General features: G+C 45.0%; 6 protein-coding genes, 1 long non-coding RNA gene and 1 pseudogene across 8 annotated transcripts in view; 5 read left to right on the top strand and 3 right to left on the bottom strand.

Moving 5' to 3' along the window:
* Positions 1–6117, top strand: part of LOC143385228 (archaemetzincin-1-like) — a 7526-nt gene extending 1409 nt beyond the window's left edge. The window contains exons 2-6 of one of the 2 annotated variants that reach the window (XM_076840595.1): positions 403–570; positions 2720–2848; positions 3163–3332; positions 3728–3904; positions 5572–6117. In XM_076840595.1, coding sequence (XP_076696710.1) covers positions 403–570; positions 2720–2848; positions 3163–3332; positions 3728–3904; positions 5572–6117 — 1190 coding nt within the window. Of the gene's footprint in view, positions 1–402; positions 571–2719; positions 2849–3162; positions 3333–3727; positions 3905–5571 lie in introns of those variants that run through there. The other variant, XM_076840596.1, reaches the window with a different exon arrangement.
* Positions 6118–10236: 4119 nt separating this feature from the next.
* Positions 10237–18087, bottom strand: LOC143384917 (guanine nucleotide-binding protein subunit alpha-12-like; annotated as a pseudogene).
* Positions 18088–24965: 6878 nt separating this feature from the next.
* On the top strand, positions 24966–28964 carry LOC143384916 (speedy protein E4A-like). Its single transcript, XM_077106000.1, has 6 exons — positions 24966–25004; positions 25528–25696; positions 26310–26368; positions 27175–27260; positions 28004–28172; positions 28905–28964. Exons 1-6 carry the CDS (start codon positions 24966–24968, stop codon positions 28962–28964), a joined length of 582 nt encoding a protein of 193 aa, XP_076962115.1.
* A 13192-nt stretch (positions 28965–42156) lies between these two features.
* LOC143385154 (uncharacterized) lies at positions 42157–109626 on the bottom strand. The gene is made up of 5 exons (XR_013089445.2): positions 109363–109626; positions 106443–106593; positions 82643–82766; positions 57915–58038; positions 42157–42490 (listed from the first exon to the last, which is right to left on the bottom strand). It is a non-coding gene; the product is annotated as an uncharacterized LOC143385154 (long non-coding RNA).
* Positions 49549–53688, top strand: LOC143638337 (speedy protein E4-like). Its single transcript, XM_077106117.1, has 6 exons — positions 49549–49654; positions 50204–50419; positions 51034–51092; positions 51899–51984; positions 52728–52896; positions 53629–53688. The coding sequence occupies exons 1-6, from the start codon at positions 49549–49551 to the stop codon at positions 53686–53688; spliced, it is 696 nt and encodes a 231-aa protein (XP_076962232.1).
* LOC143385379 (speedy protein E4-like) lies at positions 74273–78411 on the top strand. The gene is made up of 6 exons (XM_076840852.1): positions 74273–74378; positions 74927–75142; positions 75757–75815; positions 76622–76707; positions 77451–77619; positions 78352–78411. Exons 1-6 carry the CDS (start codon positions 74273–74275, stop codon positions 78409–78411), a joined length of 696 nt encoding a protein of 231 aa, XP_076696967.1.
* Positions 98985–103144, top strand: LOC143385378 (speedy protein E4-like). The gene is made up of 6 exons (XM_076840851.1): positions 98985–99090; positions 99640–99855; positions 100470–100528; positions 101335–101420; positions 102164–102332; positions 103085–103144. Exons 1-6 carry the CDS (start codon positions 98985–98987, stop codon positions 103142–103144), a joined length of 696 nt encoding a protein of 231 aa, XP_076696966.1.
* A 10845-nt stretch (positions 109627–120471) lies between the features above and the next one.
* Positions 120472–125032, bottom strand: LOC143384915 (speedy protein E4-like). The gene is made up of 6 exons (XM_076840076.1): positions 124927–125032; positions 124151–124366; positions 123474–123532; positions 122803–122888; positions 121890–122058; positions 120472–120531 (listed from the first exon to the last, which is right to left on the bottom strand). The coding sequence occupies exons 1-6, from the start codon at positions 125030–125032 to the stop codon at positions 120472–120474; spliced, it is 696 nt and encodes a 231-aa protein (XP_076696191.1).
* Positions 125033–142670: the final 17638 nt, after the last annotated feature.

Here is a 142670-nt window from a genome sequence, read left to right as displayed (position 1 = left end):
TTTTATTTTTTAGTTGTAGTTGGATACAATTCCTTTATTTAATTTATTTATTTTTATGTGGTGCTGAGGATCGAACCCAGAGCCTCGCACGTGAGGCGAGCGCTCTACCCCTGAGCCACAGCCCCAGCCTTGTTTTCTTTTTTGATAGTGGGGATTGAATCCAGGGATGATTTACCACTGAGCTACATCCCCAGCCCTTTTTATTCTTTATTTTGACACAGTCTGGCCTTGAGCTTGGAATCCTCCTGTCTCAGTCTTTGCGCCACAATGCCAGGGTTCCTGCCCTCTTGTCTGGGCACTGGCCTTGTTTGCCTGGATGGCCAGTGTTGGTGGCAGCTCCCTGATGCGGAGGTCACAGACCTTTGGGGGCACAGTGGGGCTGACCAGCTGCTCTGCCCCCAGATCTGAGCGAGGAGCTGGCAGGATGCCCCCTGCTGGACCACCTGCGGAGCTGCGTGGAGGCCTTCTTCCTAGGCTTGCGGGTCAAGTGCCTGCCCTCTGTGGCGGCTGCGTCCATCCGTTGCTCCTCGCGCCCCAGTCAGGACTCTGGTGAGCGGCAGCTCCACACAGGTGAGCCAGGCTGGGGGTGGAGCCCAGACCAGGGCCAGTGAGGCCCCATCCCACTGTGTAGCAAAAGGCCGATTCTGGAAAGAAAAGGGGAGGAAGGAGCTCCAGAGACAGAAGGAACTTGTTTGCTCTTCTGTGGGGCATCAGTTTTCCCCACCTTTTGGACAGAATGGGAATAAGGAGTTCCTCTTCCTCCCCAGCAGTCTATGGAGTTGGCCCCACAGCTCAGGGCCCACTCCCAGAGTGTTCCCTGGGATGCAGAGCAGGTGAAGGCACCCTTTGAAAGCTGCTCAGCTTTGCTCCAGACATTCCCTTTGCAAGGGCCTTCCTGTGGCCAGATGACCCAGTCCTTGAGGCCCCATCTGTTATTTTGATTGTTGGACATTTTGTTTGAAAAATTAGTTTACTCTTCTTTTTATTTATTTTGTTGTGGTAAAGGAGATTGAACCCAGGCGCACTTAACCACTGATTTACATCCCCAGTCCTTTAATTTCTTTTTTTTTTTTTGAAACAGGGTCTCATTAATTTTACCAGGCTGGATTTGCACTTGTGATCCTCCTGCCTCAGCCTCTGGAGTAGCTGGGATTACAGGCTGAAGCATTCAGGCACTGGAGCTGGATGGGAAGTTCAAGGCCAGAGTCAGCAACTTAGTGAGGCCCTAAGCAATTTAGCAAGACTTTGTCTCTATATAAAAAATAAAAATGGCTGGGGATATGGCTCAGTGGTAAAGATCCCCTGGGTTCAATCCTCAGTTGCACCAAAACAAACAAAAGCATAATTAAAATTTTTTGAGTATGTGTGTAGCTGGGTGCAGTGTAGATTACAGGTGCTTACCTGTAATCCCAATGGCTCTGAAGGCTGAGGCAGGAGGATGGCAGGTTCAAAGCCAGTCCCAGCAAGTTAGTGAGGCCCTAAGCAACTTAACAATATCCTGTCTCTAAATAAAAAATAAGAAGGCTGGGAATGTGTCTTGGTGGTTGAGTGTCCTAGGTTCAATCCTAAATTATATAAAAAAATTGAGTATGTATTAAGAAAATATTTTTGATATGGTAAGTTAAATCAAACATATTGTTAAAATCAATTTGTTCTCTTTTCTTTTTTACCTTGGGGAAATTTAAAGTTATATGTGTAGCTCAGGCTGTATTTCCACTGACAATGATGTGCTGTATCATCTCCATAAGCCAGAGCGTGTCCCCCATGGCCTCCTCTAGCATCTTCTGCCTGTCTCTCTAGTTCCTTCCTCACCCCCTGATCGGCCTCTTGTTTCTTGAGTCCCTTCCTAGGCGTAGAATTCCTGGTTCCCATTTCCTCTCCCGCATCTCCTTCCTCTCCCTGCATGGTCCACCCCTGCTTGAACCTCCACCCATGATGGGATGTGCTGGGTGGGCTTCCTGAGATACAGGGCCAGGACCCTCAGTGGTGCCCCAGCAGTGCTCACTGCTCTTCCCCCTCCTTCTTGACTCTTTCCACTGAGGAGACATAATCAGAGGCGACTCTGCCCCTCCTTCCATACGGCTCCTCACCTGCAGCATTGCTCCCACCTGGCTTCCCCTGCCTGGCACCTGGTCAAGGTCACACTCAGCCTCTGTGGAGATGCCCCTCCCACCACCACCTTGCCTCCTTGCTCCTCGGAAAGCACTTCCTCTGTGGTGGCCTTCCCCCTCCCTTTCCCTGCCCTTTCTTCCCTCTTCAGTCACAAGAGACTCTCTCCTGGTTTCCTGGGACCTGACTGGGCCCTCCCTCTCCCTCTCTTGGGCCCCTCATTGACTGTGCCCTGGCTTCCGCAGCCTTGTCCATGCCCACACTCCTGGGGAGTGTTGGTCCCTATCACTGCTGTAACTGATGACCACACAACTGGTCTTACAGTTTTGTGGGTTAGGAGTCTCCCTGTGTGGAGGTCAAGGTGTGGGTGGGCTGCGTTCCTCCTCAGGCTCTGGGGAGAATCTATCCACCTTTTCCAGTTTCCGGGGGATGTCTGCATTCATTGGCTTGTGGCCTCTTCCTCCATCCTCCATTCTGGTCTCTCATTCTGACCTTGTCCTTCTAGTTAATACAGAATAATGTCTCCATTTCCATATCTATTAGCCTGTCCTGAGCAGGGGCTGGAGATGGGTCCCTAGCCACCTCCTGACACCCAGCAATCTCCTCCTAGATGGTATCCTGTCCTTTTTGAAGAACAACAAGCCAGATGACGCACTGTGTGTGCTGGGCCTCACGCTGTCTGACCTGTACCCCCACGAGACCTGGAGCTTCACCTTCAGCAAGTCCCTCCCAGGGCATGGTGAGCTGGGGCCCTGCAGTTTCCACCTAGAGGGAGCCTGGCATGTGCTCTTGCTCCAGGGGAGGGTGATGCACACCTGTGGAAACAGCTGCATGATCTTGATCCCCCACATTTTTGCTATTCCTGGGCAAGAGGCTGGCTTGGCTGCTGCCTCAGGGCCGGCCTTCTTGTGGGCATGCTGGCAGGGCAGGGTCTGCTTGGACTGCTCATCCTCAGGTCATGCCTGGGTTGCAAGAGAGGATGGGCTGCTTTCACTCCGGGCTCCCTGCATCCGAGGCTGCTCACTGAGTCCCCTTGTCCTTCCCTCTCCCCAGATGTGGGAGTCTGCAGCTTCGCCCGGTTCTCAGGGAAATTCTCTCAGGTGGGGCCCAGTGACCTTGATCCAGGTCTGCTTGAGGTGGCAGCAAATGGCCCTGAGACCCCGCTGCAGGACACAGGCAGGAGCCATTGCTTCAGTGCCCTGGGGGTGGTACAGTGCTGCAAGGTAGGCATGGGGGACAGGAAGAGGGTGGGTGGCTGGGCAGCTGTGGATGTGTCCTCAGAGGAAGGTCATAGTGGGCTCTGGCTGAGCCTTCTGCCTGGCCAGTTATATTGTCCAGTTCTCTCCAGGAAGAGGTCAGTCCCTCACTTTACGGAGTGAGGAAATCGAGGCTCAGAGATGCCAAGTGTTTTGCCAAAGGCCACATAGCTCTGGGGGACGGCTGGGATCTGACCTACGATCTACCTGGCTCCCAAGCCCCCATGCTGTGTGGCTTCCCCTGAGCCCCCAGAGGGGAAGTGTGCTTGGAGCATTTGCTAGCAGTCTGTCCTCACCAGGGGTTGGGGGTCTGTGGGTAGAGGGCAGGGTTGTGAGACAAGGCTGGTGGCCTTCCCCCTCAGGTCACATGCCACGAACTCTGCCACCTCCTGGGCCTGGGGAGCTGCCGCTGGCTCCGCTGCCTCATGCAAGGGGCGCTCAGCCTGGATGAAGCCCTGCGGCGGCCCCCAGACCTCTGCCCCATCTGCCTGAGGAAGCTGCAGCATGTCCTGGGTTTCCGGCTCGCTGAGAGGTACAAGGTGAGCGCTGCCCCAGCTCCCTACTTGGCCCAGGGGAAGCCACACACAGACAAAGGGCCTGTGCTGTGTCCTGCTCCTCTGGGACTCACAGATCTCCTTGGTGGCAGATTGAGTCTTTGGCTGGTACCTGACAAGTGGGAGCACCCTGCACTTTGGCTGGAGGGCAAGTCACCAACCCTGAAAGGAGGAGGGAACCAGGCCAACCCAGTCCAGGACAGGTGCTCCTGCCTCTGGCAGTGCTGGGAAGAGGATGCTGCCCTCTGCTGGCAGCACATGGCATTGCCATGAAGCAGGGTCCCCTTTCTTATTCCCATAGGGAGATTTGTTTGCAAACTCAGAAACTTTGCTCTATTTCTCTTTAAATCCACTTCTGGCTGAAAACAAATTCATGATGGAGGCACAGGACCTATCAACTTGAAAACAAAAACTTGTCAGAACTTCACTGGGTTTAAGGCCGGACTCTTGTGGTTCTGGGGAGCCCCTTCCTCATGCAGGTTTCTGGCAGGGTAGTGGCTCTCAGCCTGCCCTGGTGTCACAATTCCCTGGTGGGATGGGGTTCTCACCTGGACGCGTTAGAACAGGTCCCTGTGATGCTGGAGGCCTGAAGTAGAGGCCAGGCATTTTCAGATTATAGCACTGACTCCCCTGGGAGCAGAGGGCCAGACCTCTGGGTGTGGCCCTTCCCTAGTGGGGAGCCAGGAGCCTGTGTCGATGCAGAACAGGGCAGTTGGTGTGGTTGTCACTTGTGGAGACACCCTGCATGGGCCAGCTGCCCAGTCACGGGGGCACAGGCAAAGGGCTTGGTTGGCGGCAGCTCTTATTATCCTGGTGAGGCTGAGAAATGGGAATTGAAGACAGCTCTGGCTGTGAAAGAGTTTGATTTCTCACTTGTGTCCTTCATCTGGGGCTCATTCAACCATCTGATGGGAACTTCTGGAACTTTACCCAGTTGAGGGCGGGGATGTGGTGTTCAATAGACTTTGGGTGAGCCCTGAGGGCTGAGGCAGTGGGTGCAGCCTCTCCTCCCATGGTGCTCCCTGAAGTGGCTGGGCCCTTGGGGGCAGCCAGTCCCCTCTTAGTACAGGGCTCAGGGACCTGGTGGGCCAATGACTGTAATAGGAGGGGAGCTATGCAGGAGATTAGCCACATGTCCTGGGATGACCCAAGGACTCTAAGAGCCATGGAGCCACCCAGGGCCAGTGTCTCTGCTCAAAGAAAAAGCCCAGCTTTGTGGTGCCGGCCAGTGTCCACTGATTGAGCAGAGCTGGAAAGTGCTGCTGATTGTGATGCCCATCCTGCAGACATGGCACACACAGGGGACCTCAGGAACACAGGTAATGGGAGGCCATGGTGAAACATTTAGGGGGTGATGTGTTTTGAGTATTTCTTTTGCCTTAACATTTTCTGACTTTAATCATCAGCTTTGAGGAAGGGCTGGGTTAGCAAGAGGTGTCCAGTTCCTGAAAAGTGAACAGCAGGCTCCTGGGACCTGGAAGTCTGGCTGTGGCACAGCCTGGACTCCAGTCCCTAGCAGTGCTGGAAGCAGGGCCCTGGTGGCACCAACTTGCCATGGGCCTTAAGGTGACTGAATGTAGCTGGGTCCTCGGGCTGCTTGCTGGCCAGACAAGTGCCCACCAGAGAGAACTCAGCCCATTTCTCCCTCGCAGAGGCTCCACGCCTGGACCCAGGCAGCAGCAGGTTCGTGGCCCTGCCAGGAGGCAGGAGAGCCATCTGTGTCGGAGGACACCCCACCCTTCAGCGCAGACTCTGGCATGTGCTGTGAGAGCGACTCAGAGCCTGTCACCAGCCTATCAGAGCCCCTCACCCCTGACGCATGGAGTCATGCCTTCCCTGAGGGACCCGAGGATGGGCAGAGCTCCCTGGTGGCCTCAGAGGCTCTGCCGAAGCTTGAGGGTCCTGTGGAGGCCATCGAGGAGCACGGACAGTGGCTGGCCACATGTATCCAGGCCCTGGAACGGGAAGTGGCCGAGGAGGAGCTCGCGCAGGTGGACAGGGCCGTGGATGCCCTGGACCGGTGGGAGATGTTCACAGGGCAACTCCCAGCTACCAGGCAAGACCTGCCCTGTGTCGGGGACAGTGCGGGGCTGCGCAAGGCCCTGGGGGACAAGCTTTCCTCCCTGAGGCGGCGGCTGAGCACACGCAGACTCCCCAAGGCTGAGTCCTCCCCCTGCCGCTGGGAGGGGGGGAGTTAGTGCAGCAAGATGGCCTGTCCCCTGCAGAAAAGTCAGCGCCTGGCGTCTCTCCCCAGGACACCAACTGACCACTGCTGTCCAGCCACCAAGGGCATGGTGAGCCCAGCAGCACTAACAGAAGCCCTCAGAAGTTGAGGAGGCTGCTTCTAGCTGGCTCCTTGGGTCCCTGTGCCCACTGCTCACCCCAAAGCACAGCCTGGTCCCAGGACCCCCATGGCGGAGTAGCCTTCAGCCTGGGGAGCACCCCGCCCCTCTCCTGGGTGCCACTGTGGTCTGAGGGCCAGGGGGGAGCTGTGCGCTTGCCTTCTCCCTGCAGGCTGGGCTTTGGGCCTGCTGCTCCCCTGGTTACTTCTGGTTGGAGCTTGAAAAGTTATCCAGGCCAGTGGTGACCCTGGGACATGGGCTATGCTGCTGCTAACTGGGCTCCAGGGTCCCCTCAAAGTGGAAGCCGTGGGGTTTTGTTTTGTTTTGTCTCTGAGCTTGAGACTCACAGGGGTCTGTCCTTTTGGACCCACACTGCGGGAAGGCAGGTGTCTAACCTGCAGGTTTAAGGGGCAGGAGGGTGGAGCCTCCTTATTCCCTGAGGTCGCCTGCTGTCACTCAGTGGTGAAAACACACTGCAGCCCCATTCTCGGGACTGTTTTCTGACCAAGGCGGCTGTGCTGACAGTGGGCACTAGGCCGCGGTGGTGCCATGGTGGGGTCAGTTTGTACTAGGCCACCAGGTGCCTGTGCTGGTGCCAGCCGGGTGCAGCTCATGTCTTCAGTGACATCTTTTTGGCTGGGTCCTATCCATTCCTGAGAGCAGTTAGGACACCGTCCACACGTGGCATTGTCTGTGTCCCTTTCATTTTTTGGTTCCAGGGATTGAACCCAAGGGTGCTTAACCACTGAGCCACATCCCAAGCCCTATTTTATTTGAGATGGGGCCTCACTAAATTGCTTAAGGTCTTTGTAAGTTGCTAAGGCTGGCCTTGCCTTGAATCTGTCCTCCTGCCTCATTTGATTCCCACCCCCTCAAAGTGACCTTTTTATCACTATCAAATGTCCCAGCCTGAGATAGTAGGATCCTGCAGAGTGAAGCAGGTGGGGTCCCGGCTTTTCCCTCGCTGGAAAGAGGCAAGAACAGGAAGCTTAGACAGTTTCGAATTGGTTCTGAGAAAAAACTACAAATATAGACCTAGAGGGAGTCTGAAGCTGCCTTGTGACTGTGACACTACTGCGGGGCAAAGGGCAGGTCCTAGGCCCAGAAAAATGCAAAGGGTTAAGATCATCTAAGCTTGGAAGCAAAGTCATACCTCTGACGCAGTATCGGCACCCTCCCCAGGCCCCCAGGCCCCCAGGCCATTCTTGCCATCTCATACAGGTGTCCCATGGTCCAGGTTGTCCTTGCAATGAGATGAAGGGACTCACACTAAGGCTCATGCAGCTGCCCATGTCTTCGAGCAGGGAGCACAGCTGGGCCTCGACGCCCAGGCCCTGGGAGCCCTCCATCAGGCCCAGGCTCCCTGGGTAGCTGTGGCCTTCCTAAGGCAGGTGGGGCTCTACCTAAGCCTCATGTCAGAGCCTCACCCTGCTGGGCAGTCACTGAGGCCCCTGCAGGCCCCTGGGAGGGACACAGACGCCACCTCTGAATGGAGGTGTGGCAAGTTTCTGGAAGGACGTACCACCTGGGGAAATAATATTGTGGCCATTCGTGAGAAGCTGGCCCTGGTCAGTGTTGGTGGCCTGGGTTTCACTATCATGACGGCCACACGGTCTTACCTGTTTCCACTCTTCTTTCCTCTTCAAGAGGCGAGTTACTGGAGTGGCGGAAGATTCAATGGGGTGACAAATAGCCAGGTGTGGACGGAGGGCAGGAGGCCATCAGGGTCATCCACCCCTGGCCTTTGGCTCCCAACTGTCATGAGTCCCAAGAGGGCACGTGGAGGTGGGAGGCAGCAAACCACTAAAGCCAGAAGCTTCACCCAGAGGCTTTTGAAGACTGGTGTCGGGAGGACGTTTTGAAAAGGCAGCTTTCTCTGCCATGTTTCCCTCCTCACACGCTGGCCCAGGTTCTGTCCTTGACAGGAGAAGGGTAATGGACAGTCACCATGGGAGGAGGGTAAGGAGAGGAGGAGCCAAGTGGGGCTCATGGACCTTCCAAAACTCGAGCTGGAGATGTCGCAGCTGTGGTGTTGACAGGTGTGGTCTGCAGGGTCCCAGGGCCATGGAGTGTAAAAAGAAACGCACACAGCTGACTCAGCTGCTCCTCACCTGCTCTGTCAGGGTCCCTGGGATGCGTGAGGACAGGTTGACAGATCCTCCAAGAGCCTGGCACATCTTGGTCAAGCTGGAGGCGCTTGAGAGGAACTAAGTAGTTAGGGGTCATGACACGTCACCTGTGTCACTAGGACATCGAGCCCTGGGTCCACATGTTCCTTTCCAGGCTCAGGGTAAAGACATGTCACTTCCATAGAACATCTAGCCCCTGGCTCCACACGCACTTCCCCAGGCTTTGACCAGGGACCAAGTTGGAGGGGCCCTAGACAGAGGGAGCAGATTCCTCTTTCTATCCAAAGCCCAGACTCACCATCCAAGGAGGGGAGAAGCATTTCACTCCTGCCCATGGTGGGAACCCTCATAGAGCAGGAGAGCTGGTGTAGCTCTGCACCCCATTTCCAGGGCTGAGTCTGAAAAGGGATGCTGTCCTGTGAGCCAGCCCATGGGACATCTGATACAGACCCCTCTGTGATGAAAGAACTCTCCAGAGGGCTTAAAGCACAGACAAGCACTGGCTGAGTCAAGAAACTAATGGTGGGGCTGTGTTCAAATTTAGATCCCTCCAAGGTCAAATGGGATGCTAGAACATTCCAAGGATGCACCCATGTTCAGAAGGTTCACACACAATGCTAAGACTAGCCACTCTCCAGACCCAAGGGGCAGGGACAGCCAGGCCTCAGAAGGATCAGCTGCTGATCCTCCACCTCTTAGCGATCCCGCTGAGGACCAGGGGATGTTGCACGCCCATCACCCTCAATTCTCAAAACAGCAGTGGCAGATGTCATTGTTGACATCTGCTCTGTGGCTGTGGAGGCTGAGATGCAGCTTGGTGACCTGCCCAAGCCTCAGTGGTGGCGGAACCAAATTCAGGCTCCTTTGCCCCAGGGGGAACCTCTTCGCTTCCCCACCATGTTCTACAGGCTCCTTAGGGAAGGAAGCAAACTGGATGTGTCTGAGCAGGAAGCAGAGTGGGGGTGGCACAGGCATCTGGGGGTTGCACTCCAGCACTGAGCCAGTTCCTGAGGTCACCAGGAAGCTCCCCAAGGAACATGGGGTGGGTGGCAGTGCTCTTAGGTGAAGATGCCAACCACAACAGAGCCCGGGGTGCTGTGGCTCTGTGGACTTGCTTCTAGAAAGAGGGTGAATCCCCAGGAAGTTTTCTGCCACCCAGTGGATGGAGCAGCAGGGTTTCCTGAGGACGTGCTCAGATCTGCAGGATGGAGGTCGCTTTCTCTGCGGCTCCCCTGGAGCAGCTCCAGCCAGGCTGGAAGGACACAGGTGAGGCCTGCATAGAGTGGCTCCCAGAACTGGGGTCTTCTGTGAGCACATGAGCCTGATCCTGCAGGTGGAGGAGGGAGGAACTGCACACAGAGGGACCTGGTTTCAGTGAAACCCAAGGAAAGAGCACATGACAGCCCTTAGACCAACAGGCTGCCAAAGAGTATTTCCAAGTAATCAAGGAAATTCCCGCCTTACTCTAGAGGAGCTCGGCTTTTGAAAGCTGGTAGAATAAATGCAAATAACCAGTGGGGATGGCCAACTGTCTTTTTGAAACTGGTTTGAGATGAAAGGGATTCTATGCTTTTGCTGGTCAGTGGGGTCTGCCTAAGTCACAGGCCTCTGCAGCTGAGAAAGCCATGTTAGTGTTAGCTGCTAAACACTCCTGGGGATGCCTGCTGGAGTCAGCAGCCAGCTAAGCCCAATTCTTTTCCACCACTTGAGTTGCATGTTGTAGCTCTTACTGGGGGGGGTTCCCTCCAGTGTCACAGCAGACCCCAGAAGCTCACTGCTAACTTCTTTCCAGGGTCTTGTCTTGCAAATCAGAAGAATGAAATTCACAGACAATGGAAGACAAGAGTGAAAGGAGCAGGATTTATTCTAGTGGGAAGACAAGACACAGAACTCTTGCAGGGAAACAGGGGACCAGATAGCAGGTTGACATTTGAACTTGGGGTTTATATAGCCCTTGGGTGAACACTATTAGTCCAAATTCATGCTAATCAGAGTTCTTTTTTTTTTTTTTTTTTTGGTACTGGGGATTGAACTCAGGAACATTCAACCACTGAGCCACATCCCCATCTCTAATTTTATTTAAAGACAGGGTCTCACTGAGGTCCTTAGCATCTTGCTGTTGCTGAGGCTGGCTTTGAATTCGCAATCCTCCTGTCTCAGCCTCCCAAGCCACTGGGATTAAAGGCAAGTGCCACTGCTCCTGGCTTAATCAGGTGTTAGAAAATACCAATGCTACTGGTTAGCCCTGGTCTGAACTTTCAGGTCTGCCCCTACTTCTAGTTTTCCTGATGCTCATGGGGGAAGTGGGAGGTTGAGGTCAGAGGATCATGGATGCTCCAGGGTTCAGGTGGATGGTGCTATGTGGACTAGGTGTCCCTACCAGCCCAGGATCAGCTATTGAGATGTGACAGGTCCACTCACTGTGGGGTGCCTCGGCCCTGGCTTGCCATGCCTCAGGCCCACACTGGCATGGTGGGCTCTGTGGGCCACAACCTGTGCTCACTGTCCACACTCCAACCCACCTGGGGCTGTTTCTGGGACTTGGCTTAGATTCACTTTCCCTTCCCAGCACCACATCACATCATCTCAAAACAGGACAAGCTGAAAATAACTGAGGCTTATTTTTTAGCTCAGCTTCTTGGGGAAGAGTCAACAAAATCAAACTTCCATCAGGAGTTTGTTTTAAAAAGCAAATTACCAGAAATACTTAGATGTTAGTTTTCAGTTAACCCCCACCCCAGGCACTCCCACTGACAGTTGGAGGCAAGCAGAATACTCACCAAAAAGCTGGCAGGCTTCAGAGACCCTGCTTCTCACAAGTAATCACTGCACAAGGGTCTGCAAGGGCAAGCCCATCCACCCTCAGACCCTCTCCCACATCACTCCAGCTCTCCACATTAACCAGAAATGAGCAGCCAGGGCCCACAAGCAAGGCCACCCCAGATGCCACAATCTGGGCCTGTGAGTGACATTGCACTCATTCTGACATGGGCCAGGCCATTGCACCTGGGCTCTGCTCTCCTCCTCTGGCCCCAGCCACCCCTCAGAGCATGCGCTGCCTTGAACTGTCCCTCCCAGACCTCTTCCTGGCATAGGGTGCCTGTCTTCCACGGGTGCCTGGTTTTCTGGTTGAAGCACAAATGCTACATCTTGGCAAAGGTGACGTGTCTGCCCGCTTTGCCCCCCTGCTCTACATGCACCTTCTGTTTCTTTATGAACTTTACCACCATCTGTGAGTTTGTTTCTGGGGCTGTTACGGGTCTGTGGTCAGCGGGGGCTCACAAGGACCACGATTCTTGGGTACACACACCCACCTGCCATGCAAAGCAGCTTGGATCAATTGGAAGCCACTCCTCCTCAGGTGGCCTTTGGGGAGCAGGAACATGACTTCTTGTTTCTTCCAACAACCACCTACATGAAGGCCATGTTGCTGACCACTCTCGACTGCTGGCCGTTTTCACCTGAGAAACTGCTTTCACTGGGCTTGCTCTGTGGTCAGCACCCAGCTGGGCCCACAGTGCAGAGCCCAATCAGGCCCAGCGGTGGAGGTCCCTGTGGTCAGCCCATCAGTGCTGATGCCCTGGAGGAGCGTGGCCTCATGGGTCAGGCCTGTTGCCCTGGTTTTGTTAAACAGGGAGTCCCAGAGACCAGGAAACAGAGGTTGTCAAAGGGGCCCCTGGGAAGAGGGGACAGCACATGAGGGGCCCAGTGTAGAGAAAGCACACTTTCCTTGGGGGTCACTGGAATGACTGGCAGGGGTGTGGAGGGTGCCAGTCACAGTCCAAGTGGGCAGTAGGAGAGGAGTAGGGCGGGAGCAAACATGAAAAGATTTTGTTTTTCTGAATGAGATCAGGCCTGGGAGTGACCTACGGCATTTCCCTTCATGTCCCACCAGGGGTTCCACAGGTCTAGTGGATGGGCAGGGCAGGGCAGGGCTGGTGTCAGCATGGCACCATCCAGCTCTGAAGGGACAGAATGGAAGCTGCTGGGGCTGTGTGGGCAGCGGTCTAAATGTCAAGGGTTCCCTCTCATTTCTGCTGCTGCTGCCTTCCCGTCACATCTCCCTGAAGCAGTCACTTTACATGGGGCTCTTGAGAGAGCAGGAGAGGTGCTCATAAAAGGCGGTGGGGGGGGGTGTCCCAGGAGGAGTCCCCTGCCCTGGTTGCAGCACCTGCCTGTGACAGGCCTCCCAGGGCACTGTTCTTAAGTCCACCTAAATTCAGGAATCAGTACTGAGACCACAGGTGACCGACACACAGCATGTTCTGTGTTATCCAGATTTTCTAGAGTGCTTCCCTGTTACATCTCAATACTGCTGTAAGCCCAAATCAGAAGTGTAAGTGACATGGGAGAAGTCCTCATTTCAGCTCAGTCAGTGCTTCCTGTTTGGAATGCAAGGCTCCCACGGGAGTCCCTCTACAAGGTGCCATTCCTCCTGCTTGTGGCAATGGATAGATGATCCACTCGTCCCTGTGCAAGGCCTCCTCTGAGTCGCTCTTGCTGTACTGCTGAGGATGGGCTGGGAGCCCTGGCCACGTGTCCCCATGGACATCCATACATTGAGTGACCAGCAGGCGCCTCCCATCTTCAGTCATTTGCTGGAGATCTTAGAAAGACCTATTAAACTGTCACTTCATCACTGCTCGCGTTTCCATATTTTTGAGCCAGGGTTGAGGCTTTTGATGTGATTTAACAAAAAGGGGCATGTTTGGTGGGGGACCTCATATGCTTGCGCTCTCATCACCGGTAGCATTTTCCCCTCGGCCCTGCTGGCCCAACCGTCCTGCTGACTTCTCATACTTCGCCCACCCCTACAGGCCTGTGCTTCTGAGGGCTATTAAGTTGAAAAATGGCTGACTCTTGCTGAATAAACACCGGGTAGGATGTGAGACTGCTCCAGGGCTTGAGGAAGAGCCAGTGTTCAGCACCTGGGGGGGAAGGCGGCAGAGCGAAGGAAACACAGGAGAGGGGCTGGGTCAGAGCCGGGCACGGGGCACCCACTTACCTCACTTGCCCACGTGTGCACCTGACACATGCACTCTGTCCACAGTGAGGCCCACGGACACCTCTGCTTCAGGAGCGGTGTCAGACCGAAGGTGGAGATTTACCCCAAAGCCTGTGAACCCAGCTACACCTGCACTCAAGATCCACCCCAGGTCACTGTTCTGCTCTAATACAGTTAGTGGATGGTCACATTCAGGGGCATACTGTATGGTAGTAGCCTATGGGGTGGCAACTGGCTGTTTGATGGGAGGTGACACATGTCGTTTAAGGAAACATATATTAATAAGATTTATCAAAATGACATCTACAGAACCTGCTAACTACCTACGAAGGTAGGAAATACACTTTTTACCTGCTGCAGCGCAGTGGCCCCGTCTGGGCAGTTCTGGTGCACATCGGTGCTTCCCAGGGAGGAGCCCAAGGCAGAGCATCAGGCTCTCAGCACTTAAGACTCCTGACAGCTCCCTGCTGTTTTGTCATGAATGCTTAGGTGCCCAAGCTACATGCCACCCCCACCTCATCCCACACCTGGGGCCTCAAGCTTCCAGCATGCACAGCTGCTCTCCATGGGTGACTAGCCGAGCACTGAGAAAGTGGACTCAGGCCTAAGTGGTTCTGAAGGGGTCTGGGCATATCAACACTGAACTTCCTGATCACCTGGGGCCACAGCCAGTAACAGGCCAACTGGTTTCACTTAGTTCTAATGGAGTTAAGAAGGATGTTTAGAAAGCTTTAAATCAATTTGCATAAGGTCCAAAGGTAATTCTCCAAGGTTCTAGAGATTCAAGACTCCATTAAAATCTATCTTTAAGTTTCTCCTAACTAGGCTTGTTGAACCCTGCAGGTGAACTCCTCAGGTGAACAGGCCTTCCCCCGCCCACCCAAGTTCAGCACCCTTCACCCACCCTCAGGGGTTGATAAGTTTCTGGCTGCCAACGTGCAGGTGAACCTGGAAAAACTTTTATCAGCCCGACAGCTGGAGTGAGCAGCACAGACAATGTACTAGTCTGACATTGAGGTGCAGGTCACTTCAATTTTTGACATCCGAGTTGCTAACCACACCTGAGGTTCCTTAGAGAGAATGGCACCAAAAATCTGCAGGGCTGTGACACACAGAGAACTGCTCATTTGCAAAGGTTTCCTATGGTCACACCCAGTGAAAGAAAACCCACCTTCCTCCTGAGGCAGGCTGCTGGCCACAGCCGGGGAAGGCTGGGTAGGTAGCAGTTCTCACTGTGCTAATCACAGTTCCACAAGCCTGGAAGGAACCTCAAGTCTGTGTACTTTTATGGCCCACCACCCTGGCTTTGCATCTGAATCTCCCAGGACAGTAGGAATCCATATATATGATGTTTGAATCTGGGCAGCCTTGGCTTTTTCAGCTGAGCCAAGTACATCCCACAGCCACCTGCACCAACCAGGAACACAATCTGAGAGTACTCATGGCTCTGTACAGCAACGGAAGCACGTTGTCTGGCAAGAATGAGGCAGAAAGGAGCACCGAGAACAAGGGCCATTGCCCAAAGGTGCTGGTGGGCAGGCCATCTGTAGAAGCCTGGATTTCTCCAGGGAAGGCAGGCTTCAAGAAGGCTCATTGACAGAACTCTGTAGCACCTGTGGCAGGATCTAAGGCTGCACTAGCACCCTTGCTAGCTTCCAGAAGCCCAGAAGAGGGAGACGAAGATCCCCACTATTTTCTAAAGGAGGAAACTCCACATGCTGGCAACTGTTGTGTCAGAAGACGCCTTGTAAGTAAGATGTGGTTTATGTCCTTGCCATTAGGTGGGGAGGGAAGGGTAAGGAGTACAAAGCACCACTGTGTGCATGTGGACAGGGCACCACGGGGGCCCAGGGCTGCCCCGAATCCACACTGCTGCTGGGGCATTAAGGCAGGTCCATGGCTCTCATCCTCTTCCTCCATGGAGGGGGGTGGGAACCCTGACACAGATCCTTGGCTCAACCTGGGGGCTCTTAGGACATTGGCACAAGTTTTAAAGGCAGTGTTTTCACTTGGGAGGTGGCACTAAGACCCTGCACCAGAGCTACAGGGATGGCTCAAGCATTGTGCCCAGCAGCACTGGCATGCATCTCTATAAGCTACCACGAGGCGAAGCTTTTGGGTTAGTCTCAGTGAAGACTCAGAGGTTAGAGAGAAAAGCCATGTGCAAGGCCAGCTGTTTTTTGTGTTTTAGTCATTAAAGAGAGAATGTGTGCGCACACACCATCCTCAATTAAATTGTGTCAGGAAAGGAATGCAGTTCCTGTAAAAAGAAGGCTGTGTTATTAGGTATTGCAGATTAACACCAAAGTGAGCACTGGGATTTTTCAGTAGTTTCACTAGTCCCCAAATCAGTAGCTAACATGGAGTTCCCACGTCCTCTTGCCTAGAGCTCGTGGCTGGAGCCCAGCGTTCTTGAGCCAGATATTTGACGGTGTGGATCTGAGAAGCCCTGCAGGACCACACAGGCCACAAGTGTCAACAGCCACACAGGCTGCCTCAGAAAGGCACGAGGGGGCTTCCTCTCACTACAGCATGACATCCTCTAGGTTCTCCTGCAGGATCGTGTCTTTCACAGCATGGGACACGAAGCGGATGTTCTCAGTGTCTATGGCAGAAGTGAAGTGATGGATCCAGCAGCTTGCTGTGGTCTTGTCTCTTTCTGACAAAACACTGGACCAAGTGCTGCTGGACGTCCTCAGTTGGTAAAGGTTGCCCTTGAAATCCAGGAAGTGCTTCCTGATGCTGACCATCTTCACACTCTCCACCAGAAAGTCCCCCTTCTTGAGGAAAAAAAATTATGGAGATGTTGAAGAAGAGCTGTTGATGATAGTCTCAAAGATGTTCATCGACTCCATCAGCCAGTTGATGTGCCTGTCCTCTGTGAGAACCTTCTTGTATTAGCTAGAGGACACCATGAACAGGATTGACATGTTCTCATTAAACACTGGAATCACTTTGGTGTTGAGACCTCTGGCCACCCACATCCAGCATCTTAAGAAGGTTTTTTAGAACAATGAAGTCATGTTCCACAATCTCCTTGGTGGCCTTCCTGGTGTCCTGCTTACTAAGGAAGTAGTTCTGTAAAATACAAGACAAGGAGACATTCAGGAGAAAATAAGAACCAAAATATGGCAAAAGGAAAGGGTGCAGGCAAAAGTTACCCTAACTTTTCAAGAAGTTTAACCAAAAACTAGAAATTTGCAGAGTTATTCATTCACTATGAAACAAAATTAAAAAGAACTGAATGCCTCATTTCAAAATGAATGGAGGCTCAATCAATCTGAGGAGGAATGATCAGAAGCTCTATTGCCAAGTCCCATGGGAAGATCTCATCTAGTTTCTTCTCCAAAAGTCACTGTACTCCAAAGAGTATGGTGACTGAGACTGGATCCCTGGTTGCTTCATGGCTGTGGTGCACCTGCTGCCTAGGAATGTTTCTGTGCAAGGTACAGGATGCTCCATTGCTATGGTGACGCCCTTCCCAAAGAGGCTCTGTGCAAGAGTCTTATCAATCTCAACCTTGGTATCAGGCACAGAGCTTCTGAGGCTAGAAGAATTCTAAGCCTGACAAGACAACCACAATGTTTCACTAGCGCTGCTACTTCTGAGCTGGTGGGTTAACTCGGACAATGGGCCACCTGAAGTGCTGCAGGAAGCTCCAAGCATTGCAAAGTGGAACACCTACAAGAATGTTTCTAGCCCTATAATCTTCTAGTGCACAAAGAATACAATGCCTCCATAGTCCTTAACTTCCTATGAGACCCTATGTAAATAAACTTGCTGGGCCAGCTCTTCAGTTGCATTTCTCCATCACAGTGCAACAGATCCCAGCTTTAGCTCAACACCTGTGTGTGTTTTTTTCTTAATCCACTTCCCCTCACAGGTTTCTTGGGTTCAGCTGTGCAGGGTGAGGCAGACTATCTTTTTCTTTTTGTTTCTATACAATAGATATCTTCTGTTTCTCACTTTTAGAACATAACATTCCAAAACCTTACTATGGCTTCATTTAGGTTTTGCAATGCTATTTAAATTTAGTCTGCAGTACATTTAATTTTCTTGTCTTAGAAAACTTTGTTTTTGCCTTTGGTTTGGTTGTCTGTATTCTTCCTTTTTTTTTCTTCTCACAACAGGGATTGACCCCAGGGATGTTTGTCCACTCAGCACATCCTTCGCCCTTTTATTATTATTATTATTATTTTATATTTTGAGACAGGGTCTTGCTAAGTTGCTGAGAGCCTTGATAGTTGCTGAGGCTTGCTTTGAACTTGTGATCCTCCTGACTCACTGTTTTGAGCTGCTGGCAGTGTAGGCCTGTGCTCAGCTGTATTCTTCCTTCTTAGAAGAGAGAGAATGCAGAAAAATGAGAACCAGTAAGAAATAAAACATCAACAAATGAATAGGTGAATACAATTATTTATTTTTTATTTTTATTTTTTTATTGGTTGTTCAAAACATTACAAAGCTCTTGACATATCATCTTTTACAATTATTTCTAATGTACAAACCAGTGTCTCTAAGTTTTCATGCATGAGTCTCTCAGTCTAATTCTAACACTGTGAGGAAGCTGACGGACACTGGGCTACCTGTCGTGTTCTTCAGAAAGGCTTGTTAAACTGCCTCTCAAATGTATTGTGATAAGAAGAAACTAAAATAGAAGATGGAAAGATCTCACCTGACAATGATGGCTGCCATTATGCCATTTAAAACTGTCTTTCCACACTGTATACCATCCGCTACACAGGTGGCTGGGAGAGAAGCCCAGACCATTTCTGGTACAAAGAGCACTGGGTGGATGTACAGCAGCTGAGACATCAATTTCTGTGGTTCAGGGTTACAAGTGGTCCCAGAAATACAGAAAATAACTAATGGCTCACTTTCCTCTTCAGAGAAGAGCTTCACTTCCACACAAATACAGCTATGGTGACACACATCTGTGCACACCCACACCCATTTTGGGTTTCTCCCACTTGTGCTTGGTAACCAATACCCACAGTGGAGAGCAGCTGACAAGGTGAAGCCTGACTCACAACAAAAAGCCTGATTTGTTTCTCAGCTTCAATAGGGGTTAAAGCTACTCTGGGCTCTAACTGAGGAGAACACACAATCACTGCCCAAATGGAGAGACTTTGAGAGCAAAAGGGGGCACTGTTAATAATCAGGCTAGGGTAACAGGCACACCACAGGACTGTCCCAGGCAAACAGGATGCAGTCCCCTAGGTTCTAGCATCCAAGAAAACAAGCTCCACACTTACAGGAGACTGTTTTGTTCTAAACACCATCCTAAACCCTGTATGTCTGTTATTCTTTAAGCCTCACAAACTGTGGGTTAATCATTACTCATTGTACAATGAGGAAACTGAGGCTCAGACAGCAAAAGAGGTACTTTCTAAAACAAAAACTGGGTCTGCATGACCCGGGCTCTTTGACTCTTAGTCCTCACTCTGGGGAAATGAACTAATCTTTTTCATTTGGTGCTAAGGATAGAAGCCAAGGCCTTGCTCATGTTAAGCATGGGCTCTACCACTCAGCTATACCCCTCAGTCCCAGAAGCAAAAAATTCTGATATGTGAGACCCTTTGAAAAAGCCAACATTGAGACATGACAATTTTACTGTATTTGTAAAATAAATCCAAGTATTAGTAGAGGCCTGTGAGCTCAAATATGATGTAAAATATCAACTTTCTCCTTTTGGGAAAATTCAAGGATAAACACTAATCCAAGTAAAATAAAAATGCCATAGGATTAAAGCAAAAACAACCTTGGAAAAAAAAAATCTAAAATCTAAAGAATGACACGGTAAAGAGCAAGCTTTTAAATTCCAAGAATTATCCTCTGTTAGAATCAAACAAGTTCTCTGAGATACCAAATCAATTCATGATTGTTTTTACTTTAACTTTTATTAACTTTTCATTTTTCTAACATATAATTCCTTTTCCAAACAAGTATATTACAAGATAGAGTTCACAGGCTTGAACTCTATCTTGTAGTATACTGTACACCTGCACATTCTGTTGTTAAGATATGAATGGACTGGCACTTACTTTTTTTTTTTGGTATTTCATAGCACTTAGTTTCTCTTACCTATAATTGTCAGATTGTTTCCATTCTTGCCTCTACATTTTGCTGTTAGTATTTATATTTCAGACAACTTTTCATACATTTTGCCAAATTTGCTCCAAAAGAACCCACTGAGAAGATCATAATGCTATAATTTGTATCTCTTGAACAGAACTAATATTTATTCTACTTAATTCACATAGATTTGTGAAATAGATCCAAGTTTCTGCACTTCTGTTATACAGTCTCCTAAGCCTGGATTCTAAATTTGATTGTACTTGCCTCATGAGAAAAAGGACAAATTTTCCTTAGGTTTAAGTAAAAATCAAATGATGGGGAATTAGATTGGTTAGAATTTATTATCTCTGCAGAATGTTCTTATTGCCATGTAGTCACCTACTTTTCCTAGCTATAGCACCCTTTCCACTTTCCAAAGAGCAGTAGCAGATGTAAGACCACCACTCCATTTATATGCTTTGTAAAGAAGAAATCAAGAAAAATGACATGTCACTGAGTAGACTTAAAAGTATTTCCACACCTGGGAAATAGCCTGAACAAGAGAGACAGCACACATGCAGTTACAAACATGATGTCGCAGCAGCTCACCCCACTAAGAACACAAGGTGAAAACAGAACCATCTCTAACATAACTATTTTTTTCCACTAGCATCATAAAATACTGCTTTGCATGTATTTGCACATAAAACAGATGTCGTCTACTCAATCTTGTAAGATAGTTTGGGCTGATTGGCAGGTAACACTTGAAAAATATAGCAATTCTAAACCCCAAAATCTTTCATTGAGTTTCATTAATGATTTTAAATCAGGATGCACTAGGGACAGTGGTTTGGATCTGCAGTGTCCCCTAAGGCCCATGCACTGGAGGCTTTGTCTTGCTATTGGGAGGTAGTGGAATTTTTAGAAGGGGGGGTAAATTAAGAGGTAGTCAAGTCAATGAAGATGCTCTTGAGGAGGTATTGGAACACGGGCCCCTTCCTGTTTCTCTCTTTCCTTCTTGACTGCCATGAGGTCAATAGACCTGCTATGCTTCATGCTCCAACCATGAGATTCTGGGCACCCACAGACCCTAAGCAACAGGATAAGCAACCATGGACTGAACCATGACTGTTTCACTCATGGCTTTGGCTCTGAGATCAAGAGCCAAAGTGAACCTTTCCTCCTTTTAAGAGGGTTATCCAGGTTTTTTTTTTTTTTTTTTTTTTTTTTTTTGTCATGGAAAACTGACCAAAACCATGGAAACATCTCAGACGTCTCAGGAGTTCAAACGAGAAAGGTGTTGTCCTTGGGCACATGGCATGTCCTCAGTGGATGTTCAGGCAGCTTGTCATTGGGTCCCTGAGGAACACAGGCTGATGGTGGCTGCACCAGAGGCAGAAGAGGGCTCTCTGCACATCTTATATTAGAAATACATAGCACTAAAAAGTTAATAAAGGTGATGTTGACTCTACAGCTCAGTGAGTGGCTGCACCAAGCAGGACAGCAGGGTGTTTCAGAGTGTTCCCACAAATGAAGAACTTGAGGCCCAGCACAGTCCTGCCCTGTCAGGCCATCATCATACTTCACCTTCCCACAAAAATCTTCCTCTTTATTTCCTTCTATAGTGATTTCAATTTCTTTTCTCTCTTGGTACCAGGGACTGAACCTAGGGGTGCTCAACCACTAGCCATATCCTCACTCTTTTATTATATTTTATTTGGAGACAGGGTCTTGCTGAGTTGCTTAAGGCCTCCTTAATTTGCTGAGGCTGACTCTGAAATCATGATGCTCTTACCTCAGCTTCCTGAGCTGCTGAGATTATAGGCATGTGCCACAGCACCCTGCCCGATTTCTATTTCTATAGGATCCCTACTACATTCTCCAAACAGAGATTTTGAAGTTTTAAAGTACTATAGTAAAATACTGTCATTCCCATTTAATTAGAATCTGTGAGGAACGGGTCGACAAACTATACTGTAGTGATCCTCTATGTCACCTTATGCTACAAGTAGTTAAATGCAAAGCACAATGATTCACTCTATTATCTCCCCAGTATAACTATCATTATTGCTGCATCAGACTGTATCCATAGAAGGAAAAAAGCTGCAGAGGTGAAGGTACATATCAAACAGAATCTGCACATGTTACTCCATTTTAAAACAAGGTAATCAAATATATTAAGATGGACTGTGCCTGCTATCAAGAACACAAGCAACAATAAAGGTTGGCAAGGATATGGAGAAACTCATACATTGCTGGTGGGACTGCAAATTGATGGAACCACTCTGGAAAGCAGTAAGGAGATACCTCCGAAAACTTGGAATGGAACCACCATTTGACCTAGTCATCCCACTACTAGGTTTATAGCCAAAGGATTTAAAATCAGCATACTACAGTGACGCAGACACAACAATGTATATAGCAGCTCAATTCACAATAGCTAAACTATGGAACCAACCTAGGTGCTCTTCAACAGATAAATGGATATATATACATGGAATATTACTCAGACTTGAAAAGAATGAAATTATGGCATTTGCTGGTAAATGGATGGAGCTGAAAAATATTATGCTAAGTGAAATAAGCCAATCCCAAAGAACAAATGTGCAGATTCTAATTCCAAATAATGTGGGTGTGGAGAATAGAGGTATTTTAGATTAGACAGAGAGGAGTGAAGGAAGAGGAAGGGTCATGAGGGTAGGATTGACAGTAGAATGAATGGGACATTATTACCCTATATGCAGATATGATTATATGACCAGTGTAACTCTACCTCATGTACAACCAAAAGAATGAGAACGTATACTCCATTTATGTAAAATGTGCCAAAATGTATTCTACTGTCACGTGTAACTAATTAGAATAAAAAATGTAAAAAAAAAAAAAAAAAGAAAGAGGATGAAATCTGCCTAACTGCATGCAGCATGTCTACACCAGGTGGCCAGCAGAAATAGGAAATGCAAACTATGAATTGAATTTGGGCCAAAATTATTGGGACTTTTAATTTAAACAGAATCTTCTCACACAGTCATGCATCATTTAATGCTCAGGATAAGGACTGAAAAATGTGCCCATAGGAAATCTGTCTTTGGGGGAAGTCACAGAGTATACTTACAGAGGCTAAGTTGGCTCCTACATCAACAGGCGATACTATTGTATGAGATCAACATCATATATGTGGACCATCACTGACCAAAACATTATCATGTGGCATGTGGGTGTACTTGAAGGCTGTCCACTACAAGGGAGAGTGTGAACTTCTGGTTTGCTATGAGAGAACCCAAGCAGCTCTGATGCTTAAAGACATAATGAATAGAAATCGAATAAGCGGAGCATCTATGCAATTGGTTTTCCACAGCAACATGACCTGCTTCCTGACAGCCAGAACCTGAGAGAGAGCTGCCAAGGAACTCATGGTCACTTGGAAGGCTGCTGGGTCTTCATTCAACTCTGAACATCCAGGGCTGCAAAACCAGGTGGACACTCACTCTCAACTGATAACACAAATCAACCTGCATTTACTCCTGCTTGGAATGGGGTCATCAGAATCATGTAAGACATTAAAATGCAAAATAAAACTTCAAGCACAGCATGAATAATAAACACGTTCTTATTGATAGGGTCCAACAGTGGCAAAAGAAAGTCTTGCAGCTTAAATGTGTAATCAACCCAATGCCCACTGAGGGATAAACAGATGGACAAAAGATGTTATCTTCTCTTCTGCTATTCAGCCTTAAGAAAGAGGGAAATTCTGACCCTTTCTCCAGCAATGTAGGATCTTGAGGACAGTACACAAAGTGAAATGACCCAGACACAGTGGGACACATACTGTATGAGTTCACAGTCTTCAACACAGATGAGGTACCGAGGGCTCTCAATTTCATAGAGACAGAAAGTAGAATGGTGGTCAGTAGGAGCTGTAGAAGTAGGAATTAATGCTTCATTGGTAAAGAGTGTCTGTTTATGGCGATGGAAAAGCTCTCCAGATGAGTGATGAACGTGGTTGCACAACAGAAATTTAAACTCATGCCCTACATGATGACATTATGGCCAACGATGGAACCACATACATGAATTTGTCCCACAGTATGACAGCACAGTGAGATTGTAGCCATCTCAGTTGGTGTAAGAGCACTCTAGGATGTTTGCACAATGATGAATCACCCTATAACACATTTTTAGGAATATATCTCCATTATTAAGTGAGACGTGCATGTAAATGACACCACTCACCCTCTATACAGCACAATGGTTAACATGGCAAGTTTTCTACACATTTTGTGGACAGAAAGATAAAACATAGATTGAATGCCCAGCTGAAAAGTAAAAGGCTGAGTTAGGACGTTTGGAAGCAGCTCCCCAGTTCCACTGGGTGCTAGGTCACATCCCATGCACTTCCCATCTTTTCAGCAAATATTATTCTCTGTCTTCAATGGGAAAATCTCCCCTTTTTTCTTTTTTCTATATGTGAGACTTTCCATAGGGTGCATGGGTGGCAATGAAATATGCGGGTCAAGAGCAATGTCTGTGCTCCCAAATATGCTATGTAACTGGAGAGAGATTGATTGGAACTGAGAGGCTAACCTGAGGTGATCCATAGACTCCCAGAAAGTGTAGACACTCTGGGAAAACCATGAGCATGTGTACAATTTCCTATGATTTTATGACCTCAAAAGGAATCCTTGTGTCAAACATGCCTAAGTGCAGAGTGTGTGTCCCCTTAACAGAGTTCTGAAAACAGTGAAGGCCAGTGACACTTAGCAGATTAGATTTGCTAAGCTGAGTGTTTCCTTTTAGGGTTTTCAAGTGATAATTCAGTGTACGTGGGTTCTTTTGTACACACTGAGCTCCTTCTTGGGAGGTCATGTCATTTCTGCCCTCCCCTTTCTTCCTTGCCATACTCCGTAATCTCCCACTGCACAGAGGTCTGAAATGGAAATGCCCAGAGGTTGGGTATCTAACATGTGTTGTGTTGAGAATGGAGAGAAGAACCCGTGTCTAGACAGAAGTGAAAAAGGCAGTCAGAGACAAAGTACACAGAGTTTGGATCAGTCACAGCAGAGACCATCTCCTCTAGAACTCTAGGACAGGTGCACATACCAGTCTGACAGTTATAGGTGTTTTCCTTCAAACTGGTTGCCAGGTTGGAATGAGTGACGACATCAGAGGCTTCCAACCTTCCTGATTGGAAGGGACAGACTCTGTGGACCACTGGCAGTGCAGTGGGCAACCGTTTGTCCTCAGCACTGTTCTTTACCTGGTTTCTCCTGTTTGGAGAAGAGCAAACAGACTCCTATTCAACCAAATTCTGGAAGAAAGATTTACCTTAATAAGAACCTAGGTTTTGTAGGAGGAAGACAGAGTATTGGAGAACTTATGGAAGATCAACAAATCTCCCAGTCTGGGCAATCGCCTTCCCAGCCAAGCACCTCAGAATCCCACCTGGAGGTGGTGGTAGATGATGAGGTGGCAGGTCCATCAGGTGAGGGAACTAGAGTGAGAACTGATTTGACATGATGACTGGTAAGAAGGAAGGGGTAGAGCTGTCAGGAAAGGTGGGAAGCCCACTTTTGAAGTTCAGAATAGGCCACGGGACAAGGAAGTCCACATGGATGGAAAATCTGCAGAGAAAGGAATTGAGCTAGAAGATGAGATCTAGTGCAGGAAGCGGGTAGAGGGGATGTAAAAAGGGTCTCTCCCCCCATGAGAGAAAGTGTCCATAATGAGGAAGAGTTTTGAGGAACAGGGAGATGGGACAATGATATGGAGAATCAGGGGAAGACGGCTACCAGCCAAGGGGAGAGATGGAACAATAGCTCAGAAGGCTATTGTTGAAGGTCTGGGGTGTGGGAGGTGAACTGGGATCAGAGGATGAGAGGATGAGTTCCAAATTCAGGAGCCTCACTCTGCTTCCTTTACTCAGGTCTGTGGGTAAAACCCTGCCTCCCATGTCGGTCCTCGAGGAAGAGAGAATGGACCTCAGAATCTGAGGGAGACTCGGAGGATGATCCCCCGGGGATTTTTGATTCAGCACCCTGGGTAGAATCTGGCCTCCTGACTGAGACCACTGGCCTAAAGAGAAAGAGAGAGTCCTCCACTGAATCTGAGGATGAGCTGGAGGATCTGGAAAGTGGGCTAAATCACCCCTGGGATGTGGAGTCACTGTGTGGCCTCAAAATGAAACTCAAAAAACGGCGCATGAACTTGGTGCAACCAGAACACCATGAGGTTTTCAACAGGCTTCTAGGTAGGGAGACACCCAGGTATCGCCCTCCAATCCTGCTCTTTACACAAAGAGGGAACTAATAGCCACTTGACTTTTCCAAAGAGCCCTGCTATCCCTGAGATCCCCATTCCTGGAGGACTCAGGACCCATGTACCCTGTGAAACTCTTAGATGATGGATGATTACATCACACCTGAAAAATGACCCTGCTTGGGATCAAAAAGCTTGATTCCAATTATCCTCACCGACTGCAGACACTGTGGCTCTAGTATATTTCATCCTCCCTGAGGGGTGACTATCAAATGAGAAAATAACCTAGCAACTCTTAATTCTAAGGTGGTGCATTCTTGGGGGATGATGGGCCCTGCGGTTTACTCCAAGTTCTTAGTCATACAGACATCTATCTCTTACCCCAACCCTCACTCAGTTGTTTCCCCTGAGGGGTTTCAGGGCAAATCAGCTTTCCCAGGAATGTTCCTGTCCTTTTCCTATCCAACTGGGATACTGGGCTCTTTTGGGCTCTATTGCACTCCAATCCCACATCTTCTCCAATGGAGGTCCTATTCTTCTCTCTGTTGTCTATCACCCATGAAGCCCCTTCTGGTTCCCAACTAACACCAGTGTTCTGTTCACAGAGGATCCTGTTGTCCAAAGATTCCTGGCCTGGGACAAGAATCTGAGAGTGTCTGACAAGGTGAGGTTGTTCTCCACTGGGCAGTGTTCCTGCTCCAGCACAGCCTGGAGAGGGGAGGGCTTTCTAGCCCATGGTCCTTCTGTCTCCATGTAGAACCAACAAGATGTGCCAAGTCCTGACACTTTGTGACTTGTCAACATCTCCCTTCAGGGCCTAGCAGTTCCATGCAGTGAGGACAGGTGGACCTTGCTTCTGATTGGGGTGTTGCATTCCTATCCTCCCCTCTCTGATATTGTTACCTGAGATTCTGGGTACCTCTCCTCTTTTATTTTTTAAAATATGTTTTTTTTTTAGTTGTAGATGGACAGAATACCTTTATTTTTTATCTTTGTGTGGTGCTGAGGATCGAATCCAATGCCTCACAGGTGCTAGCAAGCTCCCTACCACTGAGCCACAACCCTAGTGCTCAACAGCCTTTTTTCTGTGATGCCAGGGATTGAACTCAGGGCCTTGTGCATGTGAGGCTAGCAAGCACTCTACAGAGTGAGCTATATCCCTATCGCTGGGGCTCCTCTCCTCTTTACACTTCTTGGGACCCCCCATTCTCCAGCTTACCCAAGACCCTCCTCACCCAGCTGACCTACATGCCTTTCCTCCCCTCAGAGCTGATCCTACAGAACACACTAAGCCTCCTCTTCCCCAGACTGCTCCGACTGTCACAGGTCCTTTCCCAAACCAGCAGGTCTCCTTACTTGGTGAACTTCTCTTAGGGGCACTCTTCACTCCAGACTCCCATTCCTCTGTCCCCTCTTTCCTCCTCTTCCAGGATGTGACCTCTCTGTGTGTTTTTCTTCTCTCTCCATCAGTACCTCCTGGCTATGGTCATAGCTTATTTTAGCCGGGCTGGCCTCTTCTCCTGGCAGTACCAACGAATCCACTTCTTTCTGGCCCTGTGAGTATTTGGTCTCCTTCATCAATCAGGACTCACTACCTGGGAGGGGAGGAGGGGAACAGAGGGGCACTAACCTTTCTTTTACTTTTAGCCTCTTTGTCCTGTTTGCTCCGTGTACACGAGATCACAGCACTGTAGTATAGTTTGTTTTCTTTTCCACACTTCCCTAGTCAAAACAAACACACAAGCTCCCTAAAGGCCAGCTGTTAAAGATTCAAGGAAACATAAAGCCCACCTGAGAGAGGTGTGGAGGAAAACATGGGCACATCCTGTCCCTGGCAGAGAGACTGGAGGTGCCGCCACATCTGACTGCTCTTCCTTCCTCTATCTATACCAACATTGTTCTGTTTTCTGCCTCTGGATTTCCAAGACAGATGCCCCTTCCCAGCCTGACAAAGGTCCAGTGTAGGGTGGTCCCTCTGGTTCTTCATACAGGAGTCTTCTCACATTTGTGGTTCTTTCTACACACTCCCTGAAAATCCTTCTTAGATGGGTCCAACCACCCCTTAGGCTTCTCCCACAATTGTGTTGCTCAATGCTTTCTAGAAAAAGGCTGGAGTCCTTCAGAAGGTGTGTGTCTGGCATCGACCTCTGGACCAAGGCATGGTCCTCTGTAACACTTAATAGGGCTGGTGCAGTCCTGTCTGAAGATGGTCCTCTGGGAGTCCGTTTTGGGAAGCTGACTCCAAGGGGAGGTCCTTCTTGGTTGTGCCTCTAAAGAGCAACCTGGTTTCTTTCCCCAGCTACCTGGCCAATGACATGGAGGAGGACAACCAGGCTCCTAAACAAGAGATCTTTCGTTTCCTCTATGGGAAGAGCTATGCCCAGCGTCCCCTGTTCCACAAACTGCGCTTTCAGTTCATCTGCTCCATGGGCTGGAACACTCGGGTTTCCAAGGAGGAGTGTGAGGAGGTGGGTGGTGCTGTGTGTGCTTGTGGGGGGCTGACTGGAGAGACATAGGAAGGTGGTGTGTCTGCAGGTGGGCTCTGGGGAGGAGAAAGCTCAGGAGGGAGGGAAGGACTTCCTGGGCAGTCCTCAGTTTTGCATTTAACCATGTTACTAAGTATTCTTGATGGATCCAAGCAGAAATATTACTAATGTTCAACCATTATTCTACTCAAATCAGGGACAATGATAAAGCTTGTCTCTTGATAAAAATCAACTTTTCAAATTTGATGGGAAGGGACACCAAAAGGATTCTATCTGTCAAAGCAGCTTTACAAATGCTTAATTTAGTTATCTAATTTAGGAAAATACATTCAGTTTTTATTGAAAAGAAATCTGAAAAAATGTGTCCCACATTTTATATAATATGATCCTGATAAGTGTCGTCCATCTGAGTAATAGCTGAAATAATGTTGTGATATCCGTATATAGCTACTTCATTTGTCACCAGGCTAAATAAATCTAATAATTACACCTTGCTATGTGACCTCCTTTGTAGCTGACAGAACTTAGTTAATAGAATCAAGCCTCTCAACACTGTAGTTTTAGATATTTGTACACTGTTGAATCACAGTGACTAGAAAGTCCAAATCAAGGTGAAGTAATTTTAAGGAATGGGAAAATAAATTAACCATAACTTCAAAACCCTCAATATCCTGTAAAGTCATCAGCTTTGTTGGGGGCTCTTTTCCTTTCCAGATTCAAGCTTATAATCCGGAGCTCTGGGTGTGGGGCCGAGATCGCACCCTCATTGCCTAGAAGTCCTGGAACTATGGAGGCCTGAGGGGAGGGACAAAACTCTGTATCCCTGGCTTGATGACAGACAGAGTCAGTGATTGTCTATTCAGGATGCTCGAGGACCTAACTTCTTGATCCAGTCCTGTCCACCTCCACCCACAGCCACCCTCTGCAGATGGTGAAACAGCCTGAATCTCCAAGTCAGCTTCATGGTCTCAAACCCCAACCAACAGATGACCTCCTAGAGGTGTGCTGGGTGCTCTGACCTGAGAGAGAACAGTTTATCACTCAGAATGTGCTAGAAATCCTTAACCCACAGCAATTGGGCCCACATGTCAGCTTTGATGAATGGTTGATCTTGGTCTAAAGGGAATATCCTTTAGCCATGAATATCTCTCTCCTCCTGTAAATTCTCTTTTTACCTCTCCTTTTAAATCATCTTGGGTCACTTATCCTTTAAGGATACCAAGCATGGAGAATATTTATTTACAAGATTGTCACAGTTTTAGTACATATGATAAATGTTGTTTATTTTGAACTATGTTTATTTAAAATAGTTTTGAGATAGATGTTGTTCAGAAAATTGTTGTTTTTTTATTGGTTTTGTGATTAGTGTTATAACATGTTTGTATACATAAATATTTCTCTCAAGATTTTAATCTTTTTATCTATTACTTTTATACCTCAGTAGTATTACCCCATAATCTTATAAATATAGTTTTTATTTGATGTTCAATCATCTTGTGACTATTGAACTGCTAGTATTTAACTTGCCTTGTTTTCTGTCATTTTAAAATATGTATCATTCGAGAGCACATGTGTTATGTGCTTGTGAAGAGCACAGCACAGTGCATTTGTGAAAAACTGAATAAAGTTGAAAATCTCCTTACCTTAATGATACATATGATCATGTCATTCCAGATTGGTTATTTGCTGTCAAATGATACTGCTGTTTAACAGTGTTGTTTTTAATTGACCAAATTTGCAACCTTTGGTGGAGAAAACCACCTCAATTATTTTTCATGTAGCAGAACAACAGAGAAGGTTGTAGAACTTAAACTAGAGACTGGAATCAGGAAACACAGGGAGGATGTTGCGAGAGAGAACACAGGAAGAATAAAAGAAAATTCTGGAGGAATTTCAAAGCCAAGGTAAAAGTAAAACTTCCTGGTAAAAGTCCAAAGACAGGGACACCCAGGGAATGGAAGACTTTGCTACTTGAGTCACAATGGGAGTCTTTCCCACAACCTATGTATGTTTCTAGTTTTACATAAGTGAAGGAAATCCAAAGGGTCTTGTTGAAATAGAAACTCATGAAGGAAAATGAAGGTACTAGAGCAGGTTGTGAGAAGAATGAGATGATAGGAAGTGCTAAGGTTGCTAAATAGATAGGCACAGAGAGGAAAGAACTAAGAATGTGGGCACTGAATGACTGCAGACAAGCATCTTGGGAGAAGGGAGAGAATATGGAAGCAGCTGTGGAAAGAAGCAGGTGAAGAAAAATATCAGCAAGAAGTTAAAACAAAGTTAAAGAGAGGTGGCAACAGAGCCAGTGATGAGATGTGATATAGGGTTAAAGAGGCAAGTGGAGATGATGTGAAGAGGTTAGAAAGGACCAACATGGAACAAGCTTAAGGTTGGTTGAATGTGTTAAAAGAGGGATGGTGGTTGGGTGAGTTGAGCAAGTGAAGAGGTATAAGTTCCTTGAAGGAAGAAGTCACTAAAGACTGGCACTGTGTAATGCAATTCTGATGCTGATCAATTGCATGGAGGTCACATGCTACAGATTGAGGCTGCAAGCCCCCTCTACACTGCCCTGTCTTCAGAAACCAGCTGTAAGCTCCAGGTTTCCCAGGCCATTCGCACTTCTCATCACTGGTATATATTTGGGGATTCCCATGATCCTACTGTATAATTCTCTATAATATCTCACTGAGGTTAGAAGAGCACAATCGTATAATTACTGATTTGTCATGTAAAAAAGGACAAAAATTGGGACCAGCTAACATAAGAGGCACATGGCTGGAGGTCTAGGAGGGTCTGAATGAAGGCTGTCATGTCCTCTGGATGCAACATCTTCAGAAGACATGGATGTATATGACCTACCAGGGAAGCTGACCTTGGTTTCAGCTGAGTTTTTACAGGAATTTAACTAAGCATTTGGCATGAGTTGGATGAGCAGAGCAATAAACTAGGCTCAAGTGCTGCTCTCTGGGTACTTACCATAGAGTGTGGGAGACAGGTTAGTGTCCAGGAAGTAAGACAAGGGCAGGTGGTATGGATAGAGATGGGGGAATCACGATGTAAACTATGTAGCGGGAGGGTGGCATCAGGCAGCATCAGGGTCTCCAGACTGTTTTTTTTTTTTTTTTTTCCCTGATCCCCATGTGCGAGGTACCCTTCAGAAAACCCTGACCAGCAAAGCCTTCTTGAGGAAAGGCCTGTCGTAGGTAATGCTGGGAAGGCAAGCACTAAACTCTGACTTTGGGGCCCACCGGAAGGCTTCCTTTCTGACCCCACCTAAGTTGGTCTTCCTATTCCCACTCCAAGACTTGAGTTCCTGGCCACACCAGAAGTCCACTTGCACAGCTCACCGGAAATCCATGTTCCTGGGCTCACAGCAGGTCTGAAGGCAAGTACTTGATTTTACTTCCCAAGAGGCTATGCACCCGGTCACTCCTACTTAGGGACTATCTGAAACATGCCTGCTTCGTCTAACAGTTCAGAAGAGATACGCTGTGAGCACTGGCTCCCTACAGGCCTCCTGCATTTCTTCCCTGGTTTCTTCTTAGATCAAAGGAATGTCTAGAATGCATTTTCTTGGTGTGGTGTTTTTCCTGATTGCATCTTGATTCAGTTTAGGTTACACACATCTATACATGTGGTAAAATGGTAAAATACCTACAGGCTTCTTGCACAGATGACAATTTCCTAATGTACAGTCTTGTCATGCACATGCATTGGGGGATATTGCATGAACGGTACACTGAACTGTGTGTTCTATCATTACAAGTTTCCTTGAAACTGTATTTTGATATAAAAAAGCAAAAAATTCTAAACAAGCATTTATCTTGACTAAAAATTAACAGAGCTTGGAGAGCACTGTTTAACTCTCATTTTATGGATCTTTGGGAAAGACTGCTCTTATCTATAGCAGCCTGGCAGATTCCTAGAGGCAAAGGCTGGGCTGGTCCTTCTGGAAAAAGTCACAGAAACATCTCTATCATTATTTTGGTGATAATTAAATGGGCATGAGGCTTGATATCTTATTTAGAATAGCCATTTATTTACTTATTTTTTAACTACCAGGGATGGAATCCAGGGCTACATGCATGCTAGCAATTCATGTACTACTGAGTTATACCCCTAGTCTCCATGAAGAAAATTGAGCTCACAGTTCTGTAAGTCCAAGAGCATGGTGCTGGAATACTAGCAATTCCTCCAGCTCCCCAGACATCACAATGTGGTGCAGAAGTAGAAAGGGAGCAGGCCAAGTGCAAAAGGAGTCATATGCATGGTGTAGACTCCCTAAATAACAACCTGTTCTCATACCTCAGTATGTGAGACCTGCATTAATGCCTTCTGAGGTGAGTGTCCCCATGATCTAATTACCTTCCATTTGGCACCACATATAAAAGGTTCCACCACCTCAATACTGCCACACTGGGGAACAAGCTTCAGGCACTTGAACCACTGGGAGGCACATATCTAGTTTCAGTAAGCTTTCTTCCTCTGACTGTTCCATTTCCTGTGACTCCTTGGCTTGGATGGATTTGCTATCTGCATTACCCAGTATTTGACGTTTTATGGGTAACAGGGAGAGGCTGTAATTTAGAGTGGGGCACTGGGACCAACACTGAATTTATGATAACAAGCCAATTCCAATTGGGGAGAGCCAGCCACACTAGAAATGTCACCACATGATGAGGGGAGGGTGTGAAACTTTGTGCTACATATAAGCCAGTGCTCCAGGAAGCAGAGGAAGGCTAGAGATTGGGTTCTACTGCAAGACAACTGAAACTATCATGCCTCCCTAATGAATTCCAGTAAAAACTCAGGCCACTGAAACCAAGGTGAGCTTCCCTGGTTGGTGAGGCACTGAGCACATCAATGTCCTGGGAAGATGATGCATCCTGAGGGTACCTCCCACACCTCATGCCATGTGTTTCTTTTGGGGCTGGTCCCAAATAGTGTCCTAACCTTGGGGGTCCCCGTGAATAGGAAGCTTCTAACCAAACTCCACTCACCTCCTCCCCAGCAGGTTCTCCACACCTTGTCCTCTCTCCTCAACATCCTCCGTCCTCTGGTGAGTCAAGGTCTCTGCACCTCAAAAGAGTGTTTCCCCTCTGTGACCCCAGATCCAGTGACATCCTTGGGAAAAACAGAATGAGCGTCAATGGTGAACTTTGGTTGCTTCTGCCCAACATGGATTCAAGGGTCCAGTTTGCTGTCCCAGCTGAAATAAATTTAAAAGGCAGGAAATATATATGGAAAGTCCATGTTTAGGAATTTAGATTCCTGAGAGGCCAGCCCAGAAACAGCCCAGCTCTCTGGCCAGATAGGGAGTGTTCAATCCACAGAGAAGGAGGGGACATGGGGTCAGCAGTGTCCCTGAGCAGAAAGGACAGAATATCTAAGGCAACTAGAGGTCACAGTGCAGAGAACTAGAGAGAACTAGAGAGAGGCGAGTTTCAGAAGGGAAGGGGCACAGCAGAACTCCCGAGCACAGTGTCTTAGGCTGGGGCGACTGTGTGCTGTTGACTTCCAACCAGGGCATACAGGCAGTGGGAGAGTCTAGGGCAGGGGACCAGTGAAAGGTGTTTCCTGGCAGTGATGAGTCAGTGGGTGAGATGTTCCCTGCAGGCCAGCAGAGACTCTCTTGTGTTCAGCATTGGGTACCCCAATCCCCTACCAGGCTCTGTGTCACAAAGGGAACTTCAGGGACTCCAGGTAGTTGATGGAGAAATGATTAGATGTTACACACCAGGGAAGGGAAGGCAGCTTCTCAAAGAGAAAATCAGGGTGGGGGAGCAGCCTAGAAATGCCAAACTTTACCAACATTCAGCATCTGAAGCCCAGCCACGTGGACTCTTCTCTAATGGAGATGGAAACCGTCAGAGCAGAACTGGGGGCTCACAGGTGAGGGGAGATTCAAAGCAAGTGGAGGTTCACACAGAGGCCTTTGCTCCTGTGGTCCAAGGGTTAGGTTTCCCTTCCAACATGTGGAAACCAGAGCAGTGCAAAGCCCAGCCCCATTCATCTCAATCTGCGTGGGGCTGCACAAAGTGTCCTAAAAGTTTTGGCTGATGAATAACATGATGTATTCTGCAAAGTGTATGCATGTATGTATTTATTTATTGTAGTTGTAGATGGACAGAATGCCTTTATTTTACTTGTTTATTTTTATGTGATGCTGAGGATCAAACCCAGTGCCTCATGCATGCTAGGCAAGTGCTCTGCCACTGAGCTAGAGCCCCAGACCCTGCAAAGTGTATTTAGAATAACAAGAATTTGACTGTGATTCTTGCCTAAACGCTGGGCATCTGTCTAGTCAGATGTGGGAGAACAAGTGCCCAAGGATACATAGTTCGAGCCACCTGACCTTGTTAACTGGCTGATTAGGCTACCCTGGCTCAGAGTGGCAGGTCCTCCCTGGGGAGGAAAAGCTTAGAAAAGCACACGCCCTTCCCCAGTCATCATCAATATCAGCAGGGCAGAAAAATCTTTGCTTTGCAGAAGGACACAGAGGGGACACATCCCATGCTCTATTTGCCTCTAGAGGATTTGTGTAGAACTCCACAAATATGCTAGGATTTGGGGTTCCATTATGGGGTATGAAGTTTGAATCAGGCCCTTTGGCCTGCCACCTGGGCCATGGTAGCTAAGTTACTTCATGTCTCTGGGCCTCAGTTTCCCTGTCTGAAACATAGTGATGAAGCGAGAGTTTCTCTGCTTCTACTGGAAGGTGGGACTTTTGTCAGTTACAGGCCTCTGAAGCCAAAAAATCCCATTTCTTCTCAACTCCCACGAAGTGATGTTAAGAGTGGCAGCTCTCAGTGGTGGGCTATGTGCCTAGTATTGCAGCAGACCCCACAGCTCACTGAAAATTTCTTCTTTCTGGACTCTTTGTCATGAATTTGAAGAATGAAAATCACAGATGAGGATAAGTGAGTGCAAGAGCAGAATATATTCAAGTGTGACCAGAAGCAGAACTCCCACAGGGCAAGAGGAGATCCAACAGGGTTGCTGTTTGGGAGTGTGCTAGTCTAAGGATTTACACAGCACTTGGGTGAATACACTGGATGAAATTTATGCAAATCAGCTTTGGAAAAATACCAACGCTATTGGTTAACTCTTGAGACTGAATTTCCATTCAGGTCTGCCTTACTTCTGTTTTCTCACTGCTGGCCTGCAATCCCAGCTTCCCAGGAGGTTCAAGTTAGTGGACCCTGGATGCCCAGGTGTTCCGAACTGCAGCCCTGTGTGGAGAGGGTACCTGTACTGGTCCAGGGCCAAGCTGCAGTGGGGTGACAGGTTGGCATCCTCTGGCTTGCCTCAGTATTGCCTCACTGTGCCTCAAGCCAATTTTGTCATAGCAGGCTCTGGAGAGCTATGGTCTGTGGATACACATTCCCTGGGATATCTTCTTGCACTTAGCTAGGGGTAGCAGTAGGTGGTTGACATTGGGACAAGTACATGGATTCAGTGGCATCTGCAGCTCTAAGTCATAAGGCCTAACTGACTGACAGTGGTACAGCAACAGGTAGTGATAGACTTTGGTACACAGCAGCTGCTGTTTTTAAGACAATTAACAAGGGAGAGATTGCAGATCACAGCTAGGACCTTCTTTTGAAGGTTTTTCTTTCAGAGCTATCACCATGGCCAAGATGTTGGGTTGCATGTGGCAGAGAGAACTGGGCAGGTCCCTCCTCCAGGGCACCCTTGGCTGCTAGGAATACATCTTCACCTTCAGTTTTGGGCTCCATATAAGTGGGTCTTGTGCAGAAATGACCTGGCAGGCAGAAGGATTTAGGTGGAGGCTGACGGTGGGTAAGAGACGTCCCCTACTGATGCAGGAGGAAGACTATGGCCACACAGGCTTCTCAAGAGGAGTTGTTGTCTGGTCAGACATCTACGAATAGATCCTAGAAAGGAACACTATAGAGTGACGCCCCTGGGCAGTGAGCTTTACAAAGATCACTTCCTGTGTGGGGTGCTGAGTTTAGGATCAGCCCACTTCAGAGATAAGGAAATTAAGGCTGGGAGAAGTCTCTTGACCTGCGCATGTATCAGAGCTGGACACTGGTAGAAGCAGAAATTGAATTCAGGGTTACCTGGCCTGATACTGTATTGAAAGAGACTGGATTGGATGTGGGGAGCAGGACTTGGGAACCCGCAGCATGGCTGCTGTCCTGTAGGGCTCTTCATTTGTCAGAGATTAGATGACACAAGAATGACCCAGCTGGGGAATGAGGAGGATCAGCGGTGGGCTGGCCAGTGTGTTTCCAGCATTCTAAGGGCAGGTGGTCTAGCTGGGCATAAATGTGCTGGGCTTTGGAGAAGAATGACAAGCTTCTATCTGAGACACTAGTGTGCCATGCCCTTCCCCTGAGGCTGGCATCCTGGCAGTGACTAGAGGAAGTTGGGCTTAGACTGGCTTTGCCCCAAGCAGGCTAGTTGGCATGTCTGGGGTCCATGACAGCTCCTTCCTAGCTGCTCAGAATCAGTACTGCTGGCATCATGGTCATGCTCTACATCAGCCCATACATGAGGATCTGCTACTAATCCTGTGGAGTCAGCCTCTCTTCATTTGTCCTGCTTATAGCTTTAGGAGTACTCCTCCCTAACATGTGGACACACAGCATCTTGCTGAGATGAGTCTGGGGTGGTCCTGGGACCTGCATTTCTAACAACTGCAGGGTAAGGCCAAGGCTGTTGGTCTGGGGAACTTGCAAACACTCCCACAGCCTCCATGCTTGGTCTGTGTCCATCTGTCCTCCTAGTATGCCATCTGGTTATCTCCCATCCTTCAAGACCCTTCCCTGCCTTGTCAAACCCTTCTCCACAGCATAAGCCTACACTCCTGTTTCAGCCATCCTGACTTTTTGTAGTGGAGATACATGCTTACTCCTACCACCCATGACAGTGGGCCTCGCCTGGTCAATTTACAGGGTTCTGGTGTTCCTGCAGAAGTCCATGCCTCCCTGAGTTTCATGTTACAGCAATTCCCATCCTTTGTTTTTGTTTCTTTTTCATTTTGTACTGGGGACTGAACCCAGATGTGCTCTACCACTGAGCTACATGCTCAGCCTTTTTATTTTAAATTTTGGGCTCAAACTTGTGATCCTCCTTTCTCAACTTCCCAAGCGGGTAGGATTATAGGAGTGTGTCACCCAGCTTAGATTAATCTTTACAAGTATCTATGCCCTGGGATGATAGTATTCTTGAGGGGATTTTCTTTTTCCTCTGCAAGGCCCCACTGGGACAAAGATGTGACCCTTCTCTGGGCAGCTCTAGGACCCTCAGGGATGCAGTCTTCATCAGAATATGGCACCTCAAGACTGGCAGCCAGGATCATACCGGCTCCTCATCTCAGGAGCAGCGCAGCTCTGTTGCACTGAGCTCCAATCCTCCTCGAGTCCTGGTTCCTCAGAGGTTTCTGATGGATCTGAAGTTTACTGGGATATAGTTCAGACAGGAGGTTCTTCCTCATTAGTGTATCGTCTGAGTCTGGGGGAGTGTGTCTGACACAGCCATCCCTGGTCACAGAAAAGGAGCAGCCCTGCCCCTGAATTTCTCAGTGGCCCTGCAGCCAATGCTCCCCTCTGGAGGTCTTGGATAGTGTCTGTGATCTCACTGTTATCTGCTGAGGGGAGGGGTGGCTTACCTCCCTAGATCAGGGAGCAGGGTCCAATCCTCTGGTGGTATGCTCCTTCCTGTTTTCATCAGTCACAGTGAGACCCTTCCGGGCTTTCCTGGCCACTCTCCCTCCCTTGGGCTCTGCATTGGTGGTGTCCTGGCTTCCTCAGTTCTGTCCATGCCCACACTCCTGGGGAGTGAGTCTTTATCGTGGCTGTAATGGGTGATTATACACCTGGTCCTACAGTTCTCGGGGTCAGGATTCTCCCTGGGCTGAGGCTGAGGTGTGGGTAGGCTGCATTCCTTCTACAGGCTCTGTGAAGAATTTCCCTCCTGCCGTCTAAAGCTTCTGGGGGAACCTGCATTCACTGGCTTCCTCTATTCTCCAAGACAGCAATCAGCTCATGTCTTTCACTCTGACCTCTGGATAATGCAGAATAATCTCCCCATCTCAACATCTGCAATTGCACATGCAGAATCTCTTTTGCCATATGAGGTGCTATGTTCACAGGACCCTGGAACACTGTGGGGCCGTTTCAGCTGCCTATCCCTTCCTGAGGCTATTGTGGCATATCCTGAAACCCATTTTATTAGCCCAACAGCCTTGTCAGTGTCCCTGCTTGGCTTTTGACAGATCTCAGTTCTGCCAACGAGATCAGCTCCCATGACTCTAGAAGAAACAGCAACCTGAGAAGTTACTAGCCCAGAGGTGCATACTACCTGAGTCACAGGCTCAGCCACAGCCCTCAGACCATAGCATGTGGCTGCTTTGAGCTTTCATCTTCACAGCAGATGTTGCTAGCTCACATATGGATTGGGAAGGGCTGGTCACAGACAGAAGAGGACAGCTGGAGCGGGGGGTAGGTCCCAGCTACCTCCTGACTTGCAACCCTATCTCCCCCGATGGCATCCTGTACTTCTTGAAGAAAAAGCTGGGTGGCACAATGTATGTGTGGGTCTCATGCTGTCCTACCTGTACCCCCATGAGACCTGGAGATTGACCTTCCCAGTTCTTCCCAGGGCAAGTGAGACAGTAGAAGACTGGGTACTTATATATGATGGATAATATCAACTCTCTCCTTTTGGAAAACTTTTTTTTTTTTTTTACTTACTAGTATAAGTAAAATAAAAATGGCATATAATTAATACAAAATTTAAAAAAATAGAGAAAAATATCTAAGATCTAAAGAATGAGATAGTAAAAAAAAAATAGCCTTTAAATTCCAAGAATTATCCTGTTAAGAGTCTCATTTTAAAATAGTAGGCAATCTATGTCCTCATTTTTGGCTCAAAGGCAGGTTTTATAAAGTAATTAATTGTAATAGTTCTCTTTTGCAGATAAATGGCGCAGATCTGTAAAAACAGCCCCACATAGCTGGCCCTCCAAGCAAAACAGAAAACAATACCCCCACATTGCCTCCTGGAGAGCTGGGACCCTCAATAAGAATATGTCCTAACACTGTCCATCCTAACACTATCCAAAGTCCCTGGGCTTGAAACACCTAGTGACAATACCTACAAATGCTGCATTAATGTAGTACGCACACAGACAAAAAGTAAAAGTGGAGTGCTTCAGATCAAGGTTCCAGGAAGACATGAGGCACTGAAGAAGACACAAAGCTATGCAAGCCTTGGAAGGCATCTGCATTTACACATTCACTTTCCACTTGAGATAAAGAAGCAGAAATGGACCTGGGCCCTGTAGTAGGTGCCAGGTGATGACCCCCTACCAAGGAGCACAGCTGTGTTGCAATGTCCTCACCAGTCTTCCTTGAGTGACCCATAGTCCTACATCAGGTACAGCCACTGACAGCAGAGCAACAAAGATCACAAAATTGTGGATGTTTCTGGTTCCTGCAGCCATTTTCTATGGCTAGAAATAAGCAAGAGCTCCTGAGGCTCAAAGGCAGAGGAGAAGAAAGAGGCGTCTCCTCATTAAGCCAAACATGGTAAATAGCAGCCTTCAGCTGTCAAGAGCCTTCTCTATGAACACATGATAGCAATGAGAATGAACTGTTTCTAGTCAAACCTCTCACACAGGGCCAACTACAGCACTTCATCTCAAATAAAAAAAGATCCAGGCAGAATGGCACATGCCTATAAACCCAGCGACTTGTGAGGCTGAGGCAGGAGGATTCCAGGTTCAAGGTCAGCCTCAGCATCTTAGACCCTATCTCAAAATAAAAATAAAAAGGCTTGGGGATATGACTCCATGGTAGAGCGTCTCTGAGTTCAATCCTGAGAGCCCAGAGCCACGCACACATGCACACACAGAAGCACACAAAATAATAGAAAAATAAATGACTACGATAATATCAAGAATATTCCCAACAAATACTTGCTCATATATATTTATAGAAAAAGAGGATCAACCTTTTGAACACAGATGATAGAATTATATTTGTTCCAAATGCTCCCTCTACAACTTGTGATATTTCTTTTGTAGAGAAATATCAACCCAAAGCTAAATACATTGTCTTTATGCTCAAATGATGAATTAATTATTGAGAGGTGACTAATAAAACAAAGGCACAATGGAAATTATACACGCATTAAGAATTACCAATGTGTTAATTATTTTAGAAAAGCAGACTTGAAAGTAAAATTTATAGGGAAAAAAACCTCATTGATTCAGTGAAGGTAACACAAGTGACAGTTAAAAACTGCAAATGGGTCAAGTTGATAAAAACTGAATCTTAGGACTGAGTGGTAGGACACTTGCCTAGCATGCAAAATGTCTGGGTTTCATCCAAAGTACCATACAACAATGATGATGATAATGATAATAATAAATTAAGTTTTAGAACCTCCTCCTTTCCCTGAACCCTAGTCCTCAGTTACTTTTTCTAGAAATAACAAGTAGCTGTGTCTCCTTCCATGGAAAGTACATAACAATACATATTATATTCTCTTTAGAAGACCAGCAAATGACATATGATGTCTTGTACCTTAGCCCACACAAAATCACCCTTCATTGTTCACGACTTATTTTCTCTTTCTCCCCCCCCCCCCCCCGCCCGCCGCACTGTGCAACCTGTTTCAGTGCCAGCAGCCTAAAGGCAGAGGTCAGGCAGAGCTTCTGGCCTAGTCTAGGACACTATCAGAGGCACAGGGGAGGGGCCTGCCACAAATCCATATCCAGGAATCACTTTCTCACGTAAAGGTGCACAGCAGACCATGAAATGGATGAAGTAGGTTCATCTAATCAATGACCTTTGGACACACATAGTGTTTTCTGATGTTTTATTTCTAGGAACAACACCATGATGAAAATCCCTACAAGAGCTCCTTTGCACACATCAAATATATAGGAAAAAATGGGTGTATACAATCCCTAGGGATTCAATTAATTTACTTTCTCACGAACAAAATGAGCTGCCTGAGGGCTGGGGACCTGGCTCATGGCAGAGAACTTGCCTGGCATGCAAGAACCCGGATTCTACCCCCGGTATTGGGGGGGGGGGGGAAGAGATTCCTATTTCTACCCAACCTCATCAGTGCAATGTACGAACAGATTTTATTTTGTAATTGAAGCTAAACATTTTTTACATTTGAAAGTCATTTGTTTTCTCTACTGCTTGTGTTGTCTGCCTGTCTTTCTACTGCCTGTGGGTTCTCTTCCTATCACTGTAGAAGACATTATATGCTAAGGACACTGCTTCCTTATTTAAGGTGTTACAAATACTTTTTCCTACCTGGATTTTTTGTTTGCTTCTTACCTTTTCCACAGTATTTGTTGTTCTTGTTTTAGAAATACATGACAGTAGAATGCATTTTGACATATTATATATACATGGATTCTAACTTCCCATTCTTGTGGTGTAGAAGGTGAGGAGTTAAAGTGATCATGTATTCTTATATGAACACAGTAATTTTTGATACATTCTGTTTTCCTATTCTCTCACCCCCACCACTCCCTCCCTTCCTTTCATTCCCCTTTGTCTAATCCAATGAACTTCTCTCCCCCCCACCTTATGTGTTAGCATCCACATATCAGAGAGAACATTCAGCCTTTGGTTTTTTGGGATTGGCTTATTTCACTTAGCATGATAGTATCCAGTTCATCCATTTACTGGCAAATGACATAATTTCATTCTTCTTTAAGGCTGAGTAATATTTCATTTTGTATATATACCACATTTTTTTTCCTCCATTCGTCTGTTGGTGGGCATCTAGATTGGTTCCATAGCTCAGCTATTGTCAATTGAGCTGCTATAAACCCTGTGTGGTTGCATCACTACAGTATGTTATTTTAAGTACTTTGGGTACATGGGATAACTGGTGGTTATCAAGTGGTGGTTCTATTCCAAGTGTTCTGAGGAATCTCCATTATGCTTTCCAGAGTGATTGCACCAATTTGCAGTCCCAGCAACAACGTATGCGTGTACCTTTTTCTCCACATCCTCACCAACATTTATTGTTACTTGAACTCTTAATAATTGCCATTTAATTTGTTTTTCTCTAATTACTAGAGATGTTGACTTTTTTCATCTGTTAACTGACCATAGACACTTCTATGGTCGCAGAAGATCCTCTGCCTATTTATTGATCGGGTTATTTTATTGGTGTTAAGTTTTTTCAGTTCTTCATACATAGGAAGATTAATGCTGTATTGGAGGTGAAGGTGGCAAAGCTTTTCTCCCATTCTGTAGGCTCTCTCTTCACATTCTTGGTTGTTTCCTCCTTTGCTGTCGGGAAAATTTTTAGTTTGATATTTATGATCTTTTGGGAAAGTAAAAGGTGCAGTTCCTTAGAAGTTTGGCAGTTCCTTAAAAGGTTAAAGGTAGAGTTACCAAATGACCCAGCAACCCTACTCCCAGGTGTGGGAAGCTATCCTCACACGTGATTTGAGTTACCTCCCTGGCTGGGTGACAGGCGCTTAGACACAGCTGTGTCAGAGCTTTCCCCACCCTTTTCCAGGTCCGAGGGCTTGTCCATGCAGAGGCATGTCTGGCCCGTGTCTGGCCACTGCCCCGTCGCCCCTGACCTTGGGATGCTGCCCCCCTTAACACTTCATCCTCCCCCTCCCCCTCCCACCCCTCCCCTCCCCCTCCCTCCCCCCTCCCCCGTCCTTCTCTCTCTCTCTCTCTCTCTCTCTCTCTCTCTCTCTCTCTCTCTCTCTCTCTCTCCTCGCCTCTTTAGTAAACCTGTAAACCTCACTACCTCATTAGGTGGCTGGAGGCGGGAGCTAGGAGAAGCCGTCCTGGAGCTGGTTTTAAAGGTAATTAGAGTCTTGTCTCTTTAATTTAAAACTCCCTAGCATTTACTCATGAATCGAACCTTCTGTAATGAAGCCAGCACTGGTCATGTGGCAAACCCAGGTACATACCTGGGAGAAATGAAAACACATGTCTGTACAAAAACTTGTGTGCAAATATTCATAGCAGCATTATTAGTATTAGTTCAAAAAGGGAAATAATCAAATATTCACCAACTGATGAGTAAAATGAGTCAATTCCTTCAATGTAACCTTATTCAGCCATAAGAAAGAATTAAGGTCTGAGCATGTAAAATAACATGGATGAACCCTGAAGATTTACACTAAGAAGCCAGACAAAAGATCACATAGTGGATAATTCCACTTCTATTATGTCCAGAATAGGCAAATCTATGGAGACAGAATGGAGATGAGAGGACGGACGCCTAGGGTTGGGTGAACCGGGGGTAAATGGTGAATGACTGCTAATGGGTACTGACAGGATTTCTTTTGGAGGTGATGAAATATTCTGATGTTGATTGTGGTGATAGTTGCCCAACTCTGATGTGTACTAAAAACCCCTGAGTTGTACACTTTAAATAGGTGCATCACAGCGTATGCAAATTACATCTCAATAAGCTATGAAATAAAAAGGAACAGGTGTCCAATAGAAAAAGCTACTCTTTAACCTTTCACACTGACACACACAATGGCCCACATAGCACTTATAACAACTGCCAGGAGGACCCTGAGGAAGATCAAATAACTGCTAAGCAGAATTCCAAAGGTACATCAAATCTCCCTTGCTGCATGACATATGAAGTCAGAATGCCAATTCACCTGTCCAGAAACAGGGAGGGTCAGAAATAGAATCCAAGGCACGGTTTTGTTAAACATGATACAAAGAAATAAAGGGAGGCAATATTTTCCAAAACAAGTAAGGCTGACAGTGGAATATAATTTTCATCAATAAAATATCTACTAAGTCAACTAAATATTATGGCTTTCTTTTTTTTTTTCACTTGCTATGCTTATATCATTGTTCTTAGTCTACGCTTGCTATATTCCATTTAAATGCATTTAAAGCCATAAACAAGCAAGTATAATGCAAACCACTATGACTCAGAAATATGCAACCAGTAAACCAACAACTACATGTTTGCTAAATTACTAACAAGAGAATTTGTACATCTGTGGATTAACAAGATAATACACATTAAATCTGAACAAAGAGGGAAGGCACTTGAACAGAGATGCAAAAATGTTCATGGTGAGTATTGATAAAACTCAAAAGGAGAAGTCCTGAGGCCTATAACTATGACTTTGTAACTCACTGCAGAACAATGAAGTCAGCAACAAAAAACACAAAGTCATAATTGTAAAATAAGACAAGGTGGGCAGCGACCAAAGGAGGCAGATTTAAAAAGGCTGCCGAACGAGGCTTTATTTGAGATTCACTCCTGGGCGGCAATTCATCAGACCCACAGAGTGGACAGGAGAAGGGTCTGAGGAGAAACCGCATGGGAGCTCCACCGGACTGGGATTTTATGGGGCTTAGGCAGGAAGGGAAGGGCTTGGGACAGGAAAAGGTGTTTTTAGAGTCCCTTGTCCCTCTGGAGTTGGTCGCAGGAAGCTGGTTGAACCCCAGGATTGGCCAGGGGATTCTGCTGACTGACAGGCATTTCTGTCGGCACCATATTGATGTTTTTTCCCAAGGGCAGGCTGCTTCACTGCCACCAACCTGACAATAATGACTCTGGTCCATCCCTACATCCCTATTTTAGCAGAACATAGTACATCACTTGGCAAGACTGTCCTATTAAAGATTCAGGTCCAGGAGCTGGGGTTGGGGCTGGGGCTGGGGCTCAGCAGTAGCGCACTTGCCTGGCATGTGTGAGGCACTGGGTTCGATTCTCAGCACTTCACATAAATAAATAAAATAAAGGTCTATCAACAACTTAAATAAATAAATAAATAAAAAGATTCAAGTCCAGAACTTTTAAGAAGTGGAACTAGGGCGTGGGTTGTGGCTCAGTGGTAGAGCGCTCGCCTAACATGTGCAAGGCCCTGGGTTCGATCCTCAGCACCACATAAAATAATAAAATAAATTAAATAAATAAATAAATATTTAAAAAAAGAAGTGGAACTAGGGGAAGGGTAATTTAGCTCAGTGGCAGAGTACTAGTGTAATTTTCATCAGTTTTGTGGAATCAAGTCTGCAAAAAAACAAAACAAAACAAAACAAAAAAACCCTGGGAACCAATCTCTGAAAAACCTGACTCTGAACACTAGGAAGTTCTTGGAAGGCAGCTCATAACAGTCCTTGTTTTCAAATTTCTTTCCCCTTCAGAATCTACTTTTTCAGAACCGTTCCTTGCCCACACCCTTTGTGAGTGGACTTCATGCACCAATGTTGCTCCCCACTGGTTCCACACCCTGGAACAACACATGGATGTGGAGCCTTTCCACTTCTTGAGAAATTCTGCCACCTCTGGCTCAAGAATGTCCAGAAGGGCATTGTTTTCCACTGCCCGATTTCTAATTCTTTAGGATCCCTGCTACCTTCTCCAAACAGATATTTTGAAATTTTAAAGTACTCTAGTGAAAACACTGTCATTCCCATTTGTGGGGAGCCACTCTGAATGACCCATGCCTTCCATCCTGAACCAAGAGGCTCTGACCAATCACTTGGTGACGTGGGCATTGCCCCAGCCCAAGAAGTAGAAGGAATGTCTTCAGGAGCTAAACTCAGCTATTCCTTTGTTATACTATACCTTTGCCCTGTTTGGAATAGAATGGTCCACAAAATGCCCTTTGTGTGTCCCCTTCTCTTGCTCTGCCTCTGGGTGTGGCCTTCCTAGATATCAGTCAATCTGCTGACAGCAGACACCACAAGCTAGACTCAACATCCTGAAACCTGACCCCTTGTCTCATTTGAATGGCTCACCCCTCCACAGACTCCTAAGGTCAGAAAAGCTGTCACAGGACCAAAGAAAAAGGTATCTCTGTCGCTTGTGTGGTTATCTGCAGCCCAGTTCATCCAGGAGTGACCCTGAGTGTTTTAGTACTGAGAAATACAACACCAATTTAATTAGAATCTGTGAGGACTGGCCAACAAACTGTACTGTAGTGATCCTACATGTCACCTTATGCTAAAAGTGGTATTTGCAAAGCACAATGATTCACTCTGTTATCTCCCCAGTATAACTATCATTATTGCTGCATCAGACTGTATCCATAGAAGGAGAAAAGTTGTAGAGGTGAAGGCACATTTCAAACAGAATCTGCACATGTTACTCCATTTTAAAACAAGGTAATCACATATATTAAGATGGACTGTGCCTGCTATCAAGAACACAAGCAACAATAAAGGTTGGCAAAGATATAGGGAAACAGGTACACTCATACATTGCTGGTGGGACTGAAAACTGGTGGAACCACTCTGGAAAGCAGTAAGGAGATACCTCAGAAAACTTGGAATGGAACCACCATTTGACCCAGTCATCCCACTCCTAAGTTTATAGCCAAAGGAAAATCAGCATACTACAGTGATGCAGACACACTAATATTTATAGCAGCTCAACTCACAATAGCTAAACTATGGAACCAACATAGTTGCTCTTCAACAGATGAATGGATAAAGAAACCATGGTATATATACATGGAATATCACTCAGCCTTAAAAAGAATGAAATTATGGCATTTTCTGGTAAATGGATGGAGCTGAAGAATATTATGCTAAGTGAAATAAGCCAATCCCAAAGAACCAAAGGTCAAATGTTTTCTCTGATATGCAGATGCTAATTCCCAATAAGGGGGGTGTGGAGAATAGAGGTATTTTGAACTAGACAGAGAGGAGTGAAGGAAGGGGAAGGGTCATGAGGGTAGGATTGACAGTAGAATGAATGGGACATTATTACACTATATGCAGATATGATTACAAAACCAGTGTAACTCTACCAGAAGAAGGAGACCTTATACTCCATTTATGTAAAATGTGCCAAAATGTATTCTACTGTCACGTGTAACTAATTAGAATAAAAAATGTAAAAAAAAAAAAAAAGAAAGAGGATGAAATCTGCCTAACTGCATGCAGCATGTCTAGACCAGGTGGCCAGCAGAAATAGGAAATGCAAACTATGAATTGAATTTGGGCCAAAATTATTGGGACTTTTAATTTAAACAGAATCTTCTCACACAGTCATGCATCATTTAATGCTCAGGATAAGGACTGAAAAATGTGCCCATAGGAAATCTGTCTTTGGGGGAAGTCACAGAGTATACTTACAGAGGCTAAGTTGGCTCCTACATCAACAGGCGATACTATTGTATGAGATCAACATCATATATGTGGACCATCACTGACCAAAACATTATCATGTGGCATGTGGGTGTACTTGAAGGCTGTCCACTACAAGGGAGAGTGTGAACTTCTGGTTTGCTATGAGAGAACCCAAGCAGCTCTGATGCTTAAAGACATAATGAATAGAAATCGAATAAGCGGAGCATCTATGCAATTGGTTTTCCACAGCAACATGACCTGCTTCCTGACAGCCAGAACCTGAGAGAGAGCTGCCAAGGAACTCATGGTCACTTGGAAGGCTGCTGGGTCTTCATTCAACTCTGAACATCCAGGGCTGCAAAACCAGGTGGACACTCACTCTCAACTGATAACACAAATCAACCTGCATTTACTCCTGCTTGGAATGGGGTCATCAGAATCATGTAAGACATTAAAATGCAAAATAAAACTTCAAGCACAGCATGAATAATAAACACGTTCTTATTGATAGGGTCCAACAGTGGCAAAAGAAAGTCTTGCAGCTTAAATGTGTAATCAACCCAATGCCCACTGAGGGATAAACAGATGAACAAAAGATGTTATCTTCTCTTCTGCTATTCAGCCTTAAGAAAGAGGGAAATTCTGACCCTTTCTCCAGCAATGTAGGATCTTGAGGACAGTACACAAAGTGAAATGACCCAGACACAGTGGGACACATACTGTATGAGTTCACAGTCTTCAACACAGATGAGGTACCGAGGGCTCTCAATTTCATAGAGACAGAAAGTAGAATGGTGGTCAGTAGGAGCTGTAGAAGTAGGAATTAATGCTTCATTGGTAAAGAGTGTCTGTTTATGGCGATGGAAAAGCTCTCCAGATGAGTGATGAACGTGGTTGCACAACAGAAATTTAAACTCATGCCCTACATGATGACATTATGGCCAACGATGGAACCACATACATGAATTTGTCCCACAGTATGACAGCACAGTGAGATTGTAGCCATCTCAGTTGGTGTAAGAGCACTCTAGGATGTTTGCACAATGATGAATCACCCTATAACACATTTTTAGGAATATATCTCCATTATTAAGTGAGACGTGCATGTAAATGACACCACTCACCCTCTATACAGCACAATGGTTAACATGGCAAGTTTTCTACACATTTTGTGGACAGAAAGATAAAACATAGATTGAATGCCCAGCTGAAAAGTAAAAGGCTGAGTTAGGACGTTTGGAAGCAGCTCCCCAGTTCCACTGGGTGCTAGGTCACATCCCATGCACTTCCCATCTTTTCAGCAAATATTATTCTCTGTCTTCAATGGGAAAATCTCCCCTTTTTTCTTTTTTCTATATGTGAGACTTTCCATAGGGTGCATGGGTGGCAATGAAATATGCGGGTCAAGAGCAATGTCTGTGCTCCCAAATATGCTATGTAACTGGAGAGAGATTGATTGGAACTGAGAGGCTAACCTGAGGTGATCCATAGACTCCCAGAAAGTGTAGACACTCTGGGAAAACCATGAGCATGTGTACAATTTCCTATGATTTTATGACCTCAAAAGGAATCCTTGTGTCAAACATGCCTAAGTGCAGAGTGTGTATCCCCTTAACAGAGTTCTGAAAACAGTGAAGGCCAGTGGCACTTAGCAGATTAGATTTGCTAAGCTGAGTGTTTCCTTTTAGGGTTTTCAAGTGATAATTCAGTGTACGTGGGTTCTTTTGTACACACTGAGCTCCTTCTTGGGAGGTCATGTCATTTCTGCCCTCCCCTTTCTTCCTTGCCATACTCTGTAATCTCTCACTGCACAGAGGTCTGAAATGGAAATGCCCAGAGGTTGGGTATCTAACATGTGTTGTGTTGAGAATGGAGAGAAGAACCCGTGTCTAGACAGAAGTGAAAAAGGGAGTCAGAGACAAAGTACACAGAGTTTGGATCAGTCACAGCAGAGACCATCTCCTCTAGAACTCTAGGACAGGTGCACATACCAGTCTGACAGTTATAGGTGTTTTCCTTCAAACTGGTTGCCAGGTTGGAATGAGTGACGACATCAGAGGCTTCCAACCTTCCTGATTGGAAGGGACAGACTCTGTGGACCACTGGCAGTGCAGTGGGCAACCGTTTGTCCTCAGCACTGTTCTTTACCTGGTTTCTCCTGTTTGGAGAAGAGCAAACAGACTCCTATTCAACCAAATTCTGGAAGAAAGATTTACCTTAATAAGAACCTAGGTTTTGTAGGAGGAAGACAGAGTATTGGAGAACTTATGGAAGATCAACAAATCTCCCAGTCTGGGCAATCGCCTTCCCAGCCAAGCACCTCAGAATCCCACCTGGAGGTGGTGGTAGATGATGAGGTGGCAGGTCCATCAGGTGAGGGAACTAGAGTGAGAACTGATTTGACATGATGACTGGTAAGAAGGAAGGGGTAGAGCTGTCAGGAAAGGTGGGAAGCCCACTTTTGAAGTTCAGAATAGGCCACGGGACAAGGAAGTCCACATGGATGGAAAATCTGCAGAGAAAGGAATTGAGCTAGAAGATGAGATCTAGTGCAGGAAGCGGGTAGAGGGGATGTAAAAAGGGTCTCTCCCCCCATGAGAGAAAGTGTCCATAATGAGGAAGAGTTTTGAGGAACAGGGAGATGGGACAATGATATGGAGAATCAGGGGAAGACGGCTACCAGCCAAGGGGAGAGATGGAACAATAGCTCAGAAGGCTATTGTTGAAGGTCTGGGGTGTGGGAGGTGAACTGGGATCAGAGGATGAGAGGATGAGTTCCAAATTCAGGAGCCTCACTCTGCTTCCTTTACTCAGGTCTGTGGGTAAAACCCTGCCTCCCATGTCGGTCCTCGAGGAAGAGAGAATGGACCTCAGAATCTGAGGGAGACTCGGAGGATGATCCCCCGGGGATTTTTGATTCAGCACCCTGGGTAGAATCTGGCCTCCTGACTGAGACCACTGGCCTAAAGAGAAAGAGAGAGTCCTCCACTGAATCTGAGGATGAGCTGGAGGATCTGGAAAGTGGGCTAAATCACCCCTGGGATGTGGAGTCACTGTGTGGCCTCAAAATGAAACTCAAAAAACGGCGCATGAACTTGGTGCAACCAGAACACCATGAGGTTTTCAACAGGCTTCTAGGTAGGGAGACACCCAGGTATCGCCCTCCAATCCTGCTCTTTACACAAAGAGGGAACTAATAGCCACTTGACTTTTCCAAAGAGCCCTGCTATCCCTGAGATCCCCATTCCTGGAGGACTCAGGACCCATGTACCCTGTGAAACTCTTAGATGATGGATGATTACATCACACCTGAAAAATGACCCTGCTTGGGATCAAAAAGCTTGATTCCAATTATCCTCACCGACTGCAGACACTGTGGCTCTAGTATATTTCATCCTCCCTGAGGGGTGACTATCAAATGAGAAAATAACCTAGCAACTCTTAATTCTAAGGTGGTGCATTCTTGGGGGATGATGGGCCCTCGCGGTTTACTCCAAGTTCTTAGTCATACAGACATCTATCTCTTACCCCAACCCTCACTCAGTTGTTTCCCCTGAGGGGTTTCAGGGCAAATCAGCTTTCCCAGGAATGTTCCTGTCCTTTTCCTATCCAACTGGGATACTGGGCTCTTTTGGGCTCTATTGCACTCCAATCCCACATCTTCTCCAATGGAGGTCCTATTCTTCTCTCTGTTGTCTATCACCCATGAAGCCCCTTCTGGTTCCCAACTAACACCAGTGTTCTGTTCACAGAGGATCCTGTTGTCCAAAGATTCCTGGCCTGGGACAAGAATCTGAGAGTGTCTGACAAGGTGAGGTTGTTCTCCACTGGGCAGTGTTCCTGCTCCAGCACAGCCTGGAGAGGGGAGGGCTTTCTAGCCCATGGTCCTTCTGTCTCCATGTAGAACCAACAAGATGTGCCAAGTCCTGACACTTTGTGACTTGTCAACATCTCCCTTCAGGGCCTAGCAGTTCCATGCAGTGAGGACAGGTGGACCTTGCTTCTGATTGGGGTGTTGCATTCCTATCCTCCCCTCTCTGATATTGTTACCTGAGATTCTGGGTACCTCTCCTCTTTTATTTTTTAAAATATGTTTTTTTTTTAGTTGTAGATGGACAGAATACCTTTATTTTTTATCTTTGTGTGGTGCTGAGGATCGAATCCAATGCCTCACAGGTGCTAGCAAGCTCCCTACCACTGAGCCACAACCCTAGTGCTCAACAGCCTTTTTTCTGTGATGCCAGGGATTGAACTCAGGGCCTTGTGCATGTGAGGCTAGCAAGCACTCTACAGAGTGAGCTATATCCCTATCGCTGGGGCTCCTCTCCTCTTTACACTTCTTGGGACCCCCCATTCTCCAGCTTACCCAAGACCCTCCTCACCCAGCTGACCTACATGCCTTTCCTCCCCTCAGAGCTGATCCTACAGAACACACTAAGCCTCCTCTTCCCCAGACTGCTCCGACTGTCACAGGTCCTTTCCCAAACCAGCAGGTCTCCTTACTTGGCGAACTTCTCTTAGGGGCACTCTTCACTCCAGACTCCCATTCCTCTGTCCCCTCTTTCCTCCTCTTCCAGGATGTGACCTCTCTGTGTGTTTTTCTTCTCTCTCCATCAGTACCTCCTGGCTATGGTCATAGCTTATTTTAGCCGGGCTGGCCTCTTCTCCTGGCAGTACCAACGAATCCACTTCTTTCTGGCCCTGTGAGTATTTGGTCTCCTTCATCAATCAGGACTCACTACCTGGGAGGGGAGGAGGGGAACAGAGGGGCACTAACCTTTCTTTTACTTTTAGCCTCTTTGTCCTGTTTGCTCCGTGTACACGAGATCACAGCACTGTAGTATAGTTTGTTTTCTTTTCCACACTTCCCTAGTCAAAACAAACACACAAGCTCCCTAAAGGCCAGCTGTTAAAGATTCAAGGAAACATAAAGCCCACCTGAGAGAGGTGTGGAGGAAAACATGGGCACATCCTGTCCCTGGCAGAGAGACTGGAGGTGCCGCCACATCTGACTGCTCTTCCTTCCTCTATCTATACCAACATTGTTCTGTTTTCTGCCTCTGGATTTCCAAGACAGATGCCCCTTCCCAGCCTGACAAAGGTCCAGTGTAGGGTGGTCCCTCTGGTTCTTCATACAGGAGTCTTCTCACATTTGTGGTTCTTTCTACACACTCCCTGAAAATCCTTCTTAGATGGGTCCAACCACCCCTTAGGCTTCTCCCACAATTGTGTTGCTCAATGCTTTCTAGAAAAAGGCTGGAGTCCTTCAGAAGGTGTGTGTCTGGCATCGACCTCTGGACCAAGGCATGGTCCTCTGTAACACTTAATAGGGCTGGTGCAGTCCTGTCTGAAGATGGTCCTCTGGGAGTCTGTTTTGGGAAGCTGACTCCAAGGGGAGGTCCTTCTTGGTTGTGCCTCTAAAGAGCAACCTGGTTTCTTTCCCCAGCTACCTGGCCAATGACATGGAGGAGGACAACCAGGCTCCTAAACAAGAGATCTTTCGTTTCCTCTATGGGAAGAGCTATGCCCAGCGTCCCCTGTTCCACAAACTGCGCTTTCAGTTCATCTGCTCCATGGGCTGGAACACTCGGGTTTCCAAGGAGGAGTGTGAGGAGGTGGGTGGTGCTGTGTGTGCTTGTGGGGGGCTGACTGGAGAGACATAGGAAGGTGGTGTGTCTGCAGGTGGGCTCTGGGGAGGAGAAAGCTCAGGAGAAAGGGAAGGACTTCCTGGGCAGTCCTCAGTTTTGCATTTAACCATGTTACTAAGTATTCTTGATGGATCCAAGCAGAAATATTACTAATGTTCAACCATTATTCTACTCAAATCAGGGACAATGATAAAGCTTGTCTCTTGATAAAAATCAACTTTTCAAATTTGATGGGAAGGGACACCAAAAGGATTCTATCTGTCAAAGCAGCTTTACAAATGCTTAATTTAGTTATCTAATTTAGGAAAATACATTCAGTTTTTATTGAAAAGAAATCTGAAAAAATGTGTCCCACATTTTATATAATATGATCCTGATAAGTGTCGTCCATCTGAGTAATAGCTGAAATAATGTTGTGATATCCGTATATAGCTACTTCATTTGTCACCAGGCTAAATAAATCTAATAATTACACCTTGCTATGTGACCTCCTTTGTAGCTGACAGAACTTAGTTAATAGAATCAAGCCTCTCAACACTGTAGTTTTAGATATTTGTACACTGTTGAATCACAGTGACTAGAAAGTCCAAATCAAGGTGAGGTAATTTTAAGGAATGGGAAAATAAATTAACCATAACTTCAAAACCCTCAATATCCTGTAAATTCATCAGCTTTGGTGGGGGCTCTTTTCCTTTCCAGATTCAAGCTTATGATCCGGAGCTCTGGGTGTGGGGCCGAGATCGCACCCTCATTGCCTAGAAGTCCTAGAACTATGGAGGCCTGAGGGGAGGGACAAAACTCTGTATCCCTGGCTTGATGACAGACAGAGTCAGTGATTGTCTATTCAGGATGCTCGAGGACCTAACTTCTTGATCCAGTCCTGTCCACCTCCACCCACAGCCACCCTCTGCAGATGGTGAAACAGCCTGAATCTCCAAGTCAGCTTCATGGTCTCAAACCCCAACCAACAGATGACCTCCTAGAGGTGTGCTGGGTGCTCTGACCTGAGAGAGAACAGTTTATCACTCAGAATGTGCTAGAAATCCTTAACCCACAGCAATTGGGCCCACATGTCAGCTTTGATGAATGGTTGATCTTGGTCTAAAGGGAATATCCTTTAGCCATGAATATCTCTCTCCTCCTGTAAATTCTCTTTTTACCTCTCCTTTTAAATCATCTTGGGTCACTTATCCTTTAAGGATACCAAGCATGGAGAATATTTATTTACAAGATTGTCACAGTTTTAGTATATATGATAAATGTTGTTTATTTTGAACTATGTTTATTTAAAATAGTTTTGAGATAGATGTTGTTCAGAAAATTGTTGTTTTTTTATTGGTTTTGTGATTAGTGTTATAACATGTTTGTATACATAAATATTTCTCTCAAGATTTTAATCTTTTTATCTATTACTTTTATACCTCAGTAGTATTACCCCATAATCTTATAAATATAGTTTTTATTTGATGTTCAATCATCTTGTGACTATTGAACTGCTAGTATTTAACTTGCCTTGTTTTCTGTCATTTTAAAATATGTATCATTCGAGAGCACATGTGTTATGTGCTTGTGAAGAGCACAGCACAGTGCATTTGTGAAAAACTGAATAAAGTTGAAAATCTCCTTACCTTAATGATACATATGATCATGTCATTCCAGATTGGTTGTTTGCTGTCAAATGATACTGCTGTTTAACAGTGTTGTTTTTAATTGACCAAATTTGCAACCTTTGGTGGAGAAAACCACCTCAATTATTTTTCATGTAGCAGAACAACAGAGAAGGTTGTAGAACTTAAACTAGAGACTGGAATCAGGAAACACAGGGAGGATGTTGCGAGAGAGAACACAGGAAGAATAAAAGAAAATTCTGGAGGAATTTCAAAGCCAAGGTAAAAGTAAAACTTCCTGGTAAAAGTCCAAAGACAGGGACACCCAGGGAATGGAAGACTTTGCTACTTGAGTCACAATGGGAGTCTTTCCCACAACCTATGTATGTTTCTAGTTTTACATAAGGGAAGGAAATCCAAAGGGTCTTGTTGAAATAGAAACTCATGAAGGAAAATGAAGGTACTAGAGCAGGTTGTGAGAAGAATGAGATGATAGGAAGTGCTAAGGTTGCTAAATAGATAGGCACAGAGAGGAAAGAACTAAGAATGTGGGCACTGAATGACTGCAGACAAGCATCTTGGGAGAAGGGAGAGAATATGGAAGCAGCTGTGGAAAGAAGCAGGTGAAGAAAAATATCAGCAAGAAGTTAAAACAAAGTTAAAGAGAGGTGGCAACAGAGCCAGTGATGAGATGTGATATAGGGTTAAAGAGGCAAGTGGAGATGATGTGAAGAGGTTAGAAAGGACCAACATGGAACAAGCTTAAGGTTGGTTGAATGTGTTAAAAGAGGGATGGTGGTTGGGTGAGTTGAGCAAGTGAAGAGGTATAAGTTCCTTGAAGGAAGAAGTCACTAAAGACTGGCACTGTGTAATGCAATTCTGATGCTGATCAATTGCATGGAGGTCACATGCTACAGATTGAGGCTGCAAGCCCCCTCTACACTGCCCTGTCTTCAGAAACCAGCTGTAAGCTCCAGGTTTCCCAGGCCATTCGCACTTCTCATCACTGGTATATATTTGGGGATTCCCATGATCCTACTGTATAATTCTCTATAATATCTCACTGAGGTTAGAAGAGCACAATCGTATAATTACTGATTTGTCATGTAAAAAAGGACAAAAATTGGGACCAGCTAACATAAGAGGCACATGGCTGGAGGTCTAGGAGGGTCTGAATGAAGGCTGTCATGTCCTCTGGATGCAACATCTTCAGAAGACATGGATGTATATGACCTACCAGGGAAGCTGACCTTGGTTTCAGCTGAGTTTTTACAGGAATTTAACTAAGCATTTGGCATGAGTTGGATGAGCAGAGCAATAAACTAGGCTCAAGTGCTGCTCTCTGGGTACTTACCATAGAGTGTGGGAGACAGGTTAGTGTCCAGGAAGTAAGACAAGGGCAGGTGGTATGGATAGAGATGGGGGAATCACGATGTAAACTATGTAGCGGGAGGGTGGCATCAGGCAGCATCAGGGTCTCCAGACTGTTTTTTTTTTTTTTTTTCCCCTGATCCCCATGTGCGAGGTACCCTTCAGAAAACCCTGACCAGCAAAGCCTTCTTGAGGAAAGGCCTGTCGTAGGTAATGCTGGGAAGGCAAGCACTAAACTCTGATTTTGGGGCCCACCGGAAGGCTTCCTTTCTGACCCCACCTAAGTTGGTCTTCCTATTCCCACTCCAAGACTTGAGTTCCTGGCCACACCAGAAGTCCACTTGCACAGCTCACCGGAAATCCATGTTCCTGGGCTCACAGCAGGTCTGAAGGCAAGTACTTGATTTTACTTCCCAAGAGGCTATGCACCCGGTCACTCCTACTTAGGGACTATCTGAAACATGCCTGCTTCGTCTAACAGTTCAGAAGAGATACGCTGTGAGCACTGGCTCCCTACAGGCCTCCTGCATTTCTTCCCTGGTTTCTTCTTAGATCAAAGGAATGTCTAGAATGCATTTTCTTGGTGTGGTGTTTTTCCTGATTGCATCTTGATTCAGTTTAGGTTACACACATCAATACATGTGGTAAAATGGTAAAATACCTACAGGCTTCTTGCACAGATGACAATTTCCTAATGTACAGTCTTGTCATGCACATGCATTGGGGGATATTGCATGAACGGTACATTGAACTGTGTGTTCTATCATTACAAGTTTCCTTGAAACTGTATTTTGATATAAAAAAGCAAAAAATTCTAAACAAGCATTTATCTTGACTAAAAATTAACAGAGCTTGGAGAGCACTGTTTAACGCTCATTTTATGGATCTTTGGGAAAGACTGCTCTTATCTATAGCAGCCTGGCAGATTCCTAGAGGCAAAGGCTGGGCTGGTCCTTCTGGAAAAAGTCACAGAAACATCTCTATCATTATTTTGGTGATAATTAAATGGGCATGAGGCTTGATATCTTATTTAGAATAGCCATTTATTTACTTATTTTTTAACTACCAGGGATGGAATCCAGGGCTACATGCATGCTAGCAATTCATGTACTACTGAGTTATACCCCTAGTCTCCATGAAGAAAATTGAGCTCACAGTTCTGTAAGTCCAAGAGCATGGTGCTGGAATACTAGCAATTCCTCCAGCTCCCCAGACATCACAATGTGGTGCAGAAGTAGAAAGGGAGCAGGCCAAGTGCAAAAGGAGTCATATGCATGGTGTAGACTCCCTAAATAACAACCTGTTCTCATAACTCAGTATGTGAGACCTGCATTAATGCCTTCTGAGGTGAGTGTCCCCATGATCTAATTACCTTCCATTTGGCACCACATATAAAAGGTTCCACCACCTCAATACTGCCACACTGGGGAACAAGCTTCAGGCACTTGAACCACTGGGAGGCACATATCTAGTTTCAGTAAGCTTTCTTCCTCTGACTGTTCCATTTCCTGTGACTCCTTGGCTTGGATGGATTTGCTATCTGCATTACCCAGTATTTGACGTTTTATGGGTAACAGGGAGAGGCTGTAATTTAGAGTGGGGCACTGGGACCAACACTGAATTTATGATAACAAGCCAATTCCAATTGGGGAGAGCCAGCCACACTAGAAATGTCACCACATGATGAGGGGAGGGTGTGAAACTTTGTGCTACATATAAGCCAGTGCTCCAGGAAGCAGAGGAAGGCTAGAGATTGGGTTCTACTGCAAGACAACTGAAACTATCATGCCTCCCTAATGAATTCCAGTAAAAACTCAGGCCACTGAAACCAAGGTGAGCTTCCCTGGTTGGTGAGGCACTGAGCACATCAATGTCCTGGGAAGATGATGCATCCTGAGGGTACCTCCCACACCTCATGCCATGTGTTTCTTTTGGGGCTGGTCCCAAATAGTGTCCTAACCTTGGGGGTCCCCGTGAATAGGAAGCTTCTAACCAAACTCCACTCACCTCCTCCCCAGCAGGTTCTCCACACCTTGTCCTCTCTCCTCAACATCCTCCGTCCTCTGGTGAGTCAAGGTCTCTGCACCTCAAAAGAGTGTTTCCCCTCTGTGACCCCAGATCCAGTGACATCCTTGGGAAAAACAGAATGAGCGTCAATGGTGAACTTTGGTTGCTTCTGCCCAACATGGATTCAAGGGTCCAGTTTGCTGTCCCAGCTGAAATAAATTTAAAAGGCAGGAAATATATATGGAAAGTCCATGTTTAGGAATTTAGATTCCTGAGAGGCCAGCCCAGAAACAGCCCAGCTCTCTGGCCAGATAGGGAGTGTTCAATCCACAGAGAAGGAGGGGACATGGGGTCAGCAGTGTCCCTGAGCAGAAAGGACAGAATATCTAAGGCAACTAGAGGTCACAGTGCAGAGAACTAGAGAGAACTAGAGAGAGGCGAGTTTCAGAAGGGAAGGGGCACAGCAGAACTCCCGAGCACAGTGTCTTAGGCTGGGGCGACTGTGTGCTGTTGACTTCCAACCAGGGCATACAGGCAGTGGGAGAGTCTAGGGCAGGGGACCAGTGAAAGGTGTTTCCTGGCAGTGATGAGTCAGTGGGTGAGATGTTCCCTGCAGGCCAGCAGAGACTCTCTTGTGTTCAGCATTGGGTACCCCAATCCCCTACCAGGCTCTGTGTCACAAAGGGAACTTCAGGGACTCCAGGTAGTTGATGGAGAAATGATTAGATGTTACACACCAGGGAAGGGAAGGCAGCTTCTCAAAGAGAAAATCAGGGTGGGGGAGCAGCCTAGAAATGCCAAACTTTACCAACATTCAGCATCTGAAGCCCAGCCACGTGGACTCTTCTCTAATGGAGATGGAAACCGTCAGAGCAGAACTGGGGGCTCACAGGTGAGGGGAGATTCAAAGCAAGTGGAGGTTCACACAGAGGCCTTTGCTCCTGTGGTCCAAGGGTTAGGTTTCCCTTCCAACATGTGGAAACCAGAGCAGTGCAAAGCCCAGCCCCATTCATCTCAATCTGCGTGGGGCTGCACAAAGTGTCCTAAAAGTTTTGGCTGATGAATAACATGATGTATTCTGCAAAGTGTATGCATGTATGTATTTATTTATTGTAGTTGTAGATGGACAGAATGCCTTTATTTTACTTGTTTATTTTTATGTGATGCTGAGGATCAAACCCAGTGCCTCATGCATGCTAGGCAAGTGCTCTGCCACTGAGCTAGAGCCCCAGACCCTGCAAAGTGTATTTAGAATAACAAGAATTTGACTGTGATTCTTGCCTAAACGCTGGGCATCTGTCTAGTCAGATGTGGGAGAACAAGTGCCCAAGGATACATAGTTCGAGCCACCTGACCTTGTTAACTGGCTGATTAGGCTACCCTGGCTCAGAGTGGCAGGTCCTCCCTGGGGAGGAAAAGCTTAGAAAAGCACACGCCCTTCCCCAGTCATCATCAATATCAGCAGGGCAGAAAAATCTTTGCTTTGCAGAAGGACACAGAGGGGACACATCCCATGCTCTATTTGCCTCTAGAGGATTTGTGTAGAACTCCACAAATATGCTAGGATTTGGGGTTCCATTATGGGGTATGAAGTTTGAATCAGGCCCTTTGGCCTGCCACCTGGGCCATGGTAGCTAAGTTACTTCATGTCTCTGGGCCTCAGTTTCCCTGTCTGAAACATAGTGATGAAGCGAGAGTTTCTCTGCTTCTACTGGAAGGTGGGACTTTTGTCAGTTACAGGCCTCTGAAGCCAAAAAATCCCATTTCTTCTCAACTCCCACGAAGTGATGTTAAGAGTGGCAGCTCTCAGTGGTGGGCTATGTGCCTAGTATTGCAGCAGACCCCACAGCTCACTGAAAATTTCTTCTTTCTGGACTCTTTGTCATGAATTTGAAGAATGAAAATCACAGATGAGGATAAGTGAGTGCAAGAGCAGAATATATTCAAGTGTGACCAGAAGCAGAACTCCCACAGGGCAAGAGGAGATCCAACAGGGTTGCTGTTTGGGAGTGTGCTAGTCTAAGGATTTACACAGCACTTGGGTGAATACACTGGATGAAATTTATGCAAATCAGCTTTGGAAAAATACCAACGCTATTGGTTAACTCTTGAGACTGAATTTCCATTCAGGTCTGCCTTACTTCTGTTTTCTCACTGCTGGCCTGCAATCCCAGCTTCCCAGGAGGTTCAAGTTAGTGGACCCTGGATGCCCAGGTGTTCCGAACTGCAGCCCTGTGTGGAGAGGGTACCTGTACTGGTCCAGGGCCAAGCTGCAGTGGGGTGACAGGTTGGCATCCTCTGGCTTGCCTCAGTATTGCCTCACTGTGCCTCAAGCCAATTTTGTCATAGCAGGCTCTGGAGAGCTATGGTCTGTGGATACACATTCCCTGGGATATCTTCTTGCACTTAGCTAGGGGTAGCAGTAGGTGGTTGACATTGGGACAAGTACATGGATTCAGTGGCATCTGCAGCTCTAAGTCATAAGGCCTAACTGACTGACAGTGGTACAGCAACAGGTAGTGATAGACTTTGGTACACAGCAGCTGCTGTTTTTAAGACAATTAACAAGGGAGAGATTGCAGATCACAGCTAGGACCTTCTTTTGAAGGTTTTTCTTTCAGAGCTATCACCATGGCCAAGATGTTGGGTTGCATGTGGCAGAGAGAACTGGGCAGGTCCCTCCTCCAGGGCACCCTTGGCTGCTAGGAATACATCTTCACCTTCAGTTTTGGGCTCCATATAAGTGGGTCTTGTGCAGAAATGACCTGGCAGGCAGAAGGATTTAGGTGGAGGCTGACGGTGGGTAAGAGACGTCCCCTACTGATGCAGGAGGAAGACTATGGCCACACAGGCTTCTCAAGAGGAGTTGTTGTCTGGTCAGACATCTACGAATAGATCCTAGAAAGGAACACTATAGAGTGACGCCCCTGGGCAGTGAGCTTTACAAAGATCACTTCCTGTGTGGGGTGCTGAGTTTAGGATCAGCCCACTTCAGAGATAAGGAAATTAAGGCTGGGAGAAGTCTCTTGACCTGCGCATGTATCAGAGCTGGACACTGGTAGAAGCAGAAATTGAATTCAGGGTTACCTGGCCTGATACTGTATTGAAAGAGACTGGATTGGATGTGGGGAGCAGGACTTGGGAACCCGCAGCATGGCTGCTGTCCTGTAGGGCTCTTCATTTGTCAGAGATTAGATGACACAAGAATGACCCAGCTGGGGAATGAGGAGGATCAGCGGTGGGCTGGCCAGTGTGTTTCCAGCATTCTAAGGGCAGGTGGTCTAGCTGGGCATAAATGTGCTGGGCTTTGGAGAAGAATGACAAGCTTCTATCTGAGACACTAGTGTGCCATGCCCTTCCCCTGAGGCTGGCATCCTGGCAGTGACTAGAGGAAGTTGGGCTTAGACTGGCTTTGCCCCAAGCAGGCTAGTTGGCATGTCTGGGGTCCATGACAGCTCCTTCCTAGCTGCTCAGAATCAGTACTGCTGGCATCATGGTCATGCTCTACATCAGCCCATACATGAGGATCTGCTACTAATCCTGTGGAGTCAGCCTCTCTTCATTTGTCCTGCTTATAGCTTTAGGAGTACTCCTCCCTAACATGTGGACACACAGCATCTTGCTGAGATGAGTCTGGGGTGGTCCTGGGACCTGCATTTCTAACAACTGCAGGGTAAGGCCAAGGCTGTTGGTCTGGGGAACTTGCAAACACTCCCACAGCCTCCATGCTTGGTCTGTGTCCATCTGTCCTCCTAGTATGCCATCTGGTTATCTCCCATCCTTCAAGACCCTTCCCTGCCTTGTCAAACCCTTCTCCACAGCATAAGCCTACACTCCTGTTTCAGCCATCCTGACTTTTTGTAGTGGAGATACATGCTTACTCCTACCACCCATGACAGTGGGCCTCGCCTGGTCAATTTACAGGGTTCTGGTGTTCCTGCAGAAGTCCATGCCTCCCTGAGTTTCATGTTACAGCAATTCCCATCCTTTGTTTTTGTTTCTTTTTCATTTTGTACTGGGGACTGAACCCAGATGTGCTCTACCACTGAGCTACATGCTCAGCCTTTTTATTTTAAATTTTGGGCTCAAACTTGTGATCCTCCTTTCTCAACTTCCCAAGCGGGTAGGATTATAGGAGTGTGTCACCCAGCTTAGATTAATCTTTACAAGTATCTATGCCCTGGGATGATAGTATTCTTGAGGGGATTTTCTTTTTCCTCTGCAAGGCCCCACTGGGACAAAGATGTGACCCTTCTCTGGGCAGCTCTAGGACCCTCAGGGATGCAGTCTTCATCAGAATATGGCACCTCAAGACTGGCAGCCAGGATCATACCGGCTCCTCATCTCAGGAGCAGCGCAGCTCTGTTGCACTGAGCTCCAATCCTCCTCGAGTCCTGGTTCCTCAGAGGTTTCTGATGGATCTGAAGTTTACTGGGATATAGTTCAGACAGGAGGTTCTTCCTCATTAGTGTATCGTCTGAGTCTGGGGGAGTGTGTCTGACACAGCCATCCCTGGTCACAGAAAAGGAGCAGCCCTGCCCCTGAATTTCTCAGTGGCCCTGCAGCCAATGCTCCCCTCTGGAGGTCTTGGATAGTGTCTGTGATCTCACTGTTATCTGCTGAGGGGAGGGGTGGCTTACCTCCCTAGATCAGGGAGCAGGGTCCAATCCTCTGGTGGTATGCTCCTTCCTGTTTTCATCAGTCACAGTGAGACCCTTCCGGGCTTTCCTGGCCACTCTCCCTCCCTTGGGCTCTGCATTGGTGGTGTCCTGGCTTCCTCAGTTCTGTCCATGCCCACACTCCTGGGGAGTGAGTCTTTATCGTGGCTGTAATGGGTGATTATACACCTGGTCCTACAGTTCTCGGGGTCAGGATTCTCCCTGGGCTGAGGCTGAGGTGTGGGTAGGCTGCATTCCTTCTACAGGCTCTGTGAAGAATTTCCCTCCTGCCGTCTAAAGCTTCTGGGGGAACCTGCATTCACTGGCTTCCTCTATTCTCCAAGACAGCAATCAGCTCATGTCTTTCACTCTGACCTCTGGATAATGCAGAATAATCTCCCCATCTCAACATCTGCAATTGCACATGCAGAATCTCTTTTGCCATATGAGGTGCTATGTTCACAGGACCCTGGAACACTGTGGGGCCGTTTCAGCTGCCTATCCCTTCCTGAGGCTATTGTGGCATATCCTGAAACCCATTTTATTAGCCCAACAGCCTTGTCAGTGTCCCTGCTTGGCTTTTGACAGATCTCAGTTCTGCCAACGAGATCAGCTCCCATGACTCTAGAAGAAACAGCAACCTGAGAAGTTACTAGCCCAGAGGTGCATACTACCTGAGTCACAGGCTCAGCCACAGCCCTCAGACCATAGCATGTGGCTGCTTTGAGCTTTCATCTTCACAGCAGATGTTGCTAGCTCACATATGGCTTGGGAAGGGCTGGTCACAGACAGAAGAGGACAGCTGGAGCGGGGGGTAGGTCCCAGCTACCTCCTGACTTGCAACCCTATCTCCCCCGATGGCATCCTGTACTTCTTGAAGAAAAAGCTGGGTGGCACAATGTATGTGTGGGTCTCATGCTGTCCTACCTGTACCCCCATGAGACCTGGAGATTGACCTTCCCAGTTCTTCCCAGGGCAAGTGAGACAGTAGAAGACTGGGTACTTATATATGATGGATAATATCAACTCTCTCCTTTTGGAAAACTTTTTTTTTTTTTACTTACTAGTATAAGTAAAATAAAAATGGCATATAATTAATACAAAATTTAAAAAAATAGAGAAAAATATCTAAGATCTAAAGAATGAGATAGTAAAAAAAAAATAGCCTTTAAATTCCAAGAATTATCCTGTTAAGAGTCTCATTTTAAAATAGTAGGCAATCTATGTCCTCATTTTTGGCTCAAAGGCAGGTTTTATAAAGTAATTAATTGTAATAGTTCTCTTTTGCAGATAAATGGCGCAGATCTGTAAAAACAGCCCCACATAGCTGGCCCTCCAAGCAAAACAGAAAACAATACCCCCATATTGCCTCCTGGAGAGCTGGGACCCTCAATAAGAATATGTCCTAACACTGTCCATCCTAACACTATCCAAAGTCCCTGGGCTTGAAACACCTAGTGACAACACCTACAAATGCTGCATTAATGTAGTACGCACACAGACAAAAAGTAAAAGTGGAGTGCTTCAGATCAAGGTTCCAGGAAGACATGAGGCACTGAAGAAGACACAAAGCTATGCAAGCCTTGGAAGGCATCTGCATTTACACATTCACTTTCCACTTGAGATAAAGAAGCAGAAATGGACCTGGGCCCTGTAGTAGGTGCCAGGTGATGACCCCCTACCAAGGAGCACAGCTGTGTTGCAATGTCCTCACCAGTCTTCCTTGAGTGACCCATAGTCCTACATCAGGTACAGCCACTGACAGCAGAGCAACAAAGATCACAAAATTGTGGATGTTTCTGGTTCCTGCAGCCATTTTCTATGGCTAGAAATAAGCAAGAGCTCCTGAGGCTCAAAGGCAGAGGAGAAGAAAGAGGCGTCTCCTCATTAAGCCAAACATGGTAAATAGCAGCCCTCAGCTGTCAAGAGCCTTCTCTATGAACACATGATAGCAATGAGAATGAACTGTTTCTAGTCAAACCTCTCACACAGGGCCAACTACAGCACTTCATCTCAAATAAAAAAAGATCCAGGCAGAATGGCACATGCCTATAAACCCAGCGACTTGTGAGGCTGAGGCAGGAGGATTCCAGGTTCAAGGTCAGCCTCAGCATCTTAGACCCTATCTCAAAATAAAAATAAAAAGGCTTGGGGATATGACTCCATGGTAGAGCGTCTCTGAGTTCAATCCTGAGAGCCCAGAGCCACGCACACATGCACACACAGAAGCACACAAAATAATAGAAAAAGAAATGACTACGATAATATCAAGAATATTCCCAACAAATACTTGCTCATATATATTTATAGAAAAAGAGGATCAACCTTTTGAACACAGATGATAGAATTATATTTGTTCCAAATGCTCCCTCTACAACTTGTGATATTTCTTTTGTAGAGAAATATCAACCCAAAGCTAAATACATTGTCTTTATGCTCAAATGATGAATTAATTATTGAGAGGTGACTAATAAAACAAAGGCACAATGGAAATTATACACGCATTAAGAATTACCAATGTGTTAATTATTTTAGAAAAGCAGACTTGAAAGTAAAATTTATAGGGAAAAAACCTCACTGATTCAGTGAAGGTAACACAAGTGACAGTTAAAAACTGCAAATGGGTCAAGTTGATAAAAACTCAATCTTAGGACTGAGTGGTAGGACACTTGCCTAGCATGCAAAATGTCTGGGTTTCATCCAAAGTACCATACAACAATGATGATGATAATGATAATAATAAATTAAGTTTTAGAACCTCCTCCTTTCCCTGAACCCTAGTCCTCAGTTACTTTTTCTAGAAATAACAAGTAGCTGTGTCTCCTTCCATGGAAAGTACATAACAATACATATTATATTCTCTTTAGAAGACCAGCAAATGACATATGATGTCTTGTACCTTAGCCCACACAAAATCACCCTTCATTGTTCACGACTTATTTTCTCTTTCTCCCCCCCCCCCCCCCCCCCGCCCGCCGCACTGTGCAACCTGTTTCAGTGCCAGCAGCCTAAAGGCAGAGGTCAGGCAGAGCTTCTGGCCTAGTCTAGGACACTATCAGAGGCACAGGGGAGGGGCCTGCCACAAATCCATATCCAGGAATCACTTTCTCACGTAAAGGTGCACAGCAGACCATGAAATGGATGAAGTAGGTTCATCTAATCAATGACCTTTGGACACACATAGTGTTTTCTGATGTTTTATTTCTAGGAACAACACCATGATGAAAATCCCTACAAGAGCTCCTTTGCACACATCAAATATATAGGAAAAAATGGGTGTATACAATCCCTAGGGATTCAATTAATTTACTTTCTCACGAACAAAATGAGCTGCCTGAGGGCTGGGGACCTGGCTCATGGCAGAGAACTTGCCTGGCATGCAAGAACCCGGATTCTACCCCCGGTATTGGGGGGGGGGGGAAGAGATTCCTATTTCTACCCAACCTCATCAGTGCAATGTACGAACAGATTTTATTTTGTAATTGAAGCTAAACATTTTTTACATTTGAAAGTCATTTGTTTTCTCTACTGCTTGTGTTGTCTGCCTGTCTTTCTACTGCCTGTGGGTTCTCTTCCTATCACTGTAGAAGACATTATATGCTAAGGACACTGCTTCCTTATTTAAGGTGTTACAAATACTTTTTCCTACCTGGATTTTTTGTTTGCTTCTTACCTTTTCCACAGTATTTGTTGTTCTTGTTTTAGAAATACATGACAGTAGAATGCATTTTGACATATTATATATACATGGATTCTAACTTCCCATTCTTGTGGTGTAGAAGGTGAGGAGTTAAAGTGATCATGTATTCTTATATGAACACAGTAATTTTTGATACATTCTGTTTTCCTATTCTCTCACCCCCACCACTCCCTCCCTTCCTTTCATTCCCCTTTGTCTAATCCAATGAACTTCTCTCCCCCCCACCTTATGTGTTAGCATCCACATATCAGAGAGAACATTCAGCCTTTGGTTTTTTGGGATTGGCTTATTTCACTTAGCATGATAGTATCCAGTTCATCCATTTACTGGCAAATGACATAATTTCATTCTTCTTTAAGGCTGAGTAATATTTCATTTTGTATATATACCACATTTTTTTTCCTCCATTCGTCTGTTGGTGGGCATCTAGATTGGTTCCATAGCTTAGCTATTGTCAATTGAGCTGCTATAAACACTGTGTGGTTGCATCACTACAGTATGTTATTTTAAGTACTTTGGGTACATGGGATAACTGGTGGTTATCAAGTGGTGGTTCCATTCCAAGTGTTCTGAGGAATCTCCATTATGCTTTCCAGAGTGACTGCACCAATTTGCAGTCCCAGCAACAACGTATGCGTGTACCTTTTTCTCCACATCCTCACCAACATTTATTGTTACTTGAACTCTTAATAATTGCCATTTAATTTGTTTTTCTCTAATTACTAGAGATGTTGACTTTTTTCATCTGTTAACTGACCATAGACACTTCTATGGTCGCAGAAGATCCTCTGCCTATTTATTGATCGGGTTATTTTATTGGTGTTAAGTTTTTTCAGTTCTTCATACATAGGAAGATTAATGCTGTATTGGAGGTGAAGGTGGCAAAGCTTTTCTCCCATTCTGTAGGCTCTCTCTTCACATTCTTGGTTGTTTCCTCCTTTGCTGTCGGGAAAATTTTTAGTTTGATATTTATGATCTTTTGGGAAAGTAAAAGGTGCAGTTCCTTAGAAGTTTGGCAGTTCCTTAAAAGGTTAAAGGTAGAGTTACCAAATGACCCAGCAACCCTACTCCCAGGTGTGGGAAGCTATCCTCACACGTGATTTGAGTTACCTCCCTGGCTGGGTGACAGGCGCTTAGACACAGCTGTGTCAGAGCTTTCCCCACCCTTTTCCAGGTCCGAGGGCTTGTCCATGCAGAGGCATGTCTGGCCCGTGTCTGGCCACTGCCCCGTCGCCCCTGACCTTGGGATGCTGCCCCCCTTAACACTTCATCCTCCCCCTCCCCCTCCCACCCCTCCCCTCCCCCTCCCTCCCCCCTCCCCCGTCCCTCTCTCTCTCTCTCTCTCTCTCTCTCTCTCTCTCTCTCTCTCTCTCTCTCTCCTCGCCTCTTTAGTAAACCTGTAAACCTCACTACCTCATTAGGTGGCTGGAGGCGGGAGCTAGGAGAAGCCGTCCTGGAGCTGGTTTTAAAGGTAATTAGAGTCTTGTCTCTTTAATTTAAAACTCCCTAGCATTTACTCATGAATCGAACCTTCTGTAATGAAGCCAGCACTGGTCATGTGGCAAACCCAGGTACATACCTGGGAGAAATGAAAACACATGTCTGTACAAAAACTTGTGTGCAAATATTCATAGCAGCATTATTAGTATTAGTTCAAAAAGGGAAATAATCAAATATTCACCAACTGATGAGTAAAATGAGTCAATTCCTTCAATGTAACCTTATTCAGCCATAAGAAAGAATTAAGGTCTGAGCATGTAAAATAACATGGATGAACCCTGAAGATTTACACTAAGAAGCCAGACAAAAGATCACATAGTGGATAATTCCACTTCTATTATGTCCAGAATAGGCAAATCTATGGAGACAGAATGGAGATGAGAGGACGGACGCCTAGGGTTGGGTGAACCGGGGGTAAATGGTGAATGACTGCTAATGGGTACTGACAGGATTTCTTTTGGAGGTGATGAAATATTCTGATGTTGATTGTGGTGATAGTTGCCCAACTCTGATGTGTACTAAAAACCCCTGAGTTGTACACTTTAAATAGGTGCATCACAGCGTATGCAAATTACATCTCAATAAGCTATGAAATAAAAAGGAACAGGTGTCCAATAGAAAAAGCTACTCTTTAACCTTTCACACTGACACACACAATGGCCCACATAGCACTTATAACAACTGCCAGGAGGACCCTGAGGAAGATCAAATAACTGCTAAGCAGAATTCCAAAGGTACATCAAATCTCCCTTGCTGCATGACATATGAAGTCAGAATGCCAATTCACCTGTCCAGAAACAGGGAGGGTCAGAAATAGAATCCAAGGCACGGTTTTGTTAAACATGATACAAAGAAATAAAGGGAGGCAATATTTTCCAAAACAAGTAAGGCTGACAGTGGAATATAATTTTCATCAATAAAATATCTACTAAGTCAACTAAATATTATGGCTTTCTTTTTTTTTTTTCACTTGCTATGCTTATATCATTGTTCTTAGTCTACGCTTGCTATATTCCATTTAAATGCATTTAAAGCCATAAACAAGCAAGTATAATGCAAACCACTATGACTCAGAAATATGCAACCAGTAAACCAACAACTACATGTTTGCTAAATTACTAACAAGAGAATTTGTACATCTGTGGATTAACAAGATAATACACATTAAATCTGAACAAAGAGGGAAGGCACTTGAACAGAGATGCAAAAATGTTCATGGTGAGTATTGATAAAACTCAAAAGGAGAAGTCCTGAGGCCTATAACTATGACTTTGTAACTCACTGCAGAACAATGAAGTCAGCAACAAAAAACACAAAGTCATAATTGTAAAATAAGACAAGGTGGGCAGCGACCAAAGGAGGCAGATTTAAAAAGGCTGCCGAACGAGGCTTTATTTGAGATTCACTCCTGGGCGGCAATTCATCAGACCCACAGAGTGGACAGGAGAAGGGTCTGAGGAGAAACCGCATGGGAGCTCCACCGGACTGGGATTTTATGGGGCTTAGGCAGGAAGGGAAGGGCTTGGGACAGGAAAAGGTGTTTTTAGAGTCCCTTGTCCCTCTGGAGTTGGTCGCAGGAAGCTGGTTGAACCCCAGGATTGGCCAGGGGATTCTGCTGACTGACAGGCATTTCTGTCGGCACCATATTGATGTTTTTTCCCAAGGGCAGGCTGCTTCACTGCCACCAACCTGACAATAATGACTCTGGTCCATCCCTACATCCCTATTTTAGCAGAACATAGTACATCACTTGGCAAGACTGTCCTATTAAAGATTCAGGTCCAGGAGCTGGGGTTGGGGCTGGGGCTGGGGCTCAGCAGTAGCGCACTTGCCTGGCATGTGTGAGGCACTGGGTTCGATTCTCAGCACTTCACATAAATAAATAAAATAAAGGTCTATCAACAACTTAAATAAATAAATAAATAAAAAGATTCAAGTCCAGAACTTTTAAGAAGTGGAACTAGGGCGTGGGTTGTGGCTCAGTGGTAGAGCGCTCGCCTAACATGTGCAAGGCCCTGGGTTCGATCCTCAGCACCACATAAAATAATAAAATAAATTAAATAAATAAATAAATATTTAAAAAAAGAAGTGGAACTAGGGGAAGGGTAATTTAGCTCAGTGGCAGAGTACTAGTGTAATTTTCATCAGTTTTGTGGAATCAAGTCTGCAAAAAAACAAAACAAAACAAAACAAAAAAACCCTGGGAACCAATCTCTGAAAAACCTGACTCTGAACACTAGGAAGTTCTTGGAAGGCAGCTCATAACAGTCCTTGTTTTCAAATTTCTTTCCCCTTCAGAATCTACTTTTTCAGAACCGTTCCTTGCCCACACCCTTTGTGAGTGGACTTCATGCACCAATGTTGCTCCCCACTGGTTCCACACCCTGGAACAACACATGGATGTGGAGCCTTTCCACTTCTTGAGAAATTCTGCCACCTCTGGCTCAAGAATGTCCAGAAGGGCATTGTTTTCCACTGCCCGATTTCTAATTCTTTAGGATCCCTGCTACCTTCTCCAAACAGATATTTTGAAATTTTAAAGTACTCTAGTGAAAACACTGTCATTCCCATTTGTGGGGAGCCACTCTGAATGACCCATGCCTTCCATCCTGAACCAAGAGGCTCTGACCAATCACTTGGTGACGTGGGCATTGCCCCAGCCCAAGAAGTAGAAGGAATGTCTTCAGGAGCTAAACTCAGCTATTCCTTTGTTATACTATACCTTTGCCCTGTTTGGAATAGAATGGTCCACAAAATGCCCTTTGTGTGTCCCCTTCTCTTGCTCTGCCTCTGGGTGTGGCCTTCCTAGATATCAGTCAATCTGCTGACAGCAGACACCACAAGCTAGACTCAACATCCTGAAACCTGACCCCTTGTCTCATTTGAATGGCTCACCCCTCCACAGACTCCTAAGGTCAGAAAAGCTGTCACAGGACCAAAGAAAAAGGTATCTCTGTCGCTTGTGTGGTTATCTGCAGCCCAGTTCATCCAGGAGTGACCCTGAGTGTTTTAGTACTGAGAAATACAACACCAATTTAATTAGAATCTGTGAGGACTGGCCAACAAACTGTACTGTAGTGATCCTACATGTCACCTTATGCTAAAAGTGGTATTTGCAAAGCACAATGATTCACTCTGTTATCTCCCCAGTATAACTATCATTATTGCTGCATCAGACTGTATCCATAGAAGGAGAAAAGTTGTAGAGGTGAAGGCACATTTCAAACAGAATCTGCACATGTTACTCCATTTTAAAACAAGGTAATCACATATATTAAGATGGACTGTGCCTGCTATCAAGAACACAAGCAACAATAAAGGTTGGCAAAGATATAGGGAAACAGGTACACTCATACATTGCTGGTGGGACTGAAAACTGGTGGAACCACTCTGGAAAGCAGTAAGGAGATACCTCAGAAAACTTGGAATGGAACCACCATTTGACCCAGTCATCCCACTCCTAAGTTTATAGCCAAAGGAAAATCAGCATACTACAGTGATGCAGACACACTAATATTTATAGCAGCTCAACTCACAATAGCTAAACTATGGAACCAACATAGTTGCTCTTCAACAGATGAATGGATAAAGAAACCATGGTATATATACATGGAATATCACTCAGCCTTAAAAAGAATGAAATTATGGCATTTTCTGGTAAATGGATGGAGCTGAAGAATATTATGCTAAGTGAAATAAGCCAATCCCAAAGAACCAAAGGTCAAATGTTTTCTCTGATATGCAGATGCTAATTCCCAATAAGGGGGGTGTGGAGAATAGAGGTATTTTGAACTAGACAGAGAGGAGTGAAGGAAGGGGAAGGGTCATGAGGGTAGGATTGACAGTAGAATGAATGGGACATTATTACACTATATGCAGATATGATTACAAAACCAGTGTAACTCTACCAGAAGAAGGAGACCTTATACTCCATTTATGTAAAATGTGCCAAAATGTATTCTACTGTCACGTGTAACTAATTAGAATAAAAAATGTAAAAAAAAAAAAAAAAAAGAAAGAGGATGAAATCTGCCTAACTGCATGCAGCATGTCTAGACCAGGTGGCCAGCAGAAATAGGAAATGCAAACTATGAATTGAATTTGGGCCAAAATTATTGGGACTTTTAATTTAAACAGAATCTTCTCACACAGTCATGCATCATTTAATGCTCAGGATAAGGACTGAAAAATGTGCCCATAGGAAATCTGTCTTTGGGGGAAGTCACAGAGTATACTTACAGAGGCTAAGTTGGCTCCTACATCAACAGGCGATACTATTGTATGAGATCAACATCATATATGTGGACCATCACTGACCAAAACATTATCATGTGGCATGTGGGTGTACTTGAAGGCTGTCCACTACAAGGGAGAGTGTGAACTTCTGGTTTGCTATGAGAGAACCCAAGCAGCTCTGATGCTTAAAGACATAATGAATAGAAATCGAATAAGCGGAGCATCTATGCAATTGGTTTTCCACAGCAACATGACCTGCTTCCTGACAGCCAGAACCTGAGAGAGAGCTGCCAAGGAACTCATGGTCACTTGGAAGGCTGCTGGGTCTTCATTCAACTCTGAACATCCAGGGCTGCAAAACCAGGTGGACACTCACTCTCAACTGATAACACAAATCAACCTGCATTTACTCCTGCTTGGAATGGGGTCATCAGAATCATGTAAGACATTAAAATGCAAAATAAAACTTCAAGCACAGCATGAATAATAAACACGTTCTTATTGATAGGGTCCAACAGTGGCAAAAGAAAGTCTTGCAGCTTAAATGTGTAATCAACCCAATGCCCACTGAGGGATAAACAGATGGACAAAAGATGTTATCTTCTCTTCTGCTATTCAGCCTTAAGAAAGAGGGAAATTCTGACCCTTTCTCCAGCAATGTAGGATCTTGAGGACAGTACACAAAGTGAAATGACCCAGACACAGTGGGACACATACTGTATGAGTTCACAGTCTTCAACACAGATGAGGTACCGAGGGCTCTCAATTTCATAGAGACAGAAAGTAGAATGGTGGTCAGTAGGAGCTGTAGAAGTAGGAATTAATGCTTCATTGGTAAAGAGTGTCTGTTTATGGCGATGGAAAAGCTCTCCAGATGAGTGATGAACGTGGTTGCACAACAGAAATTTAAACTCATGCCCTACATGATGACATTATGGCCAACGATGGAACCACATACATGAATTTGTCCCACAGTATGACAGCACAGTGAGATTGTAGCCATCTCAGTTGGTGTAAGAGCACTCTAGGATGTTTGCACAATGATGAATCACCCTATAACACATTTTTAGGAATATATCTCCATTATTAAGTGAGACGTGCATGTAAATGACACCACTCACCCTCTATACAGCACAATGGTTAACATGGCAAGTTTTCTACACATTTTGTGGACAGAAAGATAAAACATAGATTGAATGCCCAGCTGAAAAGTAAAAGGCTGAGTTAGTTCGTTTGGAAGCAGCTCCCCAGTTCCACTGGGTGCTAGGTCACATCCCATGCACTTCCCATCTTTTCAGCAAATATTATTCTCTGTCTTCAATGGGAAAATCTCCCCTTTTTTCTTTTTTCTATATGTGAGACTTTCCATAGGGTGCATGGGTGGCAATGAAATATGCGGGTCAAGAGCAATGTCTGTGCTCCCAAATATGCTATGTAACTGGAGAGAGATTGATTGGAACTGAGAGGCTAACCTGAGGTGATCCATAGACTCCCAGAAAGTGTAGACACTCTGGGAAAACCATGAGCATGTGTACAATTTCCTATGATTTTATGACCTCAAAAGGAATCCTTGTGTCAAACATGCCTAAGTGCAGAGTGTGTATCCCCTTAACAGAGTTCTGAAAACAGTGAAGGCCAGTGACACTTAGCAGATTAGATTTGCTAAGCTGAGTGTTTCCTTTTAGGGTTTTCAAGTGATAATTCAGTGTACGTGGGTTCTTTTGTACACACTGAGCTCCTTCTTGGGAGGTCATGTCATTTCTGCCCTCCCCTTTCTTCCTTGCCATACTCTGTAATCTCTCACTGCACAGAGGTCTGAAATGGAAATGCCCAGAGGTTGGGTATCTAACATGTGTTGTGTTGAGAATGGAGAGAAGAACCCGTGTCTAGACAGAAGTGAAAAAGGCAGTCAGAGACAAAGTACACAGAGTTTGGATCAGTCACAGCAGAGACCATCTCCTCTAGAACTCTAGGACAGGTGCACATACCAGTCTGACAGTTATAGGTATTTTCCTTCAAACTGGTTGCCAGGTTGGAATGAGTGACGACATCAGAGGCTTCCAACCTTCCTGATTGGAAGGGACAGACTCTGTGGACCACTGGCAGTGCAGTGGGCAACCGTTTGTCCTCAGCACTGTTCTTTACCTGGTTTCTCCTGTTTGGAGAAGAGCAAACAGACTCCTATTCAACCAAATTCTGGAAGAAAGATTTACCTTAATAAGAACCTAGGTTTTGTAGGAGGAAGACAGAGTATTGGAGAACTTATGGAAGATCAACAAATCTCCCAGTCTGGGCAATCGCCTTCCCAGCCAAGCACCTCAGAATCCCACCTGGAGGTGGTGGTAGATGATGAGGTGGCAGGTCCATCAGGTGAGGGAACTAGAGTGAGAACTGATTTGACATGATGACTGGTAAGAAGGAAGGGGTAGAGCTGTCAGGAAAGGTGGGAAGCCCACTTTTGAAGTTCAGAATAGGCCACGGGACAAGGAAGTCCACATGGATGGAAAATCTGCAGAGAAAGGAATTGAGCTAGAAGATAGATCTAGTGCAGGAAGCGGGTAGAGGGGATGTAAAAAGGGTCTCTCCCCACATGAGAGAAAGTGTCCATAATGAGGAAGAGTTTTGAGGAACAGGGAGATGGGACAATGATATGGAGAATCAGGGGAAGACGGCTACCAGCCAAGGGGAGAGATGGAACAATAGGTCAGAAGGCTATTGTTGAAGGTCTGGGGTGTGGGAGGTGAACTGGGATCAGAGGATGAGAGGATGAGTTCCAAATTCAGGAGCCTCACTCTGCTTCCTTTACTCAGGTCTGTGGGTAAAACCCTGCCTCCCATGTCGGTCCTCGAGGAAGAGAGAATGGACCTCAGAATCTGAGGGAGACTCGGAGGATGATCCCCCGGGGATTTTTGATTCAGCACCCTGGGTAGAATCTGGCCTCCTGACTGAGACCACTGGCCTAAAGAGAAAGAGAGAGTCCTCCACTGAATCTGAGGATGAGCTGGAGGATCTGGAAAGTGGGCTAAATCACCCCTGGGATGTGGAGTCACTGTGTGGCCTCAAAATGAAACTCAAAAAACGGCGCATGAACTTGGTGCAACCAGAACACCATGAGGTTTTCAACAGGCTTCTAGGTAGGGAGACACCCAGGTATCGCCCTCCAATCCTGCTCTTTACACAAAGAGGGAACTAATAGCCACTTGACTTTTCCAAAGAGCCCTGCTATCCCTGAGATCCCCATTCCTGGAGGACTCAGGACCCATGTACCCTGTGAAACTCTTAGATGATGGATGATTACATCACACCTGAAAAATGACCCTGCTTGGGATCAAAAAGCTTGATTCCAATTATCCTCACCGACTGCAGACACTGTGGCTCTAGTATATTTCATCCTCCCTGAGGGGTGACTATCAAATGAGAAAATAACCTAGCAACTCTTAATTCTAAGGTGGTGCATTCTTGGGGGATGATGGGCCCTCGCGGTTTACTCCAAGTTCTTAGTCATACAGACATCTATCTCTTACCCCAACCCTCACTCAGTTGTTTCCCCTGAGGGGTTTCAGGGCAAATCAGCTTTCCCAGGAATGTTCCTGTCCTTTTCCTATCCAACTGGGATACTGGGCTCTTTTGGGCTCTATTGCACTCCAATCCCACATCTTCTCCAATGGAGGTCCTATTCTTCTCTCTGTTGTCTATCACCCATGAAGCCCCTTCTGGTTCCCAACTAACACCAGTGTTCTGTTCACAGAGGATCCTGTTGTCCAAAGATTCCTGGCCTGGGACAAGAATCTGAGAGTGTCTGACAAGGTGAGGTTGTTCTCCACTGGGCAGTGTTCCTGCTCCAGCACAGCCTGGAGAGGGGAGGGCTTTCTAGCCCATGGTCCTTCTGTCTCCATGTAGAACCAACAAGATGTGCCAAGTCCTGACACTTTGTGACTTGTCAACATCTCCCTTCAGGGCCTAGCAGTTCCATGCAGTGAGGACAGGTGGACCTTGCTTCTGATTGGGGTGTTGCATTCCTATCCTCCCCTCTCTGATATTGTTACCTGAGATTCTGGGTACCTCTCCTCTTTTATTTTTTAAAATATGTTTTTTTTTTAGTTGTAGATGGACAGAATACCTTTATTTTTTATCTTTGTGTGGTGCTGAGGATCGAATCCAATGCCTCACAGGTGCTAGCAAGCTCCCTACCACTGAGCCACAACCCTAGTGCTCAACAGCCTTTTTTCTGTGATGCCAGGGATTGAACTCAGGGCCTTGTGCATGTGAGGCTAGCAAGCACTCTACAGAGTGAGCTATATCCCTATCGCTGGGGCTCCTCTCCTCTTTACACTTCTTGGGACCCCCCATTCTCCAGCTTACCCAAGACCCTCCTCACCCAGCTGACCTACATGCCTTTCCTCCCCTCAGAGCTGATCCTACAGAACACACTAAGCCTCCTCTTCCCCAGACTGCTCCGACTGTCACAGGTCCTTTCCCAAACCAGCAGGTCTCCTTACTTGGCGAACTTCTCTTAGGGGCACTCTTCACTCCAGACTCCCATTCCTCTGTCCCCTCTTTCCTCCTCTTCCAGGATGTGACCTCTCTGTGTGTTTTTCTTCTCTCTCCATCAGTACCTCCTGGCTATGGTCATAGCTTATTTTAGCCGGGCTGGCCTCTTCTCCTGGCAGTACCAACGAATCCACTTCTTTCTGGCCCTGTGAGTATTTGGTCTCCTTCATCAATCAGGACTCACTACCTGGGAGGGGAGGAGGGGAACAGAGGGGCACTAACCTTTCTTTTACTTTTAGCCTCTTTGTCCTGTTTGCTCCGTGTACACGAGATCACAGCACTGTAGTATAGTTTGTTTTCTTTTCCACACTTCCCTAGTCAAAACAAACACACAAGCTCCCTAAAGGCCAGCTGTTAAAGATTCAAGGAAACATAAAGCCCACCTGAGAGAGGTGTGGAGGAAAACATGGGCACATCCTGTCCCTGGCAGAGAGACTGGAGGTGCCGCCACATCTGACTGCTCTTCCTTCCTCTATCTATACCAACATTGTTCTGTTTTCTGCCTCTGGATTTCCAAGACAGATGCCCCTTCCCAGCCTGACAAAGGACCAGTGTAGGGTGGTCCCTCTGGTTCTTCATACAGGAGTCTTCTCACATTTGTGGTTCTTTCTACACACTCCCTGAAAATCCTTCTTAGATGGGTCCAACCACCCCTTAGGCTTCTCCCACAATTGTGTTGCTCAATGCTTTCTAGAAAAAGGCTGGAGTCCTTCAGAAGGTGTGTGTCTGGCATCGACCTCTGGACCAAGGCATGGTCCTCTGTAACACTTAATAGGGCTGGTGCAGTCCTGTCTGAAGATGGTCCTCTGGGAGTCCGTTTTGGGAAGCTGACTCCAAGGGGAGGTCCTTCTTGGTTGTGCCTCTAAAGAGCAACCTGGTTTCTTTCCCCAGCTACCTGGCCAATGACATGGAGGAGGACAACCAGGCTCCTAAACAAGAGATCTTTCGTTTCCTCTATGGGAAGAGCTATGCCCAGCGTCCCCTGTTCCACAAACTGCGCTTTCAGTTCATCTGCTCCATGGGCTGGAACACTCGGGTTTCCAAGGAGGAGTGTGAGGAGGTGGGTGGTGCTGTGTGTGCTTGTGGGGGGCTGACTGGAGAGACATAGGAAGGTGGTGTGTCTGCAGGTGGGCTCTGGGGAGGAGAAAGCTCAGGAGGGAGGGAAGGACTTCCTGGGCAGTCCTCAGTTTTGCATTTAACCATGTTACTAAGTATTCTTGATGGATCCAAGCAGAAATATTACTAATGTTCAACCATTATTGTACTCAAATCAGGGACAATGATAAAGCTTGTCTCTTGATAAAAATCAACTTTTCAAATTTGATGGGAAGGGACACCAAAAGGATTCTATCTGTCAAAGCAGCTTTACAAATGCTTAATTTAGTTATCTAATTTAGGAAAATACATTCAGTTTTTATTGAAAAGAAATCTGAAAAAATGTGTCCCACATTTTATATAATATGATCCTGATAAGTGTCGTCCATCTGAGTAATAGCTGAAATAATGTTGTGATATCCATATATAGCTACTTCATTTGTCACCAGGCTAAATAAATCTAATAATTACACCTTGCTATGTGACCTCCTTTGTAGCTGACAGAACTTAGTTAATAGAATCAAGCCTCTCAACACTGTAGTTTTAGATATTTGTACACTGTTGAATCACAGTGACTAGAAAGTCCAAATCAAGGTGAAGTAATTTTAAGGAATGGGAAAATAAATTAACCATAACTTCAAAACCCTCAATATCCTGTAAATTCATCAGCTTTGGTGGGGGCTCTTTTCCTTTCCAGATTCAAGCTTATGATCCGGAGCTCTGGGTGTGGGGCCGAGATCGCACCCTCATTGCCTAGAAGTCCTAGAACTATGGAGGCCTGAGGGGAGGGACAAAACTCTGTATCCCTGGCTTGATGACAGACAGAGTCAGTGATTGTCTATTCAGGATGCTCGAGGACCTAACTTCTTGATCCAGTCCTGTCCACCTCCACCCACAGCCACCCTCTGCAGATGGTGAAACAGCCTGAATCTCCAAGTCAGCTTCATGGTCTCAAACCCCAACCAACAGATGACCTCCTAGAGGTGTGCTGGGTGCTCTGACCTGAGAGAGAACAGTTTATCACTCAGAATGTGCTAGAAATCCTTAACCCACAGCAATTGGGCCCACATGTCAGCTTTGATGAATGGTTGATCTTGGTCTAAAGGGAATATCCTTTAGCCATGAATATCTCTCTCCTCCTGTAAATTCTCTTTTTACCTCTCCTTTTAAATCATCTTGGGTCACTTATCCTTTAAGGATACCAAGCATGGAGAATATTTATTTACAAGATTGTCACAGTTTTAGTACATATGATAAATGTTGTTTATTTTGAACTATGTTTATTTAAAATAGTTTTGAGATAGATGTTGTTCAGAAAATTGTTGTTTTTTTATTGGTTTTGTGATTAGTGTTATAACATGTTTGTATACATAAATATTTCTCTCAAGATTTTAATCTTTTTATCTATTACTTTTATACCTCAGTAGTATTACCCCATAATCTTATAAATATAGTTTTTATTTGATGTTCAATCATCTTGTGACTATTGAACTGCTAGTATTTAACTTGCCTTGTTTTCTGTCATTTTAAAATATGTATCATTCGAGAGCACATGTGTTATGTGCTTGTGAAGAGCACAGCACAGTGCATTTGTGAAAAACTGAATAAAGTTGAAAATCTCCTTACCTTAATGATACATATGATCATGTCATTCCAGATTGGTTGTTTGCTGTCAAATGATACTGCTGTTTAACAGTGTTGTTTTTAATTGACCAAATTTGCAACCTTTGGTGGAGAAAACCACCTCAATTATTTTTCATGTAGCAGAACAACAGAGAAGGTTGTAGAACTTAAACTAGAGACTGGAATCAGGAAACACAGGGAGGATGTTGCGAGAGAGAACACAGGAAGAATAAAAGAAAATTCTGGAGGAATTTCAAAGCCAAGGTAAAAGTAAAACTTCCTGGTAAAAGTCCAAAGACAGGGACACCCAGGGAATGGAAGACTTTGCTACTTGAGTCACAATGGGAGTCTTTCCCACAACCTATGTATGTTTCTAGTTTTACATAAGGGAAGGAAATCCAAAGGGTCTTGTTGAAATAGAAACTCATGAAGGAAAATGAAGGTACTAGAGCAGGTTGTGAGAAGAATGAGATGATAGGAAGTGCTAAGGTTGCTAAATAGATAGGCACAGAGAGGAAAGAACTAAGAATGTGGGCACTGAATGACTGCAGACAAGCATCTTGGGAGAAGGGAGAGAATATGGAAGCAGCTGTGGAAAGAAGCAGGTGAAGAAAAATATCAGCAAGAAGTTAAAACAAAGTTAAAGAGAGGTGGCAACAGAGCCAGTGATGAGATGTGATATAGGGTTAAAGAGGCAAGTGGAGATGATGTGAAGAGGTTAGAAAGGACCAACATGGAACAAGCTTAAGGTTGGTTGAATGTGTTAAAAGAGGGATGGTGGTTGGGTGAGTTGAGCAAGTGAAGAGGTATAAGTTCCTTGAAGGAAGAAGTCACTAAAGACTGGCACTGTGTAATGCAATTCTGATGCTGATCAATTGCATGGAGGTCACATGCTACAGATTGAGGCTGCAAGCCCCCTCTACACTGCCCTGTCTTCAGAAACCAGCTGTAAGCTCCAGGTTTCCCAGGCCATTCGCACTTCTCATCACTGGTATATATTTGGGGATTCCCATGATCCTACTGTATAATTCTCTATAATATCTCACTGAGGCTAGAAGAGCACAATCTTATAATTACTGATTTGTCATGTAAAAAAGGACAAAAATTGGGACCAGCTAACATAAGAGGCACATGGCTGGAGGTCTAGGAGGGTCTGAATGAAGGCTGTCATGTCCTCTGGATGCAACATCTTCAGAAGACATGGATGTATATGACCTACCAGGGAAGCTGACCTTGGTTTCAGCTGAGTTTTTACAGGAATTTAACTAAGCATTTGGCATGAGTTGGATGAGCAGAGCAATAAACTAGGCTCAAGTGCTGCTCTCTGGGTACTTACCATAGAGTGTGGGAGACAGGTTAGTGTCCAGGAAGTAAGACAAGGGCAGGTGGTATGGATAGAGATGGGGGAATCACGATGTAAACTATGTAGCGGGAGGGTGGCATCAGGCAGCATCAGGGTCTCCAGACTGTTTTTTTTTTTTTTTTTTTTTTTTCCTGATCCCCATGTGCGAGGTACCCTTCAGAAAACCCTGACCAGCAAAGCCTTCTTGAGGAAAGGCCTGTCGTAGGTAATGCTGGGAAGGCAAGCACTAAACTCTGACTTTGGGGCCCACCGGAAGGCTTCCTTTCTGACCCCACCTAAGTTGGTCTTCCTATTCCCACTCCAAGACTTGAGTTCCTGGCCACACCAGAAGTCCACTTGCACAGCTCACCGGAAATCCATGTTCCTGGGCTCACAGCAGGTCTGAAGGCAAGTACTTGATTTTACTTCCCAAGAGGCTATGCACCCGGTCACTCCTACTTAGGGACTATCTGAAACATGCCTGCTTCGTCTAACAGTTCAGAAGAGATACGCTGTGAGCACTGGCTCCCTACAGGCCTCCTGCATTTCTTCCCTGGTTTCTTCTTAGATCAAAGGAATGTCTAGAATGCATTTTCTTGGTGTGGTGTTTTTCCTGATTGCATCTTGATTCAGTTTAGGTTACACACATCTATACATGTGGTAAAATGGTAAAATACCTACAGGCTTCTTGCACAGATGACAATTTCCTAATGTACAGTCTTGTCATGCACATGCATTGGGGGATATTGCATGAACGGTACACTGAACTGTGTGTTCTATCATTACAAGTTTCCTTGAAACTGTATTTTGATATAAAAAAGCAAAAAATTCTAAACAAGCATTTATCTTGACTAAAAATTAACAGAGCTTGGAGAGCACTGTTTAACTCTCATTTTATGGATCTTTGGGAAAGACTGCTCTTATCTATAGCAGCCTGGCAGATTCCTAGAGGCAAAGGCTGGGCTGGTCCTTCTGGAAAAAGTCACAGAAACATCTCTATCATTATTTTGGTGATAATTAAATGGGCATGAGGCTTGATATCTTATTTAGAATAGCCATTTATTTACTTATTTTTTAACTACCAGGGATGGAATCCAGGGCTACATGCATGCTAGCAATTCATGTACTACTGAGTTATACCCCTAGTCTCCATGAAGAAAATTGAGCTCACAGTTCTGTAAGTCCAAGAGCATGGTGCTGGAATACTAGCAATTCCTCCAGCTCCCCAGACATCACAATGTGGTGCAGAAGTAGAAAGGGAGCAGGCCAAGTGCAAAAGGAGTCATATGCATGGTGTAGACTCCCTAAATAACAACCTGTTCTCATACCTCAGTATGTGAGACCTGCATTAATGCCTTCTGAGGTGAGTGTCCCCATGATCTAATTACCTTCCATTTGGCACCACATATAAAAGGTTCCACCACCTCAATACTGCCACACTGGGGAACAAGCTTCAGGCACTTGAACCACTGGGAGGCACATATCTAGTTTCAGTAAGCTTTCTTCCTCTGACTGTTCCATTTCCTGTGACTCCTTGGCTTGGATGGATTTGCTATCTGCATTACCCAGTATTTGACGTTTTATGGGTAACAGGGAGAGGCTGTAATTTAGAGTGGGGCACTGGGACCAACACTGAATTTATGATAACAAGCCAATTCCAATTGGGGAGAGCCAGCCACACTAGAAATGTCACCACATGATGAGGGGAGGGTGTGAAACTTTGTGCTACATATAAGCCAGTGCTCCAGGAAGCAGAGGAAGGCTAGAGATTGGGTTCTACTGCAAGACAACTGAAACTATCATGCCTCCCTAATGAATTCCAGTAAAAACTCAGGCCACTGAAACCAAGGTGAGCTTCCCTGGTTGGTGAGGCACTGAGCACATCAATGTCCTGGGAAGATGATGCATCCTGAGGGTACCTCCCACACCTCATGCCATGTGTTTCTTTTGGGGCTGGTCCCAAATAGTGTCCTAACCTTGGGGGTCCCCGTGAATAGGAAGCTTCTAACCAAACTCCACTCACCTCCTCCCCAGCAGGTTCTCCACACCTTGTCCTCTCTCCTCAACATCCTCCGTCCTCTGGTGAGTCAAGGTCTCTGCACCTCAAAAGAGTGTTTCCCCTCTGTGACCCCAGATCCAGTGACATCCTTGGGAAAAACAGAATGAGCGTCAATGGTGAACTTTGGTTGCTTCTGCCCAACATGGATTCAAGGGTCCAGTTTGCTGTCCCAGCTGAAATAAATTTAAAAGGCAGGAAATATATATGGAAAGTCCATGTTTAGGAATTTAGATTCCTGAGAGGCCAGCCCAGAAACAGCCCAGCTCTCTGGCCAGATAGGGAGTGTTCAATCCACAGAGAAGGAGGGGACATGGGGTCAGCAGTGTCCCTGAGCAGAAAGGACAGAATATCTAAGGCAACTAGAGGTCACAGTGCAGAGAACTAGAGAGAACTAGAGAGAGGCGAGTTTCAGAAGGGAAGGGGCACAGCAGAACTCCCGAGCACAGTGTCTTAGGCTGGGGCGACTGTGTGCTGTTGACTTCCAACCAGGGCATACAGGCAGTGGGAGAGTCTAGGGCAGGGGACCAGTGAAAGGTGTTTCCTGGCAGTGATGAGTCAGTGGGTGAGATGTTCCCTGCAGGCCAGCAGAGACTCTCTTGTGTTCAGCATTGGGTACCCCAATCCCCTACCAGGCTCTGTGTCACAAAGGGAACTTCAGGGACTCCAGGTAGTTGATGGAGAAATGATTAGATGTTACACACCAGGGAAGGGAAGGCAGCTTCTCAAAGAGAAAATCAGGGTGGGGGAGCAGCCTAGAAATGCCAAACTTTACCAACATTCAGCATCTGAAGCCCAGCCACGTGGACTCTTCTCTAATGGAGATGGAAACCGTCAGAGCAGAACTGGGGGCTCACAGGTGAGGGGAGATTCAAAGCAAGTGGAGGTTCACACAGAGGCCTTTGCTCCTGTGGTCCAAGGGTTAGGTTTCCCTTCCAACATGTGGAAACCAGAGCAGTGCAAAGCCCAGCCCCATTCATCTCAATCTGCGTGGGGCTGCACAAAGTGTCCTAAAAGTTTTGGCTGATGAATAACATGATGTATTCTGCAAAGTGTATGCATGTATGTATTTATTTATTGTAGTTGTAGATGGACAGAATGCCTTTATTTTACTTGTTTATTTTTATGTGATGCTGAGGATCAAACCCAGTGCCTCATGCATGCTAGGCAAGTGCTCTGCCACTGAGCTAGAGCCCCAGACCCTGCAAAGTGTATTTAGAATAACAAGAATTTGACTGTGATTCTTGCCTAAACGCTGGGCATCTGTCTAGTCAGATGTGGGAGAACAAGTGCCCAAGGATACATAGTTCGAGCCACCTGACCTTGTTAACTGGCTGATTAGGCTACCCTGGCTCAGAGTGGCAGGTCCTCCCTGGGGAGGAAAAGCTTAGAAAAGCACACGCCCTTCCCCAGTCATCATCAATATCAGCAGGGCAGAAAAATCTTTGCTTTGCAGAAGGACACAGAGGGGACACATCCCATGCTCTATTTGCCTCTAGAGGATTTGTGTAGAACTCCACAAATATGCTAGGATTTGGGGTTCCATTATGGGGTATGAAGTTTGAATCAGGCCCTTTGGCCTGCCACCTGGGCCATGGTAGCTAAGTTACTTCATGTCTCTGGGCCTCAGTTTCCCTGTCTGAAACATAGTGATGAAGCGAGAGTTTCTCTGCTTCTACTGGAAGGTGGGACTTTTGTCAGTTACAGGCCTCTGAAGCCAAAAAATCCCATTTCTTCTCAACTCCCACGAAGTGATGTTAAGAGTGGCAGCTCTCAGTGGTGGGCTATGTGCCTAGTATTGCAGCAGACCCCACAGCTCACTGAAAATTTCTTCTTTCTGGACTCTTTGTCATGAATTTGAAGAATGAAAATCACAGATGAGGATAAGTGAGTGCAAGAGCAGAATATATTCAAGTGTGACCAGAAGCAGAACTCCCACAGGGCAAGAGGAGATCCAACAGGGTTGCTGTTTGGGAGTGTGCTAGTCTAAGGATTTACACAGCACTTGGGTGAATACACTGGATGAAATTTATGCAAATCAGCTTTGGAAAAATACCAACGCTATTGGTTAACTCTTGAGACTGAATTTCCATTCAGGTCTGCCTTACTTCTGTTTTCTCACTGCTGGCCTGCAATCCCAGCTTCCCAGGAGGTTCAAGTTAGTGGACCCTGGATGCCCAGGTGTTCCGAACTGCAGCCCTGTGTGGAGAGGGTACCTGTACTGGTCCAGGGCCAAGCTGCAGTGGGGTGACAGGTTGGCATCCTCTGGCTTGCCTCAGTATTGCCTCACTGTGCCTCAAGCCAATTTTGTCATAGCAGGCTCTGGAGAGCTATGGTCTGTGGATACACATTCCCTGGGATATCTTCTTGCACTTAGCTAGGGGTAGCAGTAGGTGGTTGACATTGGGACAAGTACATGGATTCAGTGGCATCTGCAGCTCTAAGTCATAAGGCCTAACTGACTGACAGTGGTACAGCAACAGGTAGTGATAGACTTTGGTACACAGCAGCTGCTGTTTTTAAGACAATTAACAAGGGAGAGATTGCAGATCACAGCTAGGACCTTCTTTTGAAGGTTTTTCTTTCAGAGCTATCACCATGGCCAAGATGTTGGGTTGCATGTGGCAGAGAGAACTGGGCAGGTCCCTCCTCCAGGGCACCCTTGGCTGCTAGGAATACATCTTCACCTTCAGTTTTGGGCTCCATATAAGTGGGTCTTGTGCAGAAATGACCTGGCAGGCAGAAGGATTTAGGTGGAGGCTGACGGTGGGTAAGAGACGTCCCCTACTGATGCAGGAGGAAGACTATGGCCACACAGGCTTCTCAAGAGGAGTTGTTGTCTGGTCAGACATCTACGAATAGATCCTAGAAAGGAACACTATAGAGTGATGCCCCTGGGCAGTGAGCTTTACAAAGATCACTTCCTGTGTGGGGTGCTGAGTTTAGGATCAGCCCACTTCAGAGATAAGGAAATTAAGGCTGGGAGAAGTCTCTTGACCTGCGCATGTATCAGAGCTGGACACTGGTAGAAGCAGAAATTGAATTCAGGGTTACCTGGCCTGATACTGTATTGAAAGAGACTGGATTGGATGTGGGGAGCAGGACTTGGGAACCCGCAGCATGGCTGCTGTCCTGTAGGGCTCTTCATTTGTCAGAGATTAGATGACACAAGAATGACCCAGCTGGGGAATGAGGAGGATCAGCGGTGGGCTGGCCAGTGTGTTTCCAGCATTCTAAGGGCAGGTGGTCTAGCTGGGCATAAATGTGCTGGGCTTTGGAGAAGAATGACAAGCTTCTATCTGAGACACTAGTGTGCCATGCCCTTCCCCTGAGGCTGGCATCCTGGCAGTGACTAGAGGAAGTTGGGCTTAGACTGGCTTTGCCCCAAGCAGGCTAGTTGGCATGTCTGGGGTCCATGACAGCTCCTTCCTAGCTGCTCAGAATCAGTACTGCTGGCATCATGGTCATGCTCTACATCAGCCCATACATGAGGATCTGCTACTAATCCTGTGGAGTCAGCCTCTCTTCATTTGTCCTGCTTATAGCTTTAGGAGTACTCCTCCCTAACATGTGGACACACAGCATCTTGCTGAGATGAGTCTGGGGTGGTCCTGGGACCTGCATTTCTAACAACTGCAGGGTAAGGCCAAGGCTGTTGGTCTGGGGAACTTGCAAACACTCCCACAGCCTCCATGCTTGGTCTGTGTCCATCTGTCCTCCTAGTATGCCATCTGGTTATCTCCCATCCTTCAAGACCCTTCCCTGCCTTGTCAAACCCTTCTCCACAGCATAAGCCTACACTCCTGTTTCAGCCATCCTGACTTTTTGTAGTGGAGATACATGCTTACTCCTACCACCCATGACAGTGGGCCTCGCCTGGTCAATTTACAGGGTTCTGGTGTTCCTGCAGAAGTCCATGCCTCCCTGAGTTTCATGTTACAGCAATTCCCATCCTTTGTTTTTGTTTCTTTTTCATTTTGTACTGGGGACTGAACCCAGATGTGCTCTACCACTGAGCTACATGCTCAGCCTTTTTATTTTAAATTTTGGGCTCAAACTTGTGATCCTCCTTTCTCAACTTCCCAAGCGGGTAGGATTATAGGAGTGTGTCACCCAGCTTAGATTAATCTTTACAAGTATCTATGCCCTGGGATGATAGTATTCTTGAGGGGATTTTCTTTTTCCTCTGCAAGGCCCCACTGGGACAAAGATGTGACCCTTCTCTGGGCAGCTCTAGGACCCTCAGGGATGCAGTCTTCATCAGAATATGGCACCTCAAGACTGGCAGCCAGGATCATACCGGCTCCTCATCTCAGGAGCAGCGCAGCTCTGTTGCACTGAGCTCCAATCCTCCTCGAGTCCTGGTTCCTCAGAGGTTTCTGATGGATCTGAAGTTTACTGGGATATAGTTCAGACAGGAGGTTCTTCCTCATTAGTGTATCGTCTGAGTCTGGGGGAGTGTGTCTGACACAGCCATCCCTGGTCACAGAAAAGGAGCAGCCCTGCCCCTGAATTTCTCAGTGGCCCTGCAGCCAATGCTCCCCTCTGGAGGTCTTGGATAGTGTCTGTGATCTCACTGTTATCTGCTGAGGGGAGGGGTGGCTTACCTCCCTAGATCAGGGAGCAGGGTCCAATCCTCTGGTGGTATGCTCCTTCCTGTTTTCATCAGTCACAGTGAGACCCTTCCGGGCTTTCCTGGCCACTCTCCCTCCCTTGGGCTCTGCATTGGTGGTGTCCTGGCTTCCTCAGTTCTGTCCATGCCCACACTCCTGGGGAGTGAGTCTTTATCGTGGCTGTAATGGGTGATTATACACCTGGTCCTACAGTTCTCGGGGTCAGGATTCTCCCTGGGCTGAGGCTGAGGTGTGGGTAGGCTGCATTCCTTCTACAGGCTCTGTGAAGAATTTCCCTCCTGCCGTCTAAAGCTTCTGGGGGAACCTGCATTCACTGGCTTCCTCTATTCTCCAAGACAGCAATCAGCTCATGTCTTTCACTCTGACCTCTGGATAATGCAGAATAATCTCCCCATCTCAACATCTGCAATTGCACATGCAGAATCTCTTTTGCCATATGAGGTGCTATGTTCACAGGACCCTGGAACACTGTGGGGCCGTTTCAGCTGCCTATCCCTTCCTGAGGCTATTGTGGCATATCCTGAAACCCATTTTATTAGCCCAACAGCCTTGTCAGTGTCCCTGCTTGGCTTTTGACAGATCTCAGTTCTGCCAACGAGATCAGCTCCCATGACTCTAGAAGAAACAGCAACCTGAGAAGTTACTAGCCCAGAGGTGCATACTACCTGAGTCACAGGCTCAGCCACAGCCCTCAGACCATAGCATGTGGCTGCTTTGAGCTTTCATCTTCACAGCAGATGTTGCTAGCTCACATATGGCTTGGGAAGGGCTGGTCACAGACAGAAGAGGACAGCTGGAGCGGGGGGTAGGTCCCAGCTACCTCCTGACTTGCAACCCTATCTCCCCCGATGGCATCCTGTACTTCTTGAAGAAAAAGCTGGGTGGCACAATGTATGTGTGGGTCTCATGCTGTCCTACCTGTACCCCCATGAGACCTGGAGATTGACCTTCCCAGTTCTTCCCAGGGCAAGTGAGACAGTAGAAGACTGGGTACTTATATATGATGGATAATATCAACTCTCTCCTTTTGGAAAACTTTTTTTTTTTTTTACTTACTAGTATAAGTAAAATAAAAATGGCACATAATTAATACAAAATTTAAAAAAATAGAGAAAAATATCTAAGATCTAAAGAATGAGATAGTAAAAAAAAAATAGCCTTTAAATTCCAAGAATTATCCTGTTAAGAGTCTCATTTTAAAATAGTAGGCAATCTATGTCCTCATTTTTGGCTCAAAGGCAGGTTTTATAAAGTAATTAATTGTAATAGTTCTCTTTTGCAGATAAATGGCGCAGATCTGTAAAAACAGCCCCACATAGCTGGCCCTCCAAGCAAAACAGAAAACAATACCCCCATATTGCCTCCTGGAGAGCTGGGACCCTCAATAAGAATATGTCCTAACACTGTCCATCCTAACACTATCCAAAGTCCCTGGGCTTGAAACACCTAGTGACAATACCTACAAATGCTGCATTAATGTAGTACGCACACAGACAAAAAGTAAAAGTGGAGTGCTTCAGATCAAGGTTCCAGGAAGACATGAGGCACTGAAGAAGACACAAAGCTATGCAAGCCTTGGAAGGCATCTGCATTTACACATTCACTTTCCACTTGAGATAAAGAAGCAGAAATGGACCTGGGCCCTGTAGTAGGTGCCAGGTGATGACCCCCTACCAAGGAGCACAGCTGTGTTGCAATGTCCTCACCAGTCTTCCTTGAGTGACCCATAGTCCTACATCAGGTACAGCCACTGACAGCAGAGCAACAAAGATCACAAAATTGTGGATGTTTCTGGTTCCTGCAGCCATTTTCTATGGCTAGAAATAAGCAAGAGCTCCTGAGGCTCAAAGGCAGAGGAGAAGAAAGAGGCGTCTCCTCATTAAGCCAAACATGGTAAATAGCAGCCCTCAGCTGTCAAGAGCCTTCTCTATGAACACATGATAGCAATGAGAATGAACTGTTTCTAGTCAAACCTCTCACACAGGGCCAACTACAGCACTTCATCTCAAATAAAAAAAGATCCAGGCAGAATGGCACATGCCTATAAACCCAGCGACTTGTGAGGCTGAGGCAGGAGGATTCCAGGTTCAAGGTCAGCCTCAGCATCTTAGACCCTATCTCAAAATAAAAATAAAAAGGCTTGGGGATATGACTCCATGGTAGAGCGTCTCTGAGTTCAATCCTGAGAGCCCAGAGCCACGCACACATGCACACACAGAAGCACACAAAATAATAGAAAAAGAAATGACTACGATAATATCAAGAATATTCCCAACAAATACTTGCTCATATATATTTATAGAAAAAGAGGATCAACCTTTTGAACACAGATGATAGAATTATATTTGTTCCAAATGCTCCCTCTACAACTTGTGATATTTCTTTTGTAGAGAAATATCAACCCAAAGCTAAATACATTGTCTTTATGCTCAAATGATGAATTAATTATTGAGAGGTGACTAATAAAACAAAGGCACAATGGAAATTATACACGCATTAAGAATTACCAATGTGTTAATTATTTTAGAAAAGCAGACTTGAAAGTAAAATTTATAGGGAAAAAACCTCACTGATTCAGTGAAGGTAACACAAGTGACAGTTAAAAACTGCAAATGGGTCAAGTTGATAAAAACTCAATCTTAGGACTGAGTGGTAGGACACTTGCCTAGCATGCAAAATGTCTGGGTTTCATCCAAAGTACCATACAACAATGATGATGATAATGATAATAATAAATTAAGTTTTAGAACCTCCTCCTTTCCCTGAACCCTAGTCCTCAGTTACTTTTTCTAGAAATAACAAGTAGCTGTGTCTCCTTCCATGGAAAGTACATAACAATACATATTATATTCTCTTTAGAAGACCAGCAAATGACATATGATGTCTTGTACCTTAGCCCACACAAAATCACCCTTCATTGTTCACGACTTATTTTCTCTTTCTCCCCCCCCCCCCCCGCCCGCCTCACTGTGCAACCTTTTTCAGTGCCAGCAGCCTAAAGGCAGAGGTCAGGCAGAGCTTCTGGCCTAGTCTAGGACACTATCAGAGGCACAGGGGAGGGGCCTGCCACAAATCCATATCCAGGAATCACTCTCACGTAAAGGTGCACAGCAGACCATGAAATGGATGAAGTAGGTTCATCTAATCAATGACCTTTGGACACACATAGTGTTTTCTGATGTTTTATTTCTAGGAACAACACCATGATGAAAATCCCTACAAGAGCTCCTTTGCACACATCAAATATATAGGAAAAAATGGGTGTATACAATCCCTAGGGATTCAATTAATTTACTTTCTCACGAACAAAATGAGCTGCCTGAGGGCTGGGGACCTGGCTCATGGCAGAGAACTTGCCTGGCATGCAAGAACCCGGATTCTACCCCCGGTATTGGGGGGGGGGGGGGAAGAGATTCCTATTTCTACCCAACCTCATCAGTGCAATGTACGAACAGATTTTATTTCGTAATTGAAGCTAAACATTTTTTACATTTGAAAGTCATTTGTTTTCTCTACTGCTTGTGTTGTCTGCCTGTCTTTCTACTGCCTGTGGGTTCTCTTCCTATCACTGTAGAAGACATTATATGCTAAGGACACTGCTTCCTTATTTAAGGTGTTACAAATACTTTTTCCTACCTGGATTTTTTGTTTGCTTCTTACCTTTTCCACAGTATTTGTTGTTCTTGTTTTAGAAATACATGACAGTAGAATGCATTTTGACATATTATATATACATGGATTCTAACTTCCCATTCTTGTGGTGTAGAAGGTGAGGAGTTAAAGTGATCATGTATTCTTATATGAACACAGTAATTTTTGATACATTCTGTTTTCCTATTCTCTCACCCCCACCACTCCCTCCCTTCCTTTCATTCCCCTTTGTCTAATCCAATGAACTTCTCTCCCCCCCACCTTATGTGTTAGCATCCACATATCAGAGAGAACATTCAGCCTTTGGTTTTTTGGGATTGGCTTATTTCACTTAGCATGATAGTATCCAGTTCATCCATTTACTGGCAAATGACATAATTTCATTCTTCTTTAAGGCTGAGTAATATTTCATTTTGTATATATACCACATTTTTTTTCCTCCATTCGTCTGTTGGTGGGCATCTAGATTGGTTCCATAGCTCAGCTATTGTCAATTGAGCTGCTATAAACCCTGTGTGGTTGCATCACTACAGTATGTTATTTTAAGTACTTTGGGTACATGGGATAACTGGTGGTTATCAAGTGGTGGTTCCATTCCAAGTGTTCTGAGGAATCTCCATTATGCTTTCCAGAGTGATTGCACCAATTTGCAGTCCCAGCAACAACGTATGCGTGTACCTTTTTCTCCACATCCTCACCAACATTTATTGTTACTTGAACTCTTAATAATTGCCATTTAATTTGTTTTTCTCTAATTACTAGAGATGTTGACTTTTTTCATCTGTTAACTGACCATAGACACTTCTATGGTCGCAGAAGATCCTCTGCCTATTTATTGATCGGGTTATTTTATTGGTGTTAAGTTTTTTCAGTTCTTCATACATAGGAAGATTAATGCTGTATTGGAGGTGAAGGTGGCAAAGCTTTTCTCCCATTCTGTAGGCTCTCTCTTCACATTCTTGGTTGTTTCCTCCTTTGCTGTCGGGAAAATTTTTAGTTTGATATTTATGATCTTTTGGGAAAGTAAAAGGTGCAGTTCCTTAGAAGTTTGGCAGTTCCTTAAAAGGTTAAAGGTAGAGTTACCAAATGACCCAGCAACTCTACTCCCAGGTGTGGGAAGCTATCCTCACACGTGATTGAGTTACCTCCCTGGCTGGGTGACAGGCGCTTAGACACAGCTGTGTCAGAGCTTTCCCCACCCTTTTCCAGGTCCGAGGGCTTGTCCATGCAGAGGCATGTCTGGCCCGTGTCTGGCCACTGCCCCGTCGCCCCTGACCTTGGGATGCTGCCCCCCTTAACACTTCATCCTCCCCCTCCCCCTCCCACCCCTCCCCTCCCCCTCCCTCCCCCCTCCCCCGTCCTTCTCTCTCTCTCTCTCTCTCTCTCTCTCTCTCTCTCTCTCTCTCCTCGCCTCTTTAGTAAACCTGTAAACCTCACTACCTCATTAGGTGGCTGGAGGCGGGAGCTAGGAGAAGCCGTCCTGGAGCTGGTTTTAAAGGTAATTAGAGTCTTGTCTCTTTAATTTAAAACTCCCTAGCATTTACTCATGAATCGAACCTTCTGTAATGAAGCCAGCACTGGTCATGTGGCAAACCCAGGTACATACCTGGGAGAAATGAAAACACATGTCTGTACAAAAACTTGTGTGCAAATATTCATAGCAGCATTATTAGTATTAGTTCAAAAAGGGAAATAATCAAATATTCACCACCTGATGAGTAAAATGAGTCAATTCCTTCAATGTAACCTTATTCAGCCATAAGAAAGAATTAAGGTCTGAGCATGTAAAATAACATGGATGAACCCTGAAGATTTACACTAAGAAGCCAGACAAAAGATCACATAGTGGATAATTCCACTTCTATTATGTCCAGAATAGGCAAATCTATGGAGACAGAATGGAGATGAGAGGACGGACGCCTAGGGTTGGGTGAACCGGGGGTAAATGGTGAATGACTGCTAATGGGTACTGACAGGATTTCTTTTGGAGGTGATGAAATATTCTGATGTTGATTGTGGTGATAGTTGCCCAACTCTGATGTGTACTAAAAACCCCTGAGTTGTACACTTTAAATAGGTGCATCACAGCGTATGCAAATTACATCTCAATAAGCTATGAAATAAAAAGGAACAAGTGTCCAATAGAAAAAGCTACTCTTTAACCTTTCACACTGACACACACAATGGCCCACATAGCACTTATAACAACTGCCAGGAGGACCCTGAGGAAGATCAAATAACTGCTAAGCAGAATTCCAAAGGTACATCAAATCTCCCTTGCTGCATGACATATGAAGTCAGAATGCCAATTCACCTGTCCAGAAACAGGGAGGGTCAGAAATAGAATCCAAGGCACGGTTTTGTTAAACATGATACAAAGAAATAAAGGGAGGCAATATTTTCCAAAACAAGTAAGGCTGACAGTGGAATATAATTTTCATCAATAAAATATCTACTAAGTCAACTAAATATTATGGCTTTCTTTTTTTTTTTTCACTTGCTATGCTTATATCATTGTTCTTAGTCTACGCTTGCTATATTCCATTTAAATGCATTTAAAGCCATAAACAAGCAAGTATAATGCAAACCACTATGACTCAGAAATATGCAACCAGTAAACCAACAACTACATGTTTGCTAAATTACTAACAAGAGAATTTGTACATCTGTGGATTAACAAGATAATACACATTAAATCTGAACAAAGAGGGAAGGCACTTGAACAGAGATGCAAAAATGTTCATGGTGAGTATTGATAAAACTCAAAAGGAGAAGTCCTGAGGTCTATAACTATGACTTTGTAACTCACTGCAGAACAATGAAGTCAGCAACAAAAAACACAAAGTCATAATTGTAAAATAAGACAAGGTGGGCAGCGACCAAAGGAGGCAGATTTAAAAAGGCTGCCGAACGAGGCTTTATTTGAGATTCACTCCTGGGCGGCAATTCATCAGACCCACAGAGTGGACAGGAGAAGGGTCTGAGGAGAAACCGCATGGGAGCTCCACCGGACTGGGATTTTATGGGGCTTAGGCAGGAAGGGAAGGGCTTGGGACAGGAAAAGGTGTTTTTAGAGTCCCTTGTCCCTCTGGAGTTGGTCGCAGGAAGCTGGTTGAACCCCAGGATTGGCCAGGGGATTCTGCTGACTGACAGGCATTTCTGTCGGCACCATATTGATGTTTTTTCCCAAGGGCAGGCTGCTTCACTGCCACCAACCTGACAATAATGACTCTGGTCCATCCCTACATCCCTATTTTAGCAGAACATAGTACATCACTTGGCAAGACTGTCCTATTAAAGATTCAGGTCCAGGAGCTGGGGTTGGGGCTGGGGCTGGGGCTCAGCAGTAGCGCACTTGCCTGGCATGTGTGAGGCACTGGGTTCGATTCTCAGCACTTCACATAAATAAATAAAATAAAGGTCTATCAACAACTTAAATAAATAAATAAATAAAAAGATTCAAGTCCAGAACTTTTAAGAAGTGGAACTAGGGCGTGGGTTGTGGCTCAGTGGTAGAGCGCTCGCCTAACATGTGCAAGGCCCTGGGTTCGATCCTCAGCACCACATAAAATAATAAAATAAATTAAATAAATAAATAAATATTTAAAAAAAGAAGTGGAACTAGGGGAAGGGTAATTTAGCTCAGTGGCAGAGTACTAGTGTAATTTTCATCAGTTTTGTGGAATCAAGTCTGCAAAAAAACAAAACAAAACAAAACAAAAAAACCCTGGGAACCAATCTCTGAAAAACCTGACTCTGAACACTAGGAAGTTCTTGGAAGGCAGCTCATAACAGTCCTTGTTTTCAAATTTCTTTCCCCTTCAGAATCTACTTTTTCAGAACCGTTCCTTGCCCACACCCTTTGTGAGTGGACTTCATGCACCAATGTTGCTCCCCACTGGTTCCACACCCTGGAACAACACATGGATGTGGAGCCTTTCCACTTCTTGAGAAATTCTGCCACCTCTGGCTCAAGAATGTCCAGAAGGGCATTGTTTTCCACTGCCCGATTTCTAATTCTTTAGGATCCCTGCTACCTTCTCCAAACAGATATTTTGAAATTTTAAAGTACTCTAGTGAAAACACTGTCATTCCCATTTGTGGGGAGCCACTCTGAATGACCCATGCCTTCCATCCTGAACCAAGAGGCTCTGACCAATCACTTGGTGACGTGGGCATTGCCCCAGCCCAAGAAGTAGAAGGAATGTCTTCAGGAGCTAAACTCAGCTATTCCTTTGTTATACTATACCTTTGCCCTGTTTGGAATAGAATGGTCCACAAAATGCCCTTTGTGTGTCCCCTTCTCTTGCTCTGCCTCTGGGTGTGGCCTTCCTAGATATCAGTCAATCTGCTGACAGCAGACACCACAAGCTAGACTCAACATCCTGAAACCTGACCCCTTGTCTCATTTGAATGGCTCACCCCTCCACAGACCCCTAAGGTCAGAAAAGCTGTCACAGGACCAAAGAAAAAGGTATCTCTGTCGCTTGTGTGGTTATCTGCAGCCCAGTTCATCCAGGAGTGACCCTGAGTGTTTTAGTACTGAGAAATACAACACCAATTTAATTAGAATCTGTGAGGACTGGCCAACAAACTGTACTGTAGTGATCCTACATGTCACCTTATGCTAAAAGTGGTATTTGCAAAGCACAATGATTCACTCTGTTATCTCCCCAGTATAACTATCATTATTGCTGCATCAGACTGTATCCATAGAAGGAGAAAAGTTGTAGAGGTGAAGGCACATTTCAAACAGAATCTGCACATGTTACTCCATTTTAAAACAAGGTAATCACATATATTAAGATGGACTGTGCCTGCTATCAAGAACACAAGCAACAATAAAGGTTGGCAAAGATATAGGGAAACAGGTACACTCATACATTGCTGGTGGGACTGAAAACTGGTGGAACCACTCTGGAAAGCAGTAAGGAGATACCTCAGAAAACTTGGAATGGAACCACCATTTGACCCAGTCATCCCACTCCTAAGTTTATAGCCAAAGGAAAATCAGCATACTACAGTGATGCAGACACACTAATATTTATAGCAGCTCAACTCACAATAGCTAAACTATGGAACCAACATAGTTGCTCTTCAACAGATGAATGGATAAAGAAACCATGGTATATATACATGGAATATCACTCAGCCTTAAAAAGAATGAAATTATGGCATTTTCTGGTAAATGGATGGAGCTGAAGAATATTATGCTAAGTGAAATAAGCCAATCCCAAAGAACCAAAGGTCAAATGTTTTCTCTGATATGCAGATGCTAATTCCCAATAAGGGGGGTGTGGAGAATAGAGGTATTTTGAACTAGACAGAGAGGAGTGAAGGAAGGGGAAGGGTCATGAGGGTAGGATTGACAGTAGAATGAATGGGACATTATTACACTATATGCAGATATGATTACAAAACCAGTGTAACTCTACCAGAAGAAGGAGACCTTATACTCCATTTATGTAAAATGTGCCAAAATGTATTCTACTGTCACGTGTAACTAATTAGAATAAAAAATGTAAAAAAAAAAAAAAAGAAAGAGGATGAAATCTGCCTAACTGCATGCAGCATGTCTACACCAGGTGGCCAGCAGAAATAGGAAATGCAAACTATGAATTGAATTTGGGCCAAAATTATTGGGACTTTTAATTTAAACAGAATCTTCTCACACAGTCATGCATCATTTAATGCTCAGGATAAGGACTGAAAAATGTGCCCATAGGAAATCTGTCTTTGGGGGAAGTCACAGAGTATACTTACAGAGGCTAAGTTGGCTCCTACATCAACAGGCGATACTATTGTATGAGATCAACATCATATATGTGGACCATCACTGACCAAAACATTATCATGTGGCATGTGGGTATACTTGAAGGCTGTCCACTACAAGGGAGAGTGTGAACTTCTGGTTTGCTATGAGAGAACCCAAGCAGCTCTGATGCTTAAAGACATAATGAATAGAAATCGAATAAGCGGAGCATCTATGCAATTGGTTTTCCACAGCAACATGACCTGCTTCCTGACAGCCAGAACCTGAGAGAGAGCTGCCAAGGAACTCATGGTCACTTGGAAGGCTGCTGGGTCTTCATTCAACTCTGAACATCCAGGGCTGCAAAACCAGGTGGACACTCACTCTCAACTGATAACACAAATCAACCTGCATTTACTCCTGCTTGGAATGGGGTCATCAGAATCATGTAAGACATTAAAATGCAAAATAAAACTTCAAGCACAGCATGAATAATAAACACGTTCTTATTGATAGGGTCCAACAGTGGCAAAAGAAAGTCTTGCAGCTTAAATGTGTAATCAACCCAATGCCCACTGAGGGATAAACAGATGGACAAAAGATGTTATCTTCTCTTCTGCTATTCAGCCTTAAGAAAGAGGGAAATTCTGACCCTTTCTCCAGCAATGTAGGATCTTGAGGACAGTACACAAAGTGAAATGACCCAGACACAGTGGGACACATACTGTATGAGTTCACAGTCTTCAACACAGATGAGGTACCGAGGGCTCTCAATTTCATAGAGACAGAAAGTAGAATGGTGGTCAGTAGGAGCTGTAGAAGTAGGAATTAATGCTTCATTGGTAAAGAGTGTCTGTTTATGGCGATGGAAAAGCTCTCCAGATGAGTGATGAACGTGGTTGCACAACAGAAATTTAAACTCATGCCCTACATGATGACATTATGGCCAACGATGGAACCACATACATGAATTTGTCCCACAGTATGACAGCACAGTGAGATTGTAGCCATCTCAGTTGGTGTAAGAGCACTCTAGGATGTTTGCACAATGATGAATCACCCTATAACACATTTTTAGGAATATATCTCCATTATTAAGTGAGACGTGCATGTAAATGACACCACTCACCCTCTATACAGCACAATGGTTAACATGGCAAGTTTTCTACACATTTTGTGGACAGAAAGATAAAACATAGATTGAATGCCCAGCTGAAAAGTAAAAGGCTGAGTTAGGACGTTTGGAAGCAGCTCCCCAGTTCCACTGGGTGCTAGGTCACATCCCATGCACTTCCCATCTTTTCAGCAAATATTATTCTCTGTCTTCAATGGGAAAATCTCCCCTTTTTTCTTTTTTCTATATGTGAGACTTTCCATAGGGTGCATGGGTGGCAATGAAATATGCGGGTCAAGAGCAATGTCTGTGCTCCCAAATATGCTATGTAACTGGAGAGAGATTGATTGGAACTGAGAGGCTAACCTGAGGTGATCCATAGACTCCCAGAAAGTGTAGACACTCTGGGAAAACCATGAGCATGTGTACAATTTCCTATGATTTTATGACCTCAAAAGGAATCCTTGTGTCAAACATGCCTAAGTGCAGAGTGTGTGTCCCCTTAACAGAGTTCTGAAAACAGTGAAGGCCAGTGACACTTAGCAGATTAGATTTGCTAAGCTGAGTGTTTCCTTTTAGGGTTTTCAAGTGATAATTCAGTGTACGTGGGTTCTTTTGTACACACTGAGCTCCTTCTTGGGAGGTCATGTCATTTCTGCCCTCCCCTTTCTTCCTTGCCATACTCCGTAATCTCCCACTGCACAGAGGTCTGAAATGGAAATGCCCAGAGGTTGGGTATCTAACATGTGTTGTGTTGAGAATGGAGAGAAGAACCCGTGTCTAGACAGAAGTGAAAAAGGCAGTCAGAGACAAAGTACACAGAGTTTGGATCAGTCACAGCAGAGACCATCTCCTCTAGAACTCTAGGACAGGTGCACATACCAGTCTGACAGTTATAGGTGTTTTCCTTCAAACTGGTTGCCAGGTTGGAATGAGTGACGACATCAGAGGCTTCCAACCTTCCTGATTGGAAGGGACAGACTCTGTGGACCACTGGCAGTGCAGTGGGCAACCGTTTGTCCTCAGCACTGTTCTTTACCTGGTTTCTCCTGTTTGGAGAAGAGCAAACAGACTCCTATTCAACCAAATTCTGGAAGAAAGATTTACCTTAATAAGAACCTAGGTTTTGTAGGAGGAAGACAGAGTATTGGAGAACTTATGGAAGATCAACAAATCTCCCAGTCTGGGCAATCGCCTTCCCAGCCAAGCACCTCAGAATCCCACCTGGAGGTGGTGGTAGATGATGAGGTGGCAGGTCCATCAGGTGAGGGAACTAGAGTGAGAACTGATTTGACATGATGACTGGTAAGAAGGAAGGGGTAGAGCTGTCAGGAAAGGTGGGAAGCCCACTTTTGAAGTTCAGAATAGGCCACGGGACAAGGAAGTCCACATGGATGGAAAATCTGCAGAGAAAGGAATTGAGCTAGAAGATGAGATCTAGTGCAGGAAGCGGGTAGAGGGGATGTAAAAAGGGTCTCTCCCCCCATGAGAGAAAGTGTCCATAATGAGGAAGAGTTTTGAGGAACAGGGAGATGGGACAATGATATGGAGAATCAGGGGAAGACGGCTACCAGCCAAGGGGAGAGATGGAACAATAGGTCAGAAGGCTATTGTTGAAGGTCTGGGGTGTGGGAGGTGAACTGGGATCAGAGGATGAGAGGATGAGTTCCAAATTCAGGAGCCTCACTCTGCTTCCTTTACTCAGGTCTGTGGGTAAAACCCTGCCTCCCATGTCGGTCCTCGAGGAAGAGAGAATGGACCTCAGAATCTGAGGGAGACTCGGAGGATGATCCCCCGGGGATTTTTGATTCAGCACCCTGGGTAGAATCTGGCCTCCTGACTGAGACCACTGGCCTAAAGAGAAAGAGAGAGTCCTCCACTGAATCTGAGGATGAGCTGGAGGATCTGGAAAGTGGGCTAAATCACCCCTGGGATGTGGAGTCACTGTGTGGCCTCAAAATGAAACTCAAAAAACGGCGCATGAACTTGGTGCAACCAGAACACCATGAGGTTTTCAACAGGCTTCTAGGTAGGGAGACACCCAGGTATCGCCCTCCAATCCTGCTCTTTACACAAAGAGGGAACTAATAGCCACTTGACTTTTCCAAAGAGCCCTGCTATCCCTGAGATCCCCATTCCTGGAGGACTCAGGACCCATGTACCCTGTGAAACTCTTAGATGATGGATGATTACATCACACCTGAAAAATGACCCTGCTTGGGATCAAAAAGCTTGATTCCAATTATCCTCACCGACTGCAGACACTGTGGCTCTAGTATATTTCATCCTCCCTGAGGGGTGACTATCAAATGAGAAAATAACCTAGCAACTCTTAATTCTAAGGTGGTGCATTCTTGGGGGATGATGGGCCCTCGCGGTTTACTCCAAGTTCTTAGTCATACAGACATCTATCTCTTACCCCAACCCTCACTCAGTTGTTTCCCCTGAGGGGTTTCAGGGCAAATCAGCTTTCCCAGGAATGTTCCTGTCCTTTTCCTATCCAACTGGGATACTGGGCTCTTTTGGGCTCTATTGCACTCCAATCCCACATCTTCTCCAATGGAGGTCCTATTCTTCTCTCTGTTGTCTATCACCCATGAAGCCCCTTCTGGTTCCCAACTAACACCAGTGTTCTGTTCACAGAGGATCCTGTTGTCCAAAGATTCCTGGCCTGGGACAAGAATCTGAGAGTGTCTGACAAGGTGAGGTTGTTCTCCACTGGGCAGTGTTCCTGCTCCAGCACAGCCTGGAGAGGGGAGGGCTTTCTAGCCCATGGTCCTTCTGTCTCCATGTAGAACCAACAAGATGTGCCAAGTCCTGACACTTTGTGACTTGTCAACATCTCCCTTCAGGGCCTAGCAGTTCCATGCAGTGAGGACAGGTGGACCTTGCTTCTGCTTGGGGTGTTGCATTCCTATCCTCCCCTCTCTGATATTGTTACCTGAGATTCTGGGTACCTCTCCTCTTTTATTTTTTAAAATATGTTTTTTTTTTAGTTGTAGATGGACAGAATACCTTTATTTTTTATCTTTGTGTGGTGCTGAGGATCGAATCCAATGCCTCACAGGTGCTAGCAAGCTCCCTACCACTGAGCCACAACCCTAGTGCTCAACAGCCTTTTTTCTGTGATGCCAGGGATTGAACTCAGGGCCTTGTGCATGTGAGGCTAGCAAGCACTCTACAGAGTGAGCTATATCCCTATCGCTGGGGCTCCTCTCCTCTTTACACTTCTTGGGACCCCCCATTCTCCAGCTTACCCAAGACCCTCCTCACCCAGCTGACCTACATGCCTTTCCTCCCCTCAGAGCTGATCCTACAGAACACACTAAGCCTCCTCTTCCCCAGACTGCTCCGACTGTCACAGGTCCTTTCCCAAACCAGCAGGTCTCCTTACTTGGCGAACTTCTCTTAGGGGCACTCTTCACTCCAGACTCCCATTCCTCTGTCCCCTCTTTCCTCCTCTTCCAGGATGTGACCTCTCTGTGTGTTTTTCTTCTCTCTCCATCAGTACCTCCTGGCTATGGTCATAGCTTATTTTAGCCGGGCTGGCCTCTTCTCCTGGCAGTACCAACGAATCCACTTCTTTCTGGCCCTGTGAGTATTTGGTCTCCTTCATCAATCAGGACTCACTACCTGGGAGGGGAGGAGGGGAACAGAGGGGCACTAACCTTTCTTTTACTTTTAGCCTCTTTGTCCTGTTTGCTCCGTGTACACGAGATCACAGCACTGTAGTATAGTTTGTTTTCTTTTCCACACTTCCCTAGTCAAAACAAACACACAAGCTCCCTAAAGGCCAGCTGTTAAAGATTCAAGGAAACATAAAGCCCACCTGAGAGAGGTGTGGAGGAAAACATGGGCACATCCTGTCCCTGGCAGAGAGACTGGAGGTGCCGCCACATCTGACTGCTCTTCCTTCCTCTATCTATACCAACATTGTTCTGTTTTCTGCCTCTGGATTTCCAAGACAGATGCCCCTTCCCAGCCTGACAAAGGTCCAGTGTAGGGTGGTCCCTCTGGTTCTTCATACAGGAGTCTTCTCACATTTGTGGTTCTTTCTACACACTCCCTGAAAATCCTTCTTAGATGGGTCCAACCACCCCTTAGGCTTCTCCCACAATTGTGTTGCTCAATGCTTTCTAGAAAAAGGCTGGAGTCCTTCAGAAGGTGTGTGTCTGGCATCGACCTCTGGACCAAGGCATGGTCCTCTGTAACACTTAATAGGGCTGGTGCAGTCCTGTCTGAAGATGGTCCTCTGGGAGTCCGTTTTGGGAAGCTGACTCCAAGGGGAGGTCCTTCTTGGTTGTGCCTCTAAAGAGCAACCTGGTTTCTTTCCCCAGCTACCTGGCCAATGACATGGAGGAGGACAACCAGGCTCCTAAACAAGAGATCTTTCGTTTCCTCTATGGGAAGAGCTATGCCCAGCGTCCCCTGTTCCACAAACTGCGCTTTCAGTTCATCTGCTCCATGGGCTGGAACACTCGGGTTTCCAAGGAGGAGTGTGAGGAGGTGGGTCTTGCTGTGTGTGCTTGTGGGGCGAGAGGGATGAGCTGATTGGAGAGACACAGGAAGGCGAGTGGCTGCAGGTGGGCTCTGGGGAGGCAAAATCTCTGGAGGGAGGGAAGGACTTCTTGGGACTTCTCAGTTTTGCATTTAACCATGTAAGTAAATTTTCTTGATGGATCCAAGCAGAAATATTCCTAATTTGAAACCAGTATTCTACTCAAACCAGGGACAATGTTAAAGCTTGTCACTTGATAAAATCAACTTTTCAAATTTGATGGAAAGGGACATCTAAAGGATTCTATCTGTCAAAGCATCTTTACAAAATGTTTCACATAGCAAGCATGATTTATTTATCTGATATAGGAAAATATACTCGATTTTTATTGAAAAGAAATCTGAAAATGTGTCCCACATTTCATATAACATGATCCTGATAAGTGTCGTCCATGTGAGTAATAGCTGAAATAATGTTGTGATATCCATATATAGCTACTTCATTTGTCACCAGGCTAAATAAATATAATAATTACACCTTGCTATGTCACCTCCTTTGTAGCTGACAGAACTTAGTTAATAGAATCAAGCCTCTCAACATTGTAGTTTTAGATATTTGTACACTGTTGAATCACGATGACTAGAAAGTCCAAATCAAAGTGATGTAACTTTAAGGAATGCAAAAATAAATTAACCATAACTTCAAAACCCTCAATATCCTGTAAAGTCATTAGCTTTGGTGGGGGCTCTTTTCTTTCCAGATTCAAGCTTATGATCCGGAGCTCTGGGTGTGGGGCCGAGATCGCACCCTCATTGCCTAGAAGTCCTGGAACTATGTTGGCCTGAGGGGAGGGACAAAATTCTGTATCCCTGGCTTGATGACAGACAGAGTCAGTGATTTTCTATTTAGGATGCTCAAGGACCTAACTTCTTGATCCAGTCCTGTCCACCTCCACCCACAGCCACCCTCTGCAGATGGTGAAACAGCCTGAATCTCCAAGTCAGCTTCATGGTCTCAAACTCCAACCACACAGATGACCCCCTAGAGGTGTGCTGGGTGTTCTGAGGTTGCTCAGCTAGACCTGAGAGAGAACAGTTTATCACTCAGGATGTGTAAAAATCCTTAACCCACAGCAATTGGGCCCACATGTCAGCTTTGATGAATGGTTGATCTTGGTCTAAAGGGAATATCCTTTAGCCATGAATCTCTCTCTCCTCCTGTAAATTCTCTTTTTACCTCTCCTTTTAATTCATCTTGGGTCACATATCCCTTAAGGACACCAAGCATGGAGATAATTTATTTTTACGACTGTTACAGTTTTAGTACATGTGATAAATGTTATTTATTTTGAACACTTTTTAAATAGTTCTGAGATAGATATTGTTTGGAAAACTGTTTTTCCTTATTAGTTTTGTAATGAGTGTTATAACATGTTTGTGTTCATATATATAGGTTTTTATTCTTTTTATCTATTTTATCTTATTACTTTCATACCTCAGTGGTATTAACCCATAATCTAATAAATATAAAATTTTCATTTGATGTTTTATCAACATTATGGTGAATATCAAGCTGCTGTTATTTAACTTTTCTTTAAATGTTTTTCTGTAGTGTATATTGTTAGAGAGCACATGTGTTATGTGCTTGTGAAGAGTACAGCACAGTGCATTTTTGAGGAAACTGAATAAAGTTGAAAATTTTCTTACTGTAATGATGCATATGATCTTGTCATTCTGGATTATTTTTTTGTTGTCAAACAATACAGGGTTGTTGTTAATTGACCAAATTTCTTACCTGTAGCAGAAAAACACCTAAGTTATTTTTTAGGTACCGAAATAACAGAGAAGGTTGCAGAATCTAAACTAGAGACTGGAAGAGGAAACACAGGAAGTCACTGAGAGAGACAACACAGGAAGAGTGAAAGAAAATTTAAAGGAAGCTGTACAATAATCTTAAATCCAAAATCGAGGAGAGCATATAACAGGAGATGGCTTCCTGGTAATGTCCAAGGTTAGGGACACAGGGGGAATAGTAGTCTTTGCTACTTGAGTCAAAATGGGAGTCTTCTCTACAACCTGTGTTTCTAGTTTTACATAACAGAAGAAAATCCAAAGAGTCTTCTTGAAATAGAAACTTGTGAAGGGAAATGAAGGTACTAGAGCAGGTTGGGAGAAGAATGAGATGACAGGAAGAGCTCAAGCTGGTAAATAGAAGGCACAGAGAGGAAAGAGCTAAGGGTTTGGGCAATGAATGACTGTAGACAAGCACCTTGAGAGATGAGAGCATCAGAGAATATAGGAACAGCTGGAAAGAAGCAGGTAAAGCAAAGTATCAGCCAGAAGAAAAACAAAGCTAAAGAGAGGTGGCAACGGAGCCATCGATGAGATGTGATGTGGGGTTAGAGAGGCAAGTGGAGATGATGTGAAGGGACTGGAAGGGACCAACATTGAATGAGCTTAAGATTGGTTGAATGTGTTAAAAGAGGGATGGTGGTTGGGTGAGTAGAGTAACTTCAGAGGTAAAAGTACCAAGAAGGAAGAAGTCATTAAAGACAGCACTGTGTAAAGCAAATCTGATGCTGATCAACCACATGGAGGTCATGTGCTACCAGTTGAGGCCACAGGCCGCCCCTACACCATCTTCTTTTTAGACATCAGCCATAAGCTCCGGGTTTCCCAGGCCACTCGCACTTCTCACCAATGGCTGCAAATTTGGGAATTCCCATGATCCTAATGTATAATTTTCTATTAACATCTCACTGAAGTTAGGAGAGCATGTAAAAAAGGACACAAATTGGGACCAGCTAAGAGAAGAGACTCAATTTTTAAAATTTCCTATGCCCTTTTTTATTAGCCACAGAATGCTTAGCTCACTGTGAACCACTGCAATCAAAGAGGGGAAGATTCCAATATTTCCAGAGATATTTTCTAAGAATTGATTGCATAAATCTGTAATATGTTGGAAGAATTATCAAAAAGATTAGACAGAAGGGCTAGTGGTATAGTTCACTGATAGATTTTGGTTACCATGTGCAAGGCCCTGGATTCAATCCCCAGCACCAAAACAAAATAAAGGGGGTGGCACAGAATCAGTATAACTCTAACTCATTAATAAAGAGATAAATAAACTTGTTTATCCTTTTACAGAATTAGACAGTTCTCCAAAACTGATGGCCAATGAGCACATGAAAGGTCAACACCTTTTAGTCAATTGGTCATCAAAAAATGCAAATCAAAACTACTAGATACCATTTCCTGATCACTAGGATGTCTATAATTAGGAAGTCTAACAATGTGTTGGTTAGGATGAGAAATTAGAACCCTCTACACTGTTGATGGGAGAGTAAAAGGTGCAGCTGCTCAGAAGTCTGACAGTTCCTCAAAAGGTTAAATGTAGAGCAGCTGGGGTTGTGGTTCAGTGGTAGAGCACTTGCCTAGCATGTGTCAGACACTGGATTAGATTCTCAGCACCGTATAAAAATAAATACAGGTCCACTGACAACTAAAAAATATTTTTAAAAAAAAGGTTAAATGTAGAGTTACCACATGACCCAGCAAGTCCACTCTCAGATATATACATGAGAGAAATGAAAACACACGTCTGTACAAACACTTGTGTGCAAATATTCATAGCAGCATTATTGGTAATATTTAAAAAAAGAAATACTCAAATATTCACCAACTGATACATAAAATGGGGTTCCTTCAATGTAAATTTAATCAGCCATAAGAAGGAATAAAGGTCTAAGCATGAATAACATGGGTGAACCATGAAAACATTACGCTAAGAAGCCAGACTAAAAGATAACATAGTGGATAATTCCACTTCTCTTATGTCCAGAATAGGCAAATCTATGGAGACAGAATGCAGATGAGTGGGTGCCTAGGGCTTGGTGAACTGGGGGCGGAGGGAAATGCTAATTGGTACTGACAGGATTTCTTTTGGAGGTGATGAAATGTTTGGAAGTTGATTGTGGTGATAGTTACTCAACTCTGACATGTACTAAAAACCTGAGTTGTATACTTTAAATGGGTGGATCACAGGGTATGCAAATTACATCTCAATAAACTATTAAAATAAAATGAAACAGGTGTCAAATAGAAAAGGCTATTCTTTACCTTTCATGGTGACACACATGATGGTTGACACAATAGCTATAACAACTGCCAGGAGAACCTTGAGGAAGATCAAGTAACTGCTGAGCAGGATTCCACAAGCACATCAAATCTCCTTTGCTGCATGACATGTGAAGTCAAAATGCCAATCCACCTGTCCAGAAATAGGGAGGGTCAGAAATGGAATTGAAAGAGCTGCTTTGTAACACATGATACAAAGAAGTAAAGGGAGGTAATATTAAGTCTGCTATTTGAGGAGGCATCCTGGGAGCCTGTGTGCCTTTGACCTGCAACAGCCCCACTTCTGGAGGTTTGCGGCTTCTACACTTCTGTCCACCCTACAAAAATAAGACTCTCAAAGTAAGCTAATTCATTTTTTGGTTCCTGGGATTGAACCTAGGGGTGTTAACCACTGAGCTATATCCCCAGCCCTTTAGAGATGGTCTGGCTAAGTTGTCCAGGCTGGCCTAGAATTGCTGCAGTCCTCCCTTGGTCTCTCCTGAATCGCTGGAGATTACAGGCTTGAGCCACCATGCCCAGCGTGGCCTAAGCTAATTCTTCAGATCAAAATAAGACTAGCATGTTGAATGAGAGGGTCCGGACTGGGGTACAGAGAAAATCCTGCCTCTGCCCCACTATCCAAAGAGGACAGGCTGGGGTGAAAAGGGAATCTGGTTTTCCCTAGAGACATTATTACTAGGTACCTAGCTGTGACCCCTAACTCTAGCCTAACTTCCATATGCCTAATTTCTAATGGCCAATGGTTTTGACATTAATGTTCCAATTTGGGAAATTTCCAATCCAAATCCTTCAGCTGCAAAGGGATTCAGGGTTTTTACAGACTTTAGATATTCTCTGGATTCCCATGTGCCTTAGATCCCTGTTACCACTGGGCCCCCAAAGGGAACTGGGAATGTGGGGAACTGTTGGAGCCTTAGCCATTGCTGATATCTGCATGGGAAGATGGTTCTCTGCACTAGATATCCTCCAATCCCAGTCAAGTAGTTGGTTGGCATCACAGGCATGCACTACAAACCAGATGAACATTATCTTTAATAAACTATTTCCTTGAAAAAAAAAGATAACACTAAGTCAATGAAAGAGTATGGCTTTCTTTCTTTTTCACTTTCTAAGTTCATATCATTGTTCTTATTTTATGTCTATTATAGTCTATTTAAATCCATTTCTAGCCACAAGGACACAAATATAATGGCAGCTGCTGGAAAACTGCTTGATATGACTCAGAAATATGCAACTGGTAAACCAATAAACTACATGTTTGCTAAATTATTAAACAGAAAATTTATACATCTGTGGATTAACAAGATCAACACACATGGAATCTGAACCAAGAGGGAAGGCACTGAACACAGATGCAAACATGTTCACGATGAGCACTGATAAAACTCAAAAGGAGAAGAAGTCCTGTGGTCTTATAACTATGATTTTATAACTCACTGCAGAACAATGAAAGACAGCACTGAACAACACAAAGTAATAAGAAGTCTGACCCATCTCTACAAGTATTTTAGCAGAAGGCAAGACTGCCCTATTAAAGATTCAAGCCAGATAAGAAACGGAACTGGGGGACTGGAATTTAGCACAGTAGTTGAGTGCTTGTGTTTTTCATCAGTTTTGTGCTATCAGGTCTCCATGTCTACACAAAATAATAGGGAAATGATCTCTGAAAAACCTGGCCCTAAAAACTACAAAGTTCCTGGAAAGCAGATCACATTTCTTGTTTTGAAATCCCTTTCCTCTTCAGAATCTACTTTTCCAGAACCATGATATTATTCCTTGCCCACACCCTTTGCAAGTGGACTTCATGCACCAATGGCACTTCCCACTGGTTCCACACTCCGGAACAACACACATATGCGGAGCCATTCTGCTTCTTGAGAAATTCTGCCACCCCCAGCTCAAGAAGGGCAAGGAAGGGCATTATTTCCTACTTCTGTCTTGCAGGGCAGGAGCTCTGCTCTCCTGCACAAAGTGGGAACCATGCAAGTGCACCTGGCTCTGTTGTGGTGTGAACTGATAAATACAATCAACAGGAGTGTAAATTAGATTACATATTAGTTTAAAAATATAGCTTATAGATATAAGAGTTTGATAAGTGAGAAAAGACAATTATGAAGCAAGAACTGTTATAGACAGGCCTAAGACTCCATTTTGCTGCCTTCTATAAAAAACTGTTACAAAAGCTGTTTTCTTATAAAAATTGTTTTCCTGTACTTTGTACCCCACAAATTGTACCCTAATCAGGATGCAGTGGTAGTCATGGTGAGCTACATCCTGGGTCTGAGAACACTTGTGGGTCTATTTGGCTTTGAAGTAGATTCTCAGCCCCCGCAACACCCGCCCAAATTCAGGAAGCGACTGTCCAGCACCTGCTTGAACCCAGGACTGGGGTCAACTGAACTGCAAAGCTAATGCTTTTTTTGCTTCTGTTTATCGCTGGCTTGTTGACTGAAAAATTCCAGTCCTGCCTGGAGCCCACAGGTCCCATTTACTAATGTTTTAATTTCTATGACTGGCTAGCTTACATGATGATAAGCAAGTTACTGAGTTGTGGATTTTGTGCTTATATTCTCTTTGGATGAACCAGGAAGCTGCTGTCCTCCCAAAGAGCTTGAGTCTCTACAGTGGGTGACAGTCCCTGGCCAGGTGCATAAAAATCTCTTTTGATATGAAATTCGGATTTTCAGTGCTTTCTGAGGCGTCTCCTCATAACAGCTCGAGAAAGTTCGAGGCCGTGATTTTTGGTCTGCAATGACGCCCCGCCCCACCCGTCCTCCGCGCGGCAGCCCGTGCTCCAGCCCTGCAGCGCTGACCTCTGGGCCGCGGATGTGACCCCGACACGGCCTCCCCTCTCCCAGCCTCGGTCTGATGTCTGTAAAGCGAGGACAGCAACCGCACCTACCTGCTCCGCCATGGCGAGGACCAGGCAAGGGACAAAAAGGCCATCGCCGTGACCGCGTCAGTACCCGGCAGGTTGGCGACTCTCGTCAGAGCCTCTGGTGACGGCTCGCCTCCCGGCTCCTCGTCGCCGTCCAGGACAGCGCTCGCAGGAACAGCTTGAAGAACGCAGGGAAGACCAAGTCTTAGCGGGCAAGCGACGGCCAAAGAGCAGCAACCCTCAGACGACGCCAGGGCCTCACACCTCCCTGGACTCCACAAACAAATCCGCCGGTACTTCGCACAGGCGCACAAGGCGGGGCACTGCGCATGCTCGCTCAGGACCGAGGCGCGCGCACGCGCACTGACCCACCCGCCGCCCACCGCCCTCTGCACCTGCGAGGCTCGCCCACCCAGTCACTTGGTGGCTGCGTTTACATCTTTTACTTTATTTTTTTCCTCTTTATAGGTGTTTTTTGTTTTGTTTTGTTTTTCACACTTTGCATTACAGTTTAATGAAGGTGCCCCCTTCACGGTGGAAATGGGACTTCAGTGGGGACGTGAAGTGATTTGAGTTCTAGACACAGACCGGGTTCAAGCAGAACCTGGAGACCTTCCTGGCAGAGGTGGCTGGAGCTCAGCTTTCAGCTTCATGGATCTCCTGCCGATGCCTTTAAAAAAAATTTTTTTTTTGAGCACAACTTATACCTCTGGCTGTACATGGTGCAGAGTCACACTGTCAAGTAATTATAACTGTACATAAGGTAATAATGGGTCTCATTCCACCATCCTTCCGACTCTCACATCCTCTCCTCTCCCTTCACTCCCCTCTGCCCAATCCAAGGTTCCTCCATTCTTCCCTACTGCCCCCGCCCTTCATTGTGGATCAGCAGCCACTTGTCAGAGAAAACAAGACCACAAGTCTTGTCCTTTTGATTTTTTTGCAGTGCTCACCATGAACATCTTTGTATCTCTGTTCTGTTCCAACCCTCTTGGGTCAGATTCGATGTGTGATCTTGTTAATCCGCAGATGTACAAATTATCTTGCTAGTAATTTAGCAAACATAGTTTGTTGGTTTACTTGTTGCATATGATGTCGGTTTTCCAGCAGTTGACATTAATCTGCTTGCTTAGAGATTTAAGTGCATTTAAACGGAATATAGCAGTGATAGAATAAGAGCAATGCTATAAGCATGGAAATTGAAAAAGAGAGAGAGCGCCATACTCTTTGGTTGACTTAATGTATCTTTTCTTGAAGAAAATTATATTCCACAGTAAGCCTTACCTTGTTTTGAAAAATATTAACTTCCTTTACTTCTTTTTTTAATATTTATTTTGTAGTTGTAGTTGGACACAATACCTTGATTTTATTTAGTTATTTTTATGTGGTGCTGAGGATGGAACCCAGGTCCTCACACATGCTAGATGAGCGCTCTACTGCTGAGCCACAACCCCAGCCCAACTCCCTTTACTTCTTTGTATCATGTTTTACAAAGCAGCTCCTTGGATTCCACTTCCTATCCTCCCTGTTTCTGGACAGGTGGATTGGCATTCTGACTTATATGTTATTCCCAAAGGGAGACTAGATGTGCTGATAGAATCCTCCTCTGTTACTTGATTGTCCTCATGATCCTCCTGATAATGTTATAGGTACTGTGTTGGGCACTGTGTGTGTCAGCATGAAAGTAATGAGTAGACTTTTTAAATGGACACCTATTTCTTTTTATTTTAATAGCCTTATTAAGATATAATTTACATACCATGAGACTCACCCATTTGAAGTGTATAATTTGGTGGGTTTTAGTACATGTCAGAGTTGTGCAACTATCACCACAATCAACTTTCAGAACATTTTCCTCACTTCCAAAAAAAAATCCTGTCTGTAACTATTAATAGTCATTCATTTCTCCCCAGTTCACCCAGCCTTAGGCATCCACTCATCTGCATTCTGTCTCCACAGAGTTCCCTACTCTGAACCTCATGTAAGTGGACTTTTGGTCTGGATTCTTAGCATAATGTTTTCATGGTTCATTCATGTTATATGTTCAGTACTTCATTTCTTCTATGGCTGAATAAGGTTACCCTGAAGGGATAGACTACATTTATTCACTTGATACCAATAATGCTGCTGCTATGAATATTTGCATACAAGTTTTGTACAGACATATGTTTTCATTTCTCTCAGGTATGCACCTGGGAGTGGAGTTGCTGGGTCATGTGGTAACTCAACATTTAACCTTTTTAGGAACTGCCAGACTTCTGAGCAGATGTTCCTTTTACTTTCCCAACAGCATGGTAGAAGGGTTCTAATTTTTCATCTTCACCAACACATTATTCTCAGACTTTCTAATTACATGCATCCTAGTGAGCAGGAAATGGCATCCCGTGGTTTTGATTTGCATTTCTTTGGTAACTTCTGCCGCTCGACCAGCACGCTGGCTTCATACAAGAGGTTCATAGCCTCCAACCACCCGGTGGGGCACCAAGGCTTACTCAGGACTAGCAGGAGAGAGAGAGAGCACGCCAGAGGATGGCCTTTTATTGGGGAACAAGAAATTCAGGGGAAACTTCCATCCAATGAAGGTCGAGGGGGACAGCATTCCAAGGTCAGGGTCAGTGATTGGTCTCAGGGTCAATGGTCAGTCACACCCCCACACGGACAGGCTCTCGCACCTGGAGAGGGTGGGGATTAGTTCCGACACAGTTCAGCCAGAACGCCTCACACCCAAACAGAGAGGTGCCCAATCACGTTTGAGAATGGCTTCCTGCAGTAACTAACAGTGTTGACCATCCTTTTGTGTGCTTATTGGCCATATCACTTTTTTTATATCACTTTTGGAGAATTGTCTACTTCTGTAAAAGTATAAACAAGTTTATTTTTTCTTTTTTCAATGAGTTAGAGTTATGCTGATTCTGAGCGCCCTCCCCGCCTTTTTTTCTTTTTGGATCTGGGGATCAAATCCAGGGCCTTACACATGTTAACAACAGTCTATCAATGAACTACACCTCCAGCTCCTCCAGCTATTCCTTATGATAATTTTCCCTATACACTAGAGATTTCTGCAATCATTTCTTTGGAAATATCTCTGGAAATGTTGGAATCTTCTCTTCTTTGATTGCTGTGGTTCACAGTGAGCTGAGCATTCTGTGACTTAAAAAAAAAAAAAAAAAAATGTGTAGGAGATTTTTTAAATTGACCAGGCAGCAGGGCTGTATAACAAGTCACCATCCAAAGTATTTGGGGGTTTTGTGTCTTGAGTCAGGATGTAGGAAGATGCTTATCAATTGTGGGTGGAAAACTGGAAGGGTAATAATACAAAGGGTGACAGAGTGCAGTCCTGACATGATGCCAGCACCATCACAACCCTGGTTGGATCCCAGGAGTCCTCTGCAGGTCATGCTGGTGTCATGGGTTGCCTGTCCCACAGCCTCCTCCAATCAGAGCCCTGCTTTGTTTAGTCCACCCCAGCCCTCAACACCAAGGATGTCAGAGAAGTTGGCGTGAGCCCAGCTCAGACAGTCTTCACATGTGGGTGACTGGTTCAGGAGTGGATGTGGGACCCAGTGTGGGCCACTGAAAATCAGGAGCATGTGCTGGAAGTTTCTGTGGAAGTGCTTCCTTGCTGCTTTGGGAGAGATCAGCATGGCTGTCCAGTGTGCTGCTGCTTGTCCACTCCCCACAGAGGAGGTGATGCTATGAAAATCCTGATCCCATTCACTTCTCACAACCGGCCCCCCTGTACAGGTCCTTCCTACCTTTAGATTGAGTAACTTATGGCTGAACTAAACTAAACTGAACTAAAAGCAATATTTCATAAACACATGTCAGTTTACCAATTTGTGGCAAATAATTAGTACTGAACGCCTTATTAAAAACATGATGTAAATTTCCATGAAGAATGCCATAAACCTCAAACTAAAAATCTTCCTCACAGCAAAGGAAACAAGAATGTGAAGAGAGGGGCTGGAGCTGGGGCTCAGTGGTAGAGCACCCCCCTAGCATGTGTGAGGCCCTGGGTTCGATCCTCGGCACCACATCAAAGAAATAAATAAAACCAAGATATTGTGTCCAACTACAACTAAAAAATAAATATTAAATAAGAAAATTTAAAAAATAATGTGAAGAGAGAGCCTACAGAAAAGGAGAAAATCTTTCCCTTCTGTACCTCTGATAGAGTATTAATCTAGTATATATAAAGAATTCAAAAGGGGCTGGGGTTGTGGCTCAGGGGGGAGAGCGCTTGCCTCGCACGTTTCACTGCCAGGAAACACCTTTCACTGGTCCCCTGCCCTAGACTCTCCCACTTCCTGTGTGCTCTGGTTGGAAGTCAACAGCACACAGTCACCCCAGCCTAAGACACTGTGCTCGGGAGTTCTGCTGTGCCCCTTCCCTTCTGAAACTCGCCTCTCTCTAGTTCTCTGCACTGTGACCTCTAGTTGCCTTAGATATTCTGTCCTTTCTGCTCAGGGACACTGCTGATCCCATGTCCCCTCCTTCTCTGTGGATTGAACACTCCCTATCTGGCCAGAGAGCTGGGCTGTTTCTGGGCTGGCCTCTCAGGAATCTAAATTCCTAAACATGGACTTTCCATATATATTTCCTGCCTTTTAAATTTATTTCAGCTGGGACAGCAAACTGGACCCTTGAATCCATGTTGGGCAGAAGCAACCAAAGTTCACCATTGACGCTCATTCTGTTTTTCCCAAGGATGTCACTGGATCTGGGGTCACAGAGGGGAAACACTCTTTTGAGGTGCAGAGACCTTGACTCACCAGAGGACGGAGGATGTTGAGGAGAGAGGACAAGGTGTGGAGAACCTGCTGGGGAGGAGGTGAGTGGAGTTTGGTTAGAAGCTTCCTATTCACGGGGACCCCCAAGGTTAGGACACTATTTGGGACCAGCCCCAAAAGAAACACATGGCATGAGGTGTGGGAGGTACCCTCAGGATGCATCATCTTCCCAGGACATTGATGTGCTCAGTGCCTCACCAACCAGGGAAGCTCACCTTGGTTTCAGTGGCCTGAGTTTTTACTGGAATTCATTAGGGAGGCATGATAGTTTCAGTTGTCTTGCAGTAGAACCCAATCTCTAGCCTTCCTCTGCTTCCTGGAGCACTGGCTTATATGTAGCACAAAGTTTCACACCCTCCCCTCATCATGTGGTGACATTTCTAGTGTGGCTGGCTCTCCCCAATTGGAATTGGCTTGTTATCATAAATTCAGTGTTGGTCCCAGTGCCCCACTCTAAATTACAGCCTCTCCCTGTTACCCATAAAACGTCAAATACTGGGTAATGCAGATAGCAAATCCATCCAAGCCAAGGAGTCACAGGAAATGGAACAGTCAGAGGAAGAAAGCTTACTGAAACTAGATATGTGCCTCCCGGTGGTTCAAGTGCCTGAAGCTTGTTCCCCAGTGTGGCAGTATTGAGGTGGTGGAACCTTTTATATGTGGTGCCAAATGGAAGGTAATTAGATCATGGGGACACTCACCTCAGAAGGCATTAATGCAGGTCTCACATACTGAGTTATGAGAACAGGTTGTTATTTTGGAGGGAGTAGGGAATCTACCACATGTATTTGACCCCTTTTGCACTTGTCCTGCTCCCTTTTTACTTCTGTTCCACACTGTGATGTCATTATGGAGCAGGAGGCTGCCAGTAACCCAGCACCTTGCTCTTAGACTTCCAGAACTATCAATCCAATAATTTTTATGGGGGCTGGGGGTATAGCTCAGTAGTACAAGACTTGCTAGCATGCCATGTAGCCCTGAATTCAATCCCTGGCAGTTCAAAAGTAAGTAAATAAATGTCTATTCTAAATAAAATATCAAGCCTCATACATTTCTTTATTGCAACAATAATGTACTAAGACAGAGCTCCAGGAGATGGGCAGCAATCAGAAGCAGGATGAAGGTGATAGCTGAAGAGCAGCATGGAGTGTAGACTCTGCAGACACTGAAATAGCTAGAAAATGAAGAGGAGAAATGGTCTGGCGAGGGCAGCTTGGAAACAGATCCTGTTTATGAGACACATAGGAATCACAGGTAGTGAAGTAGCTAGCTCTAGGCCCACACAGGATGGCAGACGTGGGTAGAAGAGGACATATGAGCACCTTGAAGAAGAACTGAATGAAAATGGGTGACCCAAGAAACTGATGATGCATGTGGTGTATGTATTTACCAGTCCCAGATCAGGCAAGAAAACAGATGGCCAGGCTACAGAGGTCAGGGTGGGAGCATTTGGAAAGACTGGAGAAGAAGGCTGTGGTATAAGCCCAGGGGCAGAGAGAAGCCTGCAGTAAGTCCAGCTGAAGAGAGGGGAGGTCACTGGGAAGGGGGAAAGCTCACACCACTCCCAGGATGAAGATATGGACCAGCTGAGAAAGTGAGAGGGGCTGGAGGCCACGGAAAGCTGAGAAGGAAAATAAATCAAGGTGTGGGAGACCAACCTTGCAGGTGACTGGTTCACACTCCCCGGCTGGGTGCTGAGGCGCTCAGTCACAGAAATGTGGCAGAGCTTTCCCCCACTCTTCTTGGGTGCGAGGGTCGGTGTCTCGTGAATGGGTGTGTCTTGCTACAGCCCCATGGGTTAAGCTACGCTCACCTGTTCCTTTGTAATATAACCCCTTGCCCTGTTTAGGATAGAATCTTCTATGGAAGTGCCTGTGTGTGTCCCCTTCTCTTACTGTGCCCTTGGGTGTAGCCTACCCAGGTGTCAGTCAACCTGCTGACAGTGGACATCATGAAGATAGACTCAGCCCCCTGAAACCTGACCCCTTGCCTCATTTGAATAGCTTCTATTCGCGTGTTCTTGCTCTCTCTCTCTTCCTGTGGACTCTTAAGATCAGAGGAGCCATCACAGCGATCCCAAACAAAAAGGTATTTGTGTCTCGTGTGGTTATTTTGTGCGGCCCAGTCAGCCCAGTTCAACTGAAGTGATCCCTGAGCCTTTTAGTCGTGAGAACAGAAATCCGGCATCAAGGGAGTCGCTTTGGAAATGCATTGTGATGACAGGAGGAATGTGACTCAGAGACGGATGGTTGGGAGCAATTGAGACAAGAATATGGCAGACTCGGAGCACCCAGGCTTCTGGAACTGAAGAACGTACAGAGCTGCATGTGGAGGCTGAGCAGAGCTGGGGAGAGGACAGCTGTAGTTGCAGGTCACAGGAACAGCTGGCTTTCTTAGAGAAAGAGAAGTGTGGGGAGAATTCAAAACCGTGTTAAGAATGATTAAAACAGAAAAGTAGGAGGGCAAAGGAATCAAGGGTTTGATGTTATAATAACTTATACAAAGTAGATCAGATGAGAAAATTAAAAGAGCAAAGAATCAGGAAGCATTTCTATGAGGAGAAAATGATGCCACAGGACATCAGAAGACACAGAGGAAGGAAGAAAACCAGTAGCAGCAGCTTTATGAGGACAAAATGTTTAGAGATCAGAAAGATGCAACGGGAATGACACAAGAGTCCATCGGGCCACCCAAGGACACTGTCACTTCAGCTAATCCCATACACTCAAGTTCTCGACTATGATTATTCAGATTCTTTGCTCTCCTGTATCTTTTTGCCTAAACTAATCATACGCCACACCAACTGGAAAGCTGGAAAAATAAAATAGGGGCTGTGGTACTAAAAGGGAGAAGGGGGAATGAATGAAAGACAGCTTATCTGTCACTGCTACCTGACAAGCTCTATCTCAGTGTTCCAAAATCAGGAAATATAATTTTCATTTTGTTTTGAAAATCAACTTGTTATCTTTAATATTTACAACCAAAGGATTCATTTATGTCAATGTTTTGATAATTGGGGGGAAATTTAATTTAACATTTAATTATCGCCAAAATAATGATAGAGATATTCCTGCGACTTTTTCAAAAAAGGAACAACCCAGCCCCTACCACTAGGAATCACTGATCTGCCATAGATAAGATCAGACTTTCCCAAAGATGCATAAAATGGGAATTAAACAATGCTCTCCAATGCTTTGGAATTTCAGTCAAGATAAATGCTTAGCTGGAATATTTTGCTTTTTTATTTCAAAATACCTACAGGTTTAAGGAAACTTGTGAGAATGGTACACACAGGTTTAATGTACCATTCATGCAATATCCTCCAATATGAACACATGATAAGACTATAGGATAGTATTTACATTAGGAAATTTCATCTATTCAGTGAGTCTGTAGGTCTTTATCAAATGGGAAATAGAGTCCTAGTACTTGCCTTGGTACCTGCTGTGAGCCCTGGAACATGGATTTCCGGTGAGCTCTGCATGCTGACTTCTGGTGTGACCAGGAAATTGGTCTTACAGTGAGAATAGGAAGGTTGACTTAGGTGGGCCCAAAAATTGGAGTCCGGTGCCTGCCTGCCCAGCATTATCCAAGACAGGCCTTTCATCAAGAGAGTTTCCTGGCAGTGACTTCTGAAGGGCACCTCTCACACAGTGATCAGGAACACAAAACCAGTCTGGAGACCCTGACCCTGCCTGGTACCACCCTCACGCTGTGTAGTTGATGTCATGATTTCCCCGGTCTCTATCTACACCCCTTCCCTTGTCTTCTTTCCTGGATACTCACCCCCACTCTATAGTAAGTACCCACAGGGCAGGACCTGAGTCTGATTTATTGCTCTGCTCATCCCACTCCTACCAAATGCTTAGTGAAATTCCTGTAAGAACTCAGGACACTGAAATCAAGGTCAGCTTCTCAGGTTGGTCATATACATCCATGTCCTCTGAAGATGCTGCATCCTGAGGACATGACAGCTTTCATTCAGACCCTCCTAGACCTCCAGCCATGTGCCTTTTCTGTTAGCTGGTCCCAATTTGTGTCCTTTTTTACATGACAAATCAGTAATTATAGGATTGTGCTCTCCTAACCTCAGTGATATACTATAGAGAATTATACAGTAGGTCATTGGATGTATACGACCAACCTGGGAAGCTCATCTCCAGCCATGTGCCTCTTTTAGCTTGTGCCAATTTGTGTCCTTTTTGACAAGACAAAACAGTAAATGTAGGATTTATGCTCTCCTAACCTCAGTGAGATGTTATAGAGAGTTATACAAAATAGGATCATGGGAATCCCCAATTACGCACCATTGATTAGAAGTGCGAGTGGTCTGGGAATCCCAGAGCTTACAGCTGGTTTCTGAAGACAGGGCAGCATAGAGGGGGCCCTCAACCTATGTCAGGTGAGCTCCATGCAATTGATAAGCATCAGAATTGCATTGCACAGTCTCTGTCTTTAATGACTTCTTCCTTCATGGAATTTTACCTCTTCAGTTGCTCCACTCACCCAACCACCATTCCTCTTTTAACACATTCAACCAGCCTTAAGCTCATTCCATGTTGGTACTTCCCAGCCTCTTCACATCATCTCCACTTGCCTCTCTAACCCCACATCACATCTCATCACTGCCTCTGTTGCCACCTCTCTCTCTTTTTTTTTTTTTAATGGTGCTGGGGATTGAACCCAGGGCCTTGATGCAAGGCAAGCACTCTACCAACTGAGCTATATCCCCAGCCCTGTTGCAACCTGTCTTTAGCTTTGTTTTTCTTCTTGCTGATACTTTGCTTTACCTGCTTCTTTCCACAGCTGCTCCCGTATTCTCTGAAGCTCCCATCTCCCAAGATGCTTGTCTGCAGTCATTCAGTGCCTACTCTGTTAGCCCTTTCCTCTCTGTGCCTATCTATTTATCAACTCAAGCTCTTCCTATCATCTCATTCTTTTCACAACTTGCCCTAGTATCTTCATTTCCCTTCACCAGTTTCTATTTCAACAAGACCCTTTGGGTTTCCTTCTGTTATGTAAAACCAGAAACAGGTTCTGGAAAAGACTCCCATTGTAACTCAAGTATCAAAGTCTACCATTCCCTGTGTGTCCCCCGTACTTGGACCATTACCATGAAGGCATCTCCTGTTGAGATGCCTCTCTTTGATTTTGCATTTAAGATTGTTATACAGCTCTCCCAGAATTTTCTTTCACTCTTCCTGTGTTGTCTTTCTCAATGTCCTCCCTGTGTTTCCTGCTTCCAGTCTCTAGTTTGAAAGTTCTGCAACCTTCTCTCTTGTTTTCCAAGATGAAAAATAATTGAGGTGTTTTCCTCCACAGGTAAGAAATTTGGTCAATTAACAACAACCCTGTTAAACCACAGTATCATTTGACAAAAATCAAACAATGCAGAATGACATGATCAAATGCATCATTAATGTAAGAAGTTTTTCAACTTTATTCAGTTTCCACACAATGCACTGTGCTATGCTCTTCCAAAGCACATAGTACAAAACAAAAGCACATAGCACATGTGGTCTTTACAATACATACTTTAAAATGACAGAAAAACATGTCAAGGCAAGTTAAATAACAGCAGCTCAATATTCACAATAATGATGATGGAACTTCAAATAAAAACTTTATATTTATAATACTATGGGAAAATAACACTGAGATATAAAATTAGTAGATAAAACAGTGAAAGATAAAAATTCCAAAGAAATGTTTATGTACATAAACCTATTATAACACTCATCATAAAACTAATAAGGAAAAACAATTTTCCAAACAATATCTATCTTAAGACTCTTGAAAATAAACATAGTTCAAAATAAATAACATTTATTGTATTTACTAAAACTGTGACAATCCTATAAAAAAAAATCATCTCCATGCTTGGTATCCTTAAGGGATACGTGACCCAAGATGAATTAAAAGGAGAGGTTAAAAAGAGAATTTACAGAGGGAGAGAGAGATTCGTGGCTAAAGGATATTAACTTTAGACCAAGATCAACCATTCATCAAAGCTGAATGTGGGCACAATTGCTGTGGGTTAAGGATTTTTACACATCCTGTGTAATAAACTGTTCTCTCTCAGGTCTGGCTGAGTAGCCTCAGAGCACCCAGCATACCTCCAGGGGGTCATCTGAATGGTTGGGATTTGAGACCATGAAGCTGACTTGGAGATTCAGGCGGTTTCACCATCTACAGAGGGTAGCTGTGGGTGGAGGTGGACAGGACTGGATCAAGAAGTTAGGTCCTTGAGCATCCTGAATAGACAATCACTGACTCTGTCTGTCATCAAGCCAGGGATACAGAATTTTGTCCCTCCCCTCAGGCCTCCATAGTTCCAGGACTTCTAGGCAAGGAGGGTGCGATCCCGGCCCCACACCCAGAGCTCCGGATCATAAGCTTGAATCTGGAAAGAAAAGAGCCCCCACCAAAGCTGATGACTTTACAGGATATTGAGGGTTTTGAAGTTATGGTTAATTTATTTTCCCATTCCTTAAAATTACTTCACCTTGATTAGGACTTTCTAGTCACCATGATTCAACATTGTACAAATATCTAAAACTACAATGTTGAGAGGCTTGATTCTATTAACTAAGTTTCCTCAGTTACAAAGGAGGTGACATAGCAAGGTGTAATTATTAGATTTATTTAGCCTGGTGACAAATGAAGTAGCCATATATGGATATCACAACATTATATCAGCTATTACTAACATGGACGACACTTATGAGGAGCATATTATATAAAATATAAGGCATGGGACATCATATTTTCAGCTTTCTTTCAAATAAAAATTGAATAACTTTCCTATTTTATATTAGATAAGTAAATTATGCTAACAGTGTAGAAAATTTTGTAAATGCTTTGGCAGATACAATCCTTTGGGTGTCCCATCTAATAAAATTTTAAAAGTTGTATTTATTAAGAGACAAGCTTTATCATTGTCTCTGATTTGAGTAAAATAATGGTTTAATGTTAGTGATGTTTCTGCTTGGGTCCATCAAAACAACTTAGTTACATGGTTAGATGCATCTTTAATCATTGAAACCCTATTACAGTTTCTGCATAATTATAAGCCTGGCATATACATAGTTTTGGATGATTTTTGTTTAAAACAAAAGAGTACATCCCAGAGTTTCAGAAAAATAATTAAACTAATTCTAGTTAGCTCCAAAGTATTAATTAATTGTCCAAAGATTCGACAAATGAAAAAATATTTCACCATAAAATGTTACACTTTGTGAATAATTTTAATCTGGTATAAAGATTCCTTTCACCTCATTTATCCACTTCCTTTAAAATAAATCATAGTTTACAATTGTTAGATGTATCTATACATAAATATATATTAAAGACCAAAGATATATGTCTAAAAATCTCTTAAATCTGCTGAAATTTATACTAAAAAAAAAAGTCACTTAAATCTGCTTAAAACTATACTTCCCTTATTGCATAGAAATTGGACTTGGCTTTACATTTTTAATATACTTTACTTTTTCTTCAGATATAAAATTCATTTTCTTGAATTGGGACTTTCTTTTATTGAATCACTTATGTATATCTGGTAAATTTTCACCAAGTTTTTGTTAGATGTTATACAGTAAATTGAGATACACGCTTAGGATACTGGCTGGGAAGTCCTTCCCTCCACGCACAACCTCCACAGTTTTCTCCTACCCAGAGCCACCTGCAGCCACCCACCTTCCTGTGTCTCTCCAGTCAGCCCATCCCTCTCCCCCCACAAGCACACACAGCACCACCCACCTCCTCACACTCCTCCTTGGAAACCCGAGTGTTCCAGCCCATGGAGCAGATGAACTGATAGCGCAGTTTGTGGAACAGGGGACGCTGGGCGTAGCTCTTCCCATAGAGGAAATGAAAGATGTCTTGTTTAGGAGCCTGGTTGTCCTCCTCCATGTCATTGGCCAGGTAGCTGGGAAAGAAACCAGGTTGCTCTTTAGAGGCACAACCAAGAAGGACCTCCCCTTGGAGTCAGCTTCCCAAAACGGACTCCCAGAGGACCATCTTCAGACAGGACTGCACCAGCCCTATTAAGTGTTACAGAGGACCATGCCTTGGTCCAGAGGTCGATGCCAGACACACACCTTCTGAAGGACTCCAGCCTTTTTCTAGAAAGCATTGAGCAACACAGTTGTGGGAGAGGCCTAAGGGGTGGTTGGACCCATCTTGGAAGGATTTTCAGGGGTTGTGTAGAAAGAGCCACAAATCTGAGAAGACTCCTGTATGAAGAACCAGAGGGACCTGTGCCAGGCTAGGAAGGGGCATCTGTCTTGGAAATCCAGAGGCAGAAAACAGAGCAATGTTGGTATAGATACAGAAAGGAAGAGTAGTCAGATGTGGTGGCACCTCCAGTCTCTCTGCCAGGGACAGGATGTGCCTGCCCATGCTTTCCTCCACTCCTCTCAGGTGGGCTTTATGTTTCCTTGGTTTCCTTGAATCTTTAACAACTGGCCTTTAGGGAGCTTGTGTGTTTGTTTTGACTAGGGAAGTGTGGAAAAGAAAACAAACTATACTACAGTGCTGTGATCTCGTGTACACGGAGCAAACAGGACAAAGAGAAAAGAAAAAAGAATAAAAGAAAGGTTAGTGCCCCTCTGCTCCCCTTCTACCCTCCCAGGTAGTGAGTCCTGATAGATGAAGGAGACCAAATACTCACAGGGCCAGAAAGAAGTGGATTCGTTGGTACTGCCAGGAGAAGAGGCCAGCCCGGCTAAAATAAGCTATGACCATAGCCAGGAGGTACTGATGGAGAGAGAAGAAAAACACACAGAGAGGTCACATCCTGGAAGAGGAGGAAAGAGGGGACAGAGGAATGGGAGTCTGGGGTGCAGAGTGCCCCTAAGAGAAGGCCGCCAAGTAAGGAGACCTGCTGGTTTGGGGAAGGACCTGTGACAGTCGGAGCAGTCTGGGGAAGAGGAGGTTTATGTGTGCACTGTAAGATCAGTGAGGGGACCTTTTGAGGGAAGGCATGTAGGTCAGCTGGGTGAGGAGGGTCTTGGGTAAGCTGGAGAACAGGGGGTCTCAGGGAGATCAAACCGAAGAGGAGCCCAGAACCTCAGGTGGCAACAAGCAAAAGAGGGTAGCCATGCAAGACTGTGGACTTGGGCTTGAAGCCCAAAGCACCCCAAGAAGAAGCAAGGTCCACCTGTCCTCTCTGCAGGAAACTGCTAGTCCTGAAGGGAGATGTGACAATCCACAAAGGAGCCAGGACTTGGCACATTTTGTTGGCTCTACGTGGAGGCAGAAGGAAGGACTGTGGGATTAGAACGCCCTCCCCATCCAGGCTGTGCTGGAGCAAGAACACTGCCCAGTGGAGAACAACCTCACCTTATCAGACACCCTCAGGTTCTTGTCCCAGGCCAGGAATCTTTTGACAACAGGATCCTCTGTGAACAGAACACTGGTGTTAGTTTGGGAACCAGAAGGGGCTTCAGTGCGAATAGAGAGCAGAGAGGAGAACAGGACCTCCATTGGAGAAGGTGTGGGATTGTTGCCCAATAGAGGTGGATAGGAAGAGATCAGGAACATTCCTGGGAAAGTTTCTTGGACCTGAGACCCCCCAGGGAAACAACTGAGTGAGGGTTTATGTAACAGAAAGGTATCTGTATGAGTAAGAGCTTCTAGTAAACTGTGGGGGCCCATCATCACCCCAAAATACACCACCTTAGAACCAGAGTTACTAGGTCATTTTTCATTTGATAGTTACAACAGCATGAACATGGTCCCATTAACCACCTCTCAGGGAGGGTGAAATCTATTAAAGCCAGAATGTCTGCAATCAGTGAGGATAATTGGAATCAAGCTCTGTGATCCCAAGCAGGGATATTTTTCAGGTGTGATGTAATCATCCATCATCTAAGAGTTTCACAGGGTTCACGGGTCCTGAGTCCTCCAGGAATGGGGATCTCAGGGATAGTAGGGCTCTTTGGAAAAGTGCAGTGGCTATTAGTTCCCTCTTTGTGTAAAGAGCAGGATTGGAGGGCGATACCTGGGTGTCTCCCTACCTAGAAGCCTGTTGAAAACCTCATGGTGTTCTGGTTGCACCAAGTCCATGCGCCGTTTTTTGAGTTTTATTTTGTGGCCACACAGTGACTCCACATCCCAGGGGTGATTTAGCTCACTTTCCAGATCCTCCAGCTCATCCTCAGATTCAGTGGAGGACTCTCTCTTTCTCTTTTGGCTAGTGGTCTCAGGCAGGAGGCCAGATTCTACCCAGGGTACTGAATCAAAAATCCCTGGGAGATCATCCTCCGAGTCGTCCTCAGATTCTGAGGTCCACTCTCTCTTCTTCGAGGACCGACATGGGAGGCAGGGTTTTACCCACAGACCTGAGTAAAGGAAGCAGAGTCAAGCTCCTGTACTTGGAATTCAGCCTTTCATCCTCTGATCCCAGTTCACCTCCCACACCCCAGACCTTCAACTGTTGCCTTCTTCTGAGCTATTGTCCAATCTCTCCCCTTTGCTGATAAACATGTGCCCCTGATTCTCCTTACCAGTGTCCCATCTCCCTGTTCCTCAAAACTCTTCCTCATTATGGACACTTTTTTCTATGGGGGGAGTGGCCCTTTTTATACCTCCTCTACCTACTTCCTATGCTTAGATCTCATCTTCTAACTCAACTCCTTTCTCTGCAGATTTTCCATCCATGTGGACTTCCTTGTCCCATGGCAAACTTCAAACTTCCAAGTGAGCTCCCTAGTCTACCTTTCCTGGCTTCTCTACCCCTTCCTTCCTCCTACCAGTCATCCTGTCAAATCAGTTCTCTCTCTAGCTCCCTCACCTGATGGACCTGGGACTTCATCATCTACCACCACTTCCAGGTGGGTTTCTGAGGTGCTTGGCTGGGAAGGCGATTGCCCAGACTGGGAGATTTGTTGATCCGCCATAAGTTCTCCAATACTCTGTCTTCCTTCTACAAAACCTAGATTCTTACTAAGGCAAAGCCTTCTTCCAGAATTTGGTTGAATAGGAGTCTGTCTGCTCTTCTCCAAACGGGAGAAACCAGGTGAAGAACAGTGCTGAGGACAAACTGTTGCCCACTGCACTGCCAGTGGTCCACAGAGTCTGTCCCTTCCAATCAGGAAGGTTGGAAGCCTCTGATGTCATCGCTCATTCCAACCTGACAACTAGTTTGAAGGAAAACACCTGTAACTGTCAGACTGGTATGTGCACCTGTCCTAGAGTTCTAGAGGACGTGGTCTCTGCTGCTACTGATCCAAACTCTGTCCACTTTGTCTCTGACCCCTTTTTCACTTCTCTCTAGACATGAGTTCTTCTCTCCATTCTCAACATAACACATGTTAGATACCCAACCTCTGGGCATTTCCATTTCAGAGCTCAGTGCAGTGGGAGATTAAGGAGTATGGCAAGGAAGAAGTGGGGGGGCAGAAATGACATGACCTCCCAAGAAGGAGCTCAGTATGTACAAAAGAACCCACGTACACTGAATTATCACTTGAAAAAGTTAAATGGAAACAGTCAGTTTAGCAAATCTAATTGGCTACATGCCACTGGCCACCGTTTTCTGAAATCTGCCCTGGGAATACACACTCTGCATTTCGGTATCCTTGACTCAAAGAGTCCTTATGAAGACATAAAATCATAGAAAATTCTATGCATGTTCACAGTCTTTGCAGAGTGTCGACACTTTCTGGGAGTCCATGGATCATCTCAAATGAGGCCCTCACAACTGAGCAATATCCTGTCTCTAAAAAAAATATAAAAAAGGGATGGGAATGTGGCTCAGTGGCCAAATGCCCCTGGATTCCATCCCTGCCCCCCCCCAAAAAAGTACTGGGTAAGTAATATTTCCATGGCAGGGCACACAGTATCAGACTACATGGCCTGAAGATGGATGTGGTTATCTACAAAACGATGACAGTTTAATTCAAGTCTGTGTTAATATTTTATTTATTTAATATTTATTTTTTAGTTGTAGTTGGACACAACACCCTTTTTCACTTGTTTATTTTTGTATGTGTTGCTGAAGATCCAACCCAGGGCCCCGCACGTGCGAGACAAGCGTTCTACTGCTGAGCCACAACCCCAGCCCCTGTGTTAATGTTTTAGATCATGGTAAATTCAAGGGAAATTCAAGGACTGACATGATTGTATATATAAAGGCATGGGCTAGCATATAGGGGGAAATCCCAAACTCCCCACCAAGTATTCTCCACCCCCCTCTGTGCTCTAGCAGTCTATATTCCCCAGCTATAGAGTCAATAACATCTTTCTTACTTTAGTGCAGAGTGTTTCTAATATGAGATGCACAGAAAGGCCTCTTTTCTCTCTGGTGTAACCACTACCTAGCTTGGAGATGGCGGCCATTTCACCAGCCTGTGTGCCTCCAGGACCCAATGACAGGCTGCCTGCACATCCACTGAGGACATGCTATGTGCAGGACAATACCTTTCTTGTTTGAAGTCACTGAGATGTCTGAGATGTTTCCATGGCATAACCTAATGTATTGGTCAGTCTTTTGTGGCAAAATACTGAAATAATCCACTTAGAAGGAGGAAAGGTTTATTTTGGCTCATGATCCCAGAGGTTTCAGTCTCGGGTTGCTTGTCCTGTTGCTGAAGGCCTGTGGGTGCCCAGATTCTCATGGTTAGAACATAAAGCATAGGAGGTCTGTTGACCTCATGGCAGTCAAGAAGGAAAGAGAGAAACAGGAAGGGGCCCATGTTCCAATCTCTCCTCAAGGGCACATCCTCATTGACTTGACCATCTCCTAACACTAGATCCCACCTTCTAAAGATTTCATTACCTTCCAGTAGCACTACAAGCTGGCGACCAAGCCTCCAATACATGGGCCTTAGGGGACACTGCAGATCCAAACCACTATCCCTAGCACATTCTGATTTTAAATCATTATTGGAAATTAATGAAAGATTTTTGGATTTAGAATTGCTTTATTTTTCAAGTGTTACCTATCAATCAGCCCAAATTATCTCACTGAGACGGGCTAGAAGATATCTGTTATTGTGTGCAAATATATGCAAACCAGTATTTTATGATGCTAGTGGACAAAATGAGGTATGTTAAAAATAGTTCTGTTTTCACACTGTACTCTTATTGGGGTGAGCTGCTGGGACTTCATGTCTACAACTGTGCATGTATGCTGTGTCTCTTATTCAGTATGAGTTTTCCAGGTGTGAAAATACTTTTAAATCTATTAAGTGACATGTCATTTTTCTTGATTTCTTTTTTACAAAGCATATAAATGGAGTGGTGGTCTTAAATCTGCTGCTGCTCTTTGACAGTGCTATAGCTAGGAAAAGTAGGTGACTACACAGCAATCAGACAACATTCTGCAGAGATAATAGATTCTAACCAATCTAATTCTCCATTGTTTGATTTTTACTTAAACCTAAGGAAGATCCGTCCATTTCCCACATGAGGCAAGTCCAATGAAATTTAGAATCCAGGCTTAGGAAGCTGGCTAACTGAAGTTCAAAAGCTTACATCCACTTTACAAATCTATTTGAGATCAGTTAGACAAATATTAGTTTTGCTCAAGAGATACAAACTACAGTCTTATGATTTTATCAGTGGGTTCCTTTGGAGAGAATTTGGCAAAGTATATGAAAATTATCTGAAATATAAATACTAATAGCAAAATGTAGAGGCATGAATAGAACTATGTGACAACTGTAGGTAAGAAAAACAAATAAAAACTAAGTGCCATTAAAAAATCACAAAAATAAGTGCCCGAGTGAAGAAGGGGGCCTTAAACTGTACTACGGAGCTGTAGTAACAAAGTCGGCATGGTATTGGCACCAAAATAGCCTTGTAGACCCATGGTACAGAATAGAAGACACAGAGATAAACCCACATAAACACAGTTATCTCATATTATACAAATACACCAAAAACATACATTGGAGAAAAGACAGCCTCTTCCACAAATGTTGCTGGGAAAACTGGAAATCCATATGCAACAAAGTGAAATTAAACCACTATCTCACACCATGCACAAAACTCAGAGTAGATCAAGGACCTAGGAATCAGACCAGAGACCCTTCACCTAATAGAATAAAAAGTAGGCCCAAATCTTCATCGTGTCAGATTAGGTCCTGACTTCCTTAACCAAACTCCTAAAGTGAAAGAAATAAAATCCAGAATTAATAAATGGGATAATTCAAACTAAAAAGCTTCTTCTCAGCAAGGGAAACAATCAATAATGTGAAGAGAAAGCCCACAGAGGGGGAGAACATCTTTACTACATGCACATCAGATAGAGCACTAATTTCCAGGATATATAAAGAACTCAAGAAAGTTAACACCAAAAAAATAAACAACCCAATCAATAAATGGGCTAAGGAGTTGACCAGACACTTCTCAGAAGAAGATATACAATCAATCAACAAATATATGGAAAAAATGTTCAACTTCTCTAGTGATTAGAGAAATGCAAATCAAAACTAATGTAGGATTTCATCTCACTCCAGTCAGAATGGCAATTATACAGAATACAAGCAATAATAAGTGTTGGCAAGGATGTGGGGTTGGAATAACTTTCAGCCACAGCTAGCAGCTCCGAGCAGCTCTGAAGTGCTTGAAATATCCACGTTCGTTCAGGCCTGACAGGAGGGCCTGAAGGGTGGGTGAAACCATATACTCAGCACTTGTGGTTAATGTTGCCAAACTACCAGGCCAGGAAAACAAGAGTCAGGGGCTTCAGGGCATGAAACCCCTGACTCAGTAAGGGCCAAAGACCCTTCCAGATTGCTTTCCGCCACAACAGCAATATTTAGAGTTTCCTCACAGTGTGGTTACATTAGGCAGAAGATGATTGGCTTATGGATGTTGTCTTGCTTATGAATGATTGACAGGCACGCTCCACTCAAACCCTATAACAGTTGTGTGCATTCCAAAAATAAACTGAGCTACTGGACGACGACCAGCTCCCGGAGTCTGTGTGTTGATTCTGCGTCTCTACCCACCGCGACAAAGTAGCCGAGTGACCATCTACCACGAAGGGACGTAGGAACACATACATGGGAGAAAGGGTACACTCATACATTACTGGTAGGACTGCAAATTGGTGCAACCACTATGGAAAGCAGTATGGAGATTCCTAAGAAAACTTGGAATGGAACCACCATTTGACTCAACTATCCCATTCCTCGGTCTATACCCAAAGGACTTAAAATCAGCATACTATAGTGACACAGCCACATCAATGTTCATAGCAGCTCAATTCATAATAGCAAAACTGTAGAACCAACCTAGATTCCCTTCAACAGATTAATGGATAAAGAAACTGTGGTGTGTGTGTGTGTGTGTGTGTGTGTGTGTGTGTGTGTTTGTGTATAATAGATATTACTCAGCAATAAAAGAGAATGAAAATATGGCATTTGCAGGTAAATGGATGGAGTTGGAGGGCTGGGGTTGTGGCTCAGCAGTAGAGCACTCTTCTTGCATATGGGAGGCCCTGGGTTTGATCCTCAGCACCACATATAAATAAATTAAATAAAGATATTGTGTCTAACTACAACTAAAAAATAAATATTTTTTAAAAGTGGATGGAGTTGGAGAACATCATGTTAAGTGAAGTAGTCCAATACCCCCAAACAAAGGCTGAATGTTCTCTCTGATAAGTAGATGCTAACCCATAATGGTGGGGAGGCATGGGGAGAATGGGGGAACTTTAATTGGGCAAAGGGGAGGGAGGGAAGAAGGGTTTGGAGGCAGAAAAGATGGTGGAATGTGATGAACATCATTACCCCAGGTACATAAGTGATTGCACATATGGTGGGACTCTTCATAGTGTACAACCAGAGAAATGCAAAGTTGTGCTTCATTTGTTTATCATGAATCAAAATGCATTCTGCTGTCATGTATAACTAATTAGACAGAAAAAGGACCACAAATAAGTGCCAGTTCATTCATATCTTAACAACAGAACTGTGCATAGGGATGTACATTATGTTACAAGATAGAGTTCAAGCTTGAGAATAAAAGGGAATATTTACCAGCTTGTTTGGAAAATGGATTATATGTTAGAAAAATGAAAAAGTCAATCAAAGTTAATCAAGAGTTGATTTAGTATGTCAGAGTGGACAACTTCCCTGCAAGGGGGAGACAAAGTTGATGCAAACCCAAACCACCTTGAGAAAGCACATCCCATTTATGATGGCTAAGACAAAAGAGATTCCCACCTTTCAGACCACAGCCACTAAACCGAGACTAGGATGCTGGGAAGACAGACTGCTACACAAAGCAAAAACCATGAAGCAAGAGGGGAAAATAAAACGAGGGTTAAACTATGCAATTATACTGCCAATTTATAAAGACATTATGACCCACACTAATTGAACATACAATGCATCCGGCTCCCTTCCTCCAGACATTTTAATGCAGGAAACAAAAATACTACATCCTCCTTGTGGTAAGCACTGTTAGTGTCCAACATTTCATATTGATGATGCATCACATAAAAACTAAGTCATAAACATTTAAAAAATTTTTTTTCAGTTTTAGATGGACACAATACCTCTGTTTATTTATTTGTTTCTATGTGGTGCTGAGGATTGAACCCAGTGCCCCACACATGCTAGGCACCCACTCTATCACTAAGCCCCAGCCCCAGCCCCAAAGTCATATACTTTCGAGTCACATATTTTTACATAAATCAAAACAATATCACAAATCAATATAATGGCAAAATCTGGAATCCAGAATTATATTTTTTTCCACAAAATACATAAAGTTTTACAGATTGTTGAGTGAAATGTTTGCAGTCCTATAGAGCTTTTGCTGCCCAATGAAAAACAAACCTCAACATGGGATGTTCAAAAGGTCAATTTGTAAGAGAGACAATTCATTCTGTATTTAATAAAATATTTATTTCGGATGGTAACACCAAATAAGTCATGCAAGAGCTCAGTAAAAACAAAAAACAAAAACCACAATATAAGGAATGGAGCCTGGGCGGAGGGCGGCAGGGCTAGCTCCCTGGGCAGCCGGCATGACTCAGGATGCTGAGTCGAGCAGGAGGATCTGGGACCTGGAGGGAGGCGCGGCCTGGGCCCTTGGAGCACACCTGTTTGGCGAGGGGAGGTCGGAGGCCTGGGAACAGCAGTGGCATCGGCCCCCTCGGGAGCAATAACGGCCCCAGGAACCGCTAGTTCTCCTCTGGACCCGTAATAACGGCCCTCGGAATCATCTGCACCCAGATCCGTCCAGAGCAGCAAAGACCGGCTGCAGAAACCTTCGCCCCAGTCATCCCTGACCCCTGAAGGGCCATAGCTGCGCAATCCCAGCGGGTGCAGGTAGTGGGTGCAGGAACCGCGTGGCGGGACGTTATGGCGTGAAGCAGGATAGGGTTTACTGGCTTCAGGATGGGGTCGGGTTGTTGGTAGGACCAGATGCGCTGCCTTGGGTGCTCCATGGGTACATCTGTAAGGTCACCTTGTGCTGGGGAGGAGGGGACACTGTCCTCCTGTCCTCCGTGAGACTTCTGCCTCTCTCCTCCGTTCTTGCTCCTTTTCCCTTCTTCCTCGGGACCTCCAGTGTCTCCCATTGTGTGACAGTCTCCATCTGCACCTCAGTTCTTTGACTCCCGCTGAGGCCTGCCCTTGCAGAGTCATGCAGCTTAGTGAAGGAAAAGTCTCTTTCTGCCTCCTTTGATGGAGGAAGACCTTGGGTCTGAGATGGGAGTGGTTCAACAAGGTCTCCGGTTGGTTTGTGGGCACTTTCTGGCCAGTTATGTCTTCCCCTGTATTACATTTAAGTCACAGTAAGTTTCTTAATAAAATACCCCTTTCTGGCTGGGACTGTGGCCCAGTGGCAGAGCTGCTTGCCTCCTAAGTATGAGGCACTGGGTTCCATCCTCAACACTACATAAAAATAAATAAACAAAATAAAGGCATTTTGTCTATCTACAACTAAAAGAAATATTTTAAAAAATACCCCTTTCATCAGAGCCAAAGTTTCTACAATTAGAAAACAGATGAGTGCTGTAGAGCAGAATTCCTTTTTTAGCTGACATTTAAATGATGGCAGATGTTTTCATTTGGATTTGAAGTTCATTCACCATGAGACTCACACCCACTTGTTCACTGCTACCAACATGTGGGTGGGGAAGGCCTAATGGGACAGCCTCCCAGGAGGAGGTTTCTGGGTAGGTTTTTATGCAGTAGGTCGCTACCATGGCAGGCCAGATGACTCATAACCACACTGCTTGCATTTTCAATCCCCAGGTCTGCACCTGCTTCCACATCTTCCATGTTTTCCAAGAGCATCAGAAAATGAGTAAATCCCTGGTGAGTTTTTCTATTCATGTGTTTATTCTCTACTTTTGCTTACAGTTTACCCCTTAGGAGGCAAATAAATAGTCTAAAATATGTTCAAAACAGTGTAGTGATCAACAACCAATGACTTTGTCTTGTTCATGTGTGTAGAACAGCATGATCCTTAAAGCATCCCTAAAACCTGAGTACATGTGTGTCTCCTATTTTTTGGCATTCATAGCAAGTAATTATTAATATTATACATTCCTTGACTTACATTGACCGTAAGTGGGAATGTTCCTTTCTTTTGGATTTTAAATATTTCTTTGATGTGATTAGGAATAGCCTTCCTAAATAACAACCAACAAGCCACTGCCACGGATACCTTACTTGTCTGTCCTCTGGGTAGACAGCATAATGTCCAGGAAGGACTCAGCACCCATGATCTTTGTGGTGACTAAAATATTGGTTTTGTTGCTCCATGCAGGATAAGTCCTGGATCGGATGGAGGAATGGCTTCTCTCTTAAGTGAGAGTCTAAGCAGTTCTTTCTGCAGGTTGGTCTGGGTTGCACAGCAGACAGTGCAGTAGAAATCCCTGGCAGAGGGGTCCTCATTTCCCATTCCCATTTTATCCTGCCTCCCACGGTCTCCATTCTGTGCCTGCCACTTCCCTCATCCTGTTCTAGTGAAGGTTGCCCATGACCTAATGTACACTGGGTATTTCTAACATGCACACCCAGGGCTAATTGCCCATTGTTGTCTTAGACATTCTGCAGTCTCCCCTGTCATTTTCTGTCCCCCATTTGTCTTGTTGCCCTCTTTGTGAATCTGAGGAGTTCTTCTGCCTTTAGCTCAAGTCTCTCCTTATTCCTGTTTGATCTCACTGTCCTGTGCTTTAACCCCAAGTCTATGTCAATCCCCTATGGGGATCAGATTCCTTTGTCCAGCCAGCTGCTGAGCCTCTCCCTGGGGTATGTCCAGAGGACACCTCAAGCTAATAAATACAATAGATCTCAAATTGTTTTTGTTGGCCCATCTATGCCTTCTGCTCTTGCCCCTATTTATTCATTGATGCAGCCTATGAGCCTGTCCAGAAAAGGGGGATCCTTCTAAGCTCTTCCATTTGCTGTTGTCACAAGCAGTTACTCAAGTTTGCTGGTGTTACATTCAAAGTTATCCTTTCCCCTTACTCTCTCCTTGTTACCATTATTACAGTTTTGGGGGTTGTTTTTGTTTCTTTGGACTCTTGCAGAAACTCCCTTTCTCTGCTGCTACTTCTTTGCTTCACTGGCTCAAGTGCATTTTCTGCCTTGAGTATTTCTCCTAAAACCATAATTTGATCATGCTGCCCCCATGTGGAAAGCTCTTCAGAGGCTCCCTGAGTGACCAGGAAAACTAGGTTATAATTAAATTGGGAGTGGGGAGATGGTGAAAAATCAAATTTAAGAAAAAGACAGAATTGAGTTTTAGCCATTTTGAATTGGTGCTGTTAGCATGAGTTAAAGCAGAGATAGCAAGAGGGCAGGGCTTGTGTTGGGACTTCAGTAGACAGCCTGCACTGGAAATCAGCATGGAAAGCTGTGTTGGGTAAGTGGGTGAACCCAGGACTCTTCCATGTGCAAAGTCTGCTACAGAAGGAGGGACTGGGTGGGGCTGGTAGTGAGGCCAGAATGAGGACCAGAAGGCATGAAGTTTCAGGAGCTAAGGAAATTAAAAGATCTGGGGGTTGGAGGAGGAACTGTATCAAATGCTGTTCATAGTCAAGCCCAAGAACAGAACTGGCCATGGGATTCAGTCCTGGGACTCCTTGAAGATTTGTTTAGCTGGATCTGGAAGGGTTTAAAAGAGAGTGAAAGAATTGAATTTCATCTGTGTATAAATTTTTAAACAAATGTTGACCCAATAGGAAAAGAGGAATTAGTCAGTAGCTGTGGAGGGAGTTGAGGTCAAAAGAGGATTGTTTTGTTTTGATGGGAGGAATAAGATTGGAGATGAGCCCGGGGAGAAGGAAAATCTTTGACTTACTTGTGTTTTATTTGCTGTACTAATTTGGAAAGTGATAAGCCAGGAATAGACACCACTGATAAGTGTGGTATTCACAAAACTGCATTAAGTTCTTTCCACGGAGCCCCTGCTTCCTGCTGATGGTACAGTATGTGATTGGGACCATCAGCATCTTATTGTAGAGGTGATGAATCTAAAAGGAAGCAGTTATAGTGCTGGTGGGAGTTTTTGTGAACTTAGAAGATGCACATTAAAAATTAGTTTCCAGGTGAGCTAGCTGTCCCTTCTCAGGACAGTGTTTCTCCTTTCCTGGAATGTGTTAATGTGGAGAAAGGAAATTCAGGGTTGCCAGCTGAAAATTGGGAACAACCAAGTCATGCTATTGCTGATACCTCTTGTAGCAGGCTGTGGACTTTCCTGAAATGAAATATAAAAGTAGAACACGTGTCATCTGCTTGCTTATTGCTTTGGTGATTGTGGCCAGTACTGCAGAGTGATTCCATTAGGCTAGAGGAGGAACAGGCTAAGGAAGGAATAGCAATTGGATTTCAGGCATGTTGAACTTGAGATCTGAGACATGTCAGCCTGGGCTTGAGGACATTCTGGGATGGCATGAATGGTCTTGGAAACCCAGAGGTTGCAGCTAGTGTCTGAAGTGTGGGCAGTGGAATGAGGCCTGTGGCCTCAATCTGTAGCACTTCACCTCAGTGCAGTTTATCGGCATCAGAATTGCTTTGCACAGTGCCCATCTGGTTTATTGTTGTTGCTGGTTGTTCTTATTAGAGACTGAACCCAGAGGTGCTCTGCCACTGAGTCATACCCCTAGCCCTCTTTATTTTTTGAGACAAGGACTCAGTAAGTTGCTGACACTGTCCTTGAACTTCCAATCCTACTGCCTCAGACTTCCAAACCGATGTGATTACAGGTTTGCATCACCACACCCAACAACAGTGCCTGTTTTCAGTGGCTTCTCTCTTCATGCAACTTTTCCCTCTTCAGTTGCTCCATTCCCTCAACCACCATCCCCCTCTTCAATGTATCCATCTAGTTTTAAGCTCCAAATGTCATCCTTACAAGCCCCGCAGCATTGTTCTCTCTTTCTCTCTAACCCATTCACCTCTCATCGCTGGCTCTGTTGTCACCTCTCTTTAGCTTTGTTTTACTTCTGGATGATACGCTGCTTCACTGCTTCTTTCCCCAACTGCTCCCACATTCCCTGGTGCTCCCATCTCCGAAGATGCCTTTCTACAGTTGTTGTGACTGCACTAGTATCTCTTTCCTCTCCATGCCTATCTGTTTAGAGTGTTAGTTCTTCCTCTCACCTCATTCTTCTTAGAACCTGCTCCATTCCCTTCATTTCCCTTCATGTATTTCTATTTCCTCACAACCTTCTGGATCGTCCTTCTGTTATGTAAAACTGGAAGTAGAGGTTGTAGAAAAGACTCTAATAATGACTCAACTAACAAACTCTACCTTCCCCTGAGCGTCTCCCTCCTTGGACCATTACCAGGAAGGCATCCTCCTGCGAGACACTTCTCCTTGATTTCAGATTTAGGATTTTTATACAGTTCCCTTAGAATTTTCTTTCTTCTTTGTACTACTCCTGAGTTGCCTCCCTCAGTGTCCTATGTTTCCTGCTTCTAGTCTCCAGCTTAGGATCTGCCACCTTCTCTGTTGTTTTCCAACATGAAAAGCACTTGAAGATTTTTTTTTTCCCAAGTAAGAAATTTGGTCAATTACCTGGAACCCTGTGATATAACAGTGTCATTTGACAGCAAAGAAGCAGTCTAAACTGACATGATCCCATGCATAGACATTCATCTTTATTAATTTTCCCCAAGAAATATGCTATGTTCTTTCTTTTTTTAAAAAAATGTAAACAATAGTAATTTATTTATTTATTTTTCTTTTTAGATATGCATGACAGTAGACTGTATTTTGACATTTACATGCATGGAATATAACTTCACAATTTTATATTTGTACATAATGTGGATTTACACTGGTCATGTATTCATATGTGAATATAGGAAAGTCATGTCAGATTTATTCTACTGTTTTTTCTGTCTCCATTCTCATTCCCATCCCATTTGTCTAATCCAATGAAATTCTATTCTTTCCTCTCCCATTCTTTTTTTTTTTTTTGAAGTCAAAAATGAGTTTTTATTTTTATTTTTTATTGGTTGTTCAAAACCTTACAAAGCTTTTGACATATCATATTTCATACATTAGCTTCAAGTGAGTTATGAACTCCCATTTTTACCCCAAATGCAAATTGCAGAATCACATCGGTTACACATCCACATTTTTACATAATGCCATACTAGTAACTGTTGTATTCTGCTACCTTTCCTATCCTCTACTATCCCCCCTCCCCTCCCCTCCCATCTTCTCTCTCTATCCCATCTACTGTAATTCATTTCTCTCCTTGTTTATTTTCCCATTCCCCTCACAACCTCTTATATGTAATTTTGTAAAACAATGAGGGTCTCCCTCCATTTCCATGCAATTCCCCTTTTCTCTCCCTTTCCCTCCCACCTCATATCTCTGTTTAATGTTAATCTTTTCTTCCTGCTCTTCCTCCCTGCTCTATTCTTAGTTGCTCTCATTATATCAAAGAAGACATTTGGTATTTGTTTTTTAGGGATTGGCTAGCTTCACTAAGCATAATCTGCTCTAGTGCCATCCATTTCCCTGCAAATTTCATGATTTTTGTCATTTTTTAGTGCTGCGTAATACTCCATGGTGTATAGATGCCACATTTTTTTAATCCATTCATCCATTGAAGGGCATCTGGGTTGTTTCCACAGTCTAGCTATTGTGAATTGTGCTGCTGTGAACATCGATGTGGCAATATCCCTGTAGTACGCTCTTTTAAGGTCTTCAGGGAATAGTCCGAGAAGGGCAATAGCTGGGTCAAATGGTGGTTCCATTCCCAGCTTTCCCAGGAATCTCCATACTGCTTTCCAAATTTGCCGAACCAATTTGCAGTCCCACCAGCAATGTACAAGAGTACCCTTTTCCCCACATCCTCTCCAGCACTTGTTGTTGTTTGACTTCATAATGGCTGCCAATCTTACTGGAGTAAGATGGTATCTTAGGGTGGTTTTGATTTGCATTTCTCTGACTGCTAGAGATGGTGAGCATTTTTTCATGTACTTGTTGATTGATTGTATGTCCTCCTCTGAGAAGTGTCTGTTTAGGTCCTTGGCCTATTTGTTGATTGGGTTATTTGTTATCTTATTGTCCACATACCACATGAACTTTTTTTTTTGGGGGGGGTGGTGCTGGGGATTGAACCCAAGGCCTTGTGCATGCAAGGCAAGCACTCTACCAACTGAGCTATATCTCCAGCCCAGCACATGAACTGTTAAAATACACACTCTCTTTTTTTTTAAAAAAAATATATTTATTTAGTTGTAGATGGACACAATATCTTTATTTATTCATTTTTATGTGGTGCTGAGGATCAAACCCAGGGCCTCACACATGCAAGGCAGGTGCTCTACCACTAAACTACAGCCCCAGCCCCTACACCCTCTTTAAAATGACAGATGTATGGGCTGGGGATGTGACTCAAGCGGTAGCATGCTCGCCTGTCATGTGTGCGGCCCAGGTTCGATCCTCAGCACCACATACAAACAAAGATGTTGTGTCCGCCGAAAACTAAAATAAAAAAAATAATAAATATTAAAAAATTCTCTCTCTCTCTCTCTCTCTTTAAAAAAAAACTTGAAATGACAGATGTGTCAAGAGACAAGGCACATTAAAGAATGGCAGCTCAATGTTCACAACTCAATAATGAGGATTTAACATTAACATTTATATTGTTCAGAATTTGGGGTATTACCACTGATCTGAAAACATAGTAGATACGTAAGTATGATAGCTGAAAAGATGAAAACCTCTCTTAAAAGTGAAAATATCTACGTACCTATAAAAAAAAACTCTTAACACCCATTAGAAAATTTATTAGGAACAGCATATTTTCAAAATAACAACTGTCTCAAGACTATTAAAAGACAGTAATAATTTTATGGCCAAGTTGTTCAAAATAAACCAATGAAATTCATGATATGTAGTAAAATTATCTACGCTAGTCCTCTGGTTCAAATGTTTTGAAAGTAATTCCATTTTATTCTTAGTTACTACCTGACACCTTCAAATGGTCCAATACTGTGGCACCTAAATATATATAAAAAAGGACCTTGATATCAATACCACAGGGGAAAAGCTGAATTCAGGACACTAAAATTTAGGGATGTCTGAGGAATGACTAGAACAAGAAAGAACTCTGGTTTTTTATCATTCCTTCATGGACTCGTGTACCCCCAGCTCCCATAACAATGACACAGTAACTGTATGGCTCTGGGTGATCCTGGATTATCTGTCCAAGAGGCCCCTCTTTCTCATGACTCTCTCAGTGTCCCCGAGATATCCTGCTGAAAATGCACCACATTCCTCACCCAATGATCTGGAAGAAAGAGGAGAGGTTGTTTGACTTCATGGATGCAATTCTCAGACATGAAGGTGAGTAAGTTCTAACTAGAGCTTAAACCAATTTAGAATCCCAATTTTATCTCAACCTTTATTCTTGACACCCTGAACCACCATTTTCAGTTCCATTTTCTTTAGTTGTAGATGGACACAGTATGTTTATTTTATTTTTATGTGGTGCTGAGGATCAAACCCAGTACCTCACAAATGCCAGGCGAGTGCTCTGTCACTGAGCCACAACCCCAGCTCTCATTTTTGGTTCTGATCCTCAGACTTTATTGACCCCTACTCCAAAAATCATTTCATACACCCAAGTTCAGGCCCAGAATTCTGCTTCATAGCAAGGACTTGAGGTGATTCTGCTGGTAGAGCAGAACACAGCTAGAAAATAGCACTCTGGAGTTAATTCACACTGTGGTCCCTGCCAGTTATTTCATCAGAATTAACCATGACACAAACATCACTAACATATCAGCATTATGACCCAGGAGCCCAGATGCCTGATCCCTACCCTAACCCCCAACTGTTTCCCCATACGCCTGCTCCTGTTTTTGTAAAAAGCACTGGAAGGAACTAACTGAGGTCTCCCTGCCTACCAGCCGGGTGAAGACCTCACGGGGCTCTGGTAGCACTGAGTACACACGCTGTCTCTTCAGCTTCATCTTCAGCCCACGGTGTCTCCACAACCCAGAGGCGCTTAGGCTCAAGGTCCAGATCCTCTAGATCCTCCCCAGAATCTGATGACCACTCCCTCTTCTTCTGGCCAGAACACTGAAGTTGAAGCCCAAGTTCTACCCTCTGTGTGGAGTCAGAAAACTTGGACAGATCCACTTCCAGCTTCTCTGGATCTGATGACTGCTTCTCTTTCCACTTCAGGATAGAGGACTGGTTCTGAAGACTGGGATCTACCCTTTCAGTGGAGTCACAAAACTGACAACTCCACTTCCACCTCCTCCTCGGAATCACATGACGACTCCTCTTTCCTCTTTTGGACAGAGGACAGTATGAAGGCTGGGAGTCCTACTTTCCAGGTCAAGTCAAAAACCTGACAATTTCCACCTCCACTTCTGAATCTGAAGATGGCACCTCTTTTCTTTTATGGACAGAAGACAGTCTGAATTCTGGGTTCTACACTCTGGGTCGAGTCAGAAAACTCTGGCAGATCCATTCATCTTCTTTGAATTCCAATGATCACCCGTTTGCCTCTTCTGGCTGGATGACTGAGGCAGCAGGTGGGGCTGAGTAAAGAAACCCAAGTAAAGGTGCTGTTTAGAATTCAGCCTTTCACCACTAAGCCTAATCTACCACCAGAAAACCCAAACCAGTCAACTCTTCCTTTCTCCTCAGCACATTTTGCCTTTGCTGATAACCATCTGCCCCTGATTCACCTTTCCATGGTCCCATCTCCCCATTTTTAAAAACTTATCCACATTATACCAACTTTCTCTTTGTGGGGGAGTGACCCTACTTACATCCCCTCTATCCCTTTCCTCTGTTTGGATCATATCTCCAAACCCAGTTCCTCTCTCTGCAGATTGACCTTCCACGTGGACTTCTTTGACCCACATCCTGTCCTGTCCTTCTTCCAAACTGGGCTTCCTTAGTCCACCTTTCCTGACTTCTCTATCCCTTCTTCCATGCCAGTCACGGTCTCAAATCTGTTCTTGCTCCAGCTCCCTCATCTGATGGTCCTGTAACTTTGTCATCCACCACTACCTCCAGGCAGTACCCTGAGGTGCTAGGCTGGGAATTCTGGTCCTCAGGCTTGGCAGACAGTTGACAAGTGGTCATGAGTTCTCCCAAAATTGCTTCTCTTCCACAAAACCTAGACTCTGATCTGTGCCAACCCTTCTGCAATCTGGTTAAACATGCACCTCTCCAGATAGAGGAGAAATCAGCAGTGATCAGTCCTGAGGAGAAACTTGTCCCCTGTGTGCCAAGGGCCTCTGGAGTCTGTCCCTTCCTCTCTGCACATTACCATTTCAGAGCTCAGTCTGGCCAAGGGGGAGAAGAATATCAAGGAAACTTAAGGAGAATAGAAATGATAAGTCCTCTCAAGAGGAAGATAATAAATATACACAAAAAACCAGGTACATTGAATTGTCAGCTGAAAAATGAAAACCCTTGGTTTTCAAAGCTATTCTGCTAAATGTCACTGGCCTTTAATGTCTTCAGGAATCTGTCCTGAGGACACATCCTAAGCCATCCTTGAGTTTGGGAGACATTTTGAGGATCTAAAATACAAAACTGCATGTGCTCACACACTCTTCACATGGTGTCTATAATTTGGGGAGTTTATAGGTCAACTAAAAGTCTGCCTCTCAATTCCAATTAATCTCACTTGCTTAGCAAATTTGAGATTCCCAGCATGGGTCGTGAACACATATTTCAGTACCACTATGTACCTTAAAGAAAAATGTCACATATACAAAAAAAAAAAAGGAAAGTTCTGTAATTCCAGACATTGTTTTCTCCTGGGGAAAGTGCATGGTACCCGAAGGAACCGGTGAGTTGCTCACCAACCTCCTAACTTAGGCCTCTGCTTTCTACCTTTGTAACTGAGTCATGCTTTGTCTCTCTCTCAGCAAAATTTGTGAATAAATATATATTCAAAACAAAATATGTGACCATTGTGAAGTGTAGAATTCAGTGACATTAAGTACAACCATGTGTCTCTTGTGAGGGAGTTTTTTTCCCAGATGTGTTTAGTTGATTTCATCATTGGCACTCACGGCATACAGTGCGCTTACACCTATGGCTGTGACATCACTGTGGAATATCATGTGATGGAGCCCTTTCATATATGTGATGTATTGGTCCATCATTGGCTAAAATTTTGTCATGTGAAGTGTGACTATAGGTTTTCCTTGTGCAGTCACTACCACATTCCTATCTCTAGAGCTTTTTTTTTTTTAATCACCCCTACAAGGTTTTGTAGCCTTGAAACACAAACTCCCTACTTCTCTTCCCATAGCTCCTGCCGACCATCATTCTACTTTCTATGAATTTAACAATTCTTGGTGTCTCGTCTGTCTTGCATAGTGTGAACTCAAGAGTATTTGTCCCTATGTCTGGCTGATTTGTGTACCGACCTTAAGCTCCTATATTGGTGGAAATGTGTCAGCATTTCCTTTTTAGGGCTAATAATTGAATTTGAGGATAGACTCCATCTTTTGTCCATTCATCCATTCATCCATTGACAGGCTTTGGATTGCTTCCACATTTGGGCTGTAAAGTCTTTCTTTTAATACACTGTTAGGCCTTATAGACAGGCATATCTGTTTGTTTTATATTTTGATCTCTTCCATGACTCTAATCTACCCATAACAAATATGAATGAAGTGAACTTAGTTCATCCAATATGCTGGCAAAGTAAGTGTCCACCATATTAGACTATAGTAAATGTTCGCAGTTGGATGAGGTCTCAGAGGCCTTCCAAGAGACCTGCATGTTCCTTGGCTTCTTCCTCACAGGCCTGAGCTACCCTCTAAGTCTCTCCCTGATGTGAAAGGTGGTGCTGGTCAGAAAGCAGGTCCTATCACAGTAGAAGACCATTGCCAGGATGCTCCATTTATCCAGTTTCCATTCATGATAACTGTGACCAACAGAGCTGGTTGGATCCACCCATAACAACCAAGAAGTTCACACACTCTTCTAGTGGACAGCTTTCTAATGCACTCACGTGCCACATGATGTTTCAGTCAGGGACAGCCCATGCCTCCATTTGTGGTCCCATAAGATTATATTTTCCAGAACATCAGAGCTATCTTAGCTTCTTAGTAACTG

This window comes from Callospermophilus lateralis, chromosome 19 (genome assembly GCF_048772815.1).
Source record: "Callospermophilus lateralis isolate mCalLat2 chromosome 19, mCalLat2.hap1, whole genome shotgun sequence".
Classification (NCBI taxonomy): Eukaryota; Metazoa; Chordata; class Mammalia; order Rodentia; family Sciuridae; genus Callospermophilus; species Callospermophilus lateralis.
This window is presented reverse-complemented; position numbering and strand designations above follow the sequence as displayed.

Bases quoted from the DNA above. Each gene is read 5' to 3' on its own strand.
- LOC143384915 (XM_076840076.1), bottom strand. From the start codon at position 125,032: ATGGCGGATCAACAAATCTCCCAGTCTGGGCAATCGCCTTCCCAGCCA. The intron at 124,367-124,926 runs GTGAGGGAGCTA...TTTTTGATTCAG, and splicing joins TGAAGTCCCAGGTCCATCAG to TACCCTGGGTAGAATCTGGC. The intron at 120,532-121,889 runs GTGGGTGGTGCT...TTTTCTTTCCAG, and splicing joins CCAAGGAGGAGTGTGAGGAG to ATTCAAGCTTATGATCCGGA.
- LOC143384916 (XM_077106000.1), top strand. From the start codon at position 24,966: ATGACTGGTAAGAAGGAAGGGGTAGAGCTGTCAGGAAAG. The intron at 26,369-27,174 runs GTGAGGTTGTTC...TCTCTCCATCAG, and splicing joins ATCTGAGAGTGTCTGACAAG to TACCTCCTGGCTATGGTCAT. The intron at 28,173-28,904 runs GTGGGTGGTGCT...TTTCCTTTCCAG, and splicing joins CCAAGGAGGAGTGTGAGGAG to ATTCAAGCTTATAATCCGGA.
- LOC143385378 (XM_076840851.1), top strand. From the start codon at position 98,985: ATGGAAGATCAACAAATCTCCCAGTCTGGGCAATCGCCTTCCCAGCCA. The intron at 99,856-100,469 runs GTAGGGAGACAC...TTCTGTTCACAG, and splicing joins GGTTTTCAACAGGCTTCTAG to AGGATCCTGTTGTCCAAAGA. The intron at 101,421-102,163 runs GTGAGTATTTGG...TTCTTTCCCCAG, and splicing joins ATCCACTTCTTTCTGGCCCT to CTACCTGGCCAATGACATGG.
- LOC143385379 (XM_076840852.1), top strand. From the start codon at position 74,273: ATGGAAGATCAACAAATCTCCCAGTCTGGGCAATCGCCTTCCCAGCCA. The intron at 75,816-76,621 runs GTGAGGTTGTTC...TCTCTCCATCAG, and splicing joins ATCTGAGAGTGTCTGACAAG to TACCTCCTGGCTATGGTCAT. The intron at 76,708-77,450 runs GTGAGTATTTGG...TTCTTTCCCCAG, and splicing joins ATCCACTTCTTTCTGGCCCT to CTACCTGGCCAATGACATGG.
- LOC143638337 (XM_077106117.1), top strand. From the start codon at position 49,549: ATGGAAGATCAACAAATCTCCCAGTCTGGGCAATCGCCTTCCCAGCCA. The intron at 49,655-50,203 runs GTGAGGGAACTA...TTTTTGATTCAG, and splicing joins TGAGGTGGCAGGTCCATCAG to CACCCTGGGTAGAATCTGGC. The intron at 52,897-53,628 runs GTGGGTGGTGCT...TTTCCTTTCCAG, and splicing joins CCAAGGAGGAGTGTGAGGAG to ATTCAAGCTTATGATCCGGA.